General features: G+C 40.2%; 2 protein-coding genes across 3 annotated transcripts; both read left to right on the plus strand.

Annotated features, from left to right (window-relative positions):
- The first annotated feature begins 28,435 nt into the window (after positions 1–28,435).
- On the plus strand, positions 28,436–77,165 carry SLC38A10 (solute carrier family 38 member 10). Of its 2 annotated transcripts, XM_075216889.1 has the most exons (17): positions 28,436–29,367; positions 32,202–32,319; positions 35,209–35,254; positions 36,595–36,688; positions 37,334–37,477; positions 42,618–42,742; positions 47,213–47,315; positions 48,634–48,816; positions 50,437–50,548; positions 56,835–56,941; positions 64,874–65,033; positions 68,825–68,992; positions 69,626–70,078; positions 71,746–71,835; positions 72,767–72,790; positions 73,441–73,590; positions 74,205–77,165. In XM_075216889.1, the coding sequence occupies exons 1-17, from the start codon at positions 29,278–29,280 to the stop codon at positions 75,245–75,247; spliced, it is 3,210 nt and encodes a 1,069-aa protein (XP_075072990.1). In that variant the 5' UTR covers positions 28,436–29,277; the 3' UTR covers positions 75,248–77,165. The 2 variants fall into 2 exon arrangements, with proteins under 2 accessions (XP_075072990.1, XP_075072991.1); XM_075216890.1 differs by lacking the exon at positions 72,767–72,790.
- A 25,334-nt stretch (positions 77,166–102,499) lies between these two features.
- On the plus strand, positions 102,500–117,789 carry TEPSIN (TEPSIN adaptor related protein complex 4 accessory protein). The gene is made up of 13 exons (XM_075216891.1): positions 102,500–102,598; positions 105,281–105,353; positions 105,838–105,929; positions 106,005–106,098; positions 106,426–106,493; positions 106,740–106,818; positions 107,265–107,336; positions 108,497–108,697; positions 109,116–109,293; positions 111,538–111,651; positions 112,321–112,399; positions 114,457–114,591; positions 116,937–117,789. The coding sequence occupies exons 1-13, from the start codon at positions 102,563–102,565 to the stop codon at positions 117,411–117,413; spliced, it is 1,698 nt and encodes a 565-aa protein (XP_075072992.1). The 5' UTR covers positions 102,500–102,562; the 3' UTR covers positions 117,414–117,789.
- Positions 117,790–124,760: the final 6,971 nt, after the last annotated feature.

Consider the following 124,760-nt stretch of genomic DNA (forward strand, 5'->3'; position numbering starts at 1 on the left):
TTGTGGGGTGATGGTGGGGCAATTTAATTTTATAGTGGGAACTATTAATTTATTACCCTGGGGGATCGTTTTGGGGCTATTAATTGAAGTGGGGCTGAGTTTGAGGAGCATGAGGTATAATTATTAAATGTGAATATGAATTATTTAATGGCAGTGACGGTTGCGGGAAATATGTATATTTATTATACAAAAATACTATTAATTTATTGGTGGGGCTGTATTGAGGGAGGTAAATAGTTTTATTTATTAAATAGGAATACTATTACTTTAATGTTGGGGCTGGAGAAAGGTCTAAGTATTAATTGTGGGTCCTATTGATTTAACGCCGAGGCTGGTTGGAATGTTCTAAATGTACCCATTTTTCTTCCCAAATAGGGCCCCTAACATTCCAGGATCCAGACAAGCAGCAACTAAAGAAACTAGCAGCCACAGATGGTGAAAGTGACAAGAACCGGTAGGACAGTCTGTCAAATGTTCTGAGTCTAGTGGGACAATCCCGATTTTTGGTGACATTTCTGCCCAATCTAAGGGGCAGGTCAAGACTGTGTACTTTTAATATACACACTGCATTCTTTATATACTACACCATGGTGCTAGCTGTCCTTCGTGTGTTGACCACTCTCCCTCTAGTCTTTGGTCTCGCCTCTATGATGGCTGGCCACACCCCCTCTGGTGGGCCCCTATGGTTGCAGTCCCCCTGTGGGCCCTTCATGCCCCAGTCCGACACTGTATGTGTAAGTACGTATGAATGGGTGTGTATGTACAAAGATAGAAATAATGTGTATTTGTATATGTATGGTATCAGTCTTTCCTCTCTGTGTACTGGTAGTTATATATATATATATATATATATATATATATATATATGATGAGAGAGAAAGCATGCATCAGTGAGTTTGAGTGGAGAAGAATGTGAGCATGTTTGAGAGTGTTGGACAAAAAGATAATGTTTGTCTATGTGTCTGAGGAAGAAAGAGAGAGAGCATGTGCAAGCATGCAGGAGTGCTTTTGTAGAGTGTGCATGTGTGCAGGGCTGCCAAGAAGAATTCAGGGCCCGGGTACAACAAATTCATGGGGCCCCCCCTCATAGTCAAGTAAGCCCCAAAAATTTGGGTGTATGGTCATACATTCAGGGGCGTAGCTAGCCAAACGGCGGTGCAAAAATTTTGGGAGGTGTGGTCATGCATTTGGGGGCGTGGCAAACGTGCCATTGGGCGTGGCTAACATAAAAACCACTAGGCTCTCAATTCGCCGGAGCGTCACATATGTTCAAGCACTCCTGACTTTCAGGACATCTACCACCACAGTGTAGATTACAAACAATGCAGTGTGTACACAAACAGTTCAGTCTTGGCCTACACCTTACATTGGGCACAACATTCACCAAAAATTGACATTGTCCCTACTAGAATCACAACATTTCACACACTGTGCTGCTCTCTCCTACCTGTTCTTCTCACTTTCTCCACCTGTGGCTGCTGGTTTCTTTAGTTGTGGCTTGTCCGGATCAAGAAATGTTGAAGGACCTATTTTGAAAAAAAAAATGGCTACATTTAGAAAATTACAGCCAGCCCCGGCGTTAAATCAATAGCACCCACGATTAATAATTAGGCCTTCCTCCAGCCCCAACATTAAATTAATACTATTCACATTTAATAAATAAACCTATTTCACTTCCTGCAAACAGCCCCAGCAATACCTATTTCCCGCAACCATCACTGCCATTAAATAATTCATAGTCACATTTAATAAATAGACCTCATTCTCCCTAAACTCACCCCAAGATTCAATAGCCCCCAAACCACCCCATCTTAAATTAATAGTCCCTACTATTAAATTGCCTCACCATCATCCTACAAACAAAATAGCGCCTATTAATTAGCCGCCACCTACCTCACACACACTACATTGCAACAAGCCCCCTGTGCCATCACACACACAATACTGTGCCCCTTCATCACAACTACACTGTACCCCCTTATGCTCACACTGCGACCTCCATGCTGCTTTTCCCCCTTCTTTTTTACTTTGTGCCTCTCTCCCACTTTTTTTATTCCTCTGTTCCTCTCTCCCACTTTTTTTCCTCCTCTGTTCCTCTCTCCCACTTTTTTTTCCTCCTCTGTTCCTCTCTCCCACTTTTTTTTCCTCCTCTGTTCCTCTCTCCCACTTTTTTTTCCTCCTCTGTTCCTCTCTCCCACTTTTTTTCCCTCCTCTGTTCCTCTCTCCCCATTATCTTTCCTCTGTGACTCTCTCCCCCATTATCTTTCCTCTGTGACTCTCTCCCCCATTATCTTTCCTCTGGGCCTCTCTCCCCCATTATCTTTCCTCTGTGACTCTCTCCCCCATTATCTTTCCTCTGTGCCTCTCTCCCCCATTATATTTCCTCTGTGACTCTCTCCCTTCTTTATAGCACTGTCCCTTTCTGTTTTCCCCCTTGCCTCTCCGTTTCTTTGCTCACCTTATGTCAGCTTCTTTCTGTTCTTTTCTCTTCTGTCTTCTGTCTTCTCTTCCCTCTTCTTTCTTCATGCTTGGTCCTCCTGGCTGCAGCGCTCCTCACTGACTGACGGGCGTGACTTGATGACGTCACGCCCGGCAGTCAGTATGAATGAAGCAGAGAGAAGGAGCGCAGCTGTCACGTGAGTATGTATTTTTTTATTTTTATTTCCTACAGCTCCCCCCACCAACGATCGAGGAGGACCCGTACCCCACTACCCCCCACGCCCCCGCGCGGAGGGGGGGGGGGGGGAATCCGCAGGGCATGAAAAAAAAAAAAAAATAATTTTTTTAAATTAACAGTAAGGTTCCGGCCCGGGCCCCCTTGCATGGCCGGGCCCGGGTAAAATGTACCCGCTCCCCCCCCCTCTCGGCGGCCCTGCATGTGTGCATGTGTGTGTGAGAGAAAGAGAGCGAAAGAAAAATACACATACCCATGTATGTGAATATGAGTGTATATAGGGTTAGGCAAGGAGGATTAAGATATATAGATAGATAGATAGATAGATAGATAGATAGATAGATAGATAGAATATTACAGGGTTAAATAAATAAATAATTTATATAAAGAATGGTTTGTAGGGTTAGGAAAAGTAAGTATTTTCTGTATTGCTGAATAGAGATGGGACCTAGGCTGATAAAGTCCAGGTCCCTTTCTCCTAGTCTGCCCTTGTAACTAGGTGGGGACAGTGACCTTCACCACTATTGGACTCCCTCTGGAATTCCTGTGGCCTAAGCTACCCCCCCTCATGATGACTTCACTGTGGGGCAGCGTACACACTCCTTCACAGCCTCCATGGGTGTCGGGTCAAAAACGTATAGCTGGTGATAATGTTATGGGCAATATTTGAAGGGAATATAAACCACTAGAAACTGATCTGGAGGTGTTTGCCTATAGCAGCCCCTTTCCAAGGAACAAATTATTCCTTGTTTCAAAAGTAGTCGGTTGCCCCACAGGGTATATTTACTAAACTGCGAGTTTGAAAAAGTGGAAATGTTGCCTATAGCAACCAATCAGATTCTATATACTAAACAAATGACAGCTGGAATCAGATTAGTTGCTATAGGCAACATCTCCACTTTTTCAAACCAACAGTTTAGTAAATCTAGCCCCAGGTCTTAAATGATGGTAGTAGCAGTTTATAAAACACAATATTGTCGGTGGGGTGGTCAGGACACGAAGGAAGTAGCAGACTGTGGCAAGGGTAGCAGGATAGAGCCTAAGGTCAGTTCAGGCTGAGTTCTAAAGCAAGTTCAAAAATCAAGCTGAGGTCAGGGCTGGCTGAGATCAATAGAATAATTTGTAATACAGGCTGAGGTCAGGGCTGGCAGAGTTCATGGCAAAATCCGGTTAACAGGCCAAGGTCCGGGCAGGAAGAGGTAAATAGCAGTTCCAAAAACAGACAATGGTCAGGGACAGGAGAAAACGACAAAATCCATGGAACAGTCGGGTCACAACAATCAGGTCAAAATTTCAAACAGCACACTAGCTCTAGCAGAAACTATCACCAGCACAGTGATCAATAGGACGGGTCGTATTTATATAAAGAGGGACCAATGGGAATAGTCCTGCCTGATTATAATCAAACTTCTGTTTCATAGCAACCACATAGATGCTGGCAGAGCAGAGAGAGATGCTAGATGCCATTACTCTGCAACCATCTTAGATTGAGGCGGCACCCGCTGCTGTCTGAAAGGCTGAGAACGCCAGTTGCCATTGCTAGGCAACCAGCTCAGTGGACAGTGGTGCCCGCCGCACCACTGTCCACTGAGACAGGAAACCAGTATTCCTACAAAAAAAACGATTTGTTAAATAACGACATGATGAAAATATACACTTACCTTGACAGCGACGGCGTGCATTTCTGAAGACTCTGCTATGGGACACGTGATCATTCCAAAGATGCTGCATGCCGGCACTGGATTGTGACGTTAGGTAAGTGTCGGAATTGTGACAGAAAATGACTTTACCCCAGTCCTCAGCAGTCCAATCCCTGTATCTTTTGCAGAATATCAGTCTGTCTCTGATGTTTTTCCTGGGGAGAAATGGCTTCTTTGCTGGCCTTCTTAACACCAGTCCATCCTCCAAAAGTTTTTGCCTCATTGTGCATGCAGATGCACTCACACCTGCCTGCTGTCATTCCTGAACAAGCTCTGCACTGGTGGTGCCCCGATCCCGCAGCTGAATCAACTTTAGGAGATGGTCTTGTCGCTTGCTGGACATTCTTGCTCGCCCTGAAACCTTCTTCACAACTATTGAACCTTTCTCCTTGAAATTCTTGATGATCTGATAAATGGTTGATTTAGGTGCAACCTTACTAGTAGGGGTGTGCACCGTTTACTTTTAGTGTTTTGTGTTTTGTGTTTTGGGTTCTGATTAGCTTGAGGTTTTGGGTTCTGATTTGTTTTGCCAAAACACCTGACGAAAGGTTTTGGTTCTGATTTAGGGTTTTGGGTTCTGATTTATTTTTAAAAAAGCATTTCCACTAATTTCCAGTCTATTCAGAACACCTCACAATATTGTTTTTAGTCCAAAACGTTACATCGAGGTAGCTGGATGTCTAAGCTAAGCGACACAAGTGGGCGGCACAAACACGTGACCCATCGTAGGTGGCTGTGTAGGCTTGAATGGCCTTTTTCTGCTCCTCCATCCTCTGCAGCATATAGATGGTGGAGTTCTAGCGCGTCACTACCTCTTGTTTTCGTTGATGACAGGGCATTTTCATTATTTTTTTATTTGGCAGCAACAGTGAACGTAATTTAATTACTTTAATATTTGATACAAAGCTTTCTGGACTGTGTAGTGGAGTGGCCCCGGTACCCAATTTGGTACCGGGGCCACAATACCTCCTCCAACTGGTCTGAATTCCACTGCACAGATCGCTGCTCCTACATCCTCTGCAGCATATAGAGGGTGGAGTTCTAGCGCGTCACTACCTCTTGTTTTCGTTGATGACAGGGCATTTTCATTATTTTTTTATTTGGCAGCAACAGTGAACGTAGTTTAATATCTGATATGCAGCTATCTGGACTGCGTAGTGGAGTGGCCCCGGTACCCAATTTGGTACCGGGGCCACAATACCTCCTTTCAACTGGTCTGAATTCCACTGCACAGATTGCTGCTCCTACATCCTCTGCAGCATATAGAGGGTGGAGTTCTAGCGCGTCACTACCTCTTGTTTTCGTTGATGACAGGGCATTTTCATTATTTTTTTATTTGGCAGCAACAGTGAACGTAGTTTAATATCTGATACGCAGCTATCTGGACTGCGTATTGGAGTGGCCCCGGTACCCAATTTGGTACCGGGGCCACAATACCTCCTCCAACTGGTCTGAATTCCACTGCACAGATGGCGGACACCGGATGCACGTCTAACACCAACATAGCTGTTACAGCCGCAGTTATCCGCTTTGCAATAGGGTGACTACTGTCATACTTAGTGCTCATGGCAAACGACTGTTGGACGGTCAACTGTTTGGTGAAAGACGTAGCGTTCTTACGACTTCCCCTCTGGGAAGATGACCGACTACCAGCAGCAACAGCAGCAGTGGCAGTAGTAGGCGTACCGCTGCAGGATTCCTCGGATGAATCCCGGATTGAAGAGGACTCAGTCTGGCTGGTGACATGGCCTGCAGGACTAAATCTGATGGAGATCGTGGCGGAAGTTGACGAGGAGGGTGTTGGTGGTGTGTATCCAACAGGACCAAGGGATTTAGGTGTCCCTGGACTGATGACGGTCCTAGCCCCAGTTCCTGAACTAATCACTGAACTATGAAGGGTATTCAGGTGACGTATAAGGGAGGATGTCCCTAGGTGGCCAAGATCCTTACCCCTGCTTATTTGAGCTTTACATAAGCTACATATGGCCATACATTTGTTGTCCGGATTCGGATAAAAATAACTCCAGACCGAAGAGGTGCATTTTTTGGTCTTCTGACCAGGCATGACGATGGGCTTTTTCATCCCATGGACATCAACTGTTTCCCCCCCTGGTGCCTCATTTAAAATAACCACATCAGCATCCTCCTCGTCAAGTTCCTTCTCAGTGCCAGCTACATCAATAGCCTCCTCCCGGTGTACAACATTGGCACCTTGATTATCCAAATCTGGATCTACACTGTGGGTGATCCTTCCAGCACACGCAGAGGGTGTGCTGCAAATGGTGGATGGAGTCACCTCTTCCCGTACAGTGATGGGAAGGTCAGGCTTCGCAACCACCAACACCCTTGGACTCGCCTTGGGGATTTGTGATGTCATCTGTTTAGAAGGCAGAGTTGTTTGCTGTGTTGTTGTTGTTGCTGACAGCATAACTCTCTTAAATTTTTTGGAGGGGGGGGGGGAGAGGAGGGCTTAGATCCTTGGGTGAAGCTGAACCACTAGTCCTGAACATGGGCCAGGGCCTAAGCCGTTCCTTGCCACTCCGTGTCGTAAATGGCATATTGACAAGTTTTCGTTTCTCCTCAGATGTTTTTAATTTCCTTTTTTTGCTAATTTTAGTGAACTTTGGGTTTTTGGATTTTACATGCCCTCTACTATCACATTGGGCATCCGCCTTAGCAGACGACGTTGATGCCATTTCATCGTCTATGTTATGACTAGTGGCAGCAGGTTCAGCATTAGAAGGAAGTGGGTCTTGATCTTTCCCTACTTTATCCTCCAAATTTTGGTACTCCATTATATGCAGCACACGTTGTATTACAGTAATATTTTTTAAATACTGCTGGAACAGTGAACAATTTTTTATAGATTGCAGTATTAATGTTTCTGGACTGCAATAAAGAACAGTGAACAATTTTTAATAGATTGCAGTATATTAATGTTTCTGGACTGCAAGAAAGAACAGTGAACAATTTTTAATAGATTGCAGTATATTAATGTTTCTGTACTGCAAGAAAGAACAGTGAACAATTTTTAATAGATTGCAGTATATTAATGTTTCTGGACTGCAAGAAAGAACAGTGAACAATTTTTAATAGATTGCAGTATATTAATGTTTCTAGACTGCAAGAAAGAACAGTGAACAATTTTTAATAGATTGCAGTATATAAATGTTTCTGGACTGCAAGAAAGAACAGTGAACAATTTTTAATAGATTGCAGTATATTAATGTTTCTGGACTGCAAGAAAGGACAGTGAACAATTTTTAATAGATTGCAGTATATTAATGTTTCTGTACTGCAAGAAAGAACAGTGAACAATTTTTAATAGATTGCAGTATTAATGTTTCTGGACTGCAAGAAAGAACAGTGAACAATTTTTAATAGATTGCAGTATTAATGTTTCTGGACTGCAAGAATTTTTTTTATACTCTTTTGAATTTTTTTTATGTTTTTTTAAAATGATTTCTGTATATTTTATTTTATTTTTTTTTTAAATTTTTTGAAGATTTTGTATTACTTTTAAAATAACTATGCACTTAGCAGAACAAAGCACAGGACAAAAGCACCACTGTACTCAGCAGCACAGAGCACAGGACAAAAGCACCACTAGACTCAGCAAGGACAGAGCACTGGACTGATGCACCACTGGACTCAGCAAGGACAGAGCACTGGACTGATGCACCACTGGACTCAGCAAGGACAGAGCACTAGACACAAGTAAAGAGCACCACTACACTATACACCCTCCCTCTTCCCTGATGTCAGGCGAAATGAAGATGGCGGCCGCAAGGTGAGTATTTATGACATCCGAGTCTCGTGAGATTCGACGCCAGACTTGCATGTCATAGCCTCGGTTTGGCTTCGTTTGGCGCCCGAAAATTCCCGAACAGTGCTCGGATCCCGTCGGATCCGCACTGTTCGGGTGGGCTCGGATTAGCGGAATCCGAGCCTGCTCATCCTTACTTACTAGCAGCAATATCCTTGCCTGTGAAGCCCTTTTTGTGCAAATTAATGATGACTGCTTGGTTAACAGCGGCTAAACAATGATTTTAAGCACCACCCTCCTTTTAAAGCTTTCAGCCTGTTATTCTAGCTCAGTTAGCATGACAGAGTGATTTCTAGCCTTGTCCTCGGTCGCCAGGGGGCCCGGCAAGTGGTGGATGGAGGCGCCAGCAAAGAAAAAACAATATTGTGTCCAGGGGAGGAAAAAAAAATCATGATTGCAGCGGCCCCCGGCAGCCTCCTTTCCTCCTTCCTGCTCAGCTGCGTTCCATTGAATGTCGGGCATCACATCATCACGCCCAATGGTATATTCACTGAAGATTCAGAGGAACGGAGAGAAGCAGCCAGCGAAAACAGAAATAAGAGAACAGAAGAGAAGAAAGCAATAGAAAGGTAAGCAAACTAATGGATGCAAAATGGCACACTATGAAAAAGGGGAAATAAATTGTTCCAAAAAAAGGTGATGTGAAGGGGACAGAGGTGATGTGAAGGGGCATAGAGTTGATGTGAAGGGGGACATTCATGCTCACATATGAATGTAACTATTTGAACAGTTAGTAGCCGTAAACTAGAACAAAAACCAGAGTAATAAACAAAAATAATAAAAAAAAATAAAACCATGTGGGGAAAGGGAGGGGGAGTAGTTTTCTTTATGTGCGATAAGGAGAACAAGAGGTGTAGACCAATCTTTTATCTATCTAAGGATGTTTGGTGTCCTAGGGGAGTTCAAAAGGGCCAGGTTAAAGGATTACTAGGACAGCGTTTTCAAAGATTAGATTTCAGATTTTTGATTTTAGATTCCAGCCAGTTCGGGTCCGCACATTTATTAGTCTAATTTTAACTTAATTGTTTCAGTAAATACCAAGCAGTAAATTCAAATAGTTTAAAGATGTTCTGCTGGACTGAAGATTCCAATGATTCAATATATGTCCCCCATTTTTTTTGGAACCTCATTCCATCTTTTTCTAAATCTGGGAGAGTGGCTCTCCTGTCTAAGTACACAATATTTAAAATATCAATCTTGAGATTCAATCTCAATCCTCCCAGACTTGGAGAGGACTGGCAATATCCAATGTCATAAAATTGGTTGTTTGGCTACAGTAACAATTACGGTCAGAGCAGCTAAAATATCAGAAGTCGGTAAAAACTCTTTCCAAATATTAAGTCAGCCAATAGAAGTGGTTCTGCAGCTAATGCAACATGTGGTGCTGCAGACTTTAAGGACATGGCTGCAAGGCAGCTCCCAAGCAGGGGCAAAAAGGAAAGAAGGATGGGCAGGTGAGACTGCCCCCTCACACCAGGGGCCTAATTCATTAAGGATCTTAACTTAAGAAACTTCTTATTTCAGTCTCCTGGACAAAACCATGTTACAATGCAAGGGGTGCAAATTAGTATTCTGTTTTGCACATAAGTTAAAGACTGACTTTTTTTTCATGTAGCATATATATATATATATATATATATATATACACATATATATATATATATATATATATATATATTGTAACAAAGGGAGGCATTTATCTGACAAGATGTAGAGAAAACATACAAGCAGAATAAAACATTGGCGCAGTTATGCACCTAGGTTGAGATTAAACCAGGTAAATACTTATGTGTAGTTTAAAGTTGTGTTAACTTACATGATTTCCTCTCAGCAAACAGACAGGGTATGTCTGTTAGTGCAAACAGAGCCAGTGATGGGCATTTTCTCTTAAAGAGAAGGTGGGTGTGTCACCTGCCCATCAAGCTAGGGCTGGGGGAGGAGTATCATGCATATAAGCTTGTTTGTGTCATTTGTGCACTGAGACCAACGCTGGGGAAGCTGGCTGATCTTGAGAGAGCTGAGCTATGTCTAGCTAGCGTTTAAGGTCTCCAAGAATTGCTGTGAAATCTGTACGATGTCAAAACATTTACCATCCTGACAATAAAACTACATAAAAAGGAAGAAGTTGTTCGCATGTGCTTTAGCAGTAGCGGGCTCTTGCCGCAATATATATATATATATATATATATATATATATATATATATATATACACACACATGTATTTATACACACATATATATAGTTATCTACACACATACATATATACACACATACATATATACACAAATATATATATATATATATATATATATATATATACATACATATATATATATACACATATATGTATATATATATATATATATATATATATATATATATATATATATATAGTTAGGAACCCCTCTAGCCGGTACAGCACAAACCGGAGTCTGCTCTGCCAGTCAGGTGTTCACTGGAGCCCCTAGTGGTGGGGACAGACTTGGCCGCAGACTAGCAGAAGGTCGTGAAGTGCGTACCGACTAGGGAGAACCCAGGAAAGCGGAGTGAAGTCCAGACAAGGGTCAAGGGCCGGCAGCAGACAGCAGATCCAGTAAACAGGCCGAGGTCAAGGGTCACTAGCAAACGGGAAGATCGGTAAACAAGCCAGAGGTCAGGGTCACGAGAAACACTGGCAAGGTCCAAATCCAGACAAGGGGTCATACATGAGCAATCCAACACGATATTCAAAGGACAGAACAAGGGACAGAGCAGGTCAGCACACTAGCAACAGAAGCTGCAAACCTCACTGCCTTAAATACACCAGTGGACCAATCAGAGCCTAGCTCTGAATACACACCCAGGGGCTGTCTGATTATTCTAAATGCTTAATAGCCATCAGACTTTTGCAGATCTCCACGCACGTACCCGGCTGTCCCCTTGTTGCCGGGACGCGGCGCTGCCTTGCAAAGCGTCCGGCCGTTGCCTTGCCAACGGCCGGAGGTTAGGAGGAAGTGACGTCCCGGTCGTCATGGTGACACACAGGAAGCGATCCGCGGTGGCCGTGTGTACCGCCGCGGCTCGTGACATATATATATATCTACATGTACCCAAGTATGCCACATTTTTCAGAGGCAGGCTACTCTGCCTGTAGTACCACTACAAATGTGTTGCCATCACTGTGTCCTCTCCTGATTGATATCCTGGAATTGACCTCTGCTTGTCCCTCCGATTTTGCACCTCTGCCTCTGACCCCTGACTAGGCTTATCTGTGACTCTGTACCTGCTTTCAGCTCTCCAGTGTTTCTGCATTATGCTGCTGCAGAGTATTACTAACAATACCTGCTTTCAGCTCTCCATTGTTACCAGCAGTCTCCACATCCTTGTGGTAAAGTCTTGCAGATCATCGCATCCTGTGTCTGTTACCTTCAGTGCCTTGTTCCGCAGACCATCGCACCTTGTGTTATCTCCACTACTTTGTGGTAATGTCCTGCAGACCATCTCATTCAGCATCTGTTGTTTACTAAGTTCTTTTGCTATTTCTGCCATACCCTACCGTACTGCATCCTGTGTTACCGGTGTTTAATAAAAACCACTTAATTAACTATGCTCTCTCTGTGGTTTCATATTGGGAATCCTGACAGCGAGTCTTTATTTGGTTAGCATCTGGAAATGGGGTGTTGGATGATAGGCCTATTATATAACATTATAAACTATCTACAACTCATCCTGTAAAAAGTACACCATTTTGCAGGGATCCTCCATTAAATTTCACAGCATGTCCTGTAGATTCAGAGATCCTCTTGTGTATTAAATGCCTACACACAGTGGTAAAGTCATTTTGAGGGTTGAACCAATATTTAGCCTGTCAATTCACTAGGAATTATTGATCTCACTGAGGCATGAGGCACTAGAGGTGGGGACAGAACACTAATTCCTATTGAAAGGTTGCATAATCATGAATATGACCTATCTACACTACGGGTAGGTAATGTGATGCTTTCTTGTAGTCTGTTAATATCATTGATATATTTGTATTTCTCTATCATATATCCACTATCCTTCATCATCATCATCACCATTTATTTATATAGCGCCACTGATTCCGCAGCACTGTACAGAGATCTCATTTACATCAGTCCCTGCCCCATTGGAGCTTACAGTCTAAATTCCCTAACATACACACACACAGACAGACAAAGAAAGAAAGAGAGACTAGGGTCAATTTTGATAGCACCCAATTAACCTACTAGTATATTTTTGGAGTGTGGGAGGAAACCGGAGCACCTGGAGGAAACCCACGCAAACACAGGGAGAACATACAAACTCCACACAGATAAGGCCATGGTGGGGAATTGAACTCATGACCCCAGCACTGTGAGGCAGAAGTGCTAACCACTTTGCCACCGTGCTGCACTTCCTTCCTTGTAGCCCAGGAGCCTATGTATTTTACAGAGTGTGTATTATGATTATCACACAGGGGTACACTACAATGCAATGGTGATATTGTTCTATTGTTATCTAGTGACCTTGTCCACATTTCAAAAGATTGCAAACTCTATCAAGAAGTGCATTCACCCCGTTTGCTCAAGATAAGTACGTTCTTGAATGGTGGACAATGCCTGTTTTTGTCTACTGTACAGCAGTGCAAAAATATGTTGTTGCTTTATAAATAAAGCATAATAGTAATTGTACAGAAGGCTGGAATCCTATTTTATGTTCTTGCTTTGGCAAAGGCAAAACCTTGGGAATGCAGAGATGTCAGTAGAAGCAAACTGTGGCAGGAACAGGTATTTGTAACAAGTGTCTATCAGAAAACATATTATTTTAAAAATGAAGAAGCTAATATTAAACATATGTAAAAGTGCCATAATCTATAAACATATTGGGCCTGATTCATTAAGGAAAGTAAGGCAAAAAAATTACTAAGTTTTCTCATCATCATCAATATCTATATAGATCCACTACTTCTGCAGCGCTGCACAGAGAACTCAATCACATCTGTCCCTGCCCCATTGGAGCTTACAATCTAAATCCCCTAACTTGCACACACACAAAACTATGTTACAATTAGAGATGCTCGGTTCTCCAAGGAACCAAGCCCACCCAAACTTCGCTGATACGAGCCGGCTCAGTACTTTTGCGCGCAGTCGGAAGTGAAAACGAGGCAAAACGTCATCGTTGAGTCGTTGAATCTCGCGAGCTTTGTATTCTAAGTACAGCCCTCCACGGAGATCCGGTGCCATCTCACAGAGAGACACAGAAGGGGTAGCATGGTTCTTGGCAGTCTCTAGTGTAATTGGGCAGCATCATATCTAAAACAGAAAGTGGTGGCAGTTTTCTTAAGTCTCCAGTGACATTCTACTGAGTTATAGCTCACACAGAAACAGGACAGGTCCCAGTGTTGTTGCCAGTCTACAGTCTACGTGCCATTGCTCCATTGCTAATTGTCATTGCTGAATAAATTATAGGGCTGTCAGAGTTCTTCAAAATCTGCAGTCACATTGTACTGTGTTATCAAAATGGATTCACAGCAGTACACAGAAGACCAGAAGCACCAAGCAGATGCTGGCACCAGGCAAAGTTAACTGCAGAAAAAAATTAAAATTGCGAACATGCCATTCTACACACGAAGTGGCAAGGAAAGAGTCAGGCCTTCGCCTTTCTCTATGAGTGCTAGTTCTGCAACTGTCACTGAGGCATCTTCTTGCAAAGTCTGCCATGACCAAGCAAGACCTTGTCATTCGGACTCCAAAAGTGGTGCCAAAATACTTTTACATGTAAAAGCGGAGCTGGAAGTATTTAGATTTAGAAATAACACAAATCCCTGAGGAGAGTCTATCCATGAGTGCTATGTGTAAGCCTGACTTTTGTGATTCTGTACCCATAAGGAAGCCTCCTTTCAGCATTTCTGCAGATGTGTGGATGAACAGCTCAACTGTAGCCGGTGATACACAAATTGAGGATGCCACTGTGGAATTGCAACAGGATCAGGGGGATATTTGTGTAGCTGACGACGGCGCTAATGAGGATGTTGATGAAGATGATGTTGTTTGTGTAAGTCCTGCCCCAGTGGAAGCAATTTCTGCATGTGATAAGAAGAATGCCATTGTCATGCCTGTACAGAAGACCAAAAAATCTACCTCTTATGTGTGGAATTATTTTTACAAATCTAGCCATTTGTAGGGCCTGTAAAGCCATAGTCAGTAGAGGTAGGGACCTTAACCATATAGGAACCTCATTCATGTTACGCCATTTGAAGCGAGTTCATGGCAAGCTTTTGGAAAATCTGAAACTTATGATAAAAAAATAACAACAAGCAGTCCAGCATCAGCTAGGTCCCTTCTCTCAGCTAGATCCCGGCACCTGCAATCTACACCCACAACACCTTCCTCATCAATATCCTTAGCAGCAATCGGAGTTAGTTCTGCATCCAAGTTGCTAAGGCTGGATGACTCCTCCACTATCCTAATACTATTCCTCAGAAGATTTCTTGATCGATAGTCCCACCGCTGCTGCTGGGGGTGGAACTTCATCCCAGGAGCAGACCAAGAAGAAGACTACTAGTAGTTTACAACAACTGACTGTTTAACAATCCTTTGCAAGAGAAAGCAAGTATGAAAGTCACAAAGCAGATTACAGACACCATGGCAACTATGCTAGTATTAGATCTGCGTCCAATATCCACTATTAATGCAGTTGGTTTTAGACAATTACTTGAGGTCTTGTGTCCCCGTTACTAAATTCCATCACGACGCCATTTTACTAGAAAAGCTATTCCTCACCTCTACCAGAAGGTTCGTAAAAATGTAACTATTGGGCTACAAAATGCCATTCTACCCACTGTACACTTAACCACAGATATGTGGACAAGCGGAACTGGGCAAACTAAAGATTGTATGACTGCGACAGCCCATTGGGTTGGTGATTCGCCTTCACCAGCAGGAACAGCAGCAGCATGTACCCAAGTATGTCACATTTTTCAGAAGTAGGCTACTCTGTGTATCAGCGGCTTAACTAAGAGTCAATCAGCTGACAATCTGTTACAAAAACTAAGGGATGTCATTGCAACATGGCTAATCCTGCTTGGACTCTCCTGAGGATATGTGATTTCTGATAACGCCACCAATATTGTTAGAGCATTACAGTAGGGGGAATTCCATCACATTTTCTGTTTTGCTCACACAATCAACTTGGTGGCACAGAACTTTTTTAAAAATGACAATGACATGCAGGAGATGCTGTATGTGTCCAGAAAAATTTAAGGTCATTTTCAGGATTCTGCAACAGCATGTTGGAGAATGCAGCAGCTGCAAGAAGACTATAATTTGAGGGGGAATGTACTTTAGTCCAGCGAAGTAGTCACCTGTGAAGAGAGACACGGATAGCTTGAGCCAAGTGATTGCCTTAATTATACTTTTGGAGAAGCAGCTAGAGAAATTAAAGGAGGAAATTAAACTAAGCAAATCTGCTAACTATATTGTAATTGTAGATTAAGGACTTAATTCGCTTCGCCAGGATCCAAGAGCATTCAACATCTTGTAATGATGTCTCCTCCTCCAGTTTCTCTGGCAACTGGTTCTCGGGAAAAACTTAGCTTTCCCAAGACACCCAGTGGTGATGCAGATGAGTCAGCACAACATTTTGACATTTGCTCTGCTCTAAAAGAATAGCCCAAAAATTGTGACAGCTCTGCTATAAAATGAACTATAAATTCCATGACAGTGTAGATTGCAGGTGCTGAAATCTAGCTAAGAGAAGGGAGCCATAAAATGAACTACACATTCCATGACAGTGTAGATTGCAGGTGCTGAAATATAGCTAAGAGAAGGGAGCTACCTGATGCTGGTATGCCTGGTAATATTTTGGGTAGAATGGTATCTTGGCAATTTTATGTTTTTCTACAGTAAACTTTCACCTTTTTTAGAGAGGCTTTTTTTCTTTAAAATGGTACAAGCTTTTTATTTACATTTTTGTTTCCCTGACTTAAAACCTCTATGCACTTGTACATAGGCTTTAGCACATGAGGTAGAGGGATTAGTATAATCATGACTGAGACTGGAGAGTAACAACAACAATGTCACTCCTCCTGTTTCTGTATGAGCTATGGCACAATACAACATTACTGAAGACTTAGAAGAACACTGACAGCCATATTATTTCAATTTCTGTTTCAGCACTGAATCCTGCCACCTCTCCTGTTTCTTAGTGAGCTATGGTACCCTAAAATGTAACTGCAGATTTAGACCAAGCCAGCCAGCCATATCATTTCTATTTCAGCAATGACTCTTAGCAACGGAGCACTCCTCTTTGTCTGTTACCTACATAACGCTGTAGAATTTGCCTGCAAATTCAGAAGAAAAGCCTGCAAGGACTAGTATATCAAGCTACGAAACGAGGAAAAAACCGCACCAAGATAATTACAAAGACTACCTTATACAATATTATCACAATAGATCCAATAAGACCTCAGGTCCGATTGGAGGGTGTGCCCAACACTGTATTGTAATCCATGTAGGGGGAAATTAGAGAACGGGGAAGGGAAAAGACAGTGTGATTAGAGGCACTCCTATGGTACTCTAAAATATAACTTTTATTCAGTTCGTTTAAAAATTGGAAAGGAGTGGAGCGAAATATTTCATAAAAATGAATAATATAAGAAAGTGACAAGGTGATTAAAAAGCAATAAAATTGCTGTGTCTCACCATATCCTCACAAAATTATTATTTGCACATATATATGAAATTATATCGTTATTGTGAATAATATATGCATATCAGCTACCATAAAGGAATAAATCCTATTTGGTTGTACACCTTGTAAATATCGGATATTAGGTTATATATCTTATAGATATCGGATATATGCCCGTGGCAAGAATTTTAACAAAAAAGGGTTTAATAATGGTATTGAATTATGTAAACTATAACTGGTCTGTTAGGTAGTCTGATATGATTCTAACCATACATAGAGTGCTCACTGACGGGTATTATAACTTCCTCAGGGCAACATTATAATGTGGCAGAGAGAATGACAATATGAACACCAAGCTAAGTAAACAAATATACGTTATCCCCATGCAGGTGTCCTAGATTATGTCAGTTAGTACACAACAAACGAAACTGTATGCGGCTGCGCCGCGGCAACGAGAGGATCACAAATAGATTGTGATCCTATCTAATGAGCAGATATACTATATCATAACAGACATATGCTCAGTTAACAGCCATAATTCCAATATAGGAATCCAATTATTGTAGTGCCAAAGCAGTCCGGGCTATATGAAGCTCCAGCATTACAACCGATCTAATAAAGGATTGTAAGAATCGCTGGGTTTTGTGAAAATTCCCTTCCTATTATATAACAGGGGAGCGATTCAAGAGAAGAGCTGATAGTAAGGAGGATTGGTGAGACGAGACGCCGACATACGTTTCGCTCACTGGCTTTTTCAAGACGGAATGATTACAGGAATTGACAGCACTTAAGTACACATACCAGTAGGTGTGTTTTCAATGGAGAGACCAATCAGAGATTCCCCAGAGTGGGTGTGTGTATACACCACTCAGTAGGTGTAGTTTCAATGATAAGGACCAATCGAAGGTGTTTCTCGGAGTGGGTGTGTATATACTATCCCCGTTCCCCCGTGGGTTAGATCGGCCAATCAAAGGTGTTTCTCGGAATAAGTCTGTCTGTACTATCCCCATCCCCCCGTGGGTTTGATCGGCATTAAAAACAGCCTCTGACAGTCACTACAATGGGATACAGCTAACTTCATTGATATTTACAGATCGGGAATACGAAACATGATGTTATGTTCGCTATTCTTTCTCCTTATTATACGGAGCATCATCAGTTATTGCTTCTAAGAGAGGAGAGAGATTTGATACAAGTCAAGGGTCAATATATATATATATTATGCAGGGGGAAAGAAAAGGAAGAGAGGAATAATTCTCATTTATATAGACACGATCCCCGTAGTGCAGCATATTGAGTATAGTTATTAACCTGATATTGGGAGGTAGTAAATGTAGTGCCTGTAGGAATAATATTTCCAATATTAGTGAGATAGTGTCCATGGATACGACCATAGGAGCTATACTGTGATATTATAATCCATTTTTTATATATATATCAATTTTTTATTATTATTTATTATGGCTAATAATCGGTACTATACATAATTGATAAGATCAAAGAGAAGATAGTATTGTTATAGCATCATTTAATGGTCCTATCCAGCCGGGGAGATATATATATATATTTTACATAGTAGATTGACTATCATAGCCCAGGGAAAGGGGGTGGGGTTGTTTTGGGGTTAATGCCTATAATAATAATTGGCTTTGGATTAGGACCTCAAACTATTCATAGAAAAGAAATGTAGCTATTGTAATCGTTGAGTCCGTATGGAGCCATGCTCCCCATTTGAAATATCATTTTAGTCTCTTTTTGAAGTAATTCTTTTTGTAGATCGCCACCTCTAATCCCTAGGTTGATTTTGACCATTGCAAATGCTTGTAACCCATTTGGGTTACCATTATGTACCAATAAAAAATGTTTTGCGACTGTAGTAAGTGTCTTGAATTTTTCCTGATCTTTCTTACTATTCCTTATGTTATTGATATGCTCAAGTAGTCTTTTTTTAAAAGGTCTGGTGGTCATTCCGACATATCTCAAAGAGCATGGGCAGATCAGACAATAAATCACCCCTGAGGAGTTACAGTTAAAAAATTCCTGTATTTTCTACTCATGATCAAATCTATCTTTGTACATCTTGGTGGGTGTCATATATTGACACCCCTTGCACGTCCCACATTTATAAAAACCTTTCAGGTGATCAAGATGTGGGATTTTGTTCTTTTGAAGATGGCTGTGTACCATGTGATCCCTAAGATTCTTAGCTCTTCGCCAACTGAATGATAATTGGTCATCAAGATTTTGCTTTAAATCATGGTCGGTCAATAGAATATGCCAGTGTTTCTGAAATATTCTTTGTAATTGCCGCCACTCGGCACAAAAGGTGCCAATCATTCTGACTTTCGGATTCTCCTTGCTGATATTCCTTATAGGATAAATTAGTGAGTCCCTAGTTGTTTTGATGACTGATTTATTGCCATTTTTTAAAATCCTGTGACTATATCCTCTATGTCTCAGTCTTGACATTAACTTAGAAGTCCTCTGAGAACATGTTTGTTGGTTAGAACAGTTGTGCTTGGTCCTCAATAATTCACTTGGAGACTCCATGTAGAACTGGTGGAAAATGGGAATTCGTACAGTGCAATATGGTTTTTTTGCGGAAAATGTCTGTTTCATGGGGTGCCCACAGTTGTTTTGTGAATAGTAAGATCAAGGAAGTTGATGGAGGATTCATCAATTTCAGATGTTAGTCTGAGATTTAACTTGTTGGAATTCAGAATAGTAGTAAAAGTATGGAATAAGTCTACCTCTCTATCCCAGAGAAACAAAATATCGTCAATGTAACGTAACCACATTACAATGTGGCTGGTGAACTCATCATTGGATTCTGTAAATACGAATTCTTGCTCCCACCAGCCTAAGAAGAGATTGGCATATGTGGGGGCACAGGAGGTACCCATTGCCGTCCCCCTAATTTGGAGGTAGAATCTCTCATTAAAAACAAAGTAGTTCTTGGTGAGAATGAATTCTAGAAGTGTCAGTATGAACTCATTGAATTCTATATTGATGTTCATATTAAGGAAATAACGTACTGCTTCTACACCTTGTTCATGACCAATATTGGTGTAGAGAGACTCTACATCATAGGAGGCAAGTTTGGTGGTTGAACTCACAGAGATGTCCTGGATCTTAGAGAGTACATCCAATGTGTCCCTGACGTATGATTGTAGACCAGTTACATATGGTCTTAAGTGCCGGTCTATGAATCTGCTGGCATTCTCTGTGAGTCCTTGGATACCTGATATAATCGGGCATCCTGGTGGATCAATCTCATTCTTATGAATCTTTGGAAGGGCATACATGGTAGGGATTTTCGGATTCTTTACCATCAGGAATTCATAGTCAGACTTTTTGATAACTCCATTTTGTAATGCTGAATTGATGATTCGTTGGTACAGATTTAAAAAATTGGCCGTAGGATTAAGAATAAGGTGACGGTAACAAGCTGTGCTACTTAGCTGTCGTTGAATTTCACCTATATATTTATCAAGAGGCCAGATGACATTATGCCCCCGTTATCAGAGGGCTTAATCACCACGTCCTTCCAGCCTTGAATTTCTTTAAGGGCTTTAATCTCCATAGTACTGAGATTATTAGTAGTTGGGAATCTGCCCTTATTGGATCGAAAGAAAGAGTCTAAGTCTCTTGATACTAAGTCCGTATAGACTTTCACTTGTGGGCAAATTTTAGCATCAGGAAACAAAGATGACTTTTTCTTTAAGGGGGCTAGATCTTGTACTTCAATGTCTCCAACAGCTACATTGCTGCTCGGATCGGTGGATTGTAATTCTTCAAGTATGTCAAGCATTTGAAGGTCTTCTTCAGTATTAAGTGTAATTGGTGATGATACAGGCTGTGAACTCCTGGAATCAGTATCTGTAGTTGGTCTATGACTATTGTAAAACTTCTTAAGAAGTAACTTTCTAGAGAGACGATTTAAATCCTTCTCCCATTCAAAACGGTTCATTGTTTGAACCGGTGAAAATGATAATCCTTTACTAAGGAGATTAATGTGATGAGATCCTAACTTCTTCTGAGAAAGGTTAATTACCCTTAACTTAGAGTCTAAGTCCTCTGTCGCCTCTGACTCCTGCGGTAGCCACCCCCTTCTTGTCTTCCTCTTCTCCTTCCTCGATTGTCTACCCCATGTTGTATCTTTTTATATTTGGTTCCATGGCCATAGGGCCTCTTCCTAAAAAATTATCACGTGGTTCCCTGTCAGAGAGTGAGCTTGTGGTAGCCTCAACATCTGACAGATCGACTTCTGAGGAGGAGTAGGAGTGATTGATCTTTTTTGTTCTGGAAGTGTTCCATGTGAAAACTTGGTTAAGGGTATAATCTTTTTGATCCCTAGATCCCTAATATTGTCATTCTCTCTGCCACATTATAATGTTGCCCTGAGGAAGTTATAATACCCATCAGTGAGCACTCTATGTATGGTTAGAATCGTATCAGACTACCTAACAGACCAGTTATAGTTTACATAATTCAATACCATTATTAAACCCTTTTTTGTTAAAATTCTCGCCACTGGCATATATCCGATATCTATAAGATATATGACCTAATATCCGATATTTACAAGGTGTACAACCAAATAGGATTTATTCCTTTATGGTAGCTGATATGCATATATTATTCACAATAACGATATAATTTCATATATATGTGCAGATGATAATTTTGTGAGGATATGGTGAGACACAGCAATTTTATTGCTTTTTAATCACCTTGTCACTTTCTTTTATTATTCATTTTTATGAAATATTTCGCTCCACTCCTTTCCAATTTTTAAACAAACTGAATAAAAGTTATATTTTAGAGTACCATAGGAGTGCCTCTAATCACACTGTCTTTTCCCTTCCCCGTTCTCTAATTCCCCCCTACAAGGACTAGTATATGTATTGCAGCAATGACAATTAGCAATGGAGCACTCCTCTTTGTCTGTTACCTATATAACGCAGTAGAATTTGCCTGCAAATTCAGAAGAAAAGCTTGCAAGGACTAGTATTTGTATTTCAGCAATGACAATTAGCAATGGAGCTCTTGTCTTTGGGTATATATAACACCGTACACGTTTTGGTGCAAATTCAGAAGGAAAAGCTGGCAAGGACTAGTATTTGTATTTCAGCAATGACAATTAGCAATGGAGCAACGCAGCTCTCCTTTTTGTGTTACCCATATAACACAGTAGAATTGGACTGCAGAATTACATCAAGCACTGTTATTTGTATTTTTCTGCAATGATATTTAACACTGGAGCTCTCCTTTCTGTTTGTTACCTATTTAACTGTTATGAGCCGCGACGGCTCTGGGCACCGCCACGACTCACTTCCGGGGTTGTGTCAGCAACCCGGCCGTCGTCAGGACGACCGGGACATCATTTCCTCTAGGTCCCTGCCGCTGCCTAGGCAACGGTCGGGACGCTCTCAAATGCTTGCGCCGCGTCCCGGCATATGATAGCCGGGTGCATGCGCATTATTTGAAAATGTCAGCCCAGCTGGGTAATTATTCCCCCCTGCAGGCCACTTCTGATTGGCCATCATTTGCTTAAAAGGCAGGAAGGGACAAGCCCTCCCTGCCGGTTATAGTTCCAGCTTGCTGTTGCTTGCCTGCTACAGTTCTCTGCTCTTGTTGCTATTGGATTCGATTTATTGTTGCCGACCTTTGCCTGTTCCCTGACTTCGTTTGATTGCCTGTGCCCCTTGACCCTTTTTGCCTGGACTCCTACGCTGCTGATTTGGCTGTGACCTCTGACCTCGGTTCCGTGTACTGGATATTCTGTCTGCTGCCGGCCCTCGACCCTTACCCGGATTTCACTCTGCTGTTACTCCTTTACGCTATCGCTGGGTTCTCCCCAGTCAGCGCACAACTCACGACTCTCAGCTGTCTGCGGCCAAGTCTGTCCCCACCACTAGGGGCTCCAGCGAAAACCAGACTTCTGAGTAGACTCCGGGTTTTGTGTTGCTGGCTGTTGGGGTTCCTAACATTAACACAGTAGAATTGGACTGCAGAATTACACCAACCCTGCCAGCACTAGTATTTGTATTTTTCTGCAATGAGATTTAACACTGGAGCTATGGAGCTCTCCCGAATGTCACTAATTACTTTGTTTAACACTGCTACCACCCTCCTCTTTCAATTCTCTAACTTTGCCTGCACAACTTGCTTACACTCTATGCTACCTCTTCTGTGTCTCTCTCTCAAATGGTGCTAGATCGCCTTGGAGGGCTGTATTTATAGATTCCAAAACTCGCGAGATCCAAGATCCGACGACATCACAATGACATTTTGCCTCGTTTTCGATTTCGAAAAAGAGCGAATGTATCGAGCCGACTCGAATCTCTTAAGTTCAGGTGTGTTCGGTTTCCGAGAAACCGAGCCTCAGCATCTCTAATCATAAAGTGATTGTGGTTTAATTGCATGTGGGCATTGTTGGGTGGGCCTTGGGTGGAACAAGGCAGAGTTAGACAGGGCTTATTGTGTGCTAATTCTACTTTTTAAACTGTTGGGGCTTATGATTACATACTTACATAATTCTAGCTTGAGCAGGTTTGAATTACCTGCCCCATGTTTGGCTGTCACAAGATTCTTCAGTTTGATTAATACAATTATTAATTGCATAACTACATTTATTAACTGCAGAAACACAATTGTGGTATACAAAATGATATGGCCCTGTGGAAAGTCCTACATACACAACACAAAATGTGAATTACATGAACACATTCATGAACACTTTAGAGATATTTGCACAAAGACTTTTCAAAAATCCTATTTCTCTACACTTACATCTTCTATAGAGCTCATGTAATGGCCTTGCTTTACGTGGTATTTATCAACTTCCAAAAGCAGATGTGTTGGTAATAGACTACTATTACAGAAAGAATGCAGATTTATACCCCAAGGACCCAGTTTGGCTAAATAATAAATTAGAATGTTATATGTTTTTTTAAAGGACTCTTTGATTTTGATTAATCACTGTGGCAAACATGGCTCTTACTTTATTGTGATTTCTGTGGAAACCCTTTGAGGACACTATACAGTATATTGATTTTCTTTCTTTCATGGCCAACACTTGCATTGTGAATGAAGCATGATTGTTCTTGGACACAAACAGGGTGGATCTATGATTTCATGTGTCCTTCCATCTACGAGTGTATTTTGCCAGTTATTTGGACCATGCACTCGTATTAATATTCAGCTAATGACTTTTTCTAGGCCGGTGAAGCTATTATTGCCAGTGTCGGCATCTCCCAGGCCCAAATCTTCATTTGAGCCATGAGGGATCTCTAGTTCTACCAGTATTTATTGAGACTTACATTTTCGATACCTCCACACCTACTGCATATCAGTGATTTTATATTTTTTTTATTAAAGCCTGAGGTGCATGACTCCAGTCACCCAGTGCAGTACTCACAATATGTTGGAGGCTTTATCATTTGGACCCTCTCCTAAAGGAGAATGACCCTTTCCTACCTATGCGCTGCAGCCTAAAGGCTCTTATGGAGATAAGAGTCTTCATGCCCCCCTTCATCAGAGTTACACTTACCGCTCCAGCGCCACGATCGCTTTTGTTTTGGGTCGGCGCTTCCGGGTATCGGCGGTCACATGATCGCATGCCGGGGCGGGGAGTTTGAATCTGCAGTGTACATAAACCTCACTCTGATGCTTGCACTGAGTCAGAGCAACTCCTGACTCCTGTGCCTGTTACCTCTGTTTCTCCATGTTCCAGTTCTGCCTGTCTGACCATCCCGGCTTTCCTGCTCCTGTGTACCATATCTGGTTTCCCGACTATTCTTGTGTTTATTGGTTCCTCTCTTCTGTGATTATCGTCTTCCAGAACCCCGTGTGTCTTGACTACGTACCTGCTTGCGGACTCTGCTCCCTCTGTCAGATTGTGTACCAGACCTCGGCGTGTCCTGACTACGTTAGTGCCTGCTGATTCTGTTCCTATTTGTCAGACAGTGTACCAGATCCGGCGTGTTCAAACTCTGTGTCCGTGGACATTCCCTACACTTACCTTCCAGCCTGTGTTCCTTACCCGCCTGCATTCCTCAGTGACCTTCTGTCATTTCTCCTACAGTGCTACCTTTAGAGGCAGACCAGTGGACCGCGACCTGCGAGCCCTCAGCAGCTAGACCCATGCCACCTTGTGGCGGTTCTTGGTGAACACCAGAGGGTTCATTAGATTCTGCATCACTGGCTAGCCAGCGCAAATCTAGTTTAGCACAAAGATCCCATCACTCCGTTACAATCAGAGGTAGGAGAGGCCACTTAACGTCCCGGCCTCGAAGCCATAAAATCCCTTAGGGGGCAAGGGTCTTCAGGCCCACTTCCACTGCAAGGCTTGGGATGGCTCCTTTTTCCCAGGAGTTAGCTGAAGCCTTCCCTGGGGAAAGAAAAAAGAAACAAAGAAGTGCCATAAAGGCCCCAGCCATTCGGCTGAAAATATGAAAATTGTCCTTGCATAAAGTGAAAAGGCTAGATTAAAGGAACTGTTGTGTCATTTCAAATCAAAAGTACTTCATTATTTCAGTGGCTTACTCAGTGCAAAGGTATCTCCATCACCTAGTGCATTCCTAGCTCAGGCCGCATCGGGGGCACACAGTACTTCGGGCTTCAGGCAGCTGGCCTTCTGGCCAGAGGATCAGATAATGGCCCATCACCTACATGGCCCTCTACACCAAAAGGCCAAGAAGTGAATGTAATTTTATAATGTATCACATATACCTGGATTCACCTAATTTTCACAGTGTAGGTTATAAATACAGCAAAGTGGGTAACATCAGAGACATCAGGAACTAACATGCCAAATAACCCTATGCTACCTCTCCACATTTCTGGAATTACCAAACACATAGAACAAATTAATTAGACATGTATTAAATGCTGCCAATTGCTGCAAAGATGCAAAGTGGAGTTATCCTAACCCCTCATTTAATCATCTCGTTAATTAAATTAATTTGGATGACATATAGCATGGAATATATCCCAAGCATACTGATCAATTGTTCTACATCCCTCTCCAGAGTGTGGTACTCCTGGAAATATAATTTAAATGCCATACCCATGTTTTAACATTAGGTTCATTAAGTCGTATTCCATACAACGTCTTCCATTCTTTTCTTGGTTCAGCTAGACCTGTACTATGATACCTTGCCCTATCTGGGCACTCTCTCTACTTTATGAACCCAGCCCCCCCTTTCTCCAACCCTACCTGTACCCAATACCTTCCTTATCCCACCTCTCCTTTTACTCAAGCTGTTACTCATATCCGTATAAATTACTCACCTGGATTATTGTACATTTTATTTAAACGATTACTGAATACCAGAGGGGCCCGATGAGTTGATGGGCCGATGCAGGGGCCGTCAAAAACGGGCGGATTGAAGAGTACTTTACTTCTGTTATATTCTATCTGCCATGCCGGATCCTGGCAGGACAGTCTGTGAGCCCTAGCTATTGAGGCCGGCCCTAACAGTGACTGACTTCCTGGTGGCTGGCTCCTCCCCAGGAACCAGCCACATTACTACATATGGCACGCTGCGCCCCCCCCTTGTTATTCCTCGCATCCACCTAACCTCATAGGCTCCAGGTGCAGGTGCGCTCAGACAGGCTGCCTGCCTGACAGCTGCGGCTCCCTCCTCACCTGGCGGAGAACCAGTATGAGAACAGATCTATGGTATGAGACACCATAATCAGGTATGTTTTTTTTGTGTACAATAATTGTTTTCCTTTCTTGAACAAGGGACATAATCACATTGCATAATATGGTTTGGGGGCACCTCTGCGTGGCATAATAGGATTTGGGGAAATTACTGCATGGCATAATAGTATTTGGGGGCATTATTGCATGGCATAATAGGATTTAAGGGCACTATTGTGGCATAATATGAACTGGGGCACTACAGTATGGCATATTATGAATCGGGGTTCTACTGTGTGGCATAATTTGGAAATGGGGCACTACTGTAAATCATAATATGAATTGAGGGCAATATGTGGCATAATATGATTTTGAGGCACTCTGGTGTGGCATAATATGATTTTGGGGCACTCTGGTGTTGCATAATATGATCTGGGGGTACTACGGTGTGGCATAATATGATTTGGGGGCACTACGGTGCGGCACAATATTGTCTGATATATTTGTTAACATTTATTTTGTTTGGAATGATTCAGAAAAATTCTGCCATTACAATTTAATTGAGAGAAAAGGGTACTTGTTAATTATATGTGTGCAACTTCTCTGTTGCTGCTATTTTGTGAGATATTTGAAAAGAGCAGAACATTGGTTCCCTACAGTGGCACCCGTATAATTGGTGGTATAGCTGTAGTGGGTGGGTGACGTGGCGGTGATAATGTTGTAGTGGGAGAAGGTATTGCTGTAGTGTGTCTGGGTATTGATGTAGTATGAGTGTGTGTTTGTGTGGAGGGGGTATTTATTGCTGTAATTTGGATACTCATAATGTATTGTTATGGTATTTACTGATGTAATGGAGGTGCTAATAATGTAAGTGGGGGTCATTAGGAGAAATAGGCCTTTTTGTTAAATGTGAATGCTGTTAATTTAATGCTGGAGCTGGTTGGGGGGCGTAGAGTGTTTATTAGTTGCGCAGCTTTCCAGGGGGTGAACAGTATCTATCCCTTTTCCAAACAGGGCCTATTAACTTAAGGTGAGGTGACGGGACCTTTAATTTAATGCTGGGTTGGTTTGAGGATATTAATTTAATGTCAGGGCTGGTTGGAGGGAAATAGATCTATTTATCAAATGTGAATACTATAATTTTAATGTTGGGGCTGGAGGGAGGACTAATTATATAACGTGGGTGCTATTGATTTAATGAATGCAGGGGCTGGTTGTTGGGAGTTTTTTAAATTTCATGCACCCATTTTTTTTTCCAAATAGGGCCCTCAGGATTCCAGGATCCAGACAAGCAACAGCTAAAGACACCAGCAGCCAAAGGTGATGAAAGTGACAAGAACAGGTAGTGAAGACAAGGACAGTCTAACAACTGTCCTGAATTTAGTGGGGGCAGTCCCGAAATTGGGTGACTGTCCTGCTTAGTCAGGATTTGGTCTGACTGCAAGGACAGTTGGGAGGTATGTCCTGCTTCACACTGTACTGCTTGTAAAGGCAGAACTGCGTGCACCTACCAGGAGTGCACACAGTACTAACTGTGTATTTGTCTAAAATGTGTCTAATAATCATATTACATGATGGGAGGCCCCATGTCTTAAGAGCCCTGAACCTTTGTGCAATTTACCTACATCGAATGTCCATAAAATCTATTCCACTATGTTACCAAATGAATTATGAAAATAAGGAAAGCTATATCTCTTCTCCTAAGACATACAATTAAAGTTATTACTAGCGAATCATATATATTGTGCTGCCATAAAGGTGAAAATTAACTGCAGTGATGAACGGGTTGCAGTGTTGCACATCTAACTGGTTGTACATCCCTCTGAGTCCTCCGAGTCGCTTGATGTCGCTGTACAACTACAGCCGTCTGCTGCCGCTCTGTCTCAGCGCTTCCGTCTCGCTCATTACCTGAATACCGTAACACGGAAGTACGAGACGGACAGGTCGGTCGGTGTAGCTTGGAATCAGCTCATGGTGACCCAGGGAGGGCCAGCTGTCTCCGGTAAAGCACAGCGAGACGTGGTTATCCCCGGACTTGTGGAGTGGACGCAGCCAGGTCTCTGACGCCACGTCATTCTGTGTACCAGGACACGTCATCTGCCACTGGAAATGTGACAGCTCAAGCATGGGGAAACCGGTCTTCCTCCTACTCTCCGTGTGATTCCCGGACCCCTCTGGAGCCTCATCTAGACAGAGCACCTCAGGGACCTGTCACATTCAGGCTGCCCAGAGCTGGTGTTTGACAGGAGGAAGCTGCCTTCTTGCCCCTTTTTTTTCCCCACAAAGGGTAATTAGACCCATCACCCAGTTGCTGCCTTGGAGTTTATCAGCACTTTTTCAGGACCATATCTCAGCACTCCCTATTGCCCCTGTGGGGTATTTGTCTCATGGTCTGCGCCCACACATTAATTTATTGACCAAATATAATATCCGCCATATGGTGGTTGGTTATTAGTGCTCACTTTGGACTTCTTTCTTGTCATTTGGGTTACCCCATACTCACTGTGGAGTTTATGGTTCATAACTCCTAAAACCTCTTTGGAAACTTGCAACTCCTTTTGTACATTATTTCTGATTTATTTTTATCTACGGACACTTCTGTCTCCTTTTTAAGGTGTTTGTGCAAATAACTTTTTGTTATTTTTAACAGCCAATTTAAAAATATTTTGTCTACTCTTTTTTTAATATATTTTTGGAATTGTTTAATAGAAATAATTTATACGCACAGAGCTATTTTTCCCGCTAACAAACATGGCGGCTTCTTACTGGGGACTTGTCATGAACATTGTAAACAGCATTGTTGGAGTTAGTGTGTTGACCATGCCATTTTGTTTCAATCAGGTGAGTTTGCTGAGTTGATCAAAATTGTTTGAAATCAATACTTCAGTAATTTTGGTGGTAATCTCTTAGCGCCTATTTCTTGCAGTGTTTCTCAATTCAGCCACCAACAGCAGGTATTGTATGGCCATAGAAGCTACACTTGTGATGCAAATGGTGTACCATAGCCCTACTTCCTAACAGAGTCTATTTCACCTTACAATTGGTTTGCTACACACATTAATCTTAATCTTAGTAATAAGTCATACATGCCAAATTTTGAGATCTCCCTTCTGGGAGGGGAGATCCCGCTGGTGATTTTTTTGAGACGTGGACAAGTGGGATATGATACTTGGCCACACCCCCTAATGTGTCAGTTTGGCCTATTATAGTGGGGGGCAGGGCTGCGATGAAGTGTGTACCAAGACACTAAGCCCGCCCATACCAGCCAACTAATCATACGGGCCAGGAACTGGAAGGTTGCTCTGCTCTCCCAGGAGTCCAGGAGGACTCCCAGAAATTTGGGGGACTCCTGGACATTCCGGGAGAGTAGGCAACTATGTAATAAGTTAAAACAATACATTTAATTTAAGAGAAAGAGACACCTATATGTAATAACATATCAGCAGACAGTTTAAACGAGTGTTACAAGCTATATCAAACAAATCTGACAATACAGCAGTAAGGAGCTAAGAGCCAGTGGTGAATGCTCGGAGGGCCGTCTGTTGCCTATCACTAATATAAGGGCATACAGGTGTGAGAAGTGTCATGTGGAGGATGTGTAAGGCATTTGGGTGACGTCTGATGGGCATGTGGCGAGGGATGAATGTATCTGTGTGTATTTTGTGGCAAGTGTGAGGGCAGAGAGCATGGTGGGATTTGAAGCAAGTGCCGAACTAGTTTTCAGGCTTGTTTTTTCATGATGTGGAAGTGTATCCTATAAGTGGGGAGTGGCACTGGATTAGTTTTGGATGTGGTTATGTCTTGGATATGCGAGAAGTTAAAGTGCTGTTCATTTGCAGAGCTGAGAGTGTTGGAAGGAGTTTAAAGTAAGAGATGATTATGCAAGTGGGTGGGAATGGCAGATGGCTTCTTAGGTGAGGAGTTCTGTATTGAACAGGGAGCCAGTGTTAGGGATAGGCACAAGTGGAGCGTTGAAAAAGGAAAATCTGAATCACCGCAATGTTGTAGATAGACTTGTGAGAGGGAGGCTAGACATTATGGCTGGGTACACACTATATAACATTTCTCCTATGTGATATCCTTAACAATTTTACCAACGACTGAGAAAATAAAGTCCTGATCAGCATGCTGATTCATGTGTACACTCTAAAACATATTTTACATGATTTACCATCAGATCTGTGCTCTTCATCTGTCATAACTATTGACTGAAAAGATCATGACTCTAAACACTATAGAGATCTGCCTACACTGCTGGTCGTGAGTGCATACACACTGCAGAATCGGCATGACATCGTTCCATCGTTAAACGAGATTTTTTAGTTCAGTTTAAAAATTTAATATTATGGTGCTATGTGCTTTGGAACGATAATTGTTCATCGTTGGAGCGTACACACTAATGCGATATCGGGCCTAGCAGTAGTTTAACGTGTGATTGGATTGATAATGGCCTGAAAACCCTGTAGTGTATACCCAGCCAAAGAGGTTACAGTAGTCTAAGTGACAGATAATGGAGAGGGTTGATGAGTGTTTGGTAGCATTAAGGGTTTTTAATGGTTCTATCCTGGCAATGATTCAATTTTGTCAAAATGTGTTTGTGTTTCTTGATGGGAACCTGTAATGTCTGTGTCTCTCCTGCTTCTCCACTTCATCCAGCATTTTGGAATCAGAACGGAGCAGTAGCCAATAAAGAGTGATAACATGGTAAAAATAGCACACATTGGTTTTAACTTATACCAGTCACACAAATATAAAATTTCCTCAATCTAGTCCATGTTAGACTTAAGTAATTGTGCATCCCATTGTTGTGGTCTGTTTGGGACATATATCACTTAGCCTTGTTTGCATCAGCAAAATACAATATACTCAATGGGGGGAATTCAATTCCCCCAGAACACCGCCGCGGTAAACCTATTACCATTAATACAGTCATTTTTAATTTTAACACGGATTGCTGCAAGCAAAAAACCCAGCATTGAAATGACCGTATTAATGGTAATTATGTGCACTGTTACCGTAATATCAGTACTAGTGCACAGGCCACGTTACTTTTTTCAGTAACACGGCCATTTGAATTCCTCCCCCCCAGTGTTTTGTTTTTTCTGTACAAGACGTTTGCAAAATATCAATTCAGTAAAAATTAGCTGTTAGTGGCTTTACCATAGCGAGTCTCTTTTATAAAGCTGGGTACACACCTATGCAATTATCGTGCAGATCACACGATTCAAAACCGTTTCGTCAGAGTGTGTACTCTCCCATGATCGGTTTTATCGTACCAAAACACATCGCATCTGTTGATTTGGTTTTATAAACTTCCTAAAATTAACGATCAGTGATGGAATGATGTTGGGCAAATGTGGAAGTGTGTAAGCACTCATGACCATCAGTGTACTTAGGCAGATATCTGTAAAGTGTGTACAAAGCCACAATCTTTTCAGTGTGATGGTTATGAGAGATGGTCACAGATCTGACGGTAAGTTGTGTAGGTTTGTACGCATGCATCGGCATGCTCAGCGGGACTTTCAATTGTTGATGAAATCGTTACAGAAGTTGCATTTGAAGTAAGATTGCATAGGTGTGTACCCAGTATAACTTTTCCATGTTTATATGTCATATTTCTACTGATTGTCTCTTAAGTGAGATGTTGTTAATATGCTGTGTTTCTTTTCTTGCAGTGTGGCCTTTTGTTGGGTACCCTGCTCCTCATGTTGTGTTGCTGGATGACCCATCAGTCCTGCATGTTCCTTGTAAAATCGGCTAGTGTGACCAAACGCCGGACATATGCTGGTCTTGGTAAGAACGACAGCAACTCTGAAAATTTGAAATACAAGTTGATCTAATCCAGAATGTAATCCTGTGTCATTTATACATGTTAAAGTAAAGGTTTCAATTTTGTAAGATAACTGATGCTGGGCCATTGCTTGTTAATTGCTGACTCCTGTAATTGTCTGTGACATACTTGTATTTGTAGTCTTTTTCAATTTTCTGTACATGATGTAGTTATGCTGCTGCTCACCCTGATTTCCAAACGATGAGATCCATTTCCATTCTGACCATGCATATTTCATCAAATTGTCCAGATATGACCATTGAGCCTAGTAAACGGGTCATATGAACCTGTTAATGTGGTCAGTAGATGATTGCACGCACACTCAGCTTGCGGTCTTCTATCCAGCATATTTCTATGTATGTCACAAGTCGATCCAGCTGCGTTTGATTAGTTTCGTTTTGGGTGTTGCTTTTGTTTTGGGCCTCAGACAAGGCAATATTGGGCCAATTTGTACCATATTGAACATCCTGTTTGCAGAGGAAAAATGCGTTTTTACAAATTGCAGCTTTAAACTTTTATTGTTTTTGGTTTTTTTTAATCTTTGTTTCTTAACTGAATTTGATATTCAAGAGATGTCCTGGTGGAGCTGTCAGTGAAGGTGCCTGCTTAGTAGCTCTGATAGCTGCTGACAGACCTTTTCCTTTGTTGCAGTCTGTGACTACTCTCTGTTGGGGGACAGTCAGTCTCAATACAGCACGGTGAGTCAGTCTGGGCAGCACGGTGGCTTAGTGGTTAGCACTTCTGCCTCACAGCGCTGGGGTCATGAGTTCAATTCCCGACCATGGCCTTATCTGTGTGGAGTTTGTATGTTCTCCCCGTGTTTGCGTGGGTTTCCTCCGGGTGCTCTGGTTTCCTCCCACACTCCAAAAACATACTGGTAGGTTAATTGGCTGCTAGCAAAATTGACCCTAGTCTGTCTGTGTGTGTATGTAAGGAAATTTAGACTGTAAGGCCCAATGGGGCAGGGACTGATGTGAATGAGTTCTCTGTACAGCGCTGCGGAATCGGTGGCGCTATATAAATAAATGGTGATGAATACAGAAATGATTATGCCAACTTCATTGTACAGTATGCCTGAGAACTGAGTTTTAAGTATTGGAGTGCAGGACGAATTATTGTTGATCAGGAGGTTATTTATTAAATGGTGGGTTTCACAGTCTTTGAGGTTGGAGTGTTAGTCTGATTTGGAATTTTTTGTTTTGTTTCATGAGAAGGCACTCGAAGAGGGATATTCAATTCAAAAGTGCCTCAAAAACAGTTTGTGAAGGCACTGCATGGTGATCTTTCACTGCTCAATGTTCCTTGTGCCCCAAAGAGGTGCAGAGAAAAATCAGCGGATATTTCTTACCGTAATAAGCAGCAATTTGTGCAGCTGGACTAGCAGTGATGTCCAGTGGCACAATACTTTGAATTGAATCTCTCCGTATAAGTGGATGAATGTTAAACCAGCCAAACTAAGAACACAGATTTCACATAGAGCCCTGAAATTGCTCAGTTGCCTACAAAAATTCATTCAGCCTATTTAGTAGTTTACAAACTTAACGGATGCCACATCATTCCATGTGTGGGTCAAAAGAAATACAGATTGGGATTGATTGTATTTGATTGGGATGGCTGGAAAATCGATGAATTTTTGTAAATATTACCAATACCCATTTCACATGATAGTCTCGTATTTGTATTGTATTAGTAGAATTGTTTTGTTTTTTGATGTCTCTGTTGTGGAGAATACGTTGTCTGGGACAAACCTGCTTCATGGACTCGTAGCGAATGTGCCAAAGATATCTCTTGGCTAAGTGTACTTATTAATCATGCCATTTACCCCACTTTTGACACTGTACTGGTCTGTGACATTAGCTACAGTACTTGGTCTATTCCACGCAACTTTCCCCTCTATACATGTTTTTGTTGTCTTGCAACAAGACGGTAACAAAGCCCAAGTAGGGAAAGGAGACCTTCCTGTCAAGCCAAATGGCTGTCATTATGCAAATGTCTGGTCATCTTCCAAACTTATTGGTGGTGTGCTTTTACATTTATGATGAAGGATAACATACATGCATTCAGTGATATATTGTCTGCAATGACCCTTGCTCTTTTTTTTTTTTTTTTTTTTTTTTCTTCATATGGTAACTTGATTTAAAATTGCCATATCAATAATGTGTTGTAAATGGTACAGTGCTTATTTTGTAGTGACCAAAAAGAGTGTCCTACCGCTATTCATATTCAATATTTTCTGCACAGTGGTAAGGAATATTGGGGCATGACCATTAACTAGTCTTCTATATCCTAGCTGTCAGGATGCAGTCATTATGAGACTGTTTATAAAGGATACCTTTTTAGCTGGCAGTACTCCTCCTATAGTGGGATTGATTGCTTTATGTAGATGTCAATGGTAATAGTAAACCTTAGTGGTAAACATCTCAACCACATAAAATCAAACTCAGAATATATATATATATATTTTTTTTTTTAATGTTTTACATTTTTATGATAGTGTTCTTTTACATAAACATGTATTTACTAATCAGTGTGGGGGCATTGAGGGAAAGGGAGGGAAGTAAATGGTGGTGTCTGTAGTCTAGTGAGAGACTCCCTAGCATCTTGTTTATAAGCTTCATCTGTGACTTATAAAAACGTTTAACCAAATGATATTTACACCAGACTGACAGCTGAGCCTGAGCCAGAGATGACTGTTTGCAGATATGCTTCACCAGTTGTTCAGCAAATATTTCTTCTTTGCTGTATCTAGTCTCCTATGTATACTCTATCTGTCCCTTCCACTGTGTTTTCAATGTTAGCCACACAACAACAACATTGCATTGTGCTAACTCTGATTTGTTTATTACCTGTAGCTTTCCACGCCTATGGAAAAGCTGGGAAAATGCTGGTGGAGACAAGGTAAGCCCAGGGGGTTATCTGTCTTTCGTTCCTTGATGGCATAGTCCATCAGATGATTGTATCCATCTATTATTCTTTTTATTCTTATTCTTTTTGAAACTGCCCAGTTTTCTACATCACTCTTACTTAATATTGAGATCTATTAATATCTGTGTTACTGAGCTAAATAATATACATGACATCCCTAGAGGTGCTTCACTAATAGTCAGGATGTCACCGCATCTCAAATGAGCCCAATCTCTGCGTTTTCTCCTGTATCAGATCCCATCAAGACACGGTCCTAAAGTTGTAGGGTAGCTTCAACTGTCTAATGGAGGGTAGAGATGGTTCTTTACTTTTTAACTTTGCTGCAGTAGAATGTCTGGGTGATAGTATATTTTGCTTCAATGGTTCCTAGGTAAAAAATTTAATTTTGGGGTTAGTGGCCCTTTAATTATAGGATTGAACATGTAAAGTACAAAACACAGCGAAAAACTGTCAATCACATTGAAGGACACTGCAGTCAGGCACTTTAATACCTTTTTGCAGAGTGCGACTGAAAAATTCAGCATTAGCTAAATACAGGAAAGAGAGTGAAACATTGGGTGTTATGAAAGTAGAGGTGCGGTGATTAAATATTTAAATAAACGGGTACATTTTGAGTCTGTTCTTAAAGATTTCTGGAGTGGAGGCATCTCGGACTTGCAGGGCAGAGAGTTGCAAAGAGTAGGAGCCACAAAGCTAAATGGCTGCTCCCCATATGAAGTATAGGGCATTCTAGGCACTGCTGTAGTTCTTCATGGATCTAATTCACCCGGCCTTGTACTCTTTCTGACAAGTGTACTATTTGCTTTGCCTGAATGTATTTGTTGCCTGCACCATTCAAACCGTTGATTGGAAACTATCATGGAGCTCGTGTGTGTGAACTAAGGTTTGAATCTTCTTAACGACTCTTCTCTTGTTCCATTTTGTATTACTCGATAATAGTCCTTGTTGGGCAGCACAGTGGCTAAGTGGTTAGCACTTCTGCCTCACAGCGCTGGGGTGCTGAGTTCAATTCCCGACCATGGGTTTATCTGTGAGGAGTTTGTATGTTCTCCCCATGTTTTACGTGGGTTTCCTCCGGGTGCTCCGGTTTTCCTCCCACACTCCAAAAAACATACCCATAGGTTAATTGGCTGCTATCTAATTCACCTGTGTAGTCTGTGTGTGTGTGTGTGTGTTAGGGAATGTAGACTGTAAGCCCCAATGGGGCAGGGACTGATGTGAATGAGTTCTCTGTACAGCGCTGCGGAATCAGTGGCGCTATATAAATAAATGGTGATGATGATATTGTCTAACTTTGTCTCTGTCTTTCACAGTATGATTGGACTTATGTTGGGAACCTGCATTGCATTCTATGTTGTGATTGGAGACCTGGGTTCCTCTTTCTTTGCCCGTCTGCTGGGACTTCAGGTAAAACTGAGCATTTTTATTGCATACTACACAAAAATAGTGCTTTATATTGATTCTTATGAGCCCATATTATACTTTGACCTTTCATTTGCTATATAGAAAACATACTGTTCAGTGTAATTTCAGGTGCTTGGGGCCAGACCTAAATGAGTCAGAGATTCAAATTCTGCTATCTCATGTTAGTCTATTTAACTCTATATATGCCTTAGACCCGCATCCTTTCTTGAAATGTGGCACTTGGTAGGATGTGCGGCATAGCCAATAGATATCTGTGGGTGATGTCATGTAATGATTTACATACATAATGGAAGACCATGGCACTTCACCCATAATCACACGTGTGATATGATCATTTGTGCCACTTATTGTTTTATAGGCAATAACCTACCACATGTATCATTGCATGCAGCATTCCTTCCTATTTTTAATGCAATATGTATGGCTTTTGTATATGAGAAATGCAAATTCATTTGAATATAGCAAAAAATTCTATGAAATCTACTATGAAGGCTTTGTACGGAAACTTATAGTACACAGAGCTTTTGGTGTATCTGACATTTTAGGACTTCTAGAAGTAATAATGTATATTTCTGTCTGGATAGTATTCATATTCTTTTTTTTTTTTTTTATATTATTTTTCTCTAGGTGACTGAAAGTTTTCGCATTTTCCTTCTGTTTGCGGTTTCGCTGTGCATTGTTCTCCCGCTCAGCCTGCAGCGCAATATGATGGCTTCCATCCAGTCTTTCAGTGCAATGGCGCTCATTTTCTATACAGTTTTCATGTTTGTGGTGAGTGTTTGTAGGTAACCCCATTAATGGTCAATACAGTCTACCCATCAACTTCTCACAATTTAGGCAGCAGTCTTGTGTGCCATATTCAGCCCTTCAATTCACTAGAAACCAGCGAGTGATGAAATGTACAGACGAGGGACTTTTTTCATATAAATGACGGCCTATGTATTGCTGATTTTTACTGATGTACACTTTAGAAGTAACTTTCTAATATCAGCCCAATCCCCTTGTAGAAAGCAGATGTACCTAATACTGCTCAGAGGCAATGGGTTGGTTTCTAAAATTGCTTTGGGATATTCCTTGTACAGCTTAGTGAGTTCATACAGGCATTACCAGAAATGCCACAGCAAGTTTGATACAACGGACAAGTTATTCTTTTGCTATCTATGCTTTTTGGCCAATACGGGCAGCCTTTTGCCTGTTGGGTTAAGTCTTTGTCAGAGCAATTTGACCATTTTCAAAACCTTTATCAGTGTTTGGAAATGTTTCCAGTAGAGTTATTTAACAACGTATACATCTAATTCTGTTACGTGCTGTGACCTGACTACTCTGTGGTTATGGCATTGTCTATTAAATGGTGGTTTGAGTATGTGTGCAGAAAACTAGGGGTTTTGTGGTAAAGCCATAGAGGTGCCAGCAATAAACAGAATTTGGCACAATAAATTGTATTTAAAAAAAAGTAAAGTAGAGAACTGTTTCAATACTGGAAATTAAAAAAATAGTTGGGTTCAAAGTTTAGACTGACTTGCAGCTTGCACTGCCAAAATAAATACATTTGTGGTTAAATATAGACAATCAATATTTGGAATATGCTTAATGTTAGTATCACAGATGTTGCAGCTACCAGGGTATACATAAAAACTGCCGATTAAGAAGAACACGATTTATGCACAGAGTTTGCAGATGTTGTATAGCTCCTTTCTGAAGGTACACTTCTTTGGAGATATGAGGATTGAGGTAAAACTAGCATACATTTGCCTGAAATCCTCCTCCCCACATTCATCATCATCATCATCATCATTTATTTATATAGCGCCACTAATTCCGCAGCGCTGTACAGAGAACTCATTCACATCAGTCCCTGCCCCATTGGAGCTTACAGTCTAAATTCCCTACTATAGACACATTGACCTTGAAATTTAGGAGTTAGTACTACCTGAATGCTTTTGCATATGTAGATGGTGGTTTTGGGACCAAACTACAAGCAATGCCCCTATGAGTAGAAACTCTGAGAATTTAACTGGACAAGTGCCCTGGAATTTATTTTGTACAGTTATAGGTTTAAGTTCCAGGAAGGATATCCCTTGACAAATACCCTGTGCAACCATTGGTCATTATATAAAGAGTGGAAGAAATTTGCTGTGTTCAGTTCAGTTTGTATTTCTTAAGTTTGCAGCTGGGCAATAGAAAGATGCGCTATTGTGATTACAAAAAGGAAAGGATAACATTCTCTGCACTTGTCATTGCTTGCACAGCTCTGCATGCATCTAGTCCAACATAATCTATAATAGAAACCGGATGCTGCTTTTGCCATGTATGCTAATGTGCCATATATACAAGTCTTTCTCTCACATTAAGAATGCATTTTGAATATTTATATTACACACAGTAAACCTTTATAGGCACTCTGCTTAGCAGCTATGATGCAATTAGGCAACTCTTTTTTTATTTTTCTCATGTTTGGCAGGGCATTATGTACTTTTGGACAATATCTGCTTGTTTACCAGACCAACCCATAAAGAAACACCCCCACCTCATCCCCCAAAACAAACAAACAAACAAAAAATGTCTCTGGGTGACCCCCACCAATAACTGTATTTGGCTCTTACTCCAGGCACCCTGGTAACATGTAGCATTGCCAGTGGTTGGAGGACTCAAATCACAAACTTATGCTGTGTTTGGCAGCTGATGGGACAGGATATGTGGCTAATCTGTTCAGGTGCCACTTAGTGTACACCATGCTCTCAGCTACTTGAATAGTAAGGACATGTCTATTTTGACAACACTCTTTACTTCATTCCTGTGCTGTTGGGTGTTATGCACTAGGTGCCCAATATAGCCAATATTGAGGATCTTTACTAAACTACTATACTAGGTGTGCATGGCTAAAGACCAGGGTTTGTCCAGTCGTTGATAACACCTTTTTAATTTGTAAGATGCAAAGATGAGACTTTCAGGGCCCTAATGATGAAAAGTTATCTCTCTTGGTAACAAGATTTACTAGAAAGTACAAAATGCATGACTTGTCTGTTGTGTGTGTGTGTGTGTGTGTGTGTGTGTGTGTGTGTGTGTGTTTTTGTTTGTTTTGTTTTTTTCTTCATGTTATTGAGAGCTAAATATAAAATGCTTTTTAAATCTTTGTATGCTGACCATTCCACACTGATACCAGGCTCCACATAAGAAATAAATAAAAGCTAAACATTCTGCTCACCACCCTCCCCAGGCCCTCTTCCTAACTTCACTTCCCAAGCTTTCCTATCCCCTCCACCTATCCATTGTGATAGAACATATTTAATCAATCTTTCCCTATAGTAAGATAAGCCACAGATCACAAGTACCACACAAACAACAAAAAGACCCCTAAATGCAAAATTTAGTTTGAATTGCTAAGATGCAATCAGCCATATAAACAGAGAAAACAATAGTTTTCTCCTTTAAAATGGCCCTCCAATAATTTATGAAGAGTTCAATGCAGGAGAAATCAAAGATTTATATAATATGGGGTCTGCAAAGTTTTCCAATTCATTAAGCTTTTAAAAGCTTTGCGTTTCGCAGCAAGGTAACGCCATCTCAGGATAGCGTTACCTGTCATTTTCAGTTTTATCCTGCTCTGCTGGATCCCTCATCGGTGGAAGTACTGTTCACATGCGCATAGCACTTCCTCCATTGACAGGCATTTCTAAGCTTCTAGTAAATAGTAAAAACTATTTGTGGTGGAGGAGGGACTGCGTCGGGGCTCCCAGAACAGCCCTGACATGGTAAACTGCAGCAGTGTTAAATATGTGCATATTGACCCTTTATTGTGGTTATCACAAATATGTTACAAACATTGTACATCCAACAAAACTCAATCATGCTCTTATTCTTGATCTATGTACAACTCTACTTAAAGTTTTTTCCATAAAAGAAACATTGTTGTTACATATTGTAATAAAGAGATATTAAAAATATATATATTTTTTTTTTTCTAAGATAGTTGCGAACATTTACAAATAGGGTATTTATAACAAATTTTCGTGAGTTTATCACAACTGCATAAATTTCTAGTACAGTCATAGCCAAACGTTTTGAGAATAGCACAAATATTATCTTTCACAAAGTCTGCTGCCTCAGTTTTTATGATGGCAATTTGCATATACTCCAGAATGTCTTGGAAGAGTGAAATTAATTGCAATTCATCTGATCAAAGTCCCTCAATGCTATGACAATGAACTTTATCCCCAAACTAACACTTCCACTGCATTTCAGCCCTAACACAGAAGGACCAGCTGACATCAGGTCAGTGATTCTTTCGTTAACACAGGTGAGAGTGTTGACGAGGACAAGGCTGGAGATCACTCTGTCATGCTGATTGAGTTAAAATAACAGACTGGAAGCTTTAAAAGGAGGGGGGTGCTTGAAATTGTTCTTCCTCTGTTAACCATGGTTAGCTGCGTGGAAACACGTGCAGTCATCATTGCTTTGCACAAAAAGAGGCAAGGATATTGCTGCTAGTAAGATTGCACCCAAGTCAAGCATTTATCGGATCATTAAGAACTTCAAGGGGAGAGGTTCAATAGTTGTGAAGAAGTCTTCAGGGCGAACAAGAACGTCCAGCAAGCGCCAAGACCATCTCCTAAAGTTGATTCAGCTGCGGGATCAGGGTACCACCAGTGCAGAGCTTGCTCAGGAATGGCAGCAGGCAGGTGTGAGTGCATCTGCATGTACAATGAGGTGAAGACTTTTGACTGATTGACTGGTGTCAAGAAGGCCAGCAAAGAAGCCACTTCTCCCCAGGAAAAACATCAGGGACAGACTGATATTCTGCAAAAGGTACAGGGATTGAACTGCTTCGGACTGGGGTAAAGTCATTTTCTCTGAGGAATGCTTTTTCAGATTGTTTGTGGCATCTGGAAAAATGCTTGTCTGGAGAAGGAAAGGTGAGCGCTAGCATCAGTCCTGTATCATGCCAACAGTAAAGCATCCTGAGACCATTCATGTGTGGGGTTGTTTCTCAGCCAAGGGAGTGGGCTCACTCACAGTTTTGCCTAAGAACACAGCCATGAATAAAGAATGGTACCAAAACATCCTACGAGAGCAACTTCTCCCAACCAACCAAACACAGTTTGGTGATGAACAGTGCCTTTTCCAGCATGATGGAGCACCTTGCCATAAGGCAAAAGTGATAACTAAAAGGCTCTGAGATTAAAAAAAAAAAAAAAAAAAAAAATCGAAATTTTGGGTTCATGGCCTGGAAACTCCCCAGACCTTAATCCCATTGAGAACTTGTGGTCATTCCTCAAGAGGCGGGTGGACAAACAAAAACCCACAAATTCTGACAAACTCCAAGCATTGCTTAGGCAAGAATGGGTGGCCATCAGTTGGTATGTGGCCCAGAAGTTGATTGACAGCATGCCAGGGCAAATTGCTGAGGTCTTCAAAAAGACGGGTCAACACTGAAAGTATTGACTCTTTGCATAAACTTAATGTAATTGAAAATAAAAGCCTTTAACACTTATGAAATGCTTGTAATTTTATTTAAGTATACTTTAGCAACATCTGACAAAAAGGTCTGAGAACACTGAAGCAACAAACTTTGTGAAAACCAATACTTGTGTCACACTCAACTTTTGGCCATGACTGTCGATGTGGACTTTTATCTGTTTGCATGTCAGTAGCCTTATTGAGATGCAGGGAAGCCCTTCAAAGCCTAAGATGGCTGATCATGAAGGGGGATAGCTTGTACTCATTAGGGATTGTATTGTTTAGTGTGTGAATTGAAGGTGCTGACTTGTCGATTCTTAGATCCTGTTTGTCTCTCTTATTTGTATTGTTCTATATTCTTGATGTGTATTCCTTTATATTGTCTCCACAGTCTCTAAAATTACACCCTTCTTCAGGGTCCTGATTTTTTTGTTTTTGTTTACTTTGTATGTAGATTGTGCTGTCCTCCTTTAAGCATGGCCTGTTCAGTGGTCAGTGGATGAAGCAAGTCAGTTACGTCCGTTTTGAGGGCCTCTTCCGATGCATACCTATCTTTGGTATGTCCTTTGCCTGCCAGTCGTAAGTGTCTTCATTTGCATTTACTGTCTATTAAAATAAAAATATGGGCAACATATAAAGCTTACCCTATTTGTTAGTACGTGTACAGTAGTATCTTATTTTGCACAGATTACACAGATATTATATTTTTCACACAAATTTGTGTTAAATTCAAGTCACAATCTTCTGAGTTTTTGTTTTTTTAACTTTCATTTTACACCATTTTTATTCTTCACATACTGTTGTTTTTTTATTTGTCTCAAGTACAGTGATGCTAATTAGATTGCTGGTCAACTGATGCTTAGCATGTAAATGTGATGGTTCACTTTAGCTTGCTTCCTGTTGGTTACATTTAGTGTATCTGATGCACTGTAAATTTGTTGTCCGCTAATTGTCTGAGTACTGTTAATAAGTTTTCCCAGAATTCACGTGGCTTTCCCCTTGGTGCTCTGTATTCCACCCACAGCCCAAAGACCTACTGATTGATTAGTTTCTAATGCAGTTGACTTTAGTGCGTGCATTTGTGGGGTAAGAGACTTAGATTGTAAAATCCACTGGGGACAAGTACTGCTGTAAATGATGAGACACCTCTCTCTAAAAAGCTGTATAATTTGTTGGTGCAATATAAAGTAGTATTATGTAATAGTAGTAATACCAGAAATATTTTTTTGTTTTGTTTTTTATACAAATACAGGGTCTAAAGTATTGAGATGATATAGTGGCCGTGTTATTCATGTAATACCTAATATTATATTATACTGATATTTGCAAGCGTTTATTCATGTAATAGCATTGCTTGTGTATTACACACACATTGGTGGCACTTGTTTTTGTTAATACCAGTGGCAGAATTCAGTCAGTGGAGACATCTGTCATATATCAACCTACTGAAGCAGGAACAGTAATGTCCATCTTCCAGGAACAGAAGTCATAAAATTATTTGTGCAAGAAAGTTCTTCAAAGTGATGGCTTTATGGGGTTTGACAGTGACAGAGCCGTGTGCTAGTTTCCCTGTTGGTGTCACAAGGATCAGGTTACAGGCCCTGGCACATAACACTCCATCCTGTTGCTGTGAGTTTCCTCCCACTACACTGGACCTGGCTTTTGATTGTAACAGGGGCTTAGCGATGGGGGTTGGGAGATGCTGTATGTCTCTCAGCACCTTCACTAAGTGTTCACAATCATGGAAGTCCTGCTGACAACATTCATTCACCAAGCACTCTTTCTGAAATGAGGTGTAAATGAAAAGTCAGGCTATCGCTACCCCTCTTACTCTTTAATTGTAACACTGATCTCACTGGAGCTATTGTAAACTGAAAGTCATCATCTTATTTTGTTGATAGAATTTTTTAACAATTATTCCCTTTACTCAGTCTCCACATGCTGGGGTACATGCATGAAAATTGTCTGGTGCACTTTCTAAAATAAATGTGCCCAGACAATGGAGCTGAATTTGTTCAGCTCCGCATTCCCTACTTTTTGTGTTGTCCACGCCAAATTTCTTATGGTAACGTCTGCCGCCACAGCACTAGTGAAAGCCATATTTTTGCAAGGCATTTTGCAACAGCAGGAGCTAATGAACAACTGAAGCCCTTATGCCTTGCAGGGTGACACTTGGCAATCATACACATCACTGGCCTGGTAGCCTTTGTCACACGGGAGGGACAAGCCTCACATGCATGTACTCCAGTTTCATTTGTGGTTCTTGCTTCGCTCAAATGCAATCATTGGTTACTATTGTAACATAGATTACTTACACTTGTTTGAGCAAAATGAACCAAAAAAAAAAGGGACATACCATTTTAGTATGTTTTTGGTTCTGTTAGTTTTGTAAGGGATAGATCAAATGCAGGTTGTCCTTTCACAGAATAAATATGATATTTTGTACAAGTCCTAACTATTGTCCCAATATGATTTCAACTGTTGTCTTACCTCTACTTGAACCATTTTCGGTTTCTGCCTGACAGTCTTAATAGGCTGTGTTATGTTGAGTATTTATTTATTTGGTCCACCAAATATTTGCCTGTGAGTATGTGCATTGGTGACAATTGCGTTGTTAATGGAGAATTAAAGTTGGAGCAGTGTGAATAAAAAGTAAAACTGTAATTGTGACTTATATTTATCATTTTCTGAAAAACAATTGAATTTGAGTGAACGAGCTGTTGACTGCTGAAGGAAATGATTGACATTTTCATACTCCAAGCACAATTTGCATTTTAGGTGTCCACAACTGCAATCCATTCAGCTGTCATGATGGGCATTTCTCACACTAACCACCTGAGATAATTACATTTGTTATACAAGCTGGCAGAACACAAAAGAAAAACTTAGTGGATCACACCTGCTTTTTTTAAATAGCTGTTATTGTTCTTGGAGGTTTCTCTTGTGTAGCTGTGTTCCTCGCACCAGAGCATATTTCTAAATAGCACAACCATTAAAATATTGGAATCAAGTGATTTCTTTGACACTGATCTCTTTAAACTGCAGACCAGTTTTTGGAATATCCACACAACCAGAATGACCAGAATTTAGTTGTATGGGAAAACTCAAAATGTGCACAAATTTAAAAAACAATGTGCCCATGCTGGTCTGGAGCTGTATAACTGCTATTTCTTCGTCTGTATGTGCACACTTTATACATTGCAGCCATGTTGTCCCATCTACCTCCCTGTCATCTGTCAGCGCCTGCCCTGGCCTCTCACATCGAGCAACAGCTCATACATTTTCTCACACTTTGATAATGAAATGTTAACATAGCATGCTGGCTTTAATTCTGAAGAGGAGGGGGGACTTCATTTGAGTACTGTTATGGTGGGTTTTTATCATACCAAGTTTCCAGTTACTAGGCCACAATGGGTTAAAGTTTAAGAACTGATACACCTAAAGAGGTCTGACAGGAGGAAGAGTCCAGCAATATCTGCTGCTCTGTCCTCCTGCCAACACAAGGCCTTAGTCATTCAGGAGAGAAACGCCTAAAAAAGGAGTAACTTTGCACCTGGGAAAAAACAAGTTGCATTGGAGGGGGAGGTAAATTTAAAATGTGGGGACAGATTTATAGTAGAGGTAGGGCATTTGCTAGATCAACTTTTAAATTTCAGTGTAAAAATAAAGCTATCAAGTATTTGTGTGCTAGATGAAAAATCATTTAACTTATGTGAAAAATAATAAACTAATTTGCACCCCTTGCATTGTAACATGGTTTGTCCAAGAGAACATTTACTTCTTTTCTTGCCTTACTTTCCTTAATGAATCAAGCCCATAGTCTTTATCCAAACAGACAGCACGTTTTTTAGCGACAATATGCAGCCATTGTGAGTGAGCAGAGTAACGACTGACATGGGCCTGATGTTGGTGATCCAAAAGATGACATGCCCTCCTTTTTGGGAGCTGGTTTTACTTGCTCTATAGACACCAACAGAACAGTTCCCCCAGTGGCTACATTACCATGGAGCATAGTAGAGTACTTGTTTGGCGTGACCTATTGAACATAGCATCACTCAGGCATGGGAATGTCTTGTACAATGTTTAAGCATGAGTTGAATGTGTTTGCAATGAATATGAGCCCCTACTGAAAGTCTGCCCTACTTCCCTATTCCTATATCTTTGTGCAGAGTACTAACGGGGTAACATGGTGTAAGATATACAAATAATGCATAAAAATAATTTTTATAATACGGCTATTGCATTGCTTGATGGAGATCCTTTTAAAAGTGTCCTTAAGAGTCTAGCATTCAAACATTTTCTTAGTGCTATATGATTGTCACATGCTGACTAACAAAGTCTTTTTGTGAAGCAAACAGCACACACAGCCTGGTACTGGTTTGATCGATTTGGGGAACCATAGGATGCGCTAAATGGGTCAATTGCCCAATACTGCTCCTTGTGGAGATGCAGGGCTTATAGGACAGAGAATATAACAATGCTTGCTATGCTTTACGTGCAGCCTTGGTAACACATTTTTAGAAGCTAAACAAAATCCTACAGCATGAATATTGTTTTACGGTTATCTATATAATGCATAGGGAATATAAAACCTAGTTAATGTTCCTTTAACTATGACCAAAAGAAGTGTTTTGTAAATTGTATTAAATTCTAAACTGTAGGAATTATTATAAGAAAGATTTTATCATTGTTAAGATGGGCGCTTATTTGTCATCTCTCAATAATAGAGCTTGCTCAAAGTTTATCAATGTTTTTTAGAGTTTGTGATTCAAAGGGCAAATTCATTTCCCTTATTATTGTAACTGTAAGATTTTATTGCAGCTGAAGATAAATGCAGAGTCTATGTATTATAGAAACAAAGGGATGGATTTTAATAACTTTTAATAAGTTTTTCAGTATTTGGCCCTCTTAATCTTTACATTGTCTGTCTTGCGGAAACCTTTTTAGAGGTCTCCTAATCTGAATGAGCCCTTTCTAATTCATCATTATTTTCTAGGCTGCATTAGTTTAAAATCTTTAAGTGCTCTTCTGATTTTTCTTTTTTTCTAGCCAAGTTCTTCCCACGTACGACAGCTTGGATGAGCCCTCCGTAAAAACAATGAGTTCCATCTTTGCTTCCTCTCTAAACGTTGTGACTGCATTCTATGTTTTGGTAAGATTTATTCTTGATTGTAAATGTAATTGATTTATGTGAATTCTTTCCTAAAATGAAAGCAAATGCTAAATTTTAATTATAAATATATCATAATAGCTATATTTGTAAGGCACCACAAGGACTCCACAGGGGAGTACGATGGTGGTCAGAGCAAACCTCACAATGACGTAATGAATAAATACAGCAACAAAATACAAATTTGGGGAGAATGACTACAGATTAGACAATGGGCAGAATGGTGACGAGAAGCAGAGTAAAGGGGGGAGTGTAGAGGAGGGAAGGGGACATAGCATGGAGTAGGCAAGTGCTTGGCAGTGTGGGAGTGAGAAGCAGGTCTAGAGACCTCCTCAAGGGTGCAGCGGCAAAAATTAAACTGTAGGTGGGGGGGACATGAGAAAAGAGGACCCTGCTTGCAAGAGCCTACAATCTAGAGGGCAGGGGCAGAAATAAAGATGGTGACACTGAGTGGGGTGGAAGTGTGTGTGTGTGTGTGTGTGTGTTGGGGGTGGGTGGTAAGTTTGGACGGCTGGTAGGCTTTGCTGAAAGATGAGTTTTTAGGGCATGTTTGAAGCCTTGGAGATTATTGGATTGCTTAAGTGAGTGATGGAGCGCGTTCCAGAGACACAGGAGGTGGAAGTGGGGTGGTCAGTGGAGAGGTAACGTGAACAGAGGGGACGTGAGGGAGTGTGAAAGGAAAGAAGGTTTAAAGTTGTAGAGAAGAGGGTGAAGAGTTTGAACTATATTCTCTAGGGGACAGGGAGCCAGTGTAGATTTGCTCCAATTTTGTATATTTAGTAGAACCTTAATAGTAATGCCTGTAGTGCATTATGTATTGTGTATATGTATAGTCTAGTGTATTGCAATTGCTGTCAATGTTTTAAGGCTCTCCATCCGCACCAAAAAGGAAAAACACATTGGAAGCAGCCATTTTGTGGTCCCAACCACTATTAATGAGAATGCAATCACTAGAAACCAATGACCCCTGTGAGACACAATGCAGTGCCTCCCTGGTGTCACTGTTTTTCTAAGGAAATTTGTAAGCCTCTTTTTCATGAGTATAGGTTCAGCTCAAATGGCTGCCTCTGCTGTGATGCTCTTTTTGGTAGATTGCTATGTATGTAGCTGTACATTGATAGCAATTCCTCTACACAGGCAGTTAAGGTACTATGCAATATAAAAAAATGGGAGGCATTTACTAGAAAAACTACATTTATAATAAAAATTCTGCTCTGAATTAAATGGTAAGCTTCAGTCATAGGGAATGTTTTTACCCCTTATAGTTGCTATCCTCAATGCTTTGCTCTCTTCTTTCCAGGTTGGCTTCTTTGGCTACGTCAGTTTTACTGAAACCATTGCTGGAAATGTGCTGGTGAACTTTCCCTCCAACTTGGTGACGGAGATGATCCGGGTGGGATTCATGATGTCTGTGGCAGTTGGTTTTCCTATGATGATCCTGCCTTGTCGACAGGCCCTAAACACGCTCCTGTTTGAACAGCAGGTGAGCACGAGGTTTGGTGGAATGGCTTTCTCCTCTGTGTCAACAGAATGAGAGTTAGACTTGTAATTCTAAAAATGATCAGGTCATGTCACAGTTTTGCTGGTATCACATGAGCATTGTATAGTGCTTTGTTTCTGTTTCAATGCTGTGTCTTTCTAAAGCTCATTCTCTGTTTTCAAATGACCATGTCAGACCAACAAATATCATCAACCACTGTAATGATACAAACAGTCCTTCAGTACTTCATGTCTGGATAAATTTGTTACTTTATAGAAACGGGAGGGTCATCTTCTCAGTGCTTCCATTTGGCATGCCTGTCTCTCTCTCAGCTTTTACACCACAAGGGGGCAGCAGGGAATGTGACCACTATGCCATATGTCTCTGGAGCCCTGCAGCATATAACCACTGAATGATTAGCATGTGGCTGTCATTATATTCTTCAAAATTCCATCAGAGAAGTCCTACAACATAATTGTGGCCCACAACCCCCTTTCTGGTATTAAGACTGGAAAAGAGGTTGGCATCTTGGTTTGGTCAGACGATTGTACACTCACATTCTAGGCTGTCGAGCCAAAAATGAGCCCCCAAAGGGTCACTGTGATGATTCCCAGGGAAAAGAACCATGTTAAGGTAACATTTTGGCTTGTTTCCATTCTGTTGTGGCTGAGAAGTAACCTGGCCTAACTAGATGCCTTATCATGGACTAGGTAATTAAAATATATATATATATATATATATCACACACACACACACACACCTTGGTTGCGTTTCGTAAAATTGATGTAGCCCGTGTCTTAGTTAAAGTGGTAACATACCAGCTTTTATAAGAGTTAGTCTATTAAAGAAATTAAATTAAAATCTAGACATAAATAAGCATTGGGTGCAGTGTACATGTATATTGCTGTCACTAGTCACATATAATTATAATTGCTTTTTAAACCAGGATTGTTATTCAGCTATTTCTAAGTTGTATAACATGTTAACCAGTACTCTATTTATTATCCCTTCCTTTTCTTCCTTTTTATTGACATCATCAAAAGTGTGTGCAACTCCAGTCAGTCATTGACTTGGTGACAGCTGACAACAGTCGGTCTGTAAATCAATGCCAGCCCATTCACTTAATAAGTTTACAATACAATTTACCTCCCTGATTCTGATCTTGTGATTGGGCTAAGTGAACTTTTGATATGAGTGCCCCAGCTTGGAGAATCCTCTCCTATTCATTGACTGTAAGCATAGCACAACATTATTTGAATACAGTTAAGTGTCTGTGTGTATGTTAGGGGATTTAGATTTTAAGCTCGAATGGGGCAGGGACTGATGTAAATGAGTTCTCTGTAAAGCGCTGCGGAATTGGTGGCGCTATATAAATAAATGATGATGAAGTCCCACTTTTTTGTGAAATTAATTTGAGGTCTCTGGCCATCATATTTTCTCTTATAACTTTTCAGTCTTAATTACCTTCTTTAAGTTCAGCTTGTATTTAGTCTCTTTGAAGTGACACACCCATATATGGGGGGGGACAAATAAAAGAAACAAGTATATATGTAATATATATGGAACTGTGTCAATTGTATTCTGAATGTCTCCAAAAGCATGTCAATTTTCTCTTTCCTACAGCAAAAAGATGGCACATTTACCGCAGGAGGGTATATGCCACCATTACGCTTCAAAGCCTTGACCTTAGCAGTGGTCTTTGGTACCATGATGGGTGGAATTCTTATGCCGAATGGTAATGAACTAGTTTATTCTTCATTTACTATGATAGTGTTTTATCATAACATCAACTTAATTTTGTCAATCTCCAACAGATCTTTGTTTCGGTGAATATTTGTCTATAATGTTTTTGAAACCTGATCACTTTTCCACAGCTGTTACGGGAATAGTAGAGGAGTTTATTTTATTTTAGAGAGTTTTATAGTTAATGGAAAAACATGTTCTATTGTTCGTTTGGCCAGGAAATGTGTATAGTTTATAGGAGTGGTCCTGAAAATCAGTCCTTAAGGATTTTGGTATGCCAGATTTTAAATGGAACAGATCTTTAAACTTTTAAGCTGTTTTTAAAAGATAAATAAGATTGGTTGGTGTAGCTGCCATTAACAAATGAATTCATAAATTGAAATTTGATGCACAGTATTTACTGTAAATGTATATTTTGTGTTTTTTTGCAAGTATATGTAAGCTAGTCTAGTGTTACGCAAGCTCAGGGAATTTAGTGCAAATCTGAATAGGGTCTTTACTGCCAGCCAGATATACTGATATATGCAGGAAAACTGGATTTAATAATAGCTTGCAGAGTGGGCATGACCATTTTGCAAAGGGCATGGTTATTATTTTATATAGAATGTCTAGCACCCGATCTGCTTTTGCCAACCCACACACCACCACTCCCTGTATACAGTAAATTGATAAACGCAGTACATGCTGAATTAACTGTATATACTGATGCATGCCATAAACAGTCACTCTATACAGTATATTGAAAAACCCAGCGTGCAAAAATTGTCTGGTTGCAACACTCACTGCCAAGTTCCAAACTACCTCTGGAAGCAATGTCCGCACAAGAACTGTTCATTGGGAGCTTCATGGATTACGTTTCCGTGGCTGAGTAGTCGCACACAAGTGTCAATTCACTATGTGAAATGCCGAACATCAGCTTTAATGGTGTAAAGCAAATAACCATTGGATTCTGGAGCAGTGGAAATGTGTTCTCTGGAATGACTAATAACTCTTCACCATCTGGCAGTCTGACGGATAAATCTGAGTTTGTTGGATGCCAGGAGAACCCTTCTTACCAGCCTACTGCCAACTGTAAAGTTTGGTGGAGGAATAATGATCTGGGGCTGTTTTTTATGGTTTGGCCTGGTCTCCTTAGTGTCAGTGAAGAGAAATCTTAATGCTACAACATACAATGACATTCTAGAGAATTGTGTGTAAGATCTAAGAAATTTTATCAAATAAAGATTCCATTAATTTTCTCTTTGATATGATTAGATCAAATATTTTATAATTGTACACATTTCAAATCTCTCCATTTTGGATTCCACGCTTTTAGGGTTGGCCTATGCTTGTAAATGTAACCTTTGGTGTAATGTTGAAAAAGTGTTTCCTTTCTTAAAGTTGGTTGTTTTTCTCTTTTACATTACAAGTAGATTAAACATAAATCTTCAAAATGTGGCCATGGGGAAAAATAACAAATCTAAAATTCACTTGGGTAGAGTAAATAACTTATTCCCAGGGTACTTCATACATCTGAAATGCATGAAAATGGTCCTGATCTGTGAGGTGAACAATACCTGTGATCATTTAGTAACAAATGTGTTGTGCCAAAAATTTTTAAAAAAACAAAACACACTCAAGGGCAATGTTACTTATGTTTTAGACGTAGGGTGACATTTTGTACCAGACCTTTGACATACTACGTAATGAAGGGGAGCACACAAATGCAACTTCAATTCCTGTCACGTCTCCCTCCTGGAGTTCACAGACTGATTTGGAAACTGCCGAGCCACATTCTCACTGCTGCTAGATGCTTAGTTGCCCTGAATTGAAACCTGCCAGATACCCCAACTATTCCAAGTCTAATTAATAATATTTGGCAGATACACAAGCTAGAATGTATAACAAGTATCATAAATGATCGTACCAACCAGTTTCTATCGACTTGGCATTCTTGATGTGAACATTTCACTCCTTGAAGACTGTGTAAATGTTTAGAGAACTCAAACTCCTCTATTGAATATCTTCCTTCCCTTCCTTCCCACTGCTCATCTTCCCCGTACTAACATATCCTAGCTTTCTAGATCTTTTCTTCCATTTCCCTCTTCTTGTTCTCTCCCCTGTTTCATCCCCCTCCACGTGCATCAGTCAGCAATTTCTTGTTTGCGAAGAATTCTTTCTATATTGATTTTCTGTGCTTTTTACATAAATCTGTCCTTCACTCTATTGATCACAATGCTCAATGCTGGTCTCCTACTCCCTTGCTCACAATTTTCTTTTCTGTACCACCTCTACCATTTCTGTACCACCTCTACCAAATCTTAATAAAACTTTATTTAAAAAAAATATGCAACTTAAAGATACAACCAGCACATATGTTGATAATCGAACAGTGCTGATCTAGTACATTAACCATGTATTAAAATGCATTTATCTTTTTATTATATATTCAGTTATGTAACATGTTTCAAAAATACAAAGAGAGGGAGGAAGAAAACTCAGTATGTAGGAGCGTTTATTTGTGATTGATGATCTAAGTAGACTAAAGGAATGGTCAAGAGTGTAGCAAGTACAATTTAATGCCAAAATATGTAAAATCATGCACTTGGGTCTCAAAAACCCAAAGGCTACATATAGTATTAACGGCACTATAATGGAAACTACTGAGGCGGAAAGGGATCTGGGAGTCACTATTTCAGGTGACTTTAAGGCGGGTAAGCAATGTAATAAAGCAATGAGAAAGGCAAGTCAGATGCTTGGTTGCATAGGGAGAGAAATCGGTAGGAGAAAGAAATAAGTAATAATGCCACTGTGTAGGTCATTGGTACGGCCTTCTCTAAAAAACTGTGTTCAGTTCTTGAGGCCATGTCTCCAGAAGGATATAAATACATTGGAGACTGTACAAAGAAGGGCAACTAAAATGGTGCATGGCCTACAGCACAAAACTTACCCGGAAAGACTAAAAGATCTTAATATGTATAGTTTTGAACAGAGAAGGGAACGGGGGAACATGATAGAAACTTTCAAATATTTCAAGGGTTTTAACAAGGTCCAGGAGGGAAACCACCTTCAAAGGAAGAGCAGGATTAGAACATGAGGTCATGCACTGAAACTGGGGTAGTGGATAAGTGGAATAGTCCCCCCCCCCCCCCCCCCCATCAGAGGTGGTAGAGGCTAATGTAGTAGAGCAATTTAAATATGGTTGGGATATACATAAGTATATTCTTACAAAGAATTAAGGATAAAATAGGGTTTGAGGTTACCATAGATTTCAAAAATGGGCAGACTAGATGGACTAAGCAGTTCTTACCTGCTGTCAAATTCTATGTTTTTATAACCCCGACTTTATGCATATGATCAGAGTTTGGAAACTCAGAACCCCCACTTAAGCCATCAATAATTTGTTTTCGTACTCCTCCTGTGTCTAACCTGTTGCATATCTTTGTCATCTGCCAAAAGGCATACTTTCACTTTAATATAGTTTGCACCATCACCAATAAAGATATTCAAAACCCTACATAATCAAGGTCCTGGGTACTTGAAGTCGCTTCTATTCCTTGTACTCCCACTTCACTCCGCAGGTGATGGACTACTAACAGTAAATAGCGTCTCCCTCATTTGGAGCTCAAACTTTTAGCTTTGTGGTGTCTGCTATTTGGAACTTGCTGATTGCACATTCAGAGGCCTCTTCTCTAAAAGTGTTCAAAAACAAGCTCAAGCTTTGCTTGTCTTACTCAAGCATTTTATTAATACAACTCTACTTTCATAATATCTAGTGATTAGGTATCTTTTCTGTATTCTGTTCATCTTTAATATGTTTAATTTTATCATGTGGTTTTTTTTTTATTCTGCAAATGTACTAAATTATTGTTAAAAATAATAATTGTTGCCGTCCAGAAGTTGAAGGAAGGAGAGACTGAACATTCCGTACACGTTGATTATTAATTTGGTCAGAGAATATTCACAAACCAATTTAGTCCACGTGGAAGTGAAACTTACTTTCTATCCAAGAAATCTAAAACCAGTTTCTCAATAGGTGAGGAAAGGTTTACCACCTATTCAGAGACCTGATAGTTGCAGGAGGATTTCTGAATTCCAGAGTGTGCTCCATCCAGACACATACAATTGAAGAGTTTAATCCAGGGGATGACAATCTTCTATACCAGATATGGCACACTGTGCCCTTGGCCATGCCAAGTTACCAGCAACAATCTGAAGTACAGGAAAAAGCTTACTCGGAGTGTAGAGGCAGCAATAACAGTCTGATTTGCATAAATGTACAAGTAATTGAGATTGTATTTTTTAGCAGAAAGCAGCATAGCCACTCTAAAAAATGGTGAAAGAAAACATCAGTCTTAAGAAACAGGGTCCAATTGGTGGGTTCTCCAGGCATTCCTGCTGTTCTCTAGGGAATGGTGAACAGAGTATAGGTCATCTGCACTTTGTCTTTATTTAAATGCTAACGGTATAGTTCACACTTTGCCCTTTATTGTACACTATGGACAAGGTTGAGAACGAATCATGTTCATACTTGTGCAAACACTGCTCAACGTGACTCAATAAATGTCTGCTAGGGGCTATATGATGTTACAACACATACTTGGCAGAGACAATGAATACAAACTGTGCAATACATTGGCAGTACAGGAATGATCTAGCTGAACAGACTCCGATTTTCATAAGGACCCTGCTGTGAGTCGACAGCCCAACTTATACTCTGATACAGCTTTTTTTATCCAATGCTTTTCAGAAGCGCCTGGAATGTGTTTCCATCAGTTATCTCTGTCACAGAGTCAGTATAAACCAATCAGAAGTCTGGAAACAGAATGCACTGCAGTGCTGACAGTTAGCCAGTTCTGTCCCATAGTCCCTAAATTTTGGCATTGCAAATTGACAGAATATTCCAAACATTACTTAAAGGGACCATTTCGGTAAAACATCTTAAATTCAACACACATAAGCACCAGATTCATGAAACATCTTTTTGACTTTTTTAAATGTATTGTTTATTCATACATTTTACATGGATTAATGAAACATTAAATATATTTGCTTACTGGGTTTAACCTCTGCCGCTTTGTGTAAGCGAGTTGAACCACTACTGCATCTCTTAAAAGGACCTAATTATTAAATTGTCATTGAACGAATGGGCATAATCCCTGTGAGAGAGGTTTTTTTTTTTGGTTTTTTTTTGTTGCTTTGTTTAATTTATTTAATATTATTACAAGTACATTTAGTCTAATAGTATTTATATTATACTGTATATTTGCTTTATTTCAGTGTTTTAATTTGCTAATAATAAAAAGCTAATTTAAACTTACCTAATTGTTTGACTACATAGTAGATTAAAGTAGGATCACTGCTTTAGCATTAATCATGGTTACAACCACATAACTGATATTTAGTGTTAATATTTTATTTCAGAGAAGGTAATCTATAAATTTACATATACAGTTGTATGTAATTTCTTGTATCTATTTATTACATACCATACATACATCCTGATACATTAGTTGGACCGTCCATTTTCCTCTTCTCGAGTTGTCTGTATCCTGTTTCTTTGTTACAATATACTCCTACTTAAAGGGTTAACTATGACTTTTAAAATCCATTTTGGGGTGTTTCATGCTTTTTAGTAATTTTATGGGGTTTTTTTTAGCTCCCTAGTCTACCTTAACAGTTGCTGGCTCAGCTGTCTATGAAATTTCAATAGTCAGCGCTGCAAGATAATGTCATTGCAAATCTTGTGAAAGGGCGTACAAGAGGCCCGAAACATGTAGCACCTCTTTTAGGGAAAAGTCAGAGTCTGACAGCTTGAATGAGAGGGATATTAACAAATGTAGGAACTTTACTTCTATATAATTAATACCAAGCTGGTGGGAGCATGTATGTACAAATGTATATAAACATAGATGATCATATTTTTACTTTTAGGTATAAATTAATTTTAAACCTTCCCAAGAACCCATTTCAGGGTAAATTCATTGGTGTAGGCTCCTGGCATCTTGTCTTTTTCCATCTGTTGTAGTTAGCAATGCTTGGCTAATAATGTCATACTTTTGTCTTCGTTTACATGTGAAAAGGCTTTTTATTTTCCATTTTTTTTTTCTATTGAAAAAGGTAAAGAATGAAGTAGACTCTACAATAATTTAGCATTTCATCAATTTAAATATGGAGGTTCCTTTATAAAACACATCACATCATCTTTTGATTAATGCTCCACTTTAACACAGTATGTGTGAGAAACACGATTTTGTCCTATTCCCCTTGTAACCCTGGAAGTGTATTATATATTACAGTGGAGACGATCCTTGGTGTGACCGGTGCAACCATGGGGAGTCTGATCTGCTTCATCTGCCCTGCTCTCATCTATAAGAAAATACACAACAAGGGCTTCACATCACAGGTCTGTGCTCCACAACCTAACCATTACCTAATGATTTATCAAAATAGAGAAACTTTCTCAATTTTATTTCTTTATGGCCTCATGCACTCACATTTAGATTGTATTTGGAAAAGTACCAGATCAGTTTCAGTATAGGAGCAATACATTGAGGAGGAGTATGATACAACGTAGAGCAATGTCCTGCAGGCTAGCTAAGCTCCCCAGGACCTGTGCAGTCCAGATGTTACAGCCGGGCCGCCAACGCCTTATAATTCTGCCAACGAGTAGTTAATTACAGCAGGCAGGAAGCACTAAGCCTTGACTGGCTCAGTTAAGAGGCTGAGTGAAGAGGAGGGAAGCAAGAGTCTATGCAGGCAAGCGGAAGTTGAAAAGGGCAAATTATCTGGGCTGTGAAGAGATGAGAACCTGTGAACGTCCTATTAATCCTCAGTTGTCCTCAATTGCATCTGACAAAATGGTCAGTGGGTGACTGTTGAAAGGAACTAACACCTGGATCCTGGTCTAAAGCAAATTAGTTGGAAGACTGAATTATTTTTTTTTAAGGCTCTAACAGATTGAATGGTTGCATCTGTAAAGTTTCTGGATATAAAATACAGCTAGGCGTTAAACAGCTATTATTTTTATTTATTTTTTTTGTGTTTTTTTTTTTTTTTTTGTAATTCTGTTCCTTTTTTCCTCCTGACTGAGACCCACTGTTACCAATATGCTGTCTGCTGATTTCTGTAGATATAACTGCTCGAAAAATGACAATGGCGCATTACCCGATTGACAAGATTTTGTTTTTTTCCTATGAGGCTGCCTGAGAATTCTCCACCTTACTGATAATAGCCTTATCTTACATTCTTGTGTCCCTCATACTAACATAATAAAGTAATATCTGTAAATCACACAAATATCATGTGACCTCTAACTTGAGTTAGCGGGAAATGTGTTTTCTACAACAGTGGAGTTAAAATGGTGTTAAATAAGACTTTCTTTTTTTTTTTTTTAAGTAAAGAAAAGGCTACTTCCAGTTTAACAGCATAAAAACACTAAACAATTTATATAAAGAAATCTGTTTTCCTACATTATTATTTTTTTCTTGCTTTTAACAATATTTCACTCACATTTTAGAATTTTGTCCTAATTTAATTTATTTATGCCCACCGACTCTATATTTAAATTAGCAAAGGGCGGGCTTTGGGAGGAGACAACACTAATTTCTTGTATCCGCCTCAGGTTCCAGGGACCTGGCCAGGAACCATTCCAGTTTCTGACCAAACAACTGTGTACACAGTTTTTAGCGTGAATGCTATGAACAACTCACTGCAGAAGTCTAGGCTAGAGTAAATGTATCAAGGAGTTCCCTTAGTATAGGGGTAGTCCAGGCCCATGGAAGGGAGATCTCTCCCATTCTCACCTTCCTATCACCACTGATAGGTGCAGTGTAACTTACATCATAAGATGCTCACACACTGCAATATCATGTAATAGGCCTAGTGTCACAGTGTGTTGGCTAACAAGAAACTCAAAATTGAGATCATTATTATTTTGAAAGGCAGAAAAATTTGGTTACTGACGGCCTGTGTGTGGTGCAGTTATCTTTCAAACGGCACTGACAGGATATAATGCTGCACCCAAGTGATCTGGACATGCGGATGTCTTCTGGTTTGACCATTCATGTGTGTGGCCAAATTGATGATGATCTTGTTGCTTAACCCTTATGAACATGTGTTGCTAGCAGCTGTCAGGTTACAAAACAATCTACCAGTGTTGGCAACAGGTGAGACTGGACACAGACTTATGTAAGAAAGAAGTACCAAAAAACAATGGGGCAGGGACTGATGTGAGTTCTCTGTACAGCGCTGCGGAATTAGTGGTGCTATATAAATAAATGATGATGACGATGATGAAAAAGTCACCGTGCACAAGTCCAAAAAAATGTATACACAGGCTCACCAGCACATTCACATAGAACAGGTCTGCACTGGCTTTGAAGAAAAATATATATTTCATTATTCACGTGGAAGCAGTTGCTGCTACTATGCCTAACAATTGTTTGTCTGTAAAGACTTTCATCAGGGTTAACATGGATAATAACACAGTATATATGGCCGCAAGAGTTCCACAGTACACAAAACACAATAATTAACAGGCGTGTGCATAAATGCTGCAATTGGCTGGTGAACATGAGAGCCACCTGTGTCACTGCTGGCTCAACAGCACAGACAAAAATGGTCTATGTAAGTGGTTAAAAACCTATCCATCATACAAGTACAGAAAGAAAAGTAGAATGAAGTGGATATCGGAGGGAATATATTTAACAGAAAATACTAAAAAAAAAAAAGGGTCTCCTGTACTATTCCCTTGGTATCTTGGAGGATCAGAACATAATAGTGCTCACAGTACATCGAGCAGAAGTACATCAGCTAATTTAGACAAAGCGAGCTATCTGAAGGCTCAGATGTATGAGCATATGTGGCAGTATACATATCAAACCTCATGTACCTGAATTAGGTGTAGCTATATTTACGATGCTGCTGAGTAGTCATGGCAACCCTGTAAACAAAGCCATGCTGGCTGGATGTTGAAGCGTTTAACCACAAAGTAAACTATTCAGCGCATAGACTACAGAACAGATAGATGTAAAATCCAACCTCTGGTATCTTAAAATCGCTAAACTCTGCTCACAAGGTTTACGCTCATCTGAGGTTGAGATAATCATTCCAAGGGCAACTTGCACACATTAAAGTATAAAGTATCAACACATGAGAATGTGAATGCATATGGTTTTTTGTTTTTTTTTAAAAAGTTTTATTTTGCAAGGTCGTGATAACAGAGAACGAATGACAACGTGCATACTGATAACAAAAGTAGTCAGGAAGTAACGATATCAACAACCAGCATAGAACATGTGAAGTCACTAAGTCAATCAATCAAACAATTTTAGTAGTAACAGATGACCTAAGGTTTTTATAGAAAGAGGAAGAAAGAAAGAGAATACATAGAGGAGGAAAGGAGAGAGAAGAGGAGAGAAGGGAAGAAGTGACTAGATCCATTGTTGGTTGGAAAAAGAACGAAGGGGGATATGAGGTTTTAAAGCTGAGTTAAGTAAAGGGTGGGCACGCCTGGAAGAAGGATAACCATGGGTCCCAAACCTTGGAGAAGGCTCTAGAGGAATTCTGGATAATACTGGTCATGTATTCCATCCGTTCAATCTGCCAAATTCTGTTGATTGTGGACTGCATGGAAGGAGGGGATTGCGAGCCCCAGTCTGCCGCTATTTGGCAGGTAGCTGCCGAAACAATATGCCTGATCAATTTATTCTGGTGTCGGGTTGCCGTGGGAGCCCCCATAGGAAGAAGAAAAAATTTGGGCTCCAGGGGAATATCCACCTGGAGAATTGAATTAATCAGACCTCTTATCTGAATCCAGAAGCCTGTCAATTTTGGGCACGACCACCATGTGTGGAGAAATGTGCCTTCATGGGAGCACCCTCGCCAGCAGCGATCAGATGAGTCAGGAAGGATTTTGCGAAGACGCGACGGCACATAGTACCATCGATATAGCACCTTATGTACGTTCTCTTTAATTCTTACGCAGATGGAACTAGAGGCGGCGTTCTCGTAAATTTCAGACTATTCCTCTTCCAGTAGCTCTTTACCAAGGTCCCGTTCCCAGGTGAGTTCATGGGGGGCTCTAAGATAAGGAGAAGAGGAAGCAAGTTCGTGGTAAAGCATTGATATTAGACCTTTAGTTGAAGATTGGCGTAGACAGAGGGCTTCAAAGGTGGAGAGAGGTCGGGCTAGCAGGCGATCTTTAGTTACACTGTGGAAATGGCAAAGTTGCAAAAACTGATAAAAGTGCTTTGAGGAAATGTGGATCTGCGATTGAATTTCAGAAAACTGAGGAAAAGTTGCAGAAGGTGAAGAATGATTGAGGTAAATGACTCTCCGCGAGTACCATGGCTGGAATGAGCTATGATGCAGTCCGGGAGGAAATTCCGGAGAGTTGAATAGCGGAACGACCGGAGAGGGATGGGGAGACGAGGCAAATTTTTGGGATGTTGAGTCCCAGATGGATAATGTGTGTGAAACTATTGGGTGAGATAACAATCGTTAAGGGCCACGAGGCCTTGGGACCCATAGGAGAGAGGATAAAGAAAGCAATCCCAGACCCTCTGCCTTAATTTTAGACCATACCCTGGCTTCCATCGGACCGGACCACAGGACACACTGAGCGAGTTTGGCAGAGAGGTGACATCTTCGAAAATCAGGGATCCCCAGGCCTCCCCCCTGCGGGGACCTCTGAAGAACCTTAAGTCGGACCCGGGGTCGTCTGCCGAACCAGACAAATCTGGAGACATGGAATTGCTGGAATTTAAAAACATATGGCGGGATGCGGATGGGAAGAGTCTGGAAGAAGTGGAGCAGCCTGGGGAGGATATTCCTTATGACGGCATTAATGCGTCCAATCCAGGAGATGTAGAGCTGTGACCACGATGTAAGGTCAGTTTTAACTTGATCGAGTAGGTGAGGAAAATTGGCTTGAAAAAGATGTCGATAGTGCTTTGTGATGAAAACACCCAAATATTTAATTTTGTGGCGACCCCATTGAAAAGGGAAGGCGCGTTCTAATAATAGCTCGTCTGTAACTGATATATTAAAATCTAGAACCTCCGTCTTATCTGGATTAATCTTGTAGCCCGAGAAATAGCCATAGAGGTCTAGCTCATCTAGGAGAGGGGGAACCAACGTTTTGGGGTTAGTAATAGTGAGCAGGACATCGTCCGCGTACAGGGCAATCTTGTGGGTAGAAGGGCCCACCTGTATGCCAGATATCTCATGATTGTTTCGAATTCTAGCGGCCAATGGCTCAATGACAAGAGCAAATATCAGTGGGGAGAAGGGGCATCCCTGACGAGTGCCGTTCGTGATCAAAAAGGGCATCGAGGTCAGACCATTAGCGGAAACAGTAGCTGACGGAGACCGGTAGAGGGCTAGAATAACTGTCAGGAATTTATCTGTGAATCCCATTGCTCGAAGCACATCCTCCATAAATGACCAGGAGATGCGATCGAACGCCTTTTCAGCGTCGAGCACCATGACGAGAGAGGGAAGATTATCATTGTGTGAATTAAGTCGATAATCCTTCTAGTATTATCAGGAGCTTGGCGCCCTGGAATAAAGCCCACCTGGTCAGGATGGACAAGGGCTGGGAGAAGTGGGTTCAACCTAGAGGCCAGGATTTTTGCAAATATTTTCAGGTCAACATTTAGTAACTTAAGGCCTATAACTAGCGCAAAGAGAGTGGTCTTTTCCTGGTTTAGGAATTACAATAATGTTAGCCGTGGTGACGGAGTCGAAGGGAGCTCCCCCCCCAGGCACCTCGTTGAAAAATTTTGTCAAATGAGGACCAAGGACCTCAGCAAACTTCTTATAGTCCAATTAATTGTGTAACTTGCAACATGTAAGCTTATTGTATTACGTAAATGTGTCCATCAAGTTCTGCATTTATCAAACAAATGGAATTCTGTGAAATAGATTAGAGCTTGAGAATTGGATCACCTTAAACAATATATATATATATTATCTCATAGTATGTGTGTGCGTTTGTGTATGTATATAGATAGATAGGTGGATATAGATAGATATAATATAGCACATGTTCTCTAAAACCACATAACCCTTGTTCAGGCTGTATATCCAGAGCCACCTATCTCTATCCCCACCATGTATGTGTATATATATTCTATAGTCTATATATTTTCTACTTGTATTAAAAGTACAATGTAATACCGTCATATTTTATATTATGAACAGATATTTGGTGTGTACATCTTGAGGAGTACCAGACACTTTTTTTGTAAGGGAACATTCTAGGATTTCTCCAATTTGATAACCGTAACGGATTGGAGAAGCATTTTGTGAAAACACTAAAAGTACTTTAAAACTTTTGCATAACTACTTTAAAACTAATTCATTTGCATAACTTCAATATGTGACCATATTTTACTCTGCTTCCGGCCTAATCCTCTGGTGACTCTATCCCAGCAGGCACAAGCTACTGAGCTAAAGGTGCCTGTGTAATAGTGACCTTAATTTCCCTTTACACACATCCCAATTGCAGCAGTGCTGAGACTAGAGTGTTTGCAGCCATACAGGGGAAAGGGAAACTGCACAGAGTTTTAGAAAATGTAGGTCAGGTCACTCACTTATAGAGCTCTGGACATATTATGCCATTGCTGTACAATTATTTAGAGCAGAAACTTTTTTTTTTCACAGAAGTGAGCATCATGCAGTTGAAAAACCTAAAATAAATAGTACAGCCTGAGTATAAGTGTAATTGCAATGTACAGTACACATACAATTGAGAATAATCCATTATAAAATTGTGCCCTCCCTTACTTAGCTGCTGATATAGGCATACGTTTGTGTGACACTGATCCTTGTTATCATTCAGAACCAATGTATTGAAGCTGACAGCTTGATAATGTCACAGAGTGTGTCTCAAAAGCACACTGAGCATGCTCCTGATAGTATCTGGGCTGTTCACTTTCATATTAATGCTCATAAATATTCATAGCTGGACAGAAGATGACTGATTTCAGACTGGAATTCAAAAAGATTACTGTGGGAAACATAGCTGTAATACAGTAAATGTAACATATTTTCAGTAGTGTGTAGGTGACAGGTCTGCTTTAACCCTTGATGGTTAAAGCCTTGTTTAGTTCAGGATATAAATGGGAGTTAGTGGAAACGCTGATTCACGGTTTATAGGATCATACACAGTCACATGACTTCCTGTTTTAAAAAAAAATTAAATCTGATCTATTACGGCATATGAAGCGTTATCTGAAAGTAATGAATCAAATGGTTTGAAACATTAAACAGTCCAGAAATTATATTGCTATAAATCTCGCAAATTTGTCCCATAAAATACAGGTAGGCTACAGTCATAGTGTGATTATAATCCATCATATTAGATGAACTGTGATAAGGTCAGACAATGACCTTATATGACTGTGTATGCGAACATTTTCTGACCACGCTAATTCCGTTCAGCATGAGCATCAAACGCCCAGACCTTTCAGAGTTGGCGACATATACCCCTAATCTTATGTTCTCCCTGGTCTTCTCACCTCGCTGGCTTTAATCCTGTTAGCTGCGCTCTCACTCTAGGGCACAGGTAAAGCTTACTTTAATGCCTCTCTCCCCCTCTCTTGTTTGCTTTAGTCCTCTCCCCCTCCCACTCTCTAGCTTCTTAGTATCCTGCCCTCTACTTAGGCCTCCTTAGTACTAGTGGATTGATAACTTACTGCACTTTATTTCTACTGCCCTGTATGCCTTGTCCTGTTTTGTCCTATGCTCTACTGGATTAATGGTTTACTGCATTCTGTTATTGTCAAGCCCTGTAGGCTGTGTCCTGCTTTTGTTTTGTGCTGTTTTCCCCCATGCTTTATGTACGACGCTGCGGACACTTTGTGGTACCTCATAGATAAACGGTAATAATAATAAAAACCTTTAATATGCATATATTTTGTTGGCCATTTATTCATGGAATGGTGATAGAAGCTGTATAAACAAAAGTACACAAGTACCTTTTTAAGGTTTAAAAACATCTGCTTGCTGATCCTTCAAAAGGCCAACAGATGACTTTTAATTAAAAGTTCTAATGCTCTGATTAGATATAGGTTGGGTCTTGCTCTGCCCACTGCAAACTAGCTTACATGATAGCATCTAGACAATAAATTAACAGTTACTTGCATTATTTTATTGCTCCTAAAAACTGGAAACTTTTACAGCATTTGACAAATTAAGTGGCTACCATGTAAAGTCATTGCATGATAAGCTGTGACTAAAACTGCAGTTCTTGAGTTCTAATAATTATTTGGTCTAAGTGATGATGATTATTACATTTACTGACCTGTGATCCTGTTGTATTTGTGTGCAGTTTATTTTAGGAGTCGGCTTAGTTATTCTCGTGATCAGTACCTACACTACTGTGACCGTCCCAGAAGAACCATCGGTGCAAGTCAAGTCAGAGCTGCTGGGAAAAGAGGGGTTGCAAGACGGAGAGATGGAACTGGAACAAAACATTCCCAAAATATCAGGTGGCGTTTACAAAGCCATGTTACTACAGTTGTTGACGCAAACATTCTATACACAAACACTGTATATACTACACTTCTTCAGCTGACAACACATGGGCCTCTTCTGTCACCCAGTCTGGCCAAATTATAAAGTGATTCTGGCGTACAAACACATGTTGCCAAGTTCGACAGATCTGACTGGTCTTAATGTAACACTTGCCAACTGTTTCACAAAGCCTGTCAGTGGGGTCTGCAAAAGAACCTGCAAATAGCGTTCATCTGCCGACTGGACTTATGGTCATACCCGCTAATGTTATGATTTTGTTATGATCATAATCTGTCATCAGGATAATTTTTGGGCCAGACAAATTAAGGTATTGGGCTCATTTTCTGACACTGCTGGCAGCAATGGTATGTGTGGCCAGCATTGTTTTCTGATTATCTGTGTGTAAAAGTACATTTGTTGATCTTCCACATTGCTTTCCAGAAAAAAAGGAAAAAAAAACAACTCTACTCTTTGTGCTTTACCCCTTGGGGAACGTCCTGTCCTGTCCATATCATGCTCATATACAGGAGTCTGTTGTGTGTGTTTATATAGCGTGTGCAATAAGTTGCAGGATCATGGCATTCCTTGTTTTCTGTAGTTTATAATAGTATGTTTTTACTGGCGTATTACACTATAGCTAGAATAGCGGGTATGCTTATTCCACCATATTTTGTGTTTGAATATACTGCATATAATAGAGAAGTGGTTTAATATATTTGTCTGTATTCAGCACAGAAGACAATTTGAGGCATCAATTGTTAATATAAATTATTTTGTTTAGGGTGTTTTCACTTTAAAAAACAATTTTACTAAACAACTTCTCTTCCCAATAAAATAATAGTACTTTGTAATCTAGTATTTTTCTGTATTTAGCAGAGTCCCAGTGCTTACACTTATACCATTCGCCATATTTAGTACGGTCCCAACGCTTACGTATAGCTATGACCCGCTGTGTCAGATTATTCCTGCTGCGAGGAGAGCTAAGCAGCAGCATAGGTTGTTGGCAGAGGGTCCCAGCTATCTGTAAGTGCTCAGACCCTGCTAAATAAAGTGAAAGTACTATTTTTGGCAAGTTAGGTAGTTTTAAAATTATTGGAAAAACTCATTAAGCTTCAGCCTGGTCAGATTCAGAGGCTTAGGGTACATCTTCAACATCTCATCTGAAATTGAATTGAGCATATGAATACATGGACATTTAGCTGCTGCACATGCTGTATAGACCTTGGGCACTATAATATTTGACCACTAGACATGAACGCAATTTGTATTTGATACTCCTCTTCACTACACAGGAAATTTTGAATAAAAACTAATAGAAATCAGAAATGCTCCAAAAGCCTAGAGCTCAAGAGAAGTAGCACTGTGTAGCTGGTCAGTCTTGAAAAGCTGATATAGTCCTTGGAAATAAGATGCAAATGACAATTATGGATTGCTGATGTTTGCTCTCGTAGTTTTCAGTTTTGACTTTCTGACCCCTAGTAAGATAATTCATACAGTAACTTTTTTTGCACCCTCAAAAATCTTTATTCAAATTTCAGACTATTTATTGTTGCAGGGACCATATCTATTTTTTTTTATTGCGTTTCCAAAAGAAGACGGGGGGGGGGGGGATACAGAAAGCAAAAACGGAGAGTGGACTAAGGGAAAGACAACAGCCCGATAAACAGCAGTAATTACACACAATAGGTTAAGGACAATCCAAAGTATGAGAGTATGACATGTTATGACAATATACAATTGAGATATCTGGGAGTAAGTAGGAGAAGCGAAGGAGAACCGACCAGTCCTTGAGTGACCTGGGCTCTAGGCCAAGATTCACAAAAAATGTTAGAGACCATAACTTATATCAGGCTTAATTGTATTGTTTGTTTGTGCTAGAAGATCTATAAATAACCAGAGATTTTTTTCCCCATTTAAGTTTTGAAGTCTTTTCATGGCTAATCTGTAATGTGTTTTCCTGCATGGTGAGATTAGACTTGCATATAATTCTAATTACTATTCAAGCTGTTCATACAAGGACAGGGAAGCGATATATGGGGCATTGAGGATTCTTCTGGTTCAGGATCAGTGTTTGTGATCTTGGCTTTCCAGCTGCTTCCTGAAATTGTGCTGAAGAGAGTGCGGAAACTGAGGTCAAAGTTGTTACCTGGATATCCTCAAATAGTCCTTAGCTAAGGTGACCACAAGGGAGAATTACTTGTGTCCTGTTTACCAGCACTGTCCAACAGCAATTTATTTCAGGGTAATGAGTTATCTCTCTCACTATTGTATATAAGCTTGTATATATTCTCTTATACATTGCTTCCTCTTTATTATGTCTGTATTACAAACACAGGCCAAAATTAGCATTCTAGCTAGAATGCTGTTATAAGGAAGGTGACATCCTTTTGGAATTAATACATCTTAATGCCCTATTTGTGCAGGCCCATTTGGTGCTATAAATCTGGTGTTGCAAGTGGGAGTGGCGTATAATACATGAAAAGACTGTTCTTTCAAGTTGTGCTGGCAGTGAAGGGGCTTGGAAGACCAGCATTCTTAATTAATTGACCAAGCGGCAGTATCGCCACACTTGGCGATGCTGAATTCCCCACTTTGTGTTGGGCAAAATTATATCCCAGACTACCTTGCATAAAAACTTTTAAAACATTTTTTTACATTTTCGGTTTGTTACAAATGGTATATTTTATTCTCTAGTAAAAAAAATGTACATGTCTGTATGACATTTCAGTGGTAGAATGCCAGCCCAGAACAGGACAGCTATTCACTAATGACCACAATGATGTGCTTCGTCCAGGTGTTGGCAGATAGTCTTGGTGCAGGCTTGAGGCTTTTGGTGATGTGATATCACACTGGAAGAAATGTTACTGCGTAAACTTCCATTTTCACAATAAAGACTTAAGGTTTAGGCCCGTACTGTACATATCTCAGAACACAGACAGCCATCGCTTATAAACTTGTACTACTATTAAATAATTTGGGATAGTCTTGACTTTCTACACACTGTGGGGGCAGACATTCTGTGGACTGAACCAGTCTGTTTGATAATAAATGTATAATCGGTATACACCAGTTATATTCATTGTGCATTAACAAGCTGTGTTCTCATGATTAGTGATGGTACATAATATTACTCTGATCAACTATCAGTATTCTGTGGTGTTAGAGAGAAATTGGTCCTTATTGGCATATACTGATCATGAGGCCTCTAGTGAGAGATGCCAACAAAGAGGTGATTATTTTTATGAATGATGCATGTTAAATAAAATTAATGAACACATCATATAATTATTCTGTAAACTTTCAGGTTGAGTTTTAAAAAGTGGAGGTAACGGGTACAATTTCAACACAAACATATTGCCTCATTCCCATCAGCTTATGTATATATCCTGCATGTCCGACATAGTACGCAGCAATATATTATAAAGTGACAGATTTTACATTACCTATAACATGCATATTTCACTATAGATGTTGTGGGCCGTCGCCCTGCAATACAAAGAGAATAAAAGTAAATGTTTAACAGATGGTTCCCAACAGGCAGTGTTAATGTCCTGAAGTTGTCTTACCCTGGTAAAGAGTGAAACTACATTTTTTTTTCCCACCTGCTTATCTACTTTTTTATGTTATCTCTGCTAGGTAAACTGCAACATGTTCCTTATTACCTTAATTTTGCAATGTTGCAGAAATGTGTTTAGTAGTTCAAGCCACTATAGAATGTGATCACAAGTTCATCATGTTTATTTGATGACTTGTTCTATGTCCTTAGTCCAGAAACCCATCGTGGAAGAACCGGCTGATGACCGGGACAAACCCAAGTTACCTCCAAAGAAGGTAGACCAAGAGCAGCCCCAGATTAAAGGGCCTATTGATGTTCCACAGAAGGAGGAGGAAAAGAGGAAGCAGGAGGAAGTACAGCTTGACCGGCCTGATCAAGGTATCCTGGGCTAAACATGACTTTCACTGTGCAAATGACATAACACAACTTGCCTAAAAGCAAGCTATTCTTACCTAAAACAGTTTGCCCTGCACTTTGATTTTAGGTATTGTAGGTGGAGACTTGCAAAGGACCTGCTTATACCTTAATTGTACATTCTGCCACATGACAATGCCATGACACTTATACAAGGAATGAATCTGACTCTTGACGAGAAATTGGTACTTTGGGATGCCTTTATACACATTGATGGATGTTATGTTGCCTTGATACACCTTGATGCTCTCTCTCTCTCTAACTTTCATTCAGTATACAGAACACTACCTCTCTTTCTTTCTTTTTTCTAGGGGCTAGAGCACTGTTTTGAAAACACAGTTTACTGACGCTTCTGTATGATGCATTATTCTGAAGTTATAGTAGTCTGGAGAGGGGTAATAGTCAGGCATGTGTTTCCTATAGGCAGACAATGAAACAGTAACATCTATAGGCTAGGCGTTATCCATGGAGGAACAAAAATAGAATCAAAATGGTGCCTTTTTCTAATGGAAAGGATGATTGTATTTAACTTTACACAACATGTGACCTTCGGAGGATAACCACCCCTTTTTAATGTTCTGTCTCCTTGCTCGGCAGGCATTGCAGTTCCGGTTGGGGAGGCTCACAGACATGAGCCTCCTGTTCCACGGGATGAAGTAGCTGTAGATATACGGAAGGACCATGAGGCGTCTGAGGAGAAGCAGCTCCCAGATGCTGAGCTTGATGATGCTCAAAGGAATGGGAAACTGGAGGAACAAGTAGATGTTAAACTTGAAGAAAAAGAGCAGCTTCCTGCTCAAAAAGAAGAGCATGAACAAGCAGCACCTCAGCAGCCTCCCCAGGAGGAAGGTTTACCCAACAAGGAGCCAGAGAGAGACCAAGTAAAAGAAAAGCAGGATGCTCAGCCTCCAAACAAAGATCTGCAGGTAGACAGGAAAGCAGAGGATGCTCCTGTAGATGTCAAGAAGAATGGAGAGGTTGTAGCAGAAGACAGAGAGATAATCGATCTTGCCATGGCTGAAAAAGCTCTAGAAAAACAGCTCAAGGAAGGTAAGGAGCCTATATATAAAAAAAAAATGACATATTAAAGGGAGCTTATGTCCAATATTTGTTTTGACCCAATAAACTATTTTGGAGTTTTTTTTGCAACTGTAAAATGCATTTAAAAAAATAAATCTACCTAGACACATTTTCTACCAATAAGTCCCCCTCGAAACAACTAGCAGAGCACAAGAGGTTAGGTGTCGAGGAGCCCCAACATTCATGTTATACCTCCTCTGCACCACATTTATGATTTATCTTTGTCTCGGTGGAGGTATTTGTAGTTCAGGGCTGCCGACTCCTCTTGTCCAAAGCACTAGTTTAGATTTCTATAGGTAGAAAATGAACCATTGCTGTGTAGCAGTAGAGGGGGTAAGTATCTTATGACCAGTGGAACCCTGCAATTCAGCTAGTTTTGTAGTGGGGACTTGCTGGTACAAAATGTACCAAGTGTGGAGTTCATCTTTAATGTTACCATCAAGGAGAGGCTATATTACTGTTAATAGATCTGAAAGGACTACTATATAGTGCAGTGATATAAAGGTACTAGATTGATGTAGATATGTAATCTGGTGTTCTGAGCTTGGTGAATGCCTTGCAGCTGTCTAGCTGGGATTGGATGTATATATGATTTTCAGAACTACAGCACTCATGCGATTATATCCTGGTCACAAAAGATGCAATTTTGGTTGGTCAGTATGACCAATTTGACCAGCCATCGTATCATGTGCAGGTTCCTAAAATTTGCTATGCTCATTCAAAGTCTGTTTTATAGAGCCACCTACGCCATTCAGGTTAAAACCACTGTTTGGCTTTTAATCACCAAAATAATTTACTTCTGTAATTCCCAATAAATGGCATTAGGCAGTGTCACATGTCATGTAGTTGAGGTCACGTCAAGTAAAGTATCTGCGTTATTGGGGCCTGGCTTACTCGCTAGAATCCACACCCTCCTCCATGCAAATAGCATTGGAATAAAAAAAATTGTTGGGAATATAAAAGTCTAAATTGGGTAGTCCTGTCTACTGAGAAGCTATATAGTAGGAATGAAGGTGGTTGTAGGGAGGGAATTACATCTGGGTCCTCTTGTTAAGGTTAATTTGGAATAAAACACATTTTATATAAGAATAATGCCAATATTTCAGCACAACCAACTTAAGCCCTCTGTGTTTTAATAATACTGTAAAGCATGCCTACTTTGTATGGCACCACAGAAATGTTACACATTGTTCATAAAATCCTCCAGAAAAAGTCAGGACGATAGTGAAGATTGACAGTCTAAAGATTGACTTTGCGATATTACCAAAAACGCAATGTAAACAAAGGCCTGTTGCTTTTAAAATTGTTCTCTTTACCTTTTTGTACTACTGCTGCACTCTATTGAAATGTCTCTATTCTGTCTGCATAATTCCCATCGCAACAAAGTTGGCCCAATAACAATCTAACAACTTTGTTTTTGTGTGGTTTGATACAGTTATCACACTCAAGTCAGATGGACTATGATATATTTGCATATCGTTGAAGCAATGCAGCACCCTAGTTTTAATCAGCAGAGGAAGCCACTGCAAGGCGATATTTGATAGTAATGTGCAGATTTAATGAACGTTACGACTGCATTTTAGTCCATTCCTACACACCTTCAGTGTCCTTAATCTGATCTGTCACTGCCTTTCCAGATGAGAAGAAAGAGCAACCACCTGCCGACAAAGAATTGGAGCAGCGTGAAGTGCGAGATGCAGAGCTCAAGGCAGTGGACACCCAAGAAGGTTGGTGCTGTTCTGTGTGTTTATCCTGCCATAGTGAGAACGTTTATGGATAGTGAAGCATGTCTTCTGATCATGCAGTTTCAACCATGTAGAATATTTCTTGAGTCAGTAAATGTATACTATTTTAGTATTTATTTTATTCAGGCCCTACATTGCATTGCACCATAAGTATTTGGAACTCTAAACGGAAGTTTCAGCTTTGCAGTGAAAAACACATTTTATAGGTGTTAAATGTATAGATGTTTTCATGGATATTACTATACTTTCAAAACATTTTGTGAAATATTTATTTAACTAGTGCAAAAGAAAAAGGTGCTGCACCTGCAGCAGCCAAACAAATTCTTAATTCAGTTTATAAAATGACTGCAAATGTCAGATGTGTTGCTGTGGGTTATAGCATGTTTATTTGTTTATCTATGTGTGCCCATTTGTGTCTAGATGGAAAGGTTATTAATAAAAAGTATTTGACTTCTTAGTAGACCGTTTGCATCTCTGGTAAATCGGAGAGAGCTTATCTTCTCCATCCTGGGGAGAAGTCCTAAACATTGGAACTTAATTTTCCTTTGTGTTGATGTGATCAATTACCCTCCAGCTGTTCAGTCACTCATAACCAAAGAGTGCAGAGCTGAGCCACTCACTAAAGCTGTACACCTACATACCTGTTCAGAATCACTACTGACACTCTGATTGCAGTGCAGAGCAGATCTGCTGAAACGCGCTTGTACTTCCAACATTGACCGTACACACGTGACTATGAAGATCATTGTTCAACCCGGTTTTCACCTTACCGTATCCAAATTAATCAGCCTGCATTTTACTGTATCTGGGCAATTTCACACAGTCTCATGGGTGGGAAGATCAGAATTCTTGATGCAATATTGTGACCTATCACTCTCTTTCCCCCTTATACGCTTTCCTGGGACCTTCACAGCTGAGCTTAGAAGGCTAGCAGAACGTAAGCATGTTTACACAATGCATGTGTGTGGGTGCGATCACCAATCAGTCTGCTTAGTTTTGATTTGCTGTGAGTGGTGCGGTTTCCTAACAACATTTGTGAACCACATTATGTAGAAGAACTAACTTTTGTTTTGTTTTTTCTAGTTTTGTTTCTCAATCCAAATAGTTTTAGACATGTGTACTACTGTTTGGCTGTAGTGTTTAATTAACTATTCAGACCTATTAAAGGTTTTTTTTCACCTTCAAATGACTTCACTGTATTAGTACTTCTTGTCCTCCATTAATGTCATAACTTTGGGAAAGATATTGTTATTGGTATTATCTTTCTAGCTTCCTTCTCTAATTTTCACAAAGGCTGCTTAATAATTCAAGCAAAATTTCTTGTTTTTATTGCTCTTGGATATGACATAGATCAACTATGCCCTGTGCTGTGGATACAGATGCATCACAGATTCTGCATCATATGCATGGGCAACAAAAATACCTCTGTATCCGAGATTTAAAGACAGAGGGAACATACAAATCAATAAATTTGTCATTTGAAGGTGGGAAAACCCTGTTGACATTTCACCAAATACTATTATATGATTGATTACTCTAGCATAATAGATTTTTGCTTTTGGGTATTTTTCTATCCTGCATACACAGAAGCTGGGAAAGTAGAGTTGCTGGACCATGCAATCTTGTTGCAAGTCATCAAGGAGCAGCAAGTGCAGCAAAAGCGTTTGCTAGACCAGCAGGAGAAGCTGTTGGAGGTTATCAAAGAACAGCACATGGAAATCCACCAGGAGCAGCAAGGTGAGTCATGTCCTGAAGAATAAGGTATAGTTTTCCAGATGGTTGGTTATGTTCCCTCCTTAGGCAGGGCACAGGCTGACTCCTCCTCCTCTCTATAACACATCTGCTGCCCTTTTCCTCCTCTATTTTCACCGGTGCCCTGCATAACAGGTGGCCAGAGTCTTGGCACCTGGCTTTAGTTTGTATTTAATTTAATTTTATGTATTTTTATTAGATTTCTACTGAGAAATCCTAAATTCCTCCTTGGAGTTTAGATTTTATAGTTACTAAGCCGAAATCTTAAGTGGGGTTGGGATTAACTAAGGATGGATTAGTTACAAAATTGAATTCACACTCAAAACTAAATGTTTAATTTTGGGTAGTTACACTTTGATATGATTTTAGTTTGAATAGAGGAAGACACAAAACACAACTCGAGTAGTGAAGGTAATTTTTAACTTACATTTGGCAGAACTCTAAAAGGTTTATCCACCCTAAATTAACCAAAGGTAGGTAGCCCTTTAAAATTCACCAGAGTTAGAGTTCAGTATAGCTCTTTCTTATTGGATTGTGTATTCTTTACTTGCACTGTATTCAAAGTGGAGCACACAATAAAATGTTACTTAATTGTGCAGGTGACAAGCCAGAAGTGCATGTTCCGGAGCATCCCAGAAGTAAAGAAGAAATTAAGGGAGAAGTAGCAGAAAAAGAGCAAGTCATTAAGAAAGAGCCTGCACTAGATTTGCAGAAGGAAGAACAGAAAAGGGAGGAAGATAAAATTGCCCTGCCTGCACCTGCGAAAAAGGCAGTACATGAAAATACTGAATTAGAGAAGGAAAAAGGTCCGGTTGATGCAGTAAATAATCAAGTAGCTGATGTCAAAAAGACTGATGATCATCATTTAGCTGAGAAGGTTGAGCCAGAGCAGAATGCAGCTTTGGATATTAGGCAAAAGGCTGAGGGAACCAAAAAGAAGCCCATGCAGGAATTTAATGTACAGAACCCGGCACAACAAGAGAAGGAAACAATGAAGAACCATAACAAAGGTCTCCTGAAAAACGAAGACAATATTAAACAGCCAGACGTACATAAAGCAGGAGAAAATGATGCCTTGATTCCGGACACAATAATCGAGGTGAAGGAGCACCCAGTCGAACATAAAGATAATTTGGCAAAGCTAGAAGTTGAAGGCTTAGAACAACAGAAAGCTGCTCTGGTTGAGAAGGGACAGCTTCAAGATGGACCAGCAGTTAAAGTAATAAAAGCTGATAGAGTGGACCAAGACCTGCAGAATCAAGGTCAAATCCTCAAAATGTCCAAGAAGCAAGATGATGGAAAGGAAGTGGCAATGCCAGCAGGAGCTATTAAACCTGCTGGGGAAGAAGTAAGAGAGGATAAAATAGATGGTGCTTTACCAGATAATGAGCAAGGCAAGCCAAACAAAGACCTGAAGCTACAAAATGATTTGGATCTAAGGAGAAAGAAGAGAGATCTTGGGAATGAAGAATACATGCAGAAAGATGGAGCTCATATAATTGTCTTCAACCATGCCCCCAACCCGAGAGTTAATGACCTCCATACAGCTCTAGAGACACATCTTAACGCGGCTGCTGAGGCAAGGCTGCACGTTGTGCACAGCCGACAAATCAAGCAGGTGGCAGAGGAAAAGAAGAGATGAGGGAATGCAATGACTTTGGAAAGTGGCTGCACATTAAGTAAAGCACACCAGGTGGCATCATTGGGCTTCTTTCTGATAGAGATTTTTCATACAGGGAATAATATGGAAACTGTTCTAATTCATATATCTCGGACAGCTGTGCTTTTTACTCTTTTGAACAAGCAAATATCCAAAATAATATAAAACTTGACACTGCTCACTGTGCAAACAAATCCATTAGGACCTACATTTAGCCCATAGGACACCTAGTGAAATAAATGGTTCTTAATGACTACCCTGTACCAAACATTACATACTATGTATGAACAAATGTCTCTCAGGTACTAATAAAAACATGTTACTTCTCTACGACAAATGTAGAGAAAAGCTCCTCGTCGTCACTATAATGGACAACAACAAATTTTAGGTTAAGCATTTAGTGAAAGTTCAAATGCTATTTGGAGGAGGCTAAAGTTTCCAAACTATGTGCCTTTTCCTTAATCTTGTCCTGTGTTATATTTGAAAGTAATCCGTCCATCCACCTTCATACATTACTTACAGTATAATCTGCTGATCTGTACTGGGCAAGTTGTAATGTGACCATTAATAGCCTTAAGAAGAGGGCGAAGATTGTGAGCCCAATATCAATAATTTCATAACATAGTGCAAAGAATGCAAACACTTTAAACAACTATCAAATCTCTTGGTTGCCTACTCTCCCAGATATTCCGGGAGAGTAGGCAACGTCTCGAATCTCAAATTTTTGGGAGCTCTCTCGGGAGACAGGGCAAGCTCTCAAATCTTGCCCGCTTCGTTTGTGAAGTGGGAGGGGCTACTCGAGTCATCCTGGCCCAGTCCCCTGCTATAATAGGTCGAAATTGGTTTTGTATTGCGGGGGGGTGGGCCTAATACTCCGATTATCATGGTCACGCCCCCAAGACACGAACAACTTTGTAGATTTTCCAGAGGGGTGATCTCCAAAGTTGGCAAGTATGTCAAATCTATATACAAGTTGCCTTATGTAAAAGAGCTACTAATATATAGAGCTGCTCAAAAATTTCTAAGTGGTTGGAACTCCAATCATATTTCCCCAGTTTGATGTACTATGAACATGTTTGTGACCAATTTCAAATGTTTGAAAACTAAAGGTGTGCAGGACAAAATTGTGGATGTGAGGGGAGATATTTTCCTGTGTAAAACAGATTTCCTATCAGTAAACACAATGTGATGTTGCAGACAGCCACTTTTATCCTTCTTTATCCACTCAACTGTACAATAAATGTAAATGCAATGTGAAATTTCTCAAGACTTGGTAACATTTACATGTAGATTTGTGAATGTTATTAGTAGCCCTTTCAAATAAGGCAACTTGCATTTTAGGTTTAGGTGTTCTTTTACTAAATCACATATTAGAGCTTACATTAGTCTAATGCAGGTTTCTGATTGGTTGCTATGAATTAAAGCACTATGTGCTGCATGTCAAACAGTTGGACAGGTGTATTGTGCAAATTGTTCTGCATACTGAAAATACCATGTCTTATAAATGACAGTGCTCTCAGCAGTTGTTACTTTCTCCATTACATAAAATATTATTGTTTTTATGCAATATTCTCCATCTTAATACAGTCTCTTGTAATAGCACAGGTATTTGGTCTATTTGAAAAGGAAGTAAGAGCTATTCAAATCACATCTCTCAGTGATGATTGTATTTAGGATTTTCTCACAGATGCACATAGGGAACACAAGTTATGAGTGACTCTGAATAAATGGTTTTGCCAGATTTGCACAGGGAATTTGGACTTGTGATTGCATCTTGCATAAACAGTGTATTATGATGGACGCTCTTGTGTAGGCAAAGAGTTTAAAATATCTACTAAGCTATTTTTTTTTCTGTGGGGTGGGGGGAAATAATACATTCACATAAAAGTTGTGTGTTTTATTTTTTTAGCATTTTTTAACTTCTGTCGTACTTCCACAAAGTAACACCCCTTCTGCATTCAGTGAAAACTATTCACTTTTCATGTTTTGTATATACCCATATTCTTAGACTTTCATATCTACTAACCTTTGACGGGGACATGCCTACAACATGTCATGTCCTAGACTACTCTTGCTTGCTTTTTTAATATTCTGATGCAGTGCTTTTTGCACTATAAATTTATAAATAAATAAAAAATTCTGTATACATCGCCCGCTGGTCACCTTAGACATACCAGGCATTATCATGCACCGAGTACATTAATTGTTCAATTTGGCTACCATGTCCAGCTTCATACTGAGCTATGCTCACTCCCTGGGTAATTGAGGGTAGAGTTACAGGCTAGATTGAGATGCTTTTATAAGAATAATGTGTTTCTAAACATGAGACAGCTGTTTCAGACTAGCTAGGGGTCCTACATATGTAGTCACCCACTTTTAGCTGTTTGCCTGTGATGTAGTTTCCTAATATCAAAGTAATGGTACATATATTCTATAGTGCTCCCCTCTCTGGCAAGTGGTGACATTCACCCATGTTATTACAAACGCCTTCAAACTCCTTTTTTCTTTTATTTTGGGAGAAAAAAAAAAATAGGTCAGGCCCTCATAGAATGTATTGGTTATCTGAATGAACCTGATCCTTATGGAGCCTGCTCTGTTACTAGACAAAAGGAACAGATACACTGTGTCCAATATACAAGAAAGCCTAAGGTCTGTTACATATTGGCATTGCAGTAAACGCAAGTGCAAGCTGCCTCTGATAACTAACAAATACACTACGGGTCTGCACATGTGTCCAAAATGTGGCTCACCTACAGAACATCTTGTTTGCTATGTGCTGCGTGTGTTTGCAAATGTGTCCAGAATACAAGCCCCACTTAGCTGTACCCATTAATTTCAATAGGGCATTTTATTTCACTTTTTAAATAAAAATTGATTGATTTTCACTTGAACCTTTTTGGTTCCAATGTCACATTAAAAGGTCTGACATGATTTATCCTGATTTCAGGCTTTACATCATAAACACTTGCATTTTCTATAATAGTGTGTAGACTTTTCTTATGTACATTGTATGTGTCGCTAAATATTGTTCAAGCAGTCCCTCTAAAACGTGGGACTTACAATAATATACACAAAACATATAACTACCTTCCAGCCACTTACACAGATCTGCTATGCATTTATACTGTATGAATAGATAACCATATACACGTAGCACACCACAGCGACAATGACACTTATATCAGGAAATATTGCCGTCAGAGGAATAGCTTCACTTAAGATATATATACTCATTAAAATATAATTTATATAATTATAATAATCTTCACTGCCACTGCAATAGAACCAGAACAGTTGTTCTCCCTATTTCCAGCATGACACTAAAAAAACAAAAAAAAAAAAAACACACACCAGGCTACACACATTTATTCCAAACTGACAAATAACCACTTCAGTACCTGTGCGGCACGAACACACACAAGCCACTTCTAGGACCAGCAGAGGAAGAATGCTCAGTTATGGCTGACAGCAAAGGATACTAAAGTAACCAAAATATATTCCTTTATAAGCGCTTCCCAAGTAATGCTGCTGCAATATACAACAGGGTGTCCTCTCACCCTAAATTGGTACAATCAATATTATTTGTGCCTATATCTCAGGTGCATTACACATACGACAAAGAAATTTAGCCTCTTGCATAACATGTAGGTATAAGAATGCAGGCATGGCTAAATAAATCATACAAAATATTGTTGAATAAGTTCTTAATGCTAGATAGTCAATTGTAATGTCTTTTCTATCCACCGATTAGGTTGACTGACACACACACACTCCCTCTCTCCCTCTCTCCAAGCCTCTCACTGCAGCTATACAGTTATACCTTGTGGCAAGGTGTCTCCTTAATTTCCTTAGTTTTAATACACCGCATGAGGAATTTAGAAGCTTTAGTGTTTTCCACACTGGAGCAATAGCCCCTTTGTAAATGCACTTTGTGTACATCAGTCAATTCACTACAATAGGTGTAAACACACTCCGCTGTGGGGATTTTTTTTCTCCTTGGGCCACTCCTTAATGATCTCTGGCTTTTTCAACATTGTAAACGTAAGAAGAATAAAAGCAAGAACGAGATCTGGTGTGAAACCCTTACAAATACACACTATTTTTATTCTGACATGTATAAAAATATCATCTGATAAAACAAAGATGTTCAAAATAGAAATCCTAATGATCAGCAAGTGCTCTCCTATTTAGATATACACTAAGACCTGGGATGCGACAGCCGTCTGACACACCTGATTTGGAGGAGTTTGTCACTCGCAATATCGTTCTTGGTCATGGTGTTTCAAACCTCCTGGGTTCTTTGTCAAGGAATATGTGATACTCTAATTGGCAGTAGTTAAATACATTGGTCAACCAATCAGTGAATGAAGAAAATAATTAACTATAAAACATTTCTTACAATATAATATCACATAAAATATGTATTCTCAGATTTATAATATATAATTTACTTACACTTAATGTACTTTACATAACCACCTCACCTTTATAATCAGATTGTGAAGTTTCAAGAGTCATACACTATATGAAAAAGTGTTTCTCCCTCTATCTGTTTTTCCCAGGCTCAATCGCCACTTAATTTCAACCATCCCGTATTATTTTAATATTGAGGATCTTATAACATTTAATATCCACTTTTACTGCCAATTTCCATAGAAACATACACACCCTCACTTTCTATTGGTGTGTTTTCATCCAGTTGCTATGGAAACTCACTATCAATGTGCTCCATCTCCTATTGGTCTTTAGGCCGTGTCCCTAGTCTTTACTTGGAAGTAATGATTCCTATTCATTTTATAGCATAAGTTCTGGTACATATTTAACCGGCCAGTTAAGGCTTTCAACAACCATAACAACATTTGTGGTGGTCGAGTACTGATGGAATTTCCTTCCCCTACCTTGTCCTCCAGACACGAGTCAGGTTCTTTTTTTATTCAGACATCCGGTGGTCAGGAGATAAATACTTCAATGAGAGGGACAAGGATTGGTCAAATAACTTGGGTTTATTAATAATGCGGTAAAGATAATTTTGGTAAGCCACCGCGCCACTGACCCCTTCAACTCAATGGTAATGACAAAATATTAATTTGATCAACATAGAGCACAATAGCATTTAACATATAATAACAATAAATCAATTTTCAGGTAAATCACATAACATTAACATCATCTAAAACATTTGGTGCACGTGGTTGGGGCCCATAAATTACTTTTTCACGCCAAATATACTGATGATCTTTTGTATTGCACGGTCTCTTTTGTGTGTATTCACAGACCTCTCTATTTTCTCTCCTCTCACACTGTCCTCAGTACATAGCTCAGTCTGTTTAGTGTAATGTCACAGATCTCTATACTACTTATTTGTTTTCAGTACTTTCCTTTTTACTCACACCTCTCTTTGGCTCACTTCTTATCTTCTCTTTTTACACTTACTTCACTTTTAATCTGCTTATATATCACTTTGTCCGATTTTCATTCTGTCCCTATTTTTCTCTCTCAGTCTATGCAGACACAGGGATCTCTCTCCCTCAGAAGTCTAGAACTTTCCTCTCCCCACTGCCTTCTGGGAGTTCACAGTTATTACCAATGTTAATGGACTTGTTGCTATGCCACACACTCCTCCTACCTGTTACTCCCGGCAACCATCAACCACTCCCAACTGTCACTTCTCCCTCAAGAAACATTTTTTTTTTTTTAAATCTTTATAAACACTTTTAACAATTAACAAATTAAAAACATATAGATACACCCCAGGGTACTCAGATTTTGGGGCACCACACATTACTGTCGTGCAGGAAGTTCTATTCTCCTTTCATCTCCCTATTTTCCAACAACTAAAGTTTATCGGCATTATGTTATGCCCCAAGTAGACATCGCAGAGTCATTAATCATATGGCAAAGATTCAATAGAGAGTCAATAGACTCTTTGAGATGGACTCCTTTATATATGGATCTGGTAACATATATATTATATAGTACACAAAATTATGTTACAAATATATTTTGATTTCCTTTACGAGTCTAGGTAAACAAATGTTAATTCCTGACTTGAATACTCCAATTTGTGTGCTAATTGCTGAATCCTATGATTCTTTATATATCTTATTTAATTCAAGTATTTTTATTGGTATTTCAAAAATACAAACGTACAAAGAAAACAAAAATTACATGAAAAAAAACAATCACAAATACAACTCAAGCAGGAGAGTCGTCAATGTAAGAACATCACAAAATGACATCAGTGCTAATCACGTTAAGGAGTAAGAACCAATTATGCCCATGCATAGGTATCTTATTTCAATACCAACGCGACCACGCACCCCCCCCCCCCCCCCCAAAAAAAAAAAACAGGGCCTGCATAGTTTACCCATGGGCTATAGTGGCACAACTAGACAATGCATGCATGTGACAGAGTGAGTGACATTTAACATATGACCCAGGGGGGATCCGCACACTTAAATATTCGAGGCTCACCATCTCGGAGGGATAAGTGCGTATGGAGACTCAAGCCACCTAAACCATATAGCCTCAAATTTCTTTACAGCCTGTCTGTTGGTATACACAATCCTCTTGCGCCCAATAGTAGTGTTGACCAATGCTTTCCAATTTTTTATTGTGTGAATTGCTGGAGCCAACCATAATCTCGCTATATTGACCTAAGCTATCATATACAATTGAGAAATATGCAGTTGTGTCATCTTGGTGACCTTGCCCTTCAGACGCAGCCCAAATAAACAAGTGGCTGGTGACCGAAGAGGGCCCTCAATTCCAGTTCTTTGAATACAATGAGTGACCATATGTCAGAAAGTTTGAATGTGGGGGCTTTCCTAAAGAAGGTGCCAATTTCTGAATTGCATTTTGGACAATTGACAGTATTATCAGAAAGGAATTTTGCCAATAGGGGTCCGGTAAGTCCTATGTAAAATAAAGACTTGTATTTGTTGAAACTTTAAGGACGCTGTGTAACCACTAAAGCTGTCCAAGACATTCCCTCAATCCTTATCAGTAAGAGGACCTATATCAATTTCCCACTGATTTCTCAGGTCATCCAAATCACCTTTTGTAGATTCATATAGGATATGTGAGTACATATGTGAGATTAAACCCTTTACAGGCCCTGTAGTTGCTTTCTCAGTGGGGCTATAACAATTACCGGTGGTTTCCCCTTAACTTGTGTTGTTATAGCATGCCGCAGTTGAAGGTAAGAGAAGAACATAGTTCTGGATATGGAAAACTTCCTAGACAACTGATCAAAGGATTTGAGAACATCCATGTCTTATAATTGACCTAGAACCTGCACACCGCCGCTGTTTCCAATTCCTTTAATTTCTTTGTCCCCCAGATAGGTGTGCATGGGTCTGTGTCAGTATATACCACCATTTTATTACTAATTGTCCAAATCTTAATTGCTGGTGTCAGAAAAGGGGAAGCTTGAAACCCAAGTCGCCCCAACAACAACAACTGTAAAAGTGTGTGGTTAGCATTAAATTGGCGTACTAATTCCCAATGTAGGTCATCATAATCAGGATCAGAGACCCATGATTTAAGATGGGCCAATTGGGAGGCAATATAATATAATTTCAGGTTAGGAAGGGCAAGGTCACCAGAAGGTCTAGGCCTGTCCCGCGAGCTAAGCTTAACCTTGGCCCTCCCCAAACCAAAGAAACCAAATACTGATCAATGCTACGAAAGGTGGAAGGTGAGATATAAATGGGTGCTTGCACTATTTTAATCAAATTTATCCTGCCAGAGACAGAAAGCAGGAGCTTCCTCCGAACATGAATTTTTAATTTAAGATATTCAACCTGAGGCTGCAAGTTCAGCTCTACATATTCTGAAGGGGTATTAGTAATCCAAATTTCCATATATTTAAATTTGGGTGCCCATTTCAATTGGAGAGCTTCCAATGGTGTTAAGGGACATTCCCAACCCAATGGAAATACGCTGGATTTTTCGCAATTGATTTGTAATCCAGAAAAACCTTCAAACCTGTCAACTACCTGCAAAGTGCTCTTAGGGAGGCATCATGGTCCGAAAGGAACAGCAGCATATCGTCTGCGTATGATGTCGCCTTGTCTTCTCTGTTTGCTGATTTAAGTTCTTTAATTTGTTTATCAAACAAGCAAGAGGCTCTATTGTAAGTGCAAATAGCGCCGGGAACAATGGGTAGCACTGTCTAGTACCCCGCTCAAATTGTAATGTCTGAGAGAGATGCCCATTAACACACGCGTGCTACAGGGTGAGAGTACAGGAGTTTAACCCAATTTATAAATTTTGGATCCAACCCAAATTGAGACCGCACCTCCCACAGGTAGGGCCACTCCACCGAGTTGAATGCCCTGGCCGCGTCCAAGGACACCACAACCTCAGACTCTGAGGGAGGCAACCGCACTGCAGGAGAGTGAACAACCTTCTAAGATTAATAGATGTGAATTTGCTTGGCATGAATCCCGTTTGATCAGGATGTATCAGTTCCAACACCACCTTATTCAACCTCAAAGCCAGTAGTTTAGCCAAAACCTTTACATCAGTTGTCAACAGTGAGATAGGGCGGTAAGACTCAGGATATAACAGATCTTTCCATTATTAAGGCAGCACCACTATTGCTTTAGCCATAGAAGGGGAGAGGGAACAAGCTTCACAAAGCTCTCTACATGTGTCCAACAGTCTAGATACATAAAATGGGTGGTGGTTTTTACATAGTTCTATGGGAATGTCGTCCACACCAGGAGCTTTACCATTAGTGAATGACATGATAGCTGCATCAATTTCCTTCAGGGTGAATAATGAATCTAGATATTCCTTACTATCTATAGAAAGCATGGGGAGAGAGGAGGTATCCAAATATGCCTGCAAGGCACCTGAATCATACTGAACCCGAGACTTATATATATTGACATAGTAATTGTAAAATACCTCAACTAAATCTGGCATCAGAAACCGTCTAACCCCACTATCATCACAAATGACAGGTACTGCTGCGCCAGCCTTCTCCACCCTCACCAAATATGCCAGAAAACTCCCATTTCGGTTATCCTGAAAATATTGCACATGTTTTGAGAAGAGGAGCTTACGTTTCGATTTGTCAAAAACATAATAGACCCACTCTTTCTGTGCTAACTGCCATGCTCGCCTTGTAGATTCAGATCTACCGTTTATATATTGCATTTCTAGTAATTTACAAGTTCTCTCCAATTCCTCTTCTGTCTGTCTAGACAACCTTTTAATTTCTGCCACACTGGTAATCAGTGTCCCCCTCAAAAAGCCTAAAAGGCATCCCAGACTATCGGAGGGCATGCTGTCTCAGAGTTGTCTGTAAAGAATCCCTCCCCCTGAACAACCAATGTTGCTCCGTGCCCATCAGAGAGAGCCAAAAAGGATTCAGTTTCCATAAGGACTTACCCCTAGTAATAGCAAATTCGAAGAAAAAGAAGAGGAGAGTGGTTGGAGATTCCTCTGGCGTTATATTCTATTACACATACCACCGGCACCAGAGTGCGGGACAACAAAACCAGATCAAATTTTGAGAATGCAGACCCAGCTCATCTACGAGGGCAGAGAGGCAGAGGTAGATTAGTTAACTACACTACCCCATTCCTGCCATCTATTAACAGTATTATTCACCACGTTGTTAAAATCTCCCATACATGATAGGCACCTTTGAAAACATTGCTATGAATTCACCACATTTCTTTAGAACCTTGCTATTGTACGGTGAAGGTATATACACTGAGAGGAGTAGTATTGGAACCCAATTAATGACCGCTTTCATTAGGACATACCTCCCTCCAGAGTCCACCTAAAGTTTTTCTAGTGAGAAACCAAGACGCCTATGCAGAGCACAGACACCTCTCGTGAGTTGCTGGTGTGAGTAGAGGGATACGTCTTTCCCACCCACAATTTTTTTTAAAGAGTACTCTTTCACCTGTAAATGGGTCTGAAGTAGGCAAACAATGTCAGAGTCATGTTTCCTAATTAGACGGATAACCAGAGAACATTTCACACTATTATTTAAACCCCTCACATTCCATGAGAGAAGTTTCAACTGCCTATCAGACGCGCCAGTATATATACATAATCCACAAACTGTTGTCACAGATCCCCCAGGTCCCCCAGGTCCCCTTGCTCTGAAAACCTCACCCATGCAAAGCATACATCATCCAGTACCATTTTTAGCACACATAAACATAGGTCATATTTTTGTGATAACATAATAGTTACAATGCAACTGAATCTAATAAACCTTAACACTAAAGTCCACACCCCCACCCTGTATACTCCACCCAAAACTAAAGTATACCTTAATCCCAAACTACACAATTTAGAATACACGACAAACCAGCACACGTCCACCAGCCGAGCCCGCACTACTCAAGACAGCCCGGGTCCAACCATGTAGACCGCCTGCCAGCCAGCAGAGTAGAGAGGATAGATCTCAAAGGAGAGACAATAAAGAGAGAATCAGAAAGAAAAAGCAAGAATAGGAAGAAGAGAATGAAAAGGGGCAAACTGAGACCTAAGTCGGCCTTAAAGTCATGGGCCCTCCAGCCCATTATATCTTATAGTGGCCTTGATTAAGCCATATAAAACATATCAACAAGTATTAAACAGCATTGAGAAAATGAACATTAAAAGGTTAAATTATGTTTGATAACTCCAACACATGCTGCAGAGAAATCGGCTTCAAAGTGTCTTGAGGACAGGAGAAAGAGACAGAGAGTATTTATCAGGTATCATCTGTCAGCGGCCACCAACAGCTAGGCGATTAATCCAGGCCTCAGCCTCATGAGAGGTATTGAAGAAGGATGTGCGAACCTCTGAGACCACCCTCAGGCGGGCGGGGAAGATCCTAGCGTACGGAATCCGTAAATCCCGTAATCTTCTCTTACCCGGGATAAATTGGGCCCTACTTTTTTGTAGATCCAAAGCGAAATCAGGATACACCGTTACTTGTTGGCCATTGTATTCCACAGGATCCTTCTGCCTGACCAAACGCAGAACAGCATCACGATCACGGTAATGCAGGAGTTTGGCTATGAAAGTGCAGGGAGGAGCTCCAGGCGGAGGTGTCTGAGCCGGAATGTGGTGGGCCATGGACGAATCTGTGCCAAACAACTGAACCAGCCATTTCTCCAGGAAGGACTCTGGGGCAACTCCCTCCGCCTTCTCAGGCAGCCCTACTAGGCGGATATTATTGTGGCGTAGACGCCCTTCGATATCCATGAATTTTTGCTTGAACAGGGAAACTTGTGACTCCAGACCGTTGAACCTGCCCCTCGCCGTTGCAGAGGCATCCTCTTATGTAGATATGCGAGCCTCCACCTCATCCACTCTATCCCTGATTTTCTGCATATCATGCCGGAGAAAGGAGAGGTTGGCCTGCACCACCTCAGTTTTTTCAGTCACACATTTTTCAGAAGTCCCGATGACTTGTAAAACCTGTTTTAACGTGACCTCCGCGGGTGCCGGCGAGGAGAGTGGGGCTGAGGATTGTTGCACTTCTGAATGCGGTGCGTTTCCAGAACTACCAGTGGTAGTAGAGGAGCGAGCAAAATGCTCCAGTTTTCTCGCTGTCACTGACTGGCCCTGCTTGCTCATGATGTCAGAGATGTAGTATTAACGCACCCTGCAGTGATGTCGTAGCACAGATAGCTTACAGTCACGTATATATCCTAGCAACAAGCCAGAAGTATTTCACAAGTCTGTTTCTCAGAGTATATGTGGCTTTGAGTTGGGCTATAACTAAATAACTTGCAAGGTCACACAGGGTACAATGCAGGCTCTCAGCCATACATACAAGATAGTGAACTGTAATAATTCAGAATAGCATCAGCAGTGAGCAACCACAGGTCTTCTCCAGTCACCCAGAGGCTTGACATGCAATCTCTCCCAGTTCTGAACAATATGGCTCCTGCGGGAAGAACCGACGGGAGAAAAGAAAACCGGCAGCTCCAGACAGCAGCCCATACCCCCGGAGGAGCTCACCATGAAGGATCCGTGCCAGTCAAGTAATCGACTCAGCGGAGCCAGCCGGGGGGTCCGCCGTCACAGGAGGGAGCTTGTGAGTATCTAGTGGTGCAGGAGGGATCCGCTCCCATGCCAACTCTGCGACTGATTGCCAACTCGACAGGTGCACGAGCCGAGACCATCCGACACAGCCCGATCCAAGCAGAGGACACCAGCTAATGTTGTTTTTTATCCCCCTGTCCCAGCCCCACTCGCCGACTACCACTGCCCTCCACACAGGCAAGGCCCCGACGGGCAGGGTAGGTATTTCTCTCCCTCAGAAGCTGACAGCTATATTGTCGTGGGTGTACCGTGTCAGCAGGGATTCAGTTCTGGGTCCAAAGAATCGTCTTGGCCAACATTCAGGAGATTAGCAGGATATATGGGCTGGAGAGCGTGCAACTATGCTTGCTACTCCATGTTCGTCCAAGCTATTATATTCACAGACACATAACAGACTGCACTGAAAACATCAATCAACATCCTCATTAATAGCTCTAATCTTACAAAAAAGCATTTTAATTCAAAATCTATATTTAATCCATCTGGAGCCAAAGTTTTAAGTCTATAGATACTCTCCATTTCTGCTTTAGCCAATCTGGTCTTTAAATCTCTAATTTTCTCTTGACATTTTAATTCCACAAAAAAATGTAATAGAACCAACCGAACATTCATATTTTTTTTACAGTGTGCAGACAGGGACTCATTGAACATATATGGAGTATTAAAAAAGGTAATGTGAACCATTCAGACTTTTAAAGCTTGACTTGTTTTACCTATATACTGTTTGTCACAAGCACTCTAACATATAAATCACATTCTTTGAATGTCACCTTATGAAATCAGTATTTTTAATTTTGAAGCCATTTGTCAAGGATTAATATTCTGTAATTTTCTTTCAATCATTCTTGATGGTTCTGCATTGATAAACAAGTACTGCCATGATGAAACCCAACTGTTTAACTATGGTTCATCTTCTTATCTCTAGGTAACACACTCTGAACTATTTTGTCTCCCATATTAGGGGCCTTCCTGTAAATAAACTTTGGTCTATCTGATAATATTCTCTTTAGGGCTGGGTCACTTTTTAAAACATTCCAATATTTATTTACTTCACCCTCATATTTCCTATGCTGCCTATTATTCTGAGTAATAAATGCCACATCGCATTTCTGGTCTCCGCTTTCTTCCTTGGTTTTAAAAGTGATGACCTTTCCATTCTCTTAGGTGCACTTTCAATCAAGTTTTTAGAATATCCTTTTTGTAAAAATAGTTTTTTTTCATCAATAAAGTTTATTCTTTTCATACCTCATCCTCTGTGCAGTTCATTTTCACTCACATGAACTGGCCAGTTGGAACATGGTCCAGCCAGCTCCTGTGGTGATGGCTATTCGCACTAATGTACAAATTGCTGTCAGTCTGGTAAACGTCTTAGTATGAATTCTGTTGTTCTTTGTATATATTGTAAATTCATAAAATAGACGCTCTTCTGGCTAATGTCAAAAGGTAAGTTTTATGTTATAGTGGTTCTGTTTTAAGTGATCACAGAAGAGATTCAAATATTCTGTTTCCCCCTTTCATATAAAGATATCATATATATATTTGTGCCAGGATACCAGGTTTGGCCCCCCCATCCCCCACTCCTCCATATGTACAGATCTTCCCATACACTTATGAAGATGTTGGCATAACAGGAGACAAACCTGGTGCCCATAGCCATCCCAATTTTCTGCATGTAGATGCATGCTTCAAAATAAAAGTAATTATTTAGAATAAAATTAATTCACAGGTGACAAGCTCCTGCAGGATAGCTACAGCATTTTTTCTTCCAAAACTGTATGTTACCTGTCAAATTGTTTCCTCAAAAGACTTGATGGAATACATAACTAGTTGGGCATAGAAAAGAAAACACCTGAGGCTATATGATGTGACAACTCCTCATACTCAATGTATTTGAGTAAATTCCCAAGCTGTGTTCAAAAATAGAATATACAACAAGAGTAGAGTTATTAGGGCTGACACAGACTCCTTTGATATAACAGGTAACAATTTGTTTACTTCCTCTTTGGAATTAATGGCAACCATAATTAATAGGTATATACCAGGTGGGTCAATAAATCAGTGACTCCATTTCAAATGCAAAAAATAAATTGGTTATATTCTCAAGTCTGAAGTATCCTCCTTCCAAACTGAGCTTCAGTTTCTACAGTCATGGCCAAAGGTTTAGAGAATAACACAAGTATTGTTTTTTTTTTTTTTTAAGTTTGCTGCTTTAGTGTTTTTAGACCTTTTTGTCAGATGTTGCTCTGGTATGCTGAATTAAAATTACAAGCATTTCATAAGTGTCAAAGGCTTTTATTGCCAATTACATTAAGTTTATACAAAGAGTCAATATTTGCAGTGTAGAAACTTCTTTTTAAAGACCTTTGCTGGCCTTCTTGACACCAGGCCATCCTCCATAAGTCTTTGCCTTACTGTACGTGCAGATGCACTCGCGCCTGCTGCCATTCCTGAGCAAGCTCTGCACTGGTATTGTCCTGATCCTGCAGCTGAATCAACTTTAGGAGATGGTCCTGGTGCTTGTTGGAAGTCCGGAAATGAAGGGAATAGGTTTCCTAAATGAAATTTCCTGGTTCTTGTTAAGCCATCTATCCCCTCTGCTCTGGGATCTTTGCGATGGGCAAAAAAAAAACAGATTCAGTTTGGTATTTTGACCAGTCACCATTAAATCTATATTTGGTAGGCCAAATGTGCCCCCTAGCCTTTGGTGCTGGAATCCATTGCTGGAGTGAGCCATTTCAATTCTGAGATAGGTGTCCATTGGATCCTGCGAATACGTTGTATCCACCATCTGAGGGATTTTCTGACTGATGATTTCTTGATCCAGAGATTCTTGCCTGTAATTCCACGGTTTGAATAATTCTAGTTGTAGAGTTCTCATGTGCCACCTTGCCCACATTATATACATCCCTAGAAAACCAACACAATCTCCTATTGAGGGATCTTGTCAATTTATAATGTATTAAAGCAGACGTTCTATCTTGTCCATTCTCTCCTCTGAAATAGTCTTTGTATTCTGCTGTGTCTATATACAGACATAGTAACTGTAATCTCTATAATGTTATTAGGTGACTTCTCTTTGTTGATTATCCATCCATGATTCTGTAAAAAATATAAAAAAATACCTTGTCTGTTCTTTTTGGGGATGTTTCTTCTGATCCTCCGACACAAAAATAATTTTCCAGTTAGGGCCAGCCCATTACCCCCTGCTTTGTTAGTGCTGCCATTAGAAACACCAACACTTCAGTCTTGCAACATCTCCCAGAACATTTACCAAACGGTAGGCACATGAATTAAATATGGTACCCTAGAGCAACAAATCTGAGAAACTGATGGTGTTGGAATGCTATTGTGATATGTAGATAGACATTTTATAAATCTATGGACGTTAGCAAATGTCATACCTCCATTGCTTATCAGCATCTATTTATTTATATAGTGTCACTAATTCCGCAGCGCTGCATAGAGAACTCCCTCACGTCAGTCCCTGCCCCCATTGGACCTTACAATCTAAATTCCTAACACACACACACACACACACACACACACACACACACACACAAAGAGAGAGACTAAGGGCAATTTTATGACAGCCAATTAACCAACTAGTATGTTTTTGAAGTGCGAGGAAACCCACGCAAACACGGAGAGAACATACAAACTCCACACCGATAAGGCCATGGTCAGCAATCGAACTCATGACCCCAGTGCTGTGAGGCAGAAGTGCTGTCCACAAAGCTTTTATAATGGAGTTTACTATAACACACTTGTTTAACCTTCTTAAATCTTGTACTGTCCTGCTGGCTCCCGACTGTTTTTGTACCTGAAAAAGTTTGGAATAAAATTCTTTTGCTCTCTGACCGAAACTAGTGAACATACTTTTCCCCACAAGTGTCTGTAAACTGTTTGACTAATGCTTGTCTTTGCCGTAGGGAAATCAGAGTCCTGAACTTTATGAAATAACTGTGGGAGCAGAGTCATTGGGGGATAAATTGGTCTAAATTTTCTCTCTTTGCCTCTAGGACCACAAAATGACTAGGAACATTAGTTGCTGACTGCTTGAAATACCGTTTCTCAGTGCGATATTTTCTTCTCTAAATTTCTAGCAGAGGTGATAAGGTCTTTTTGAATCTTGCGGTAAATTGAGTAATTTATCTCTTGCCACCTTCTAGATCATTTAATCTATCTCCAAACAACAAAGACCATTCAAAACAAAGCATCAGCAATCTATTTTATGAACAAGGATAAGCCGCCCAAGACCGCCACCAAAGTGGTCTCCTAGTCATCACTATTGAAGCTATAGTTCTTGCTGACAATGTCCCCATATCTGTGGAAGTTTCATACAGAAAATAAATATCCTTGTTCAATAGTTTCCATACTTCAATAGGATTTCTCTATTAATCTTTTCTTGGGTATCCTTATACAAGGTTTCCATTCAAAATCTAAAGGCTCTTGAAACAGAGGCTGCTGCGATCTCAGATATAACTGCAGTTCCCATTAAAAACACTTTTCCTAACTATAGAGACCCTTAAAGGGCCTTCATCCTCCAATGGAATGGTAGTTTTTGTGGAGACATTAGCTACCACTGCATAAAGGTTTCGAACAAAATCCCACTTTTATGCTTCGCAAGAGTTCATAAGAGTACTACATAAATACTACTACAAATATAATAATAAAAAAAAAAAAAGACTTAAAAAAAACTCTACAAAAACAAGTAATGTCCATAGTAATGATGCACACGACAAGGTGTGTCTATTGCAGCCTCAGCATTGATTTTTCAGAAGCAGCTTGGGAAGGTACTCAGACACTAAGGAAGTGGATGAGTGACATTATATAGCTTTAGGTGCTTTCGCTCCTTTCTTTGCACAGCTGAGCAGGAGGTTAACCCTTTAGTTATGGCTGCCAGGAAGCCCAAAGAGGAAACAAAGCATAATTGGTACATTAAAGTCTTGTGCTACATAACTAATCTTAATATCATTCTTTGTTGCGTTACATATACTAAATATAATTTTTATTGTGATTCACTGTTCATTCAGTAGTTCCTGTCTCACAGGGGGATTGCGCTATGTGCATGCAGGCTGAGAAGGGGGCCTTCCAAAGCCTCATTACATCATGTCATGTAACTGGTTTCCATGGTTATTGCATGACACAGTCCAAAAGTTTAAATCATTAATAGCATCTTGAATCCTGACTCTAATGAAAAATGAGCCAAATGATATTTCCTCTTAGAGGTAAACCAGACTTTGTTTTTACAGGGGATTGCACCTTTTTAAGACTCCATCCTGGGTAATAGTCTATAAGCAAAGTTGGTGAGCTGTGACCAGTAGACAGCAGAAGCACTAGAGGTAAAAATCACTTCTACATACTGAGGACCAGAATGCAAATCAACTCATGACAGTAGAATGTTCAAACTTAAATCTTCTAATTATGATTTCCTTAGAGTCAGCTTGTCTTTGCATTAAAAACAACGTTTATGGTTTATTTTTCTGTTAAATGGTAATAAAGCTTGTTTTATAAGTGTGTTGCTAGTTACCAAAATATATTTTTTCTACTCTAATAGAATGATGTATGAAGCACACACCATTAACTGAACATGACCATTTACAGGAGCATAATAAATTTACAAAGAACAATGATCTGCAAAGTGATACAAGTAAATTGAGTATTTTATTAAGTTTGTAAGGCTGGCACCTCAGGCACTGGAAAGAGAGCCTGGGCATCAGCTGTGCAAGATGGACATAGCTGAAATCCATCTCTGTGTTTAAGTCAACCTGCACTGTGATTTATGAGGCAGTCTTTCAGTCACCTTGCACCCCGCTTTGCCTGTAATAAAAAAACAAAAACAAATCTTTAATGGAAGATCATATTGCAATAGCAAAGTAATCTTTCTAGAAATAAGAAGGTTATTAATGAGATGTTTTGCAAGTTGAATCCAAATACATATTCTATTATTATTGATAAAAATAAATCTGCAAGAAGAACACAGTGGCTCAGTGGTTTGCACTTCTGCTTCACATCATTGGGGTCATTAGTTCAATTCCCGACCATTCATTCGGGTGCTCCCGTTTCCTCCCACACTGCAAAAACATACTAGCAGGTTATTTGGCTGCTATCAAATTGGCCCTAGTCTGTGTATATGTTAGGGAATTTCGGCTGTAAGCTCCAATGGAACGGAGCAGGGACTGATGAGAGTCAGTTCTCTGTACAGCTCTGCGGAATTAGTGGCGCTATATAAATAAATGATGAAGATGATGGAGAGGAAGTTAAGCTGTGGTAGGAAACACTAACCTTATCTAGGTATGAGGAGAACCTAGTGGCAGTTGTAGACAACACTCAGGAGAAATTTCTATAGAAATACAAGTTGGAGGACAGCAAAGAAGCTTGAGTCAATAGGAATTATTTTTAGTATTGGAATGATAACATTTAATAATTATCCTCCTTTAAATGGTATTAACATATTCTGTAGTGTTCCACAATCAGACCACTGAGAATCATAGCTCCCAACAATGTTTTGAGGCGAGAACTGGGGAGTGGAGGGATTAATAAAGAACAGAAGGCATACAAACTGGGTCCAAGAATCAGCAACATTCTCAAGACTCTTCTAAAGAAAATTTGCCTCATTCCACATTAAGCTGCAATATTTTGGCTTTAAGTGGTCAGACAAGGTGAAAAATATTTCTTCACTGCTTTCGGGACATGCATATGGCCATGTTTGAACATTGTGGGTTTTCAGCGAGACAACCATTGTGTTTTAAAGATAAAGACTACTCCCTACTTAAATATTACATTGAATGGGGAATGCTTTTCCCTTTTACACAGTTTTGTGGCTGAAAAACTGTACAATTCAAAAATGCCTTTGTGCCACAGCCCTTATAATGAATGCATGCTGTTATATGCCACATGATGCAGAGCTTAACTCACAGCCTTGCTGATGCACTGCTTTAACTCTTCAAACTCCTTTGCACAATCCCCTTTCCGCAGGTCAGTTTTTCCGATTCTATCCGCTGACACACATTTTCCATAGGATGCTGCCTTTATTTTTTTTAACAAAACAAAAAAAAGAGTAAGTTAAGTACAGAAGAAAAATCCTATTTTCCTTAAAACCATTCATAAAAATGTTTCATTCACATATTTTGCTGCTAGCATTCTAAAACTCTGATTGGCTACAAAAAGGTAGATCTATATCTGTAAACATTCTAATATCCTGATTGGCAATACTCTAATTGACTACAGCAGCGGATACCAAACTGGGTGCTGCGGCAATCTCACAGGGGTGCTTGGTAAGTATTTTGTCTTAGGGGTGCCTTGAAAAAATTATGGAGACCCTAAGGGTGTCTCGAATTGAGATCGTTTGGGATTTGCTGGACTAGGGATCCTTATTAGACTGTCAGGACCAGGATGAATTTGCTTTATCTTCCTTCACTTCTTACCTTGCTTTAGTGTCCAGTTGAGAAAGCGAGAACGCTGCTCTTCACATTAACTTACACTTCGCAGCTCCATGAGGGTGGAAGGAGTATGTACAGAGCACCAGTGACATCATTAATAGTAGTCTCAGTCACAGTCTCCTTTCCTCCACACTGATGGAGATGACCCGTAAAAGAGTGACTCACCCATGTCCGCCGCCCAATGTAACTCATGAGGTTCTTTGGACTGTAAATTATAGTGCATTAACAATGAGTAAAAGGTAGAGATGAGGCCTCTGGGGGAGGGGCAGTAGGGAGTGCGCGGGTTGATCTGGGTTTAATAGAGATGACTAACTTGGAGGTTATGATACAAAGAAAAGGATGAAAGGTGGAGGCGATCACGGAACTCATAAAACTCAGGGAAGAATCCCAATGGGACCACATTTGGCAAACATTTAAAGTTGTGTTTTGTCCAGTAGGGAAGGCCTTAGGGTTGAGACCAAATAGAAAAGATGGCTAATGCCATAGAGGGAACATTATTTTGGGTTGTCTACTATTTTGAAAGCACCAACACGATATTTCCATATTGAGTGGGAAAAACGTACTATAGGGGGAAAATGGTGTAGAGGGGATTGATCTTTGGATTCTAGCCAGTAAAGGGCATAGGAGGATGTAATGTGTAATTCCACATCCACGTTAACGCACAAGCTAGTAAGAGGGTTAGCATGTGCCAGAACAGACTGGTTAATGTGAGTAGACAAATAACATTAGTTGAGGAAGGGAGAGACCCCCGTTCTTAGAATGACTAAATAGGATCTTCTGATGTATCCTCGGACGTCTTCCTGACCATATAAATCAGGAGACAATGGACTGGATGTCCTTGAGAGTGGTGGAAGCGACTCAAACTGGCAATTCCTGGAACAAATAGAGCAGATTCATTTTTACGGCGACTACTCCGAGATTCCAAAAAATAAAGTGAGAGTTCCAGGTTGAGAATCCTCTTTCGGATAGAAATTGAGCAGGAGGGGATGGGGGGAGGAGATGGGGACGGGGGTAATAACCGCAAATAATTTATCATAGTGTGTAGTTAGAGTAATACCCAAATATTTAATTTACAAATGTTGCTGAATATCAGGAGGGAAGTTACGGACGAAAGCTTCGGTTTTACCTGAACTTATCTTAACATTTGAAGGGTGGCCATAGTTTCTAATCTCAGTCATTAGGGAAGGAATCAATAGATGGGGGTTCGTAAAGGTGAGAAGGACGTCATCTGCGTAGAGTGTGATTTTGGAAGTATGAAAACCGGTAGTAATGCCAGTAATATTTGAATTATTCTGTATGCTATCTACAAGTGGTTCCATCATCATGGTAAAGAAGAAGGATAACAAAGGACAGCCTTGCCTCATACCATTACAAATTGTGAACGGGGAAGAAGAACAGCAGTTATCACATACGGAGGCTGTAGGAATAAAGTATAAAGAAGCTATACCCTTTGAGGAAGGGGCCTCAAATACCAGCAGTGTTGAGGACTTGCTGCATGAAATTCTGTCGAAAGCCTTTTTGTCATCAAGGGCCACCACCAGAGTGGGGGTCTTGCACTTGTTAGCAGCATAAATTAAATCAATGGCCTTCCACTAGAAAGTTCATTGCTTTACATTGATTCAACATTTAATCTGGATGGATCAATGAGGTTATTACTCGAGAGAGAGTCTATATTTTGTTGAATAATTCGAAATCCACATTTAAGAGGGAAATGGGCCATTTATTCGCACACTGGCTGGGATGTTTGCCCTCTTAGGGGATTACTACTATATTCGCTCTGGTGGTGGCCCCATCATATTTCTTGCCCAGGAGAAATGTCTGGCCCAGAGCAAAAGCATTTTTGAGACTCTGGATAGTCTGCATAGGCTCTTCAGTGGTTATTTCCATATTAAGAGAGGTCAACTAGGTTCAGATAAGGAGGGGAGACGGCATTCAAAAGCAATTGTTTGATTCTATCGTATAGCACTTTAAGTGGAGGACTGCCTGTTTGAAGATTATATAACTTAGAATAACAGTTGCCAAAATGGTCTGCTATTTTTTTGGGGTTCGTAGATCCTGTTAGAGAATGAGTCCTCTATTTTATTACGTGTTTTTTTGGATCTAAGGCGACCGGCTAAGAGAGATTTGTCTTTTCCCCCCCTCTCATAATACCTCTGATAGAGCCACTGCAGGGTGTTAGCAGCTTTGGAGGATAGCAGTGGAGTTAGCCTTTGAGCGGGAGGATTTTTAGGTACAACACGCTTAGGATAATGTTTATGTTTCAACGTGAGAGTAGGTATAGATGATTCTAGATCATGGATGCATTTTTCTACGGCTTTTATTGTGGCAGAGGACATGCGGACGAGAAGACCGTGTATAGTCCCCTTATGGACCTCCCACACAACTGTGTACGTGATATCTGGGGTAGAATTAAGTTGACCTCCGTGATCGTCTGTGACATTATGAAGCGTCAACTAGAATTAGAAGGATCAATGGCACTTAGATCTATGTGGAGTGAAACCACTGAGTGGTCTTACCAAAATATAGGCATAATATCAGAGGAGCGCAGTAGGAAGTGGCCGATCTACTGGAAACTACTATATTAATACATGAATTAGTATAGTGGGGAAGGGGGGTGGTGAAATGTGTATAGACACGTAAGGATGAGTTTAAGACATGCCAGGAGTCATAGAAATTATGTAACTCGAGTATAGCTTACGAGATTCCTTAGAGGGCAACAGGAGGGTAGGGGGAGTAGGTGAGTGATCTAATTTCATATCTAATACAGTATTAAAATCTCCACCAAGTATGTATCCCCTGGCAGACTGAAGGAGCATAGTGAAAAAAAATGTCAAAAAAGGCACCCTGTGCCATGTTTGGAGTGTAAAGTGTAGCTATTGTGACAGGAGTCTGAGACAATGGTCCACTTATGATCATGTATCTACCTCGCTCGTCTAGAACTGTGGAGTCCACACTAAAGGGGACTGAATGCTGTATGAGAATGGCCGTATCACACGTTTTATGATCAGAGATGAGATAAAAAGCTTCAGTGTAGGTACCATAAGTGAGCCCTCAACGCGAATGGGCAAAATTAATTTCCTGAAGCAACACTATATGCGCTTTCAAGCATCTAAAGTGTTGCATAGCAATTGTGTGCTTCTGTGGGATGTTAAGTTCATTCACATTCAGGGACAGTATTTTAAGAACCATGGTGGAAAGTGGGAGTGGGAATAATGCAGAGAGTGCAAGATAACCTGTCCAAAGAGTATATATAGATTAAGAAGAGCAGGTGGGGCTTGTTAGTACAGGCGAGAGGAACAGGAGGGGGAAAAGACTAGAGACTAACAAGCAGATCTCAAGACCACAGTGTGTGAAAGAACACATTTTGTGTGCAAGAGAGTGTGTGGAGAAATTGACTGACAGCCACAAACTACTAAAGAAAGGTTGTTAGAAAAATGGAGGAGGGGGTAGGGGAGAACTGAACTCCAGGGGGTGCACACCGAAAACCGAACCAAGAGATACAGTGGAAGCAGCACTTGGGAGGTCGGTCCATGGTTAGAAAGAAAAGCTGAGACAACTTCAGCAAGAGTGGAATAGCTCATGGGATATCTATCTGTGTGACCTGTGCACTAGCAATAAATATAATATTTAACAATCTTAAGATTGAGTACTAGAATACTGTTAACTCGAAACACACTTAACAACAATGTAAAACTTAGAACTAGGGGGAGTAGGGTCTGAGCCAAGAGAAGTGGGAAAATAAGCCTAATATACAGTACAAATAGAATCATAAAAAAAATAATGATAAAGGGAAGCCCATAAGTCAATTAAAGCATTCTGTCACACAGGGAAATTGAGGAAATTAGTATAAGTTCAACTAATACACTGGACCTAGGCCTGTTTGGCATCAATAAATGGGTAAATTCATAGTGGATCCATTAATAATAAAATTGGGTCTGCATGACACTCCACGGGAAAGTTACTTCATATAGTAGAATTGGGTAGTAAGTCAGTCAATATGCAAATGGCGATTGTAAACAGTGTAACAGACCACAACCCCTGGAGGTGGGATAAGGTGTAAAGGTGTCTTTAAAAAGTTGAGACCAGTTACAAAAAATTGTCAGTCTTTTGGGAAATCAATCATCATTGATAAGCTGTCCATCTTCAAGCCAATTTCCCTTGGCACAGACTATACAACTGTCTGTAAATTATACTCTAAATTTAATCCCTTTATTTTAAATCTGTTTTGCATGTATATGTATGTCACTTGTTTATTGTTTTTATAACCTGTAAGAATTGTACTTCTTGTATATTAAATTTAAAATGTAATTAGTGATGTCCTTTATGCTCTAAACAAATTCACAGCCTGTTATGAAGAAGATTGCTTACCATGCTAACCCTTTAAATGTTGTCTTGGTATACAAAATATATTCACATTTCACACCAATGGGTATATTTACTAAACTGCGGGTTTGAAAAACTGGAGATGTTGCATATAGCAACCAATCAGATTCTAGCTGTCATTTATTTAGAATGTTCTACATAATGCCAGCTAGAATCTGATTGGTTGCTATAGGCAACATCTCCACTCTTTCAAACCCGCAGTTTAGTAAATATACCCCCAAGTGTGTGCCTGCATGTACATTTGTGTCAGAGCCTTGAGGGGTGAAGTGTTAACCCTTTGATTGCTGCTGTGTGCCTTGCCAACCTGTGAGTAATAAGGAGTGCTCATTGTGTGCCAGTGGGAAACAGTATATTGGGGTCCTATTGCTCTAATTCAATTGGTAGTGGCAAAACCGAAGTGGGTGTGGTTGTGCGAGCGCTGTTTGGGGGCGATTCAGTAAAATCTGTAACCTGTGCAATAGGTGAGAGGAAGATTGAGTGCTGGAAACGGGTGTAACCCCATACAGTAAAACACTTTCAAGTCATGAGTTAACGATAGTTAGGAGGTGTTTCCTCACAAAATAGAGGCAGTATATTGTTTGACTGTGTGAAGATATGGTATGACATTAAATCAAGGAGTGGCTATTCATGACAGAGGAAAACAACGTCAAGTGACTCTGGGATATTCTTGAAACAGACCATATTCGGTCATGAATGGTTTTCAATGTCCTCTATATGGTTTTGCATGTCTGTCATAGTCTAACAGACCTCTGTTAGCACTCGTTCAATCGTTTCTTGGTAGCTGCAGATATCATCCACTTTGTGCTCAAGGGAGTTTGCTCGCGAACCCATAGCCGCCACATCTGAATTGATATCTTGAATGATCGCTCTCATCTCCATTTGTATAGTGGTCTGAACGAGTTTCATAAATTCTGGAGTTGAGCAGATCCCCCCCTAACGGTTGGGATTCTTCCAAGTCCGATTCAGGAGAGGAGGAGGCGCCAGGACGTTCTCCTTTCTTGCAAACATGGTGGATTGGACATATTTTATCGTTTATGTGACATGTTGAGAGTGAAGGAAAGTTCAGTAGAATAAGTGTGTGGATAAGAATCAGTCATTACAGTTCAGTGAGCTATCCCTTGAGTCCAAAATTGATTTAAGACAGGATCTCCATAGGAAGATTGACAGGGGATTAAATGAAAAATCTTTGTTGATTAGTACTCAAGTATGTTGTTAGAGTAACAATCTGGTTCTCAATATTAAATGGATTGAACTGTGTCTGATATAGTACTAGTAGTAGAAAATCATCATCTCCCACTATGGTAGTGAGCGAGGATGCTTTGTTGAAATGAAGCAGCATTTGGGGATCCAATACTCCAATTGACCACAAGGTGGAGCTAAAACTCTGCAGGATAATACAATCTTAAAATAAATAGGCACCAGTGGTGATCTCAAATTACAGAGGAAAACCTCTTCAGCTACGTACAAAATGGATGCAAGGAGGGCTACACCCAACCTGAGGTGCAGGAGGCTGTCAGGTAGGATAACCTGTAACTGAATTGTAATTTGACTTTTGTGGTTGGAAACTGACAGGTCTACGTTGTGAGCTCACAGTGGCATATGTGAGAGTTGAATCGCCTGCAAGAACGTACCCTGTCTTCTTACATTGTGGGCGATGAAGGCTGGGGAGCAAAAAGTAGAGCGTCTCTGACAATTGAGCACCTTGCAGATCTGTTGAGTGAGTGATGGCCCCTGTTGCAAGGTCCTGGTTGTAATAGCTGCAGGCTCAGGGAGCGGAAAACTAGAAGAGGTGGGTATTGTAGGGCTCAGGTCTTGAGAAGCCGTAGAGTGACCCTTTGTGGAGATAGCAATGGAGAGGCACCGCTCTCTGCAGTCAGCAAGCCAGAGCAGGGTGTCTGCTCTAAAGTTAGATAGGACCAGGAGCTGGTGGAGACAAAGTTGTGATTAGGGAAACCTCTAAAAGAAAGTACACCACCAGAAATCTTGTCCTCAGGTCCCTGGCTGCAGCTACCGTAATCAGGTGGGTCGTGGCGTGAAACTCGCCAGTTGTGGTGTCCCTACCTCTAGATCAGTTAATGCTGTGCATCTGCTGAGAACAGTTGCGGGACCAGATACACAGCACAGACCCGTTTGTCTGAGGGCCGCTGTCGGGAGGGGGAAGCAGGCCTTGGGAAGGCTCAAGCCAATTAAATGTCCCAGCTCGCTCATGGGGATCAGGGAACCCCACGCCACTACCAAAATTGATGGGGGTGCAGTGTAGCAATAAAAAGCTGTGTGTGACCCTGACGTAGAAAGGTAATGGTTTTGAGGAGAGCAGAGACCAAAAGATCTGTGTCCAACTTTGATGGCTGCCAGGCCACGCCCACATTTATTTCTTTACAATATTTATTGAAATAAAAATTCAAATACCCTAGTTCACCAAAATCTTTATTTGTAATCCAATAGCATCTTCATCTCCACTTGTGTTTGTTTACATTCACTAGATAAGTAGTTCTGCCCCTGGTGAAGCAAATGGACATCTGATATGGGTTTGCACCATCCATCATACTCTTTCCAACACAATCCACACAAGTCAGCATCACTGGAAATCAAAACTCTCTAACCAGAACAATGCATTAGGGAACTGCACCCTTACTGAAGCATATGTTAGCAATTTCAAGTTTGCCATTAATACACACTGCATGGTAACACTGCAGTTCGTACAGGTGCATACTTGTTGGGTAAGAGATGGACTCCAGTTAATTAAATGAACCCATTGAATTTCAATTGGAAAAGAAGTCGAAAAAAGAAGCATTGCATTTTCACAATGGGAAGGCGGGCGCATATGTTGCACAGAGAGGAGTGTAATGTATCTAGTAAAGTAGATGTATGTAATCAAACTGTTACGTTCCAGCTGCCCTGGAACTTCAGGTTCCAGCATGCCCTGGGTGCATCGAGTTAGTCTTAGTATTTAGTTGACATGGCAAGCTGGAACATGTAGTGTATAAACAACAGAATTGTCATAGGTCGCATATGCCTTCTATAAAACATGAACTAGGGTGCATGTTGTATTATTATGCATTGGTAGTTAACCCATGAGCCATCTCCTCACCTGCGTTCTGCACTCCGCTAATAACCGAGGAATCATTTCCAGCCTCCACTTTCCTTGACTAACCGTTCTCCCAGTCATGATAGTGCATATATCAACCTCTCTGTGGGCGCCGCCATGTTCTCATATCAGCCAATCATTGCAGATAGAACTCAGGTGCGTTCTCATTGGTCTATCCCTCAGCATGCCGCCTATTGGCTGAGCTGGCGGATCTGTGCGACAATTGGTTAGCGGAGAAAGAGTCGAAGCTGTAATTGGTGGAAGCGGTTCCGGCTGTCAGTGAAGTGTCAGTGGTAGTCGCAGTCAGAGCTAAAGATGGCAGTGATGGACAGGCTGGCGTTCCTGCACCAGGTAATAGGACTGGCTGTGTATTGTGTGAGCTGGATTGTCATAAGTGAAGTAGCACTGATCACTGATGTACAATGTGACAATATAGTGTGCGTATATATATATATATATATATATATATATATATATATATTTATTACACACACACGGGTTTGACCCACAGAGTACGGTATATATACTCTATATTGTCACTCTGCACACTCATACCTCCCAGCTGTACTTCGCTTTATCCTTTAAATGTGATCTATAGACATCTATTTATAGGCCCCTCCATTGGTTTAAAAATAGCTGTTTGGATTTTAACATGTTAGTATTAACAGTATATATTATTATATATTTTACTCCTCCTTGAAGTTGAAGCACTCTATAAAAAAAAACCCTAATATTTGCATCAGCTTACCTCTCTATTTTTCACAATTCATCCTGTAAACCTGTAACCTTTTAGATAAAACCTGATAAAAGTTCCTTCTTTTTCAGCAATCATTATATTTTTTAATAATTTTCTATGCAGATGGATGTCAGTAGTACCCTGTGATTTTTAACAGATATTAGACTGTGGGCATTTACTGCAACTGTCCTGCTGAAACTGTAAAGGGTAGAGGTTTATGTATTTTTTTTAATATACATTGAAGGTTAAGCATGGATTTTATTTTTTCCATATTTACCATATTATTAGGAAAATAAAACCATTTATGAATGTGAAGGAACTATTTTATCTTTTGTTTAAATCATACTTGGATTTTTGCGCCATTCCTTATCCTCTGTTTATACTTTAGAATATGACCATCTGTATTCTCCTCCTCACATATCTGATGCATTCCTCATGTTTCATGTGTCAGGAATGCACCCCAGCTGGCAAGGGAATAAATTGCCAACATTCTCTATGATTCATATTCTTGTTCCATTTAAACAGATCCTCCCCTCTGATTAAACTTTATACTTTACCTTTGTTCCATCTATACTCTCTAACTGAAATGTATTCAAGTAACTAGTTACAATCCCCAAGATTTTATTTTTTTTATCATGGGTTATGTATATTATAAGCACATAGCAACTGACTTCAATTTACAGGCCCAGTTTTTAAGATTGTTAATGAAACTTGTTGTCCTTGACCACAAAAAAAAAAAACTATACCGTACGACTTCATGTGTACCATAGAATGCATCGCTATCTATTTTCACTCTTTAAAAGGAAACTATCACAACATTGGAAAAAAAAAAATTATTATAGTAAAATAATGCATTTTCAGTATGGTCATTATCGAATATTATATCTGTCTATCTCTATCCATAGCAATCTGCTAATTGAAAAATTAGCCTGTGATTTTTCCTCTTTAGTTCTGCCTCCTGTTCTACACAACACAGCTCTTAGCACTTTGTACCAGTAAAGAATGTTGGTGTACGTCAGGGAGGATACTTTGGTCAGACACTGCTCTGACGATCAGTGACTAAAAAGTCATTAGCTTCTGAGAGCCACTGCTGGACAGAGCTGTGTCTCTTTTGCACTATGTAACTTCTGCATGTCACCACTGTCGGTTTTTATTAATGGTCCAGAACATTTTGTGCAGTCTGGAGTGTGCTGGTCAGGATTCAGTGCTGGTGAGGCATAGTGTGTCCCACTTTTACAGTTGGCCTTCTGTGTGTGCTTATTTAACAAATATCTTCTAGATTACTTGTTGAGGGTTGGTGAATTTAGTTTCTCGATAATCTCTTTAAAATGCTATCTATAATACATATGTACTACTTTTTTATTTTCGTCATCAGCATGTAATGTGACCATGCAGAAAAGAAAAATGATACATTTAACAAACACAGTGACTGTCTTGCACGTTAAAAAGAGTCGTACATAGCCTTAGAGCTGCTGGATAGCGGTAGGTACTAGGGCAGCTCAGACGTTCCGTCTTTGAAGAGAGTTTGTGTCCCAACTGTTAACTGAGGATATGGTGAGTCATTGTAGAGAGCCCAGGATCGGAGCCCTAGAGAGCTCCATGTTGTTGGATTTTCCTTTTTGAGAGGGGGAAGGGATTTTTAAATTAATAGATCATGGATGGATATGATTTGTAGCAAACAGAGCTAATGTTCTAGAGTGCACAGTAAAACAAGGGTGGATAGTGGAGAGATTGGAAGTACAAGGTGAATGGAAAGTTTTTTGGGGTAGAAAGAAGAGGGTGAGCAGAGCCTGGGGTTGGGTAAGATGTTGCCAGCAGCCACGAGAAGGAACAGGGCGAGAAAGAGGAGAGGTTGATGACTGTAGACTAGTAAGGAGGGAAGTCGCGATGTGGTAATAATGACAAGGAAGGGAGAAATAGGATGCTCAAGGGAGTAAGGTAGTATGTAGAAACATCTGGTAAAATAGAGTAGGTAAATTGAGTAAGTGTAAAGTAGAGTGATGTGAGAAATGTGAATAGTTGGGGTAGGTATTTAGTGAGTGGGGAGGAACAATTGATTCAAGTAGTGCAGAAAGAAGATGGAGCTTGCCGGAGTAATGGTGTAGGCAGTCTCCTCCGCTTGGACAAGTGGTCCAGAACACTGACAGAACACACTTAACTTATAAATACAATCCAATACTTCCCAGTACAGCTGCAGAATGTGCTGTCATGCTTGCATTATTTGTTGGAGCCTTTAGGTTCCAACTCTCCTGTCCCGTATGTGTTGTTGTTACACTAAACATACTATGTTTCCTCAGCTTCCATTGTTGTTAAAAGGGACCTCTGATGACGACACCCCCTGTCCTGGATACTTGTATGAGGAAATTGCCAGTATCCTTTGTTTACCTTTTCTGAAGTTTGTAGAGTTTCTGTTAAGTGAGGACTACTTACTATGGGATCTGGGCAGCAAAATATTGAAAGCATCATCACAGTAAAATTACTCTTGCGTGAAACTCCCCATTTTTACCAATTAGTAGAACTGTAGATGTCTGAGGCCAATTCCAATGTGAAGATTGGTAACCCACTTCAAAGTGTTTAACAAAACTATTAGTCTTGTACATTTTAGAATAATCAAAGCAAGTGTTTGTTTGTTGTGGTCTATAGGACATGTTATGTTATTAAGTATAAAAACATTATTTGTATACCTTTCATCAGCAGTGTAAAGATGTGACATGTACTCTCAGTTTAGGTTGTACTCACAATACATTATACATTTTGTTGAAGTTCTATACATTTACATTGAATAATATAATACATTTCTTTAGATCTGTACCTTATGAGACAATTGCTGTCCTATCCATAACATGACATTTAGAGATTTCTCATGAGTCTCCAGGTAGCTGTCGGTGTCTCCTGGAATATCTGTTGAACCGCTTGCAGAGCAGCTCATGTTATGTGAAGTTAAAGGTTAGTTGCACGAAAGTTTCAGGTGTGTATGAGAGGTTGGCGACTAGAGAATATTGACATTTCTGTCCTAACTAGGTGCTGAAAATCCTACTCTATCTGTGTTCTCATGGGTCTGATCAGTTCATCCAGGATCTCCGGCGCAATGTGGTGTACATGCAGGAGGCTGCAGGTACAGATCTTTCCATTTATAAATGTATTATACAACAAAACAATTAAAAACTATTGAAAAGGAATGCGGACTGGGCATTAGTCACACTATACAGAAAATGTCTCTCCCCATGATGGCCACACACAGTCAATTCTGCCACCGGCCTGAGCATCAGTAGTGAGGGTCAGTGTTCAATTTAGAAAAAAAGCATTTCGTATAAATACTATATAGAAGTAAAGCAAAATCTACTTGCAATTTATGGGACAAATAGTTTTTGGAGGATCCCCTTATCTTAATATATATTAATAAGTTTTAATATAATTTCACTTATGTTATTTTTCTTTACAGCTGTTAGTGGGCCGCCAGACCCCCTTCATGGTATCAGCCTGTACCAGAAGGTACGATGTACAGCTCAGGTAAGTCTGTTAGCATTGGTCTGCCTTACAGTATACATTTGTCTTGTTTTTTTTATATACTCAATATGTTCACAAGAGACTAAACTATAGTAGTCATGTTACTAGAGTCCATTGTATGATCACTGAAGACGTTTGTCAATATTGGCATCCATTTGCAGTTAAAACTCTATCACTTTATGCAATTAGATTACATTGCGGCTGTTACCATGGTTCTATCACAGCTGCGTTTTGTTTTGCTGTTTCCAGGAACTTGTGGGCAGCTTGTTCTCTGACAACACCCATCGTATGTCCAATGTGGTGCCAACCAAGGAGAAGTCCCAGACAGGTAACTTAGAAGAAGCACTTGCATCATTAAAGTGTACCCAATAACACTCATTTATTTTGTGTGTGCTGAATATGGAATTCACTAGAAGCAAGTGACTTCACCTTACTAGGAACAAGTGACGTCATTGAGTCAGGATACCTCTAGTGAATTGACATGGGGCATTCTTATGAACACTGGTTGAACTTACAAAAGGCTCCTTTCATTGTGTGCAGGTAAAGGATACGTTTTGTAGGAAAACAGATTTATTAAAGCAAAATTATATTCATCTTTCAGTTAATTATTATGACAAATGTTTTAAAAATATTATGTTAGGCTTTGCCATAAACTACAGTGAGCACACGCAGTGTAGCTTTCCAATTCTGACAAGAGAGTTGCTGTCATTTCAGTCATGTAACTCTACAGGTATGTGATATATTTATTACTGACCACTAATTGCTTCATTTTAGGAATGGGTTATCAGGTCTTTCATCCCCAGACTTTGCAAGGGTTTGGATTTTCCCAGGAGAAACACAATATAGGTAAATTCCTCCTGTTTTCATGGATTTAAGGTACTGTTCTGACTACATACATTAATTAATGCTAACAATAGAAAAGCAGTTGAACTTCGGTCATTTAAATTTTCAGTATTTCCTCCACAGCTGCAGATTTACTTTTAAAAAATTAGATTGATTGTTGAATCTGTCTTGTATAGGATCTCACTCATTAAAATGAATAAACAGTAAAGAAGAGGCAGACGACTGATAATAGTTTTTATATTCAATTTATCATAAAATGTTAATTTAGAGTGTTTGCTCCAACCAGATGGTGTAATGTTAACAAGCACTAAAGTCCTTCACTACTTACAGTACGGGGCTACTTGCACATCATATTAAAAATGTGGGCACACTGTTATACTTGCACTGAACAATCTATTTTTAAAAATACACACATGTAGCACTTAAAATACAGGAAACACAGATGTCTCCTTATTTTCCTAATTTTAATAATGGGTAAGGGAGGGTCAAACAAACAGTACGTTTAAGAAAGACTGGTATTTTGTTGAGGTAGCAGTCTGGATGGAAGTGTATGATGTGTTGTAGCCTGATATTTTTGTCTCACTTGAGTGCTTCCTGCACAAGGGAAGAGCAGCAATGAGCATATGAAACCATCAAAGTACACCATTTCCTGCATGAATGTTCCAGAGAGCAAGAAAATGTAAAAGGGGTTAAAACGGTGTGTGTGGTAGCGAAATTAGATTGTAAGCTCTACTGACACAGGGACTGATGTGTGTGAGAAAGCATTTTCTGAGTGCGCAATGGAATGTGTTAGAATTTTATAAATAAAAGGACTAATATACAAATTACAACACTGAATGGGATGCGCTCTTTTGCCGTGTGCTTTCTGCTTTTAAATAAACCACAGTTTTTGATGACATTCTGCTAGTCATTTCCAACATTCATTTCCTATTGGCCATATTTAGATCGTTTAGACCCTTGTACAGTAACTGTACGCCTCCTCTAAGTCTCCCACTCCTGTTATCTAACATAACTTTTCAGTGTTACCGCTAAGCAGCTGCAGTGTCTTTTTTTTTTTTTTTTTTTTTTTTTTTTTTTACCTCTTCTTTTTCGGAAAATTTGTCTTGTCACTCCTCAAAGCCAAAGATTTAATAATGGATTAATACACAAATGCTCTTTTTCAGGTACCCCAAGTGAAGCTCTGCTCAGTGGTATACAGAGAGCAGCTGTAGCTGTGACTCAGGCAGTGCTAGTTGGAGCTGCATCACCTCCTCCTTGCCTAAGGGATCAAGCAGATGACACATATAAGCCAGTGGCAGTGCCCCTTGGTGACCAGCACCCCCCTGCTGAAAAGACTGTGCCTCAAGGTGCACTTAGCTTCAGAGGTGAACATAATTCAGCTATTACTTTTTAGCAGTGTTTACCTGGGGTATGAACATTTGTTTTGTTTCTATCCTTTGCAAGTGGCTTGAGCTAGAATCTTCCTCTAACCAGACAGAGTATTAGGATGTTCACATGACCAGAACAACCTGTAGCCAATCGGAGCATTAGGACATTCACACTACTAGAACAACCTGTAGCCAATCAGCATCAGAGCACAAAACCCAACTGCAACATAAATGTGTTATATCTGCTTCTATAAGCAGTTCAAAGATCCAAATTGATTGAGCCTAATCTAGAAGTCTGCATTACGTTGCAATGCAGAATCCAGGGCATTATTCCTTGTTGGGGAACCTTTCTTATTTTAATTCTAATGCTTATGAGTTTTTTGTTTGTTTTTTTGTTTTTCATTTTGCATTCAAGGCAGTCATCGCACAGGCGTTCCGGGGGGAGGATGGAATGACAGCGATAGTGGACATAGTTCTCAGGACTCCTTACAGGACAAGTCTCTACACAGTCGTTCCTCAGATGCCGGTAGCAAAACAGGCAGTGATGGCCAGTCCCGCAATTGTAACCGAGAGAGCACCGAGATCTCTGAAAGGTAGAGTGACTGATTTTAGAGGCATTGAGACAAACTAAAGATTGACATAATGTGCAAAAATATTAGGTTCTATGCAGGGTTGTATAAATATTGTGTCAAATGGCATATGTGTGGAAAATTACAGAATGAGTCTGGTGGACCTGACATGTGTTTTTAGGTAATATTGTTAAATCTCTGTACCCTTGGTTTTTTCTTCTAGGCTTACTTATAGATAGGATTGATGAATACAATGACAAACTAGTCTCCCAGATTTTTAATGCTTGGTGGCCAGACACTGGAAACATCCTAAAGCCCTATCTATGCCACTAATACATAGTAAAATTCGGCAACTAGTGGCTATAGAGAAGATCACAACAAATTTTAAAAAACGTGGCACAAATTTTATCCAAACTTGGGGCCTGATTCATTAAGGATCTTAACTTGAGAAACTTCTTATTTCAATCTCCTGGACAAAACCATGTTACAATGCAAGGGGTGCAAATTAGTATTCTGTTTTGCACATAAGTTAACTACTGACTGTTTTTTCATGTAGCACACAAATATCAACTTTAAATTTCAGTGTACAAATAAGCTATCAAGTATTTGTGTGCTACATGAAAAAACAGTCAGTATTTAACTTATGTGCAAAACAGAATACTAATTTGCACCCCTTGGATTGTAACATGGTTTTGTCCAGGAGACTGAAATAAGAAGTTTCTCAAGTTAAGATCCTTAATGAATCAGGCCCTTGGTGTCTATAGTACATATGTAATAGATCTACCTCCCAGAGTAGCCTATCCCAAGGCCTTTCAGATCTTACACTATAACTCTATTCCAACCCAGTGTACTCCCACCTGAATGTGGAATAGCATGTTATAAATTCGTACTTGATTTTTTTTCTTGTTCAGTTATTCCTACACTCTGCTGTACATGTGCCGCCCAGTGTACTGGTATTTGTTCTGTATTTACTTGTGAAAATGGTTTTGAAAACAGTTAACAAAAAAACCTTTTTGATAAATGTCCTCGATTATAACATCCAGCATCATAGATCCTCCTATGATTAACAATAATAGCATTAGTTAGCATGACTAGTTTTGTACAGACCCTTTAAAAGTTGCATTCTTATTCATGTTGCTTTCGCAAGTACAGCAATAAATTGTTCCTCTCTTAAAGTGCACCTCTAGCTGACAGACAGGGAAGGCAGCCATATTGTGACCTATGAATTCACCAGGAGGACTGTGTCGCTGTACAGAGTTTAGTTTCTGGTGAATATTGGTCTAACTTACAAAATGCCTGTCTCAGTTGTCTGTAGGCAACATGTCCACTTTAAGTAGAGAAGCTTTGACATGTTTCTGCCAGTACAAGACTAGCATTTCTACATATAGTGCACACATACAAATGAACAATAGCTGTGTGCATGTTAAAGAAGACGCCACTTTATCAGATGCAGAGACATACTATCATCATCATCATCATCATTTATTTATATAGCGCCATTGATTCCGTAGCACTGTGCAGAGAACTCATTCACATCAGTCCCTGCCCCATTGGAGCTTACAGTCTAAATACACACACACACACGTGTCATATTTTTTATAGCAGCCAGTATGTTTTTGGAGTGTGGGAGGAAACCCACGCAAACACGAAGAGAACATACAAACTCCACACAGATAAGGCCATGGTCGGGAATTGAACTCATGACCCCAGTGCTGTGTGACAGAAGTGCTAACCACTTAGCCACCATGATGCCCACCAACTTATAGTCTCCGTATGAGAGATCTCCAATGTAAATATGATTTATTTTTTTATTAAAGATATGTGTTTAGATTGGAGACTTGATAATGTGTTTTCTTTATACTGTAATTTGTTTTAGGGATGTATAAGGAATACCTTATTATAGTTGCAGAAAACTTTGGTCTTTTTCCGTTTTTATTTATCGGAGGACATTTATGAAAACCATTCTACAGGAGGTGTGCAGAAAAGGTGCTGTAACCTATAGCAACCAATCAGATATTTATTTTAATTCTCCAACCTGCACTAATAACTTATTTGGTACAATTGGATTGCATATGGGCAACACCAACTTCCGTCTTCACCTGAACAGTATTCATAAATGTCCCTCATATTCTGTCCTAAATGATAATTTAGGACTACAAGCGCTTCTAATCTAACTGCAGCACTGAGTACCATGTAACACAACATACAATGCGGTGGTATTTTTATTTTGCTTTGTTTTTGTTTTTTTTTACCTTTTGCCATTTCCAGGGTGGAGTCTGCTCACCCCGGGGACTGTTTACAAGAGGCACAGTTGGTTTTGACAGTGACCAGGGGACAAAAAGTATTCCTCACCCAGGAGGAAGTGCAACATTTTGTTAGAGGGTGAGTGATGGCAAGTGAAGGGGCAGTGCCTTCTTTGTATACAAGCACATCATAATAATAATGTATAATTTATCGTGTATGTAAATATGCCCCACTCCAGATCTGGTAAAAAGTAGGTTTTATGTAGTTGATTCGTACACCTATGTTTTTTGTTTTTTTTGTTTTTGTTTTGGTTTTTTTAAAATGTTTTATTTTTGCAAAGTCATGATAACAGCATAGGACGAATGACAAAGTGCATACTGATAACATAAGTATACAGGAAGAAACAATATCAACCACCAGCATAAAACATATGAAGACACTAAGTCAACCAGCCGAGCATTTTTAGTATTAACAGGTGACCTAAGGTTTTATAGAAAGAGAGAGAATACATAGAGGAGGAAAGGAGAGAGAAATGAGAGAGAAGGGAAGAAGTGATTAGATCCATTGTTACTTAGAAAAAGATCCAAAAGGAATATGAGGTTTTAAAGCTGAGTTAAGTAAAGGGTGGGCACGCCTGGAAGAAGGATAACCATGGGTCCCAAACCTTGGAGAAGGTTCTAGAGGAATTCCGGATAATACTGGTCATGTATTCCATCCGTTCAATCTGCCCTTCCATCTATGTTCTTGTTCTGCAGTGCTGGTTATTTCTGACTTTTTTTTTTTTTTTTTTTTTTTTCTCCACACCAGGTGTTCACTGCTGAACTGTGAAGTGGTTTTCGAAATGTTAAATCATTCATTGGAAGAGGACAATACATGTGTCAAACTGGTGAGGAAATACCATGGATTGTATAACCCTGTGCTGCATTAGTACATTGGGATCTAGCTAGGATTCTGGACACACGCTGTGACATCACAGCCGGTGTCGGGGAATTGGCATGTGTGATCCAAAAATGGATAGTAATACAGGTGAAATTGATTGTGTCATCATCTGGTATATTGGTAAATGAGTTAGGAAGATGTTGCTTTTGGCCTGAGTGTGCAGTCATCTCATGATCACGTTAACAGGCCCCTAAGTGGTCAAACAGCTGTATTTTCATCTAATTTCGCTACCAAAATGGTCCATGTGTGGCCAGTTTAAGAGAGTCAAGAACATTCAAAAAGTTAGACCAACCAGTTGCCACTCGTAGCTTTAGAACATTCACAGGATAACACCAACCTGTAGCCAATCAGATTATTACTCCGTTTACAAGGTTAGCCCAACCTTGAGCCAATCGGTTATTAATCCATTCATATGTAGAAACCAACCTGTAGCCAATTGGAGAACTTGAGCCTTCACAACACAAGAAGTTAAGAGCTTATTGTCAACAGCAACAGACTATTAGAGACATTTTGGAAAAGTATTCTGTAACCCATAGCACAGAAACAAATACATCGATGACAGAAACACATTTAGTCTGCAGCAGATCAGACCTTTTCTTTTTCAAAATATGTTTAATCCTAGTAGAAAAATTACTAATCGTCTGACTTGATTAAATATGATTAGTGGATTCATATACATTTTTCCAAAATATATCTGCTAATGGTAATCCGTAAGAGAGCAGGAGGTGGAGTATTAAAAAGTCCACTCAGAATTTAAAATGTTAATTTTGAATGACAATAAGGGAGTTATGCTAAAATGAATACTGTAGGTGTAGCATTCCTTTGACCCAGCAAGTCACCCCACCCCCCAAGTCTACAGTAGTGCTACCACTGCGTATTGTCGATGTGAATGGGAAGTTCACAAAATGTTTATTTGTTATTGCTAAGCAACACATTTTTAGTGAAGTATCTCTAATCTTGTATCGATTTACTAAACAGAAAAGGTTTTCAACATTAGTAATACAGTATGTTTTCTATATACTATAACATGTCTATTAATATACTTTGGTCACATTTTTCCTTATTTAAGTTGGAAGGGCAGTAAAAATATAATATTTGCTTTGAGGAAGCAATACATATTGAATTGTATCCTAAATAGGCAAACTGTTGCCTAAAATGGGAAAGTCTTAAGCTGCACCCCCCCATGGTGAGTTTGGTGTGATGCCTGTGTTTGGACAAATTTAGTGTTGCTTGTGTATAGTAGACTTTATGTTCCCATTACATGTTTGCATTGAACAAAATAATCTTTTTATAATTTTGATTAAAAAAAATGTTGGAACCTTTAAATAATGAAGATGCTACTTACCATTACTAATGAGATTATGTTTAATCTATTTTTATTGATCCCAGTAAAAATAATTGTTCACCTACAAATTAACTATATACTGTCTATGGGCATTATGTAGTAAAATCACAATGCTGGAAAACTGCTGAAACTGGCACCTTTCTTTGCCCCTGTGGATGTCTTCTGTAGTTCCGTCATTGAATGAGATTTTTAGTCCATTTATAAAATCAAATCAAGCGGTACGATGTATTTTAGAACGATAATTATTGATTGTGGGAGCGTACACACTAATGTGATATAGGACTGAACGTTTATCGTGTGCTTGGCCTGATATTCGGATGAAAAACTTGTAATGTGTACCCAGTCTAAGTCAATACAGTTTGCTATGTTTGGTTCAATTCTGATGAAAACTGCTGCAGAACTGTAGGTAGACGGCAGTGTTTCAACAGGCCACAGTGGTTACCAGTGGTCAATCCTACTATTTCCCTATGCATTGCCAGCAGTCATTACGTGGATAAAGAAGAACTCGACCTTAAACTTTAGTTTGGCTGGTGTTCACTATCAAAGTAAAATTGAGATTATTACAAACCTGTGGTCACAGCCATTTTCCATAGGTATAGGGAAAATGTATTTTAAACATTGCATGATATTTCAGTGGTTGTTGTCCTGTGTTCTTGCAGCGATCCATGTGTGCTATTGCTTCTCTCGTGACCTCTGACCTTTTGTCACATGACCACATGTTGGCAGTGGTTAGAAAGAATCTGCTGAAGCTCAGCAAAGGACCCCCAGGACCAGTGATGGACAAGGCCAGGAAGGTAGTGCCTAAACTATTTTTTTTAAAACATTAACAATGTAACTCAAATGTATGAGTGGCCAGATATGTTTGATATACAGTATGTGTAGGTAACAGTAAGTTATCTTTATAGGGGATACCCTCTTTAGTAAAGTACAGCATGTTATTTATTTCCCCAAGACTTTCAGTTTCATCACCGGGCATGTGTCAGTGTATGAATGTATCCATCTGTACAGATAATTTTCATTACTTATCAGTCAAGTTTATGAAGCTTTAAGTTACTGTTTACCAATATCATTTTTGAGTAGAAGCCCCTCTCTCAACTTCATATTATTAAAGGACCACATAAAACCCAAAATTGAAATTTAACTATGAAAATAAAATACATTGCTCAGTATTAAACTAACATTCCATGGAACTCTGTTAAAAAGTAAATTATTAACTCCACAATGTATTACAGTCCTCGTGGGATCAGTTGCAGGTTAAAAACCTGAGACTGCATTTGGGTTGCTGCGACATCACTGTATGAATCAACCAAACCACACAGTGTATCTCTACAGAGGACATCTGCAGTGCTAGCAGACTTTGCCGGTATATTTAGAGAAGCCCATCTCTCCTAACATGGAAACTTGCTACAGAGTGATGAAAGATTACACCTGGTAGAGCTATTTAGTTAAGTTTTAACACTTCACACAGCCTTCACATAAGTCAAATAGTGGCTTTACTTGTTATTTATTTAATCATGTCTGCCTTTGCCATGGTGATGGGCAAATAGCATGGTTTAAACACTTCACACGCTCCTGCAAAGGCTTTGTTGCTTGTCGGTATGACTTAGAAGTCTATAATTCCTGGTCAGGTGCTCCTTACACTCAGTGTTCATACTGAATACTGTGTTCATAACCAGTTTAATATCAAAGCCAAGGCACTCATTTAACTACCTCTTCCAGAAGATTTGTTAAACCTTAGAATCCCCCCAAATATTTTAATGTGCCTAGGTCGGAGCACCCCATTAGAAGCAGACAGGTGAAATAGTATGGCCTGAATCTGTGAAGCGATGTGAATGTCCTATACCAGTGTTAGGAACTCCCAAGTCAGTACAGTGAAACTCGGGAACTACTCGGAAGGCCAGGTGTTCGCTGGAGCCCCTAGTGGTGGGGACAGACTGGGCTGCGGGCCGACCGAGGGTCGAGTAACGTATACTGACTTAAAGGAGTTCCCAGAAGTGGAGTGATTGGTGGACTGTAGTATAAGAAGAATCCTAGGTCAAAAGGTCACAGGCACAGATGCAATATCCAAAGGCAAGCGAAGGGTCAAACTCACAGGCAGAGAAGAAAAATCCGAATTTCCAGGCAAAAGGTCAAGGTCAGAAGAGAAGGGTCACAGGTCCAATAACAAGCAGAGGTCAAAACACGGGTAGTCAAATCCAAGGTAGCAGGAAGCAGGACTGAGAACAGAACGCTATAACCGGCAATGAGGCTCAGTCCTCATTGCCTTAAATAGTTCAAGCACCCAATCCGAGAGGAGCCCACACAGGAGAATCCTAATAGATAGAAGTGCTGGTGGCCAATCGTAATGCAGTGCTCAGCTGCATACTAATAACTGACTCCTCTACAAGCTGCCTCCTAGGCACCTGGACAGCCATGATTGGCTCTCACCTAACTAGCCCTGTACGCGCGCGCCCGCTTATTAACCAGCTGGCCGGGCGCGGCGTCAGGGAATCTGTAGCGTCCCGGTTGTTGCCCAGGCAACCAGGACGTGGAAACCGGAAGTGACGTCCCGGTTACCGTAGCAACGGACGGGACGTCATTGGAGGATCCTGGAGAGTCGCGGCACTTTGTAAGATATTTTGAGTTAGGTTAATTGAATGAATGGAGCTAGACATATCACAGGTTGAAACCTGGCTGTAGTACAAGGCTCTTGTAAGGACATAGTGATTTTAAATTAATAAAACAATAACGTGGCTACAGGACATGATCTATTGGTTAAAATGTAGCATAGAGAACATTGTTCTTTTCTATGATGATGTATTTTTCACTTAGACTTTTGAACATGAAATACAATTGTTATTATTGACTTGTATGCTATTATATAATATGAAGGAATAATATATATAGCTTTGTTTTGTTCACTGACTCATTATACATTTAATCAAGTATCACATTGTCAAAAAAAAAAAAGTGTCCAATGCAAATGTTAGGAACTTGCTTCTTGAGTGGATCACATTAGTTACAGATCTGTACTTTTAAAGAAAGATACTTAACACCAAAACTATTAAGCAGCCAAATTATTACTGCATGCTTACGAATTACTTAGAGCTCTTTGTGTCATTAACAGACAATTTTTGTGTTTTATTTATTTATTTTTTAGATTCTTCTACAATTTGAGGCACTTACACAAACTTCACCCAAGCACAGGGCTGTCCGTCTCTTGCCTTCGCCATCCTCCCCTCAAACCAGCTCCCTGGATCTTTTAACTGATGCGTTTCCTGAACCAGCTGGAGAGAAATTACTGACCCCATCTTCACTCATTTCAGAGACAGACTCCACAAAGTCTGCTTGCTGCAGTTTTAGTGTTAACGGATCTGTGCAAAACAGCAGCCAAGATGTGGACATGGGTGAAAAAGCTACTGAAATAGGCTTGGCTGTTGAAGGTGATGCTGCAGTGTTTGCTCAGACTGTTACACATGGACGTTTGTCTCTTTTCGATGGCATGGATTTAGTTACCCCAGTAAGGAGTACAATAATAGATCAAACACCCCCTGAAATTGACATAACAAATGCAATATTACAGGAAAGGACTCTCAAGCCATGTCTACCCTCAGTGTTCTCCTTTCTAAACAGTTGAGGTTTCACGTGGTGCTATACAGTGGACTATATTGGATGGGCCACCTCCTCGGCACAGCATTATATACCTTTTTATGATGATTGGTTTGTTACCATCTGGTGAAAAGCTGGAAGTATTCTAGCATAGTAACACATGGAGCATGTATCTAACTTGTCACTGTCCAAGTATTACATACTCACAGGCCAAGTCCTGTTTCCAAATGGTGTATAGTACTCTATGGATGTTTTCAGGAATGACGAGAGTGAAAACATGGCATGAAAGACCTCATTTTGTACAGCAGCAGACTAAAGCACTGAAATTAAATACACCCACAACATAACCACTATGTTACCTTTAATTGGCAAAGCTGCTGGGATAAAATGAATATTTACTCCTACTCTGTGTGTTTAGATCAAACATTCTTAAAATGGGAAATACTATCTCTAAAATTATTCATTTTTGTTTTGCATTTACAGATCTGCACATTATGTAAATATAGTCATTAAGTATGGCTATTGCTATAGTTCTAGGAACAGTGGAGACATGGATGGACAGTCTGCTATTATGCTTCATGTCCCACATGTGAGATCTTTAATAAGGCCATATGTAAAATAGATTTTGGTAATTAAAAAAACAACAACAACAACCTCAAAATGATGTTTCCACCCTCACATGACCCATCCTAAATTACCCCTCAGACCTTCCGCAGGCTACACATATCCCCACTATCCAAAAAATGTCCCCACATGCTACTCAGACCTCAGCCTTACTACAAAATATGTATCCCATAACCCTTCCCACTTGTCACTGAAGCCCCCAATAACCTCCACATGTCACTCAGACTTTCCAATGTGGCCCACTCACTGGGAGTTCCAGAGACTACCCACTACCTATGTGATTTGTTATGAGTGGTCACTGTTCATTATTAATGTCACCCTACCTTAGAATGTTCGGTTACCTTGTCGATGAAGTTTAATTATTTCCCACAGTGAAATGAGAGCGATCAGGTCATGCAAATGGCACAGCACTCCCTCCTCCGCCGATTGGGTGTCCTATATGACATCCCTGTATATTGCGGAAGAGATCATATGATGGAAGCACCAATCCGTTTATTCTCTGCTCCATGACTGAACAAACTTCACATGTGGGACCTGCTCATATGCCAGAAGATCTGGGCCTTCGGAAAAGCTTGATATGGCATAAATTGGAGAATAAGTCAGAACCGGGGACATAAAGTCTGTTTCTCTAATAGGCCCTGTGAGGATACCACCCTTAGCTGGGAGGGCAGTTACCCTCTGTGGGATTCAACTCACTCGGGTAGAGCAGAGTATATAAAAGATATGGCTTTATTACGACAACACAACACAACACCACAAGACTTTCACATTAATATTCAACTAAAACATTTGGTGCACCAATATTATCTTGGTAACGTTACCATATTTTACACTCAGTCCTGGGTTGAACTGTGCACAGGAATTTAGTAGAAGTGCTGCACGTGGTTGGGGCCCATAAATTACTTTTTCACGCCAAATAAACTGATGATCTTTTGTATTGCACAGTCTCTTTTATGTGTATTCACAGACCTCTCTATTTTCTCTCCTCTCACACTGTTCTCAGTACATAGCTCAGTCTGTTTAGTGTAATGTCACAGATCTCTATACTACTTATTTGTTTTCAGTACTTTCCTTTTTACTCACACCTCTCTTTGGCTCACTTCTTATCTTCTCTCTGTCTATGCAGACACAGGGATCTCTCTCCCTCAGAAGTCTAGAACTTTCCTCTTCCCACTGCCTTCTGGGAGTTCACAGTTATTACCAATGTTAGTGGACTTGTTGCTACGCCACCCACTCCTCCTACCTGTTACTCCCAGCAACCACCAACCACTCCCAACTGTCACTTCTCCCTCAAGAAACATTTTTTTTTTTTTAAATCTTTATAAACACTTTTAACAATTAAATTAAAAACATATAGATACACCCCAGGGTACTCAGATTTTGGGGCACCACATATACACAGGGAATAGACTTAGATGTCTCAACTCTCTCCCCTACAGCAAGGGTCTATCAGTGGATACTTCAACTGTTAGACATAGTTTCTTACCTTGATTATACAATGGAATGGCTTGACTCAATTAGCTATTTGGCTGGATACACTAAACACAAGGTTTCAATATAACCAACAAATGACACTTCATGCTTGCGTGAAACAACAAGACATTTGACATATTGTATCTGCAACATTATGCAATCTGAGTCTGATACATTTTGATACAATAACGTTTATATTGATACATATTAATACATTTCCCAATGCTATTTCAGCCAGTATATTACTATGGAGGCACATTGCATATCATCTAGAAGTTCTAACTTAATTACCTCTCAGATTACCCGTTGACCTCGATAAATAACATTGCCTGCCAGCTAGCTATATCAAGTTACTCAGATATTGTTCTGATTACAAACCAGGTCTACGCCACACCTCATAACAATGATCATTTGAAACAATGGTAATTACCTTAGCTCACACAAGCAAAATCACTTCTGTTATTTTGACACAATATGGCAATATTCTTTCTGTTTCTAATACATACAATATTGTAGGTAATAGCAAGGGCAAAATGCACATAATAACATGAAATAATAATACCCTGATGTTTTGTGTATATACTTAGACAGGGCCAAAGATTAAAAAGTACATTAAACTGTGAGAAACGGGTGATGATTAAAAAGTTCTCAGTCCAGTAGCACCCCGTTTCGTGACAGGCCCATGCTTCGTTACCTGGTGTGCTTTGGAATACTTTTCCATTGATTAGAGGGCCTGAGCTGTTTTTTTTTTTTTTTACTGCTGGTTTTTAGGTGTACTTGACTATGGTTTGAATAAAAAAGTGTGGACATTCAGGGTGAAGATGGTGAGGCTAAAACAGCCTATAGCAAATAAGAGCATTACAATTTAACAGCAGCATAGAGTATTTCAGATCACCCAACATATTGGTGTCCATACATGGTTAGAGAGGGATAGGGAAAATATAGGGAGTTGTGGGTAGGACATTATTTGTCTGAGTAGGCATGATCACTCACCATTTATTCCTCCATCCACATAATTTCACAGACTTCATAAGCTTCTGCAGAGATCATTTATGTTTGTTGACGAATTTCAGTGGCTTGAAATAATGGCGCTTCTTGCTGTAAGTAAGCATCAGAGCAGTCTTTTGACATGTTTAAATAGAACCCTTGAACACTGATAACAAATAGATCATTGGGAATTGCCTCATATGTAACTTGGGGTAAACAGATGCACTATATACGCAATCAACCAAATATTTCACACCAGTCCAGTGTTTCGGTTTAAATAGCCTCAGGTATTTTTAATTATTAGCATTATGCCTGTCTAGCTTCTAATTAATACATGAGAACTCCCTCTCTAAAATAAGGTACCTAGTGTCCCACACACATGCAAAACAACAGAACTTACAGATCACAAAATGCAGTATCTCTCAGGAGTCATCGGACCTGCTACGCAGGTAGTGAGAGAGCGAATGAACTGCCTAGCAGCCATTTAACAGCACCTCATCAGGTACAACTGCTGATTACTAGCAACTTGCTACCTGGTTGGAAATGAGCCTTATAAATGGAGCCCATCCCTTTCTCTCCATTCATACCCCAGGGACCTTTATACCTTCTTTTCCCACAGTTGAACATACCCTTTGGGAGGCTTTTTCTGACACGCACTCTCCCTGGGGTTTTTAAACCACAAATGCCAGAAATTCAGGACTTATATACCTGCTATTTACTACTTTCCAAGTGCTTCTGTCACAATGTATATAGTTCATCTCTTGTGTCGAAGTCAGCAAATTGGATAAAGTCATTTCAGTTAATATCGAGCAAACTTGGTTGTCTTTGTCTGAAATTATGCGTAGAGCACGCTACGGCGTGGAAGGGCGTATCCAGCCGCAACATGTGGCAATAACAGGTTTTACACACGAATACACACATTTGTAATTAGTACATATTAATTGTAGTTGCAACACATAGTTATTTATGTCAGAATATAGCAGTATTTATGTTTAGTATTATAAGTTATATGCATGTTAGTGAAATCAAAGGTTTGGGTTGCAGGAACTATGTCATGTTTAGTATCATTTTAATCCCCTATTCATCAGCAGTTGTCCGGTTTATTCGCCGAAGAGATCGCACATTGCATACTCTAGTTAGCGATGTTAGGGAATAAATATTTAAAGTGATGCTGACTGTAAAATGCAAATAGACTAGTTGAAACTGGATTCTTGGCAGGAAAATCGGAGTTCATCCCCTGGAGAGTTGACCCCCACCTTTGAATATTTTGGTTTGAACTGGCCTATGACCTGCAGTACACTGGACCTTCCTGAAGCCTGGACCAATAGAAGCAAGCCACATCAACAGTTTTTGTTTAACCTGGAAGGCTTGTTTCCTCTTGGAAGTGCCATGAGGCAAAGTTCTCAAGCTGCAGGTGCTACAACCAAGTATATGACCAAATCTCAAAGAGCTGTATTTGGTTCAGAGGTGGTGCTAGAGGTGGTGGGTTCTGGAAGTCAAGCTGGACTAAAGTTAATACTAGTAAAAGTTTAATAACCAGACTGATCCCGGTGCCCTGATAAGTCTTGATTGGTTAAGTGGGCTGATAACTGGTGTAACCTAGAGTAGCCCAGTGTGTGTAAAAATGTATAAAAGAAGAGCTAGTATCCTAAATAAAGTCATACCGTCACTATCTTCAAGTGATGTGTGTTAATAGAACAGCTCTTTAAATCACTTATTGAAGGTCAGACAATAAATATTAGAAAAAAGTAAATAACACATTCAGCAAGTAAAATTAAATATATAATGACAAATCTGTGTAGGTTTATGAGCCATAGCTAATTTGCAATAACTAACCAATTTTGAATATAAGAATAGAGGGATGGGCGTGCTTTTTACCTGTTAAATGCCTGCCTGTGCTGTGTTCCTATGACCAAAATATTAAAGCTCTCACTTTAGTTCATCCCCAACGCACTGCCCTATACACAGCAGTCTTGATCCACAGTAAGTGGTCAGGATCTCATTTGCCCTGAAGAATAATTGGTTCCAGGTGCCTGTAAAAGAACCAGGTGGTAGCAGGGATAACCTTCTACATCTGAGGGCACACATCAGTGTACATTTCACACAGTCTGTGAGTGTTTGATATGGCAGCACCAGTAGGAGTAGCCAGTGATGACAAGTTGCTGACAACCAGCTAAACCTCATGAAGCATGGTGGATTAGGATGGCTGAGTAAACCCATTCTGTGAAACCCTTGCTGGTCTTGTGCATGTACACTTAATTGGGGCTCCAGGATGTAGTGGGGTACCCCACTAGTTGTTGCCCTCCTCTTCTGCAAAGGCATCAGTGTTGCATCCGCAACCAGAGGCCCCCCGAATACACTGGAGCTTCACACAGGTTATGCATAGTGGACAGTAATGGGGGTGCAGTGCAAAGTAAAGTAAATTTTTGGTGCCAGACCATCTCATAAAATCAAATGAACATTTTTATTTACACTTCTCCTCCTGCATGAAAAGCTTTTCAGTTGCATTGTACTAAAGTCACAAAAACACCAAACTTCTCCAGCACGTAATCAGGATGTTACACTCACAACTTCTCCAATTGCCTCCTTCACATTACTTTAGGACAGGGTTTCCCAAACCCAGTCCTCATGGCTCCCTAACAGTGCAGGTTTTCCCATATCTGCTTGCTGGAGCACAGGTGTATTCATTACTAACTGACACATTATAACAGATCCACAGGTGGTACTAATTATGTCACATGTGATCCAGAAAACCTGCACTGTTAGGGAACTCTGAGGACTGGGTTTGGGAAACCCTGCTTTAGGATATATAAACGCTATAGGAACTCCTCAGACTTCTGCACAGTGCCTGTCATACCAATGTCAAATAAGTAAAGTACATACCAGTAGGCTTGCTGGGATGCTGATAGCAGTAGATACACGTTTCCTCATAACACAGCCAGCAGCTACCTAAGCCTTCACACCATCTAGCCATTTTGCCTATATGCAGCAAGCCCGCGCCCCCCACTCACAGTATGGGGGCACTTTTCAAGGGGACTCTGCTTCTGATGCTGGGCTGTTATTCATCCCATATATCCAGGGACAGCACTTAGAAGGGCTTCTTCCACAGTGAGGGTCATCCAGACCGCTCCCCTTAGATCCATCGTAATATCCACGGACTCTACCCTTAGTGAGGAGAGTGCTGTGTAAAGCAATTTCCCTTCATTTGCAGGGCTTTACATGTGCTACTTTTCCAACTGGCTCCTCACTGCTGTGCAGTGTTAAACATCTCCCACATACTACGAGATAAACTCAATAACCTCTATGCAGCAACTCCTTTTCAAAGACTTGCTGGGGCCATTGTTCGCTGTGGGCTCTTGGCAGCACCAAGTGCCCACCCATTCTGGTGCCTCTTCTTGGGGTACCCCTGATGGTGGTGATCCCCTTATGTGTATGTCCCCTTTTTTTTCTTGGGGCTTGAAGCTGGTGGGATCTTTACACCCCATATTGGTATACACAGAGAAAGTCTTGACCTGAGCTCACTCTAGCCAGGTTAATTAGCAAATTGCAGCTGTAGATTAGGGACCTTTCTAACATCCTACCACAAAACAATTAGTCACAAAGAGATATAAACAGCGCTGACTTGCGACTCGGAAAGAGTGTAATAATTAGATTGGTTACAATTTTTTATCACACTCTTTCCTAGTTGCAAGTGAGCGCTGTTTATACCTTGTGACTTGTTATCGGGATCACTAGTTTATACCACACGGCATTCGCCGCACACTACAACTGTTCCAACCCCCATTTTCTTTGAATTATGACTCTTATTTTATATGATTATTTTGCTGCTATTTTTGCAATGATCTATCTGACCTGGTGGCTGTCTGCCACACGCTTACTTTTCGTAGGGGCCAAAGCATCCTGCCCACTTCACTATGAACTGGGCAGGATGCGGGATAATGGACTGCTCTCCAGGGAGTCTGGGAGACCTACCTGGAGTCGGGAATCTCCCAGACATTCCAGGACAGTGGGCAAGTATATTATATTTCCCACCCAATGTTATCACTATATCTGAGATTGTGGCAGTCAATCTTAAAGTTACAACAAGCAGTGATTATTACACATAAAACTGAAAATTAAGCATTGGGTGACATATCTTATGTCAAACCCAATCCCAGAGGACTGCTGACAGGGGAGAGCTGGCAAATTTTAGCCTCAGAGATAAAACTCAACTCGGCAGTCTATTCTAAAGGAAAATGAATGCCGTTTGCGCAGTGACCAAGCCCATGGTAGTCCATTATGGGACCGGCCC

This window comes from Mixophyes fleayi, chromosome 6 (genome assembly GCF_038048845.1).
Source record: "Mixophyes fleayi isolate aMixFle1 chromosome 6, aMixFle1.hap1, whole genome shotgun sequence".
NCBI classification, from domain to species: domain Eukaryota; kingdom Metazoa; phylum Chordata; class Amphibia; order Anura; family Limnodynastidae; genus Mixophyes; species Mixophyes fleayi.

Bases quoted from the DNA above. Each gene is read 5' to 3' on its own strand.
- SLC38A10 (XM_075216889.1), top strand. From the start codon at position 29,278: ATGGCGGCTTCTTACTGGGGACTTGTCATGAACATTGTAAACAGCATT. The intron at 47,316-48,633 runs GTAAGATTTATT...TCTTCTTTCCAG, and splicing joins TGACTGCATTCTATGTTTTG to GTTGGCTTCTTTGGCTACGT. The intron at 56,942-64,873 runs GTCTGTGCTCCA...ATTTGTGTGCAG, and splicing joins ACAAGGGCTTCACATCACAG to TTTATTTTAGGAGTCGGCTT.
- TEPSIN (XM_075216891.1), top strand. From the start codon at position 102,563: ATGGCAGTGATGGACAGGCTGGCGTTCCTGCACCAG. The intron at 105,930-106,004 runs GTTAGTTGCACG...TGTCCTAACTAG, and splicing joins CATGTTATGTGAAGTTAAAG to GTGCTGAAAATCCTACTCTA. The intron at 106,494-106,739 runs GTAAGTCTGTTA...TGCTGTTTCCAG, and splicing joins AGGTACGATGTACAGCTCAG to GAACTTGTGGGCAGCTTGTT.